We start from the raw sequence: 134551 nt of genomic DNA on the forward strand, positions 1-134551 counted from the left end.
GGTTAACAACTCTTAATGCCTTTTTGGCTATGTAGTTACAGTGGGCTCTAGCACTTAGCTCTTTAGAGATGAGTACTCCAAGGTCCTTGACAGAGTTTGGATCATCAACAAGGTCTTGACTATTCAGCTTGTATTTTATTTTCTGGGTTTTTTTGCCAATATGTAAGACAGAGCATTTATTTGTTGAGATTTATTTGTTTGACCATTCTGATACATAGTCGAGGTCTTTTTGAAGGGTAGCAGTGTTATCTGTGGTGTTGAATAGCTTTACATCATCAGCGAAGAGAACACAGTTGCTCTTAATATGATCACAGAGGTCATTTATGTAGAGTATGAAGAGAGTTGGTCCTAGAACACTGCCTTGGGGGAACACACCACTGTTGACAGGTACAGAATTTGAAAGGACGCTCCCAATTTTGACCATTTGTTGTCTGTTTGACAGGAATGCTTCTATCCAATTATGCTGTTATGCCCCTGGTGGAGACTGACTCTGAGGAAAGGGAGGAACAGCCAACAGGGAGTGGGAGTGTGACTCCAGAGGTGGCAGAGGAGGCTGGGGAAGGGGAGAGGCCAGCTGAGCAGTCAGAGGAGGATCCAGGCCCATCCCCTATCCATCCTAGGTCACACAGGGAGGAGTGGATCAGGGAAAAGTGAGGTCTACTCAAGAGGAGATTACCATGATCCTCCTCTTGGCTTGCAGGTGGGAGCTATGTATATAAGTTTGCAACTGCGCAGTTAGAATTTGCAGGAGTCAATTTAGTGTTCACCTTGAAAGAGGTTTATCTTTGCTGCGTTCTTCCCATGGACTTTTCTAGGTTATTTTCCTGGAGTTTATGATTAGTTATCTTGGCTTGCTTCAGAACTCTCATCAATGTGGTTTGTTTTGGTTTTCTGTTTGCCTCATTATTTACTTTTGTGACTTTAAACTATGCCTAATAAAACAGTGAAGTTAAGTTGAAGGCCTTACCAGACTTTAATATATGTTTTGGGTTTTGGGTTATTTTGAGAGACTACGGGTCATCACATATGCAGGTGTCCAGAGATACCATAAGATTTTAGTTTTAGGAGTAGTTTGTCATGTATCAATCAAAGGCTTTACAGAAGTCTATGTAGATTGCATCTATTGCTTTGCCCTGATCGAGTTGTGTAGTCTATATGTTTTTGCAGTGTAAGGGTTGCAGATTACAGGATAGTTTTTTTCTGAAACCAAATTGTTTATTAGAGAGGTCATTTGTCTCTAAGTAGAGAATAATGGATTAATAATTGATTCCATGACTTTACAGGTGACGCAGCATAAAGAGATTGGTCTGTAATGTTCAACTAGGCTGGGGTCTCCCTTTTTGAAGATGGGAATGACTATGGCTTGTGACCATAGTTTTGGCAAGAAGCTGTTCCTGAAAGATTTTTCAAAGATTATGCTTAGAGGTTCGGCTATGGCAGTGGATAGCTTTTTAAAGAAGTAGGCACATATTCCGCCCGGTCCAATAGATAGAGATGGTTTTAGATTGCGTAGCTCTTTTTCAACATTGTCTTCTGTAAAATCGATATGTATTCGATCATTGTAGTTGTCTATGGTTCGACTAGGAAATACTGGGCATGATCCATTGCTGTTTACAAATACTGAGCCAAAGAATGTGTTAAAGAGATTGGCTTTAATGGTGTCGTCGTTGCAGTCTTTACCATTAGGTCCTTTCAGGGGTCGGATGGACCTTGAGTCTTTTAGTTTGTTGTTTACAAAATTGTAGAAAGCGTGGGTAGAATTGGTGCATAGAAGGTTTTCCTCTTGTTTAATGTGATAATTGGTGCATTCAGTTTTTATCTGGTGGCATAAATTTTTGTATTGGCTTTTGAAGTTGGCAACGTGACCAGATTTGTTTTTCCACCAAAATGATTTCTTTTTGGATTGAAGCTTCCTTATTGTTATGGGTAATCTGTTTTTTCTGGTTTTTGAAGTTGTTATTGGTACATATAGTTTGATGACTCTTTTGACTTAAAGTAAAAATATGTTGTAATGATCTTCTACAGTATTGCATCCAGTGAATAAAAGTTGCCAATCAAGAGATGAGAGATCATTGTCTATAAGACCATAGTTGCCTTTTCTGAAGTTATAATTGGGGATCACATTGTTGTGTTGATTTTTGTGTGGCCATATGTTGAAACAAAAGTCAATCATGTTGTGGTCACTGTTGGAAAAGGGTTCTTTAATTTGTATTCCATAAATTGAATTCAAACTATTGCAGAAGATGAGATCGAGGCAGTTGTTAAGTCTAGTATTGTTGTGTAGGCCAGTGTTTCTCACTTAAGCTTAGCAAAATATGTGGACTTCGATTCTCAGAATTCCCCAGTCAGCATTCTGGAAATGGAAATCTACTCATCTTAAAGTTGGCAGGGTTGGTTTAGAAGTTTTTCAGACACTGCAAATAGCCTAATAGTTCAAACATTTAACCCATCCTTGTTTCTGTTTTGGTCTAATAATGCTTGTAGTCCAAATGTTGGAAATGGTATTTTCATTTCTGAAAGCTTTCAGGCATGAAATGTCACTGAGATCTTTGGCGTCTTTCATGCTGTCCCTTCCTTCCTAGCATAATAGGAAATTTTGAACGCGAATGTTCTGTTTGCATTCATACAGGAGCTGCAGGGCAAAAGGTGGGAGAAAGTGTCCACAAAGCCAAAACGATGGTAGTATAAAAATGGTACGGTTGCATCTTGACTTCTTTGATGCTGTAGTGTTATATGTACGAATGACCCCTTGGGAGACAGAAGAGCCATACATAGCCAGGGGAACAGGCAGAGCCAGCTGAGCGCACAGGAATTATAGGCCTGGGAAACATCTCAGAAGGGGACCCTCCCGAGTTTCTTGGCCTAGAAAAGTGAAGGGGGAGCCAGGTGCTTTCAGATGTTATTAAGGGAGGAGGAAGAGAAGTCGCTCTGAGCGTCACTAGAATAACAATAGAAGGAGGACAGAGAAGATCTGCCCACGTGATCTCCACGGGAACCATAGAGTCTAGGCCTGATCTCGCGGGACGTGCCCGTGACGTCACTTCTCCGCGCCGTGGCGCCCCGGCTTCTCGCTGTGTCACCGAGGCTCGCAATTCGGTTTCGTTTACTCGGGCGGCCATGGAGTACCTCATCGGCATCCAAGGGCCCGACTTCGTGCTGGTGGCCGCCGATACCATCGCGGCTTCCAGTATCGTTCACATGAAGCGCGGTCAGTCTCCGGGTTTTACTTAGGCGGGCGGCGACGGCGGCGCTGGGGACCGTTTGGATGACCCCCATGTGGTCCCATGGTGGGGTGGGGGGTGAAGGCGAGCCAGGGTGCTGTTGAGGCCGTGGGGCCTCCTTTACGTTCCTCTCGCGGCCGTTTGCAAGACAACGCTCTTGGAAAGGGCCGGAGGATCGCGCTGGCTCCAATAGGATCCTGTAGAAGTCGGAGGGGGAAAAATATGTTTTTGGATCCGAGCTCCTGGGAAGAAGCTGCCAGTTAGAGTAGACTAAAATAGTGAGCCTTTTCTAAATTCCTGAATTATTTTTAATCCCCCCCCCTTCAAATGGGTTTTCAATTTCATTGTACACATGTTGTACACATGACAATAAACGTTTGATGGATTGATAAATTCCCCTTCTCGCCTATTGATCCCAGAATGTATATGGGAGGACATCGGTGACATTTCAAGATGTTTGGAAAGTTGTTGGGGACAGAGAGTTTGGTTTGGGGGAGCCTCGTAACAAAATGGAAGTATGGGGGGAAATGGAACAAGAGGCAATAAATTTGTATGAAACTGATTGTTTTGTACTGGATTAAAACATCAAACTCTTTATTTATATAATAACAATTTATATGGCTGCCCAACTCAGTGACTCCTGGTGGCTTGCAGAGAGAAAAAAAACCAATATAAAAATAAAATAAATAAAATAAAAAATAAAATAAAAAGCAAGAAACCGTCACCCCTGGTGACAACAGTCAATCAAATAAGCTATTTGATGGACTCCATGGCACACTGGGTTCCCCATTATTGTATTATTATTGGATTTCTGAAATATGTAGGACAATCTGGTGCACCTTACAGAGAAATATTAACATAGTGGAGCATACTATGCTCTTGAGTGAAAATGTATGTGTGGGTCCACCCCCATATACTAAACGTGGTAAACTAAATTGTGTTCTGGATTTGCCATGCAGTTTGCAGGGTGCAAAAGCACACTATATTAAGATATAAAAAGAAAAATTGTCAAGCTTTGCATGTTGTGCAAATACAGCCATTAGGTTTGCAAGTGACTGGACTAAACATGTATGCATAGCTGTAGAATTAAGTTTTTTAAAATATTCTGTGATTGTATGTTTTCAATTGTATTTTTAAACATTTTTGTTAGCTCCCTTGAACATTTAATGCATTAAGCATATTGTAGAATTGTCAACAGATTGGTCATCTGCACCTTTGACTGTTTTTAAATTTTAAATATTTTTACATTACAAAAGCTTAAATATCGATGGTTATTGGAGAACAAAAATCTAAACAAATTGGTTACTTTTTGGCTCTTCAGTCATAAGTAGGGCGTTATAATTTTATTTCAGATAATGGAAAGTTAAATGCTGTGGAATTAATTGTAAGAATAATTATTCCCCTCCCTTTTTGTTTCTCAGTTTGAAAACTTCATACTTAAACCTTGACTTAAAACCAGTAACTTAGTGACTGTTCAAAATTATAACGGCACTTGAAAAAGTTATTTATGACTGGGTTTTTTTTCACACTTATGAACGTTGCAGCATCCCCATAGTCATGTAATGAAAATTTGGGCACTTGACAACTGGCATGTATTTAGGACGGTTACAATGTCTTGTGACCTAATCATCTTTTGTGACCTTCTGACAAGCAAAGTCAATGAGGAAGACAGGTTCACTTAACTGTGTTACTAACTTAACAACTGTAGTGATTCGCTTAACTGTGGCAAGAAAGGTTGTATAATGGAGCACAAATCTTGCTTAGTAGTGGAAATTTTGGGCTCAATTGTGGTCGTAACTCAAGGACTACCTGTATCTGATTAATCTTTTTTCTGACACTGGTGCCTGTTCTTCTTTTCTTCCTCTGTAATGTTAAAGATCATGACAAGATGTTCAAGATGAGTGAGAAAATCTTACTACTGTGTGTTGGAGAGGCTGGCGATACTGTACAATTTGCAGAATACATCCAGAAAAATGTCCAGCTTTATAAGATGAGGAATGGTGAGTGATGCAGCTGAGTCTCTATGAAAAGTAGCCAATAAGAAACGAGGGTTCCATACTACAACTGATTTAGGTGTTGATGTCATCAAGTACTGTTCAGGATAGGACTTCCTCCATTCATTCACCTATTTATGTCCTTATCTCAGTTACTAGACACTTTTGTTTTTCCACCTGTGGCAAACAGTATTTAAGCTGAGTGCTAGAACTGCTGTTAGTTTCTTGTGCTTGTGCTATTGGGAAGTTTCTTAGGTCCAGTTTGCATATTCAGATTTACAGGAGTGTATCTAATGAAAAGGGCTTTCATTAAAAATGCCTCTTATATTTGAAGTAAATACAACCACTCTGATTTCGGAAATTAATGTGAGAATAATAGCTTCAAGTATTCCCCATAACATAAATGGATTTTTTAAAATCCATCTTAATTTATTTGTGTATCTTATGAATGATACATTTTAGAAGTGCTATAAAGCAGTTGACATATTTGATTGACTATAGTTATATGTTTGATAAGAATTTTCTCTTGACTTTATATAATTCTAGTTTATAGATTTCTAACTTTGTCCCCATGTCTGTACACAGTTTTTGTAAGCACAAAGTTTGAATACAAGCATAGATATATTTAGATATTGCAAGAGTATTTATTAATAAGGCTTCGGAGGTTTAGGGTACAAACCTGTTAGTCATTTTTCTATGCATCCACTTGTTCACAAAAAAAATTGAAGTTGAAGCTATCTTATTTTAATACTTATTGTTTTATACTATAAAATTTAGTTGAAACAGTTGCTTCCAATGAGTCTAGAGTGAATTTCCAGGTAGCTCTAAGACATGATTGTGTTATTGTTTTAACAATAGGATATGAGTTGTCTCCAACCGCTGCTGCCAACTTCACACGCCGAAATCTGGCTGATTACTTACGGAGCAGGGTAAGCCAGTCAGTTTTTATGGGCTGTTTAGGTTTGGCTGTATTGTGTGTTTTCCCCAAGTCTTATGGTATGGGAATGTAATGGAACTTGCAGATGTGTCGATTTCATCATTTCCTGATAAGATTATTTATATTTCATATTCCTAAATTGCCCATCTCCCTCACAAAGGGGCTGTGGGTGGTGTACAACATAATGTAACCAATAAATAAAACATATAAACAGTAAAAAATAAAATAAACTTAGGATTAAAACTTAAAATTATACAATAATGACAAACATCAAAAGAGGTGAAAATTCTAATGATGGTTATTACTGGGAAACAGTTCATGATTCATGCTCTCTCTCTCCTTCAAGATAAAAGGTTAATCTGAAAACAATTTCAAGTATAGGAAGAAGTAGGGGTCATGTTAGGTCAGAAGTCAACTGCACAATCTATTTAGAGATTCACTTTAGTTGGAGGAGTTGTCCTTTTTTCTTTTTTTCCCCACTTTTTCCATGCCCGGCCCTACATTGTTGGTGATCTTTCTATGAGGATAATTTCTGTGAATTATACAGGTGGCTGCCAAGGAAGCGGGTTCCTCCTGTAACTTTATCTTAAGATTCAACTGTTCATTTCTTGCAATCGTGTCACTGCTTGAAGGAAACTGTCTACAACCTGGTGCCTCCCCAATACATTGAATTTCAGTTTCCATAATCCAACAACCTGGGTAATTAAAACTGGCTTTAGTCTTTCAATATTCCATGATTCTTTGTAATAGCTATGGGTCATTTTCCAAATGACACTTCCCGCTTCAGTAGGATCCTGAGGATGTTGCGGTTAAAGGTGGAAATTGACAACAAATAACTACCGTATGGCTGAGGTCATCTGTGAGAGACTGTGGGAACACTTGAATGGTAACAGAAGGTATGTTAGATATAAACCACCAGTTCCAGAGGGCACCACCTTAGAGAAGTTTGTGTGAACAGGATTAAGGTAACGAACTGATGGCCTATTTCAAATCAGATTGCTGTTTATCAGTGTATTACGAATGGCTTCCCACCTGAGATCTGAGTGATCTTACCTTTTTAGCCTTCTCTTTAGCCTTGTGAAGGCCTGTCCCTCCTCTTGAGCGTTGGAATAGTTGAACGGGGCAGCTGCTTAGTACCTGGGGAGAAGGGTATTCACTTGTTTTTTATGGATTGTTGTGAGCCTCCTAGAATAATAAGAGATAGGCAGCCCTATAGTTTGTGTAAATAAATAGTTTTTAAGGAACCATAACAAAAAGTAAAGTCCGAGGTTTCTGTATACTTAAAGAAGCTGAACAAAAATGTATAAGTCTGGAATTTGGGTTTTGCCTCATTTATTCTGATGCGCTAATTGTTAGGAGTATGAGCCAAAATTGTAAAAATCAGGTTCTGGTTCAAGGACTCTAAAGTACATTTGTAGTTCTGAAAGCAAATGAGGTCTTTGTATGGGCTCTTTGATTAGCATGGGGCTAAAATGCAGCCCTTGTAGTATTGGAGGATCCCAAGGCATAGTTGCCACAATTGAAATTGTGCTCTGAATACTAGAAACCATGGATAGTTCTAAACCAAAGTTACTCAAACTTGGCGACTTTAAGAAATGTGGTCTGCAACTCCCAGAAGCGTAAGAATTCTGGGTCTTAAAATTTCACATATCTTAAAAGTTGCCACATTTGAAAAATACTTTCTAAACCATGAAATAAGCATTGAGTCTCCTCCATTATATATGGAAGATGATGAAACATCGTAAGTTCAAACCTGGTTTACTTGCTGCAATATCCATCTGAAAGATGACTGAATCTTGCAAGGCTAACACCTCCTTAAATAGGAAAGAACAGACCGCAGATTAAGTCAGAAAGTGGCTTTCTAAACTTCCTGAACAGTGGATGGTGGGGATATGATTCAAACCATCATGAGCTTGCAGCAACTACAAAACACCTGTTCTGAGCCGGGCTATAGAAAGACAAAGAAAGCATTTATGTCCACTTTCCTCCTTCCCCTAAGTTCCTTGATCCAGCATTTTTCTACCAGCTGCTTCTGATATGGTTGGTGTACTATCCCCCCTTTTAAGAAAAATAAATACAAGCATGTGCGTACTCATGACTAAATGCTTCGGGGCAGAAAAAGACTAAATAAAATATGGAAATTGCCTATGATTAGCCTCATGTTTAGAAATGGTGGTTGTTGTTTTTTTACGGGAGGGAGGGGCCATGGCTCTATGGAGAGGATGATTCTGAGGCAAGCAGTAGGGCCCAGGTTAAACTTTTGCCATCTTACCGGTGAAATCTCAAGACTCGATCAGGATAAAAACCAGCCTGTGTCCTAGATCTACTGAGTGTCAATTCCAATAATTGTCAGTCATCCATTTGTGGAGGGAATCAGCTAGATCGGTAGTCTCAATTTAGCAGTGTCCAATGTTTGTGCTCTTGTTCAGGCTTGTGAATTTTTAATTTGGAATGAGTTGCAAAATCTCCCTGGCCATTACTCAGTTGCAGATCAGGCTCCTGTGCATCCATAAGTTACTTTCAGCAGATTCAAAGCAATGGCTGCAGTAAAATGGATGTGAAACAGATCCTGCATTGCAACAGTACAACAGTAGATGCTTCCTACTGATATCTCTCAAAGGCTACTGTCACTCTATGCCTTCCTTGGAAGCTTCCAATCTCATTGGTTTGTTTCAGCCAGTGGAGCTGTGATGACCCGGCATGTACCACAAATATCACAAAAACCAAAACGTAAAGAAAGGCCCTTTAATGCCTTCAACTTGGCTTTACTGTTCAGTTGTTCACAGTTGGAGATTAAACTATTTTCAAAATAACGTTCCAAACAAAAGAAATTCAAATTCAAATATCAGAAGCAAAAACCAAAAACAAACCACACTGAAGAAAGTTCCACGACAGACCAGGATAATTAATTACAAACTTCAAGAAGATAACCAGGTACAGTCCGTTGGAAGAACGCCAACCAAGATAAACCTCATCCAGGAAAAAAACACACTTATCTCCAGCGTTTGCTAGCACACAGGTCCAAACTCTTATGCAGATCTCACATCTGTAACCCATGAAGAGGATCATGGCCCTCTTCGCCTGAGTAGACCACATTTTCCCCTGATCCTCTCCTCCCTGCGTGCCCTAGGATGGATAAGGGATGGGCCTGGGTCCTCCTCTGACTGCCCAGCCGGCCTCTGCCCTTCCCCAGCCTCCTCCACCACCTCCGGAGCCCCACTTCTACTCCCTGTCGGCTGTTTCTCCTCTCCTTCAGAGTCAGTCTCCACCAGGGGCAGGACAGTAGCACTCTAATGTGCCATAATGTGTTTCCTTGCATGCACCTCTATTCTCAGATTGAAATGGTCCCACCTAAAAAAAAACCTTGATCATTTCAAGGGGGCAAAAACCATTGGGTTGGAAGCATTGAAACGTTTCCTGCCCAGAACATGGCAGTTTAGAAGCAGCAGAATGACAGAACCTGGAAGTAGAGTGAAAAAGACACATGCTTGTCAATGGTCTTTTCCTTGGCAACTCAGCCAAATTAGGTTCTATGCATTGAAGCAAGGATATGCCACATCTTCCAAGGTGGAATTAATTTAGTTATATATAGACCATCATTGTTCCAGGGGGTACACCTCGATTGTAAGCTAGAACCTTGCCTTGCCCACAGTAACCCTCGCCTTCCCAAGAAACCAATGCATGGCAGGCATCGAGCCATCAAAATGTTGCCTATCCCTGCACAATTGGTACATTATGAGATATTTTTTTTTTCATTCATGATGCCATCTATTTTCTCCTCTCTCAAGCTGTTCTAAACATCTGTCTTTTTCACCTGCACATCTGTGCATTTCGTTGTTGCTCCATTGGCATTTATGTTCTTCCCCCTCATAGCCCAAGCTAGCCTGGCACATTGATTGATTGATTTAACTTAACTGTATTTCCAGTTTATCTTTGAATATATTGTGTCTCTTAATTTTTATCTGTGAGGAGTTGAAGGAATGGGCAGGCTGTAACAAAGCATGAAACATTTGGGATGGTCTGTAAAGCAAATGCCAAGCTCTGTTTTATTGCTTAGTAAGTTTCCGTGGGTCATTTTGATTAATTATTTATGGTTGGTTTGGTTTGTACACCTCCCAGAATCACATAGTTTGAGTTGGGTGGCCATATAGATTGCATGCATGCATGCATAGATATATGAGTAGCCAAATAATTTTGTCAAGTGCTTGCTTTTGCTGTTATAAGACTTCTTTTCAAATCCAGCACTTGCAAAGCAAAACATAATCCCCACCCCCAACTACACACTAACAACCTCAAATAACAGGAAGAAATTAAACCATAAAAATGCTGAAATAAGGCCTCGACTTCTCAATAAAATCAGTAGATTATGTTTAATTTCTTTCTGAAGACAAGCTAATACAATAAAATAGAGCAGTATTGTTTGGTGTAAAAACCGAAAAAGAAGCTTAAAATAAATACGGTAATATAATAGATTGTGTCAGATCCATGTATCTGTCATTTCTTCAGTGGAAGAAGAAAGGGGGGGGGGAGCCTGATAAAAAAATCCTTTCTTGATGTAACCTGAATATATTTAATCTTATATCGAATTTGTGTAACTCACACATGATACGATGGAGGGAGAAAAGCCAGATGGCCAGAACTATCACCTCTGAGAGGCACAACCAGGAGATGAGAAGGTCATAAAAACTCACAGTGAGATTGTACTTTGGGAATCTCTTGAACAGTTCGTTCTAACAAGAGGGGTGGGGAGGAATTAACATACTGGCTTTTATTTCACTAAATGCACATCGAGATAAGAGGAGGGGGTTCTAAACTCCCTTATGTATCCCTGTATGCCTGAGAGCCCTCAGACGCTGCTTTGAACTCCTACAGGAATTGTCTCATCTCAATAAAGGATTCCTTCTGATACGTTTTCAGAAGTTCATTCGAGTTGAGTGAATGGGAAAAGTTCTGTAGCCTGACATATTGTAAGAAGATGGTCTTTGTGTGTGTGTGTGTGTATGTGTGTATGGCATTCAGCTTTGTTCGGGTATTTTCCCACGTCATTGTAGTTGTGCTTTTAAAGTTGTAGCAACGTTTCGGCAGAATCTCATCTGCCATCATCATCTGCCATCTATACAGAAGCCTGCTGATGGCAGATGAGATTCTGCCAAAACGTTGCTACAACTTTAAAAGCACAACTACAATGACGTGGGAAAATACTCTAACAAAGCTAAATGCCATACGATAGGCAAGTACTCGGAAAACTTAAGAAAACATACACACACACACACACACATATATACATATTTGTTTTCTGAGGTTCTCGTGGGTATTTGTATGTGGATCTTTGGTTGTTCGGGTTTTCTCCCGCGTAAGATTCAAGTATCTAGGCAACGCTTCGATGAAGTCTCATTCATCATCTTCAGGCTTCTGTCTTCGGCTCTTGCTTCTCAGAGTGATGTGAGATTGCAGCTGCTTCTTCCTTTTAACTGCTAGTGGGGTGGGACTTGATTGGGTGGGGGCTTGGCTGTGTTCTGATTGGGTGGGGGTGTGTTCTCATTGGTAGGGGGTTTGGCTGTGTTCTGATTGGTTGGGGGTTGGCCATGTTCTGATTGGTTGGAGGCGTGTTCTGTTCAGGTGGGGGCTTGGTTGTGCTCAGGTTAGTCTTAGTTGCTGGGGGATTTGAGTTGGTGAGCTGTGATCTTGCTGTTTGGCTTGAGTTCGTGGTGGTGCTGCATCTTCATAGTGGGTGTCGGTTTGCTTCATGTATGGCTCGGAGGGGTTTGAAGTGGGTAGTGATGCAGCTGCAGTGCAGCTTCTGGTCCATGGTCGTGTCTCATCTTCTGAGTGGGTGTGAGTCTGTTTTCTACATGGAAGTGTGGTGGTGGCATCTTGTGTGGCTCTCATGGGTGTGGGTCTGGTGTCATTCTTCATGTTAGGTACTCGTCTGTTCATGAGGGCGGGTTTCCAAATGGCTGGAAGGCGGGAGGTGTCATCTCGTTTGTTCATGCTGTGTGGGCGTTTTTCTATCTCTATGGCTTCTCTGATTATTCTGCTGTTGAAGTGTTCGGTTTTGGCGATAGTTCTGGTATTTTTAAAATCAATTTCATGTCCTGTGGCTTTGAGGTGTTGGACCACACATATATACATATATATACATATATATATACATGATGGATCTTTAGTTGTTGGTTTTCTCCCTGCGTAGATTCGAAGTATCTAGGCAACGCTTCGATGAAGTCTCATTCATTATCTTCAGGCTTCTGTCTTCTGCTCTTGCTTCTCAGAGAATCTTGCCTCTCAGAGAACTCTTGCACTCTGAGAAGCACAGAGCCGAAGACAGAAGCCTGAAGATGATGAATGAGACTTCATCGAAACGCTGCCTAGATACTTCGAATCTTACGCTGGAGAAAACCCGAACAACCAAAGATCCACATACAAATACTCATGAGAACCTCAGAAAACATATATATACATATACACACACACAAAATCTGGGTGTGTCAGAATAGTTTTCTTAGTCTTTTTGCAAGAAACTGCCTCCTTTAAAAAACCCTATGTTTTCATCTATTGACTTTCTTATATATTTCTTGACCCTCAATTGTGTTAGATTGAGTCGTGGTGGCACAATGGTTAGAATGCAGTACTGCAAGCTGCTTCTGCTGACTGCCAGCTGCCAGCAGTTTGGCAATTCATGTCTCACCAGCTCAAGGTTGATTCAGTCTTCCATTCTTCTGAGGTCGGTAAGATGAAGACCCAGATTGTTGGGGGTAATAGGCTGACTCGTAAACAGCTCAGACAGGACTGTAAAGCACTGTGAAGCTGTTTGTAAGTTTAATTGCTATTGCTATTTCTCTTCCATTCTGTTGAAATAGTTATGGTTGAGATATATTGTTAATTGATCACCAGTTATCTAATGTCCTTTAATTGTGATCAGCTTTTCCATGAGGCTCTGAGGCAGAGAGGGAAGAAGGTTTGCCAGCTGGAATGGCATGGCAAACTGGCCAGTCTTTATTTCTGACTGAGGACCACTTCCTATTCAGCCTTGCAGAAATCAGGTTTGTAGAATCATAGATTCCGAAGGGCAGTTTAGGCCATTGAATCTAGCCCATTGCTCAGCATTGGCATCCGAATTAAGACATCTAAGGCAGTGACTGTTTAGCATCTCCTTGAACATAGACAGTTTTCAAGCTCACTACCTTGAGCCAATCTAGTGCTTTGCACTGTTTCCTACAGTCATTCCCTGGCCTGAACAAACCATGGTTTGCCACCCTCATATTAGGGTTGGAACTTTTATTTGACCAGAACTGCCGTTTTCATAACTCAGGGAGAGAACTGGAGCATATGAGGGGAGGAGGTAGACATGTGCAAGTGTGAAGGTCATTTGTCAGATTGATCTGGACTGTGCAATATAGGCATCACTCCGCTCACACTTGCTTCTGCCTTTAACTGAAAGGTAAATGTATCTTTCTTAAAATCTAATCTGCAAATTGGATTGTTAGCAATCCCTTTTACCAAAGCCTGTGGTTAAGGCCAAAAACCATTTTAATTTCTACTTACAATGGTTAAATATCAATTACATCCTTGAGTTTTAAGTTTCCTAATAGGTTTTTTTTTAATTTGTTTCTGTTTAACTCTAATTTTTCTGCAGAATAATACTTTCGTTTTGGGAAACTGGCTTGTCATTTGACTTGGAGTTTTGATTTTCAAATGAACACCAACCTGGTCATTTTTTTCCTGCTGTTATATATTCTGCAGGTTATCTTCCTCCTCCTCCTCCTCCTCCTCCTCCTCCTCCTCCTCCTCCCTCCTCCTCCTCCTCCTCCTCCTCCTCCTCCTCCTCCTCCTCCTCCTCCTCCTCAGTCTTAACAAAAGGAGGATCAAGAAAGGAATATTCTACAAACCTCCTCTTCCTCCTCCTCCTCCTCTGTAAGGAAGATCTCTACTTCTCCCCTTACACCCCCCCCCTCCCCCGCAAGGATGTGTCTGCATACAATTACTGGTCTTTTCCCAAATGTGCTGCCGGCTGCCTGTTTTCACGGCCTTGCAGGTTCTCGTGACCTTTGGAGCAGATGGTCCAGGTGACACTGGCTTGGAGCATCTTCACTAACGAAGGCAATTTAACATGCCACTTGGCAAAGCCGGACTAGCAGGATGTGACATGGTGAGACCATGCCTCCTTCCTCTGCATGCCAGGTCCCTGGAGGCCTGGTCCTGCCTCTTGCTCTCCCTCCCCTCCTTCCACGTCTGAGTTTGCCTTCTAGCTTACCTGCTCCAGATGGGCTACGCAGCAGGGAGGACACTGGCAGAAGCAGATGTGTTTGTTTACCGGAGATGAAATGTGGCGCTCTTGCAGATGGCAGGGCCCTCCAGCAAACGGTGCACTTTGACACCACAGTCATGCCACTTGGTGCATCAGGGAGGGACGTGCCTTCCCCTCTCAGCATTGCCCTGCATTGCGTTCTGAATAAAAGGAAAATTGGCACTTGACGGCACTGGAGAATCCTACTTTTTTAAAAAAGAAAAAAATCTTCCAATCTCTACAATATATTTTAGGAAGGAGAGTCACTGCAATAGCTGGACTTGGGTGTAATCTAGCTGTTGGTTATATATAAAGTCATGTTATGGCCAATGTTATTTTCGGTTTATTTTCTAATGATTCAGAATTTTAAAATGTTGGTTTTGGGAGCTTGTGGGAGGGGTGATAATGGCAACTTACTAGGTTAACATTTATCTGCCATAATTCCTAAGTTTCTTTCTTTGTAAGTCATATGAAATCCTTCTAATGTATTTGGCAGCCCTAAAGATGACAGGGGAAATGCAGTTTTCCTCGGAGTTTTGATTCTGTTGGGGGTGTTACTTAGAAGTCTGATAATATTTCTTCTAAGTGACCAGATATGTGTCAAGGCAGTTCTTGATTTCTGACTGGTCACTTAGCTGAACCCAAATTTGAAGTTCCAAAAGTGGCCTCCTCCTGGTCACATGATCCCTTTTGGGACATTTTGCAACCAGCCCTCCTTTGTAGCCGTGTGCAGCATCCCTGGCCATGTGACTGCGATTTACATGGTTGTTTTGCCAGAAACTAGCATTTACATCCACTTACCAACAAAAAGTGCCCATTCTAGACAATGGGTTTTCTTAATGACTGGCATAAAAACTGTCATAAAATCAGGCTGGTCACACAAGTGCCTCGACTTAACAATCGTGGTGATATTCTAAGGAAATTCCAGCTCCGTTATGGTCACAGGCCTACATGCATAGATAGATAAAGTCTGACTATGAAATTGCACAAAAGCTGAGAACATACCCATGCACGGAAGGGACTTCATGGTAGAACTGGTGCTGATAATTCCCAGAGTCTGGATATGCCCAGTGATTTACTGCTCGGACCTTTCCCTGTCAAGTGATTCTAACTGCAAGATGCATTCAAAGGGAATCCTTTCATTTGGTCTAAAGGCTGAGATGTCAGAAGGTCAATGCTATGTTTTTGTACATGCCCATGAAATCTCATGTTAGGGTAAAGCTGTGATATCTAGAATTAAAAATGTAACATGCAGTCTTAGAAAATAGATATCCTAGAGCCAAACTGGTTTGCGAATCCACATGTGGTTTCATTGATTTGTTGGTAACTAGCTGAGCATTACACCTGCATGCACCTTTTGCCCATCATATTTCATCCTGCAGGGGTTGGTGAATGTGCACATATATGTGTGTGTATATGTAAAGGGATCTAAATGTTGTCATCATTTTCATTTGCTATGCCTAATAGCGTTGTAGGACCAGGTAAGCTTTGCTTTTCAGCAGATTCTCTCTTTATAAACTTGGAATAAACAAATGAAAAGTTCCTTTGCAAATCTTTCCATGTGAATGACTGGGAAATGTTCCAAATGTGTTTTTTTTTCCCCCAATGACTTTCCACATTTGCTGTAAAATGAGGAGAATGAAAGGAGTTGTATTCTTGGAACCAGGACATTGAGATTTCACCCACATCGATCTATTTTCCAGATAGGAAAACGGCAATTTTTCCAATTTGGCATCCTCTGCCCCAGCTTGATTGATCTCTTGTTGCCTTGAATTTCCTTCTCTGTGAATTCATATTTTACACACCGTGAACACTTGCATTTTCCATGTGTGAGCAAATGTTTCTTATTTATAGTATTTTGTTTTTGTGGTTTGTAATTCTCCCTCGACTTTAGCCATGTTGGTTTTGACTGATGGGAGCTGGAGCCCTTCTAGGGGGTGGGTTTAGAGCCCTCTGAAGATACTTGGATAGTCTGCTATCTTGGCTAATAATCAACGGGAGACTCATGGTTTAGGCCAACGCTCTCATGCCCTACTTGGGAATTTCTGGGGCAGCTCTTTGTGGCCTCTGAAATGGATTGGGGCTTAATTGAGCCTGACAGTTTTTTGAGCTAAAATGTCAAAGCACATCGCTGGTCCTTTTTTATAAGATGCATAAGTTTGATAGGGCAATCTGTTTCATGTTACAGCTTCCCTCAAAATATGTTGGGTGCCCTCATTCGTTTCACAAAATCCCACATTTTAGCTTGCTTTAAGATCCAGAGGAGCATCAGAGCTCGGTGGCTCTTTCTCCAAATTTTTAATTTTCAAGAGCTGTATTAGTGAAATGATAAAATAAAGGGAAAAAAGTCACATTTTTGAGAGAGGTAGAGGGAAAAGAAAGCAGTTTTTTCGGGCAAAATTTTTTTTGACCTTTCAGTGACAACAATTCATTGCTTTCCCCCCCCTCCCCCCTTGAAACTTGCCTTTGAGCTCTTGCAGTATCTTCAAGATAATTTTCCTGGTGAGATGCTCCCTGCTCAGACCCACTTCCTCTGGCCTGATATTCTCCAGATACGTTGGACAGGATTCTATGTGTTCCTTGTGAATGCCCAGGCTGATCGGCAATTCTGGACGCTATGCTCTTTTTTAGTGTAACTTTATTAAGCCTTTTAATATAAAAACTAAACAAAAACTAATATTTAGGAAAAAAGGAAGAAAAAACCAAAAGCCAACTAAATGTAAAGAAGTAGCTTCCAATTTTTTTTTTACAGCAGTTATTTGTTTATGTAAGATTATTATATGCAGAAAAGAAAAGAAACTGAGCTTTTATTTTTAATCCTTTTGGAGGATGTTTGATTGAGTATTTTAAAGCGATCAGTGAAAATAAAGTCAATAGAATATAGATAAAGAAGATAAAGATGAAGCCATCAGTATTAATAAAGTTAAGTCTTTTCCCCTTCATTTATTGTGCATCAGCTTATGGTGGGCTGAATCTCATTGGCTTTTCTGTGCATTCTGTCTTAATGTTCTTGAATTTTCTTTTTTCCACAAATTACCATTTCCTCCTAGATTATATATAATAATATAATATAATATAATATAATATAATATAATATAATATAATATAATATAATATAATATAATATAATATAATATAATATATATTTATATGATACTAAGTGTTCCTATCAAAAAAATTAAGACCCATAAGGTACTTCTCTCTGCTCTTAATGCTATTCTTTTATCTGTTCCTTTTCTCAGTCCTTAAGTAATTTTTCAATAGCTGTTTTCTACTTGGGAGCTTATGCTGTACGGATTTAAGCTGCCTTACTCTTTCTGGGTTGTTTGCTTGCCAATTCATGAACCATGTTTCTTTTAGATTCCCACAAGACAAATGCTAACTTTCCCACAATCTAGCAAGTTGCAAATATAAAACAAATTGTCAGTCCTCCCAAGTAAACCAAACAGGAAACAATGACCATGAGAGTCAATTCTACTTTGTTGTAAGGCTGCATTAGGAGAATCTTGCAAGTCTGAAAATACAAATCTCCCACCATTTCCTTAACAGTCTGGTCCATGAAGATGGGGCCTTCCTAGGTTTCTTTTTTGGCCTGTTTGGCCTCTCTTCCCCTGGTCCCTCAAGGTCCTCCCCACATCCCCTTACACAAATTTTAGAGGGTTAGAGTCAAGGGTTATGCTTGGTTTTGCAGTTATGTCCCAGGAGCTAAAAAATAGACAAGACCAGGGAATAGAAAAAATGTGGCTGAAAGCAAAATGATATTAAATATATTTATGTTTATGATAAAATTAATTATATGCAGTTAATATAATTACAGTATAATAGAAGTGATTTCCTCATGTTTGGACTTAGAATTCGGTGCCTACTTTTTGAAGAGCTGTCAGGCCACACTTGAAGTTTTTGCTAGACCTTGGACGTGCTTGTGTGAGTGATGGGTGTGTTTATGCATGCATATGGATGTGAATCTATACTCCACAACAGATTCATTCTGGCTGGCTCCTGTATGGTATTGAGAAGATATTCAGGAATTCTACATTTATAGATGATACAGAAACTTGAGTACCTATGAACACCTGTAACCAAGGAACTGAAGGAAAGAAATTGATAATCTGTGGGCATCTCATCAGCTAGAGCAGGGGTTGCCAACCTTTTGGACCTCAGGGACCACCAACCTCATAATTTTAAATCCCGCGGACCAGAGACCCTGGGAAAATCCCCCCAAAAGTCTGCAGGAAAATTCCCCACCCCATTTTTTTACCAATCGATCATTCTTTATTTGGGATTGCAGGATACCGTCTCCAACTCTGTTCTCAGGGTGGGGGAGAGAGAGAGAGACTTCGGGCTTCATGCAAGAGAAACAGCAGAAGTCTTTCTTTCTCTCTCCCAAATTCTGCCAGAAATGAGTCTTTGCTGGCGCAGCCTCTTGGAGCAGGATGCCTTGCAGGGTCCCAAAGACTCATTTCTGGCGGAGTTTGGGAGAGAGAAAGAAAGACTTTTGCTGCTTTCCTTGTGTGCAGCCAAAAGCAGAAGAAGAAAGAAACGGAAAAAAGCAGCCTGGTGGCCAGGCGAGGCACGTGGGGCGAGTGGGGCAAGTTCCCCCCCTCCCCTCATTACCTCATGTTGTTTGCAATGCAAGCGATGCAAACCTTGTGTTCCCGCAGGCCAGGTGGGCGGCGCAGCCTTGTGTTCCCGCGCAACCTGGATTAATTGCTTTGGGGGTGACATTTTTCCACCAAAATTTTCTCGCGGACCACCACTGGTCCCCAGCCCACTGCTTGATGACCACTGAGCTACAGCAGCGGTTGCCAACTGGTGGGTCACGAGAAAATTTTGGTGGGCTGCAGAGAAATCTCACCCCTAGAGCACCCCCCCCCCCCAAAGCAATTAATCCAGGCTGTGCAAAAATACAAGGCTGCGCCGCCCCCATGGCCCACGGGAATCCTCCCCGCTCACTCACTCCTTATCTGGCAAACTTGCCTGCTAAATTGCTATTTTTCCTTTTTCCGACCATCAGGTGTTCTGCTGTGCCGGGAGATTTAGAATAGCTAGGAAGCAGGAAATGGTTGGATTTCTTGCTTTCTAGCTAGTCTTTAAATCTTCGGCTCTGCTTTTAAGCACAGCCGAACCTCCCTTAGGACTGAAGGTTCTATTATTCAGTGCAGAAGCACAGCAAGCAAATTTGAGAGACTGAGCTAGCCGATGGCAGATAGATAGATCACTGAATGATTCTGTGAGCAACTCAATCTGCCTGCCTGCTTTGCCTGATTTTGGGTAAAATTTGCTCTCTTTTTTATAAAAAATTAATATTTTCATACATTGTGTTAATTTTGTGATTTTGCTTGCAAGCAAATTTTATGTGACAGATTGAGCTAGCCAATGGCAGACAGATTTCTGAATGAATCTGTGATTCTGGGAGCAACTCAATTTGCCTCCCTGTTTTGCCTGATTTTGGGTAAAAGTTGCTCTTTTTTAAATAAAAAATTCAATATTTATATAATTATTTATAATACAAGCCATGCCCAGCCAGTTACATGACCACCAAGCCACACCCACATATTAGGCCACGCCCACAGAACCAGTTAGGGGTCCCTGGGATTTAAAATTATGAGTTGGGTGGTCCCTGAGGTCCAAAAGGTTGGCGACCCCTGAGCTAGAGGAGGCTTTTACGTGCTACGCATGTCCCAAGGCACACATGGTATATAGTTAATGTGTCATCACAAATCCAGAGAGTTTTTATTTAAGTTGGTCCTGGATGGTTTTGCACAATGAATCATTTGAGTCCCTGGAAACCGAGTGGGATCTGCGTCTGTTTGGAAATGCAGTTTCCTACCAAATACAAATTAGGAGTTCTGCATTTTCTTGGGTCCTTGTCTTCCTGTTTATCTCAGAGAATGCAAAGGGGACTGTTGCAGTTGCATAAAGAATTGCAGGTGCCACCCCTCTCTTTCTCAACGCGGGCATTACTCTCCCCCAGTCAAATGTAGCTTCTTACAAAGCCTTTAATTATAGGTGGCTCAGCCTGGCCTGGGTCCAAAGGCAGGTTATCAGCTCCTTGCTGGTTGTCCACGCTTGGTGGGATGCCTTCCTCGCACCCTTATTCCCTTTTCTTCCTCTCGCTTGCGACTTTGGCTTCCGCCAGATGTCGGATGCCAGCCTCTCCCCCCCCCCCACCCCCCATCGTTTGTCACCAGTTTTGCTGTGTGTGTTGGTGGTGTAGTTGTCACCACTGTTCCTTCCAGTTGTAAATGTTGAAGGATGTCACGCTCTTTCTAATCACTGTTGTTATTTTAAATCAGAATAATGGGGTTGAGATTGCAGCCCCTTCCCCCATTTTTCCAGCATTGTACTGACATTATTTCTACATACTCTGCCTGAATCTTCCCTTTTAACCTGCCTGCCCACACGTGAAGCTTTCCTAATTGCCCTTTAAAAAATTACCAATCGCTGTAATTATAACTTGTAATTATAAAATCTAAAGTGGATCTTGATGTTTGTTGCTAGGGTTCACAGTTTACAGGCAGGTAGCAATATTTAATTGAGGTTTCAGTTGTTACTCAGCTACAACACCCTGAGGACCAGCTATATTTTTTCCCAGCAAGTCAACATGTACCCACCTTGTCAGCAAAGGCAGACCAGATGTCAGGTGCAGGAAGTCAGGAACCAGGATAGAATTGAAAAGTTTTATTTCATGCTACCTGTACACAAGAATCTGAAGTACTAGCGCAATGGCCCCCAATCTTTTGGGCACCAGGAACTGGTTCCATGGAGAAAGGTTTTTTTCTCGGCGCCTGGAGAGGCCTGGTTTTGCGTGCTGCCTACATACCGCGGATGGGGCTTCGCTGGTTTGCACAGCCCAGTTGCTGGCATGTCATGGATCAGTGCCGGTCCATGGACCGGGGGTTAGGAACCCCTGTACTAACGGTCGAGCAGTTAAGAGTCAATGGACTGTTAAGGGGGGCTGGGCTTCGATCTCTTACAGGGGCGTAAAGACTCTAAACTGATGATGCCTTTGATCCCACCTTCGGGCTTAGCCTGGTCATCTTCTCCATCAGAAGCAAGTAAATAAGGCTCAGGCCAAGGGTACAGGGGAACAGCAGGGAGCTTCCGTAGCTAGATAATCTAGATTTATATAACCTTTCCTCAAGGAGTATATATTGTTTTGATCTGTGCTCAGTTATCTTTTCTTCCTCTCCAGGCTAAATCATCCTTCCTTACTTTACAACAGGTTACCTCTTGGTGGGCTTTGCACTGTAGTCTGAATAAGGCTTTGAAGGGGAAAGCTGGCATCCTTCTCTTGTGTCTTCCAACTATCAAATCCCACATCTCCCCAACAGGCAAGGCCACCCTTGCTAAGGAATTATTGCCCCATAGGCCTACACAATGGGATCTGGGTGCCTTGTCCCCACTTTGTCTGCAGGGAATGTCACAAATGTTGCTCTTGTAATCTCTCTCTTTTATTTTGGGATATCCCATTTTTCCATTCAAGAAAAGTAGATAAAGTTGCTGAAAATGTAGTTGAAAAAACACTAAAACAATTAAAATGAAGCAACCCCCCAAAGCAAAAGGCATGCAGTTTCCCCCCCCCCCTAAAAATATGTCAAACGATTTGCTTTCAAACGTACATCTTAGCTTTTTTCCCCAAAGTTGAGAGTAAAATTCGGGGAGCCCCCTACCCTCATCTCCCATGCCTCGACCCAATTAAACGTTGACATTCATGACTCCTTTGAAAATGCTTTAGCAGTAGAGGTTCCTGCCTTGACAGATTCAGAAGTAGACAAGTTATTTACAAATTTATGGGGCTTGTTGCACGTATTTGTTGTGCAATGTGCTACGATGCTGTGGTGCATTGCACCAGAGCTGCTAGTGCGTAGCATCTCGACCTGTATCCGACTTAGCAACAAGACCACGGGTAAAATTAAATTTATGATTAGCATCAAATGAGAGCAAAAGGTGATTTGGGGGCAGCTTCTGTCCTAAAGTGCAGCTCTCCGTGGCTGTACTGCTCCCTGCAAACCAGGGGAAAAGTGAAAAGAGACATAAGAGAGAACTTGGAGTGCCTCCTGCAGTGCCCTGTACCCAACCAGCTTTCCCAGTCAAGTTGCTGCACAGCTGCCTGGCTCTAATTAGCTTGCGCATCATTTATGTATGTATGCTTTGACATCTGACACAGACACGGCTCGAAGTTGGCATCTAGAAGCCATGTCTGTGGTCCGGAACTTGATTCGCCAATTACAGTAGAACTTTGGGTTGACGGCTCCTAGATGTGCAAGATGCTTAGGTGTATAGAAAGGAGTGTTAACACGGGCTAATTAATGCCATGACTGAGGAGCAGCTTTCAGTCCCAAACCCTTCTTACATTTTCCCATATTTCTTTCTAAAAATAATATCTTATCAGCAGAGTCTGATTGCTTAATAATATCTTAAAAGGAATGTATCCTGCTGGGTAGAGGTAAGAAACCTGTAGCCCATGGAGTCATAATCACACTCCCAAATTTCATGGGGCAATTGGTGAAAGTTGGCCAATTTCCTTCTTTTTTTTTTTCGGGAGGAAAACAAAATCCATTTCTAAGTCTTCCATTGGTCTTTCATTTTACCTTTTATAAAAGGGGGTGGTGGTGGAGATCCCAACACATTTATCCCAAAATGGAGATGGGGGAGACCTGGAGCAATCATCAAAGTGATAAAACTTTTCCTACCCAGCCTTATTTCTGGGGGAATGATCCCTTTTTAAAAAGTTTTTCCTCCAGTCACCTTGCTAGAAATGGCCATCGTTGTGTTTATTACCACAAAGATGAATCGTAATCATTTCTGAGTTTCAGGTTTAAATGAGGAAATCTTGCTGCTCCTTTTCTGGGCCTGAGGTTCGAAATATTGTTGACGTTACGTCATTGTAGGTGTCGGCTGCTTCAACCATTTTGGCTTCTTTGGGGGAAAATGAATAAAATTAGATCATGTCCCACTATGGTTAAAACGGGAGTCTCTTCCCCAAACAGTTGTCTTGGCCTTCAGTTCCCATAATTAGGTGATATGGACAGGAACAGGGTGTGAAAAGTTGATGTTGAGCCTTGTCTGCCTTCATGTATTGTTTTAAGGGAGGGCTTGCTAGCTACTAGTCACTTTTGAACTCCTGGCACTTGCTTAAACTAGCCCCTGCAATTTTCTTGCCACAATTTCAGAAGTGGGTGTTTGCCTTTGCCTACTTTTTATTAGGAGAGAGAGAAAGGCCCAGAGTCACCCATCTGGTTTGTGCCTAAGGCACGGTTAGAACACAGGTCTTCCCAATTCTACCCTGCTGCCTTAACCACAACACCAAATGGGCTGTTTGCGTTTATTAACTAGCAATTCAACTTTCTCCCTTCGTGAGCAACGATGGATTACAAATACCCCATCTTAAAACCTGGAAACACCCCCCAAAATTTCTACTGATCAGGGATGTACTGATCTGGGGTGTTCAGCATCCCAGAAGGGCTGAAATGTTAAACATACGACAACTAACTTAACATAAATTCATTGGTATCAAGTTTAATTTTGTCCAATCCAGTCCACTTTACGGAGTGTCAACATTCAAATGCCAAGTTCAGCTTTTAACTTGAAAATTGGGGTGTACCCGGTCCTTACAGCTTGCTGACCTCTGAAGGTGTTGGGTACTATATACTATATACTTATATACTATAAGGATGTCAATCACAGATCTAACTCTGTGAGTTCCTATCAATGTTAATGCGATTCATTCTTTTCCAGTCTTAACTTTCCCAGATAATTGGGGTTATATCACACATTATCTCAAGCCAACATGATTTCTTGATACATACACATCCTTCCCCTTGGTTTTGTTGCAGACTCCTTATCATGTCAACCTCCTCCTCGCTGGCTACGATGAACATGATGGTCCTGCCCTTTATTACATGGATTATCTTGCTTCTTTAGCTAAAGTTCCCTTTGCAGCCCATGGCTATGGGGCATTTCTCACGCTCAGCATTCTTGACCGCTACTATAAACCAGGTGAGTTTGACAAACGTGAATCAGGGCACTTGTGGAAACATGGAGGTTTCATCTTTATGAAGCAAATTTTTATCCATTGAGACGTGTAGAAGGCCGGTTTTGGCATTGTGTAAGCCAGATATTAGCAATCAGAAGTTAGGCACATGGAGCTCACCAACTTTTCTGGGCATTTTAGAAGCAGAGTTGCCTTGGACTGTGAGGTGGGCAGAATATAAATTTAATAATAATAAATCTAACACACTATAATGCTTCTCAAAATCTGTAGAGGATGTTCTATAGACTTTGGTAATGTAATATCCTCCCCATTTCTCAAAATAATTTTTGTAGGTTCCAGATTATTAATGCAGATTTGTTTTAAAAAATCAGAGATGGTTTGCTTATATCCTGCCTTTATTATTACATTATAAGTAAGACGGCAAACATATACATCACACCTTCCTCCTCCTGTTTTCCCCACAACAACCATCCTATGAGGTGCATTAGTCTGAGTGGGAGGAACTGACTCAAAGTCACCCATCTGGCTTCCATGGCTAAGGTGGGACTTGAACTCATAGCCTCCTGCTTTCTAGCTCAGTGCCTTACCCATTAGACCTGTGATGGTGAACCTGTGGCACACAGAGCCATTTGTGCTAGTGCGCGAGCCACAGGCAAACTCACCTCACTGCGCATGCGTGTACCTCACAGCTGTTTTTTTCCGGTTGGTTTGAGGCCTTTTTCAGCCTCCCAGAGGCTTGGAAAAAACCTCTGCAAGGCTTTTCGGGACGAATTATAGGCCTGCTTTGTCACTTCCTAAAATACCAGAAGTGACAAAACGGGCCTATAATTCGGCCTGAAAAGCCTTGCAGAGGTTTTTTCCAAGCCTCTGGAAGGCTGAAAAGGCCTCAAACCAGTCAAAAAATCAGCTGTGAGGTGCAGTGCAGGTAAGGGGGTAGGGATTGCATGCGCAGGGGGCGTGGGGGCTGCATTACATTCTGGGTGCTGGCATGCAAGTGCGTGCGCAATTTTTGGCCCAGGAGCCTCCAAAGGTTAGCCACCACTGCACTAAACCAAACTGGCTCTGGTTTCAACCCAGCTGTGTTGGTTACCCTTGGCTCTTCTGTTGAAATGAGTATGAAAAGTTTGCTCAAACTAACTGGCGTCCTGCAGAACTCAGCGGGGTATACGTCCAACTAATTCAGTCTGCAGAAAGCGTTCGAAAAGACAAGGTGTATGCCAAGCTTGCTGTTTTAAGATGTTCTTGGCTGCCTTTTCCTTCCTGCAGCTCCACTGCTCCCTGTGATGGAGCAGAATTATGCCCTGCCCCCCCCCCGCCACTCCGCCCGCCTTCTCCCATATTTTTGTCACACTTCGTTGTTCTCAGCATGGGCGAAGCTTTCTTCTGAAATGCAAGAATAGCTGAGGTACTCTGCACACGTGCCACTTCCATTGTGAAACCCCAACGCCTAACAGGGAGCGAAGCACTAAAAGTCCGCGGAGGAACACCTCCTCGCTCCCTGGAGGGATTCGCAGCCAAGCATGGACAGATGGAGCTAATTTAAAGCCATAATAAGCTCAAGAAGGCCGAGGTGCCCAGTCTCTCCAAGCCCCTGGCCGTGGGAGGCAGAATTCTGCCGGGTTTTCCATTAATGCAGAACAAATCGATTTTGGACGGCTCGTTGGGCCACAGAGCTGGGGCACAGGTGATCCTCCTTACATGTGGAATGAGTTTTCTCCAAGCTGGGAACGGGACTCCGGTTCCTTTGTGCACCACTGAAAGGCTGTTCGAACTTCATGAAAGAGGTTTTTTTGGAGGGGGAGGGGGGTTCCGAGACTCGGCCGCTAATTAAAGCTGTCTGCCGGGGTCTCCTTCCTTCCTTCAGGTATCACCCGTGAAGAAGCAATAGAAGTTCTCAAGAAATGTCTGGAGGAGGTGAGTGACCTGGCTCAGCCCAGGAAACCAGTGCAGTATTTGCTTCCCTTTGTTTAGCCAGCACTTTTGCCAGCTCTTCTGCTGCTGAATTCTCATCCCCCCACTCCCCCCAGGAAAAAATATTCCTGCCAATAGGAGGACTCTCTATAAGGCAGCCAGATGTGGAATTGGCTACCAGAGAAGAAACTATTTTTCCTCCTGATCTTCATTTTCTTCACGTCTTCCAGATTCCAAACTCCACATTTTCTTTTTAAAAAGAGGAAAAAGAAACAGATCTTGCTACATTTCGTGTTAATTGCCTGCCCCTCGGCCTCTTCTGGCCAAGAGTTTTGTCTGTTTCATTCTCATATTCAGTGATTTTATCATTTTCACTAAAAATGGGAAAGATGGAAATCAGCTAATAAGCAGGATTTGGGGGAAGATTGATCATGAGAAGATCCCGGTCTAGCCAAACACAACCTTTTTAATGCTATTTCGAGAGAGGATGGAATGAGAAACTATTTACCTTTATTTACCTTTATTTTGTTTTTATGCTGCCCGTTGCTATGTGACATTGCTAGGAATCAGCATTCTCTGGCTGAAGGTGAAAATTTCTGGTTGCTATCGAAAGCTTCCTAAAACGCCATCATGACTAGGAAAATCCCAACTGCCTTCTCAATATAAAACTGGCCCAGTAGCTGCTGTCACTCTTATTTCTTTTTTGCATATTTTGTTAATCGGTTCATAAAATATTTTCTCATAGTATATGCTGACGAGTCTGGTGGTTGATGTACCAGTTCTTTACTCTGATACGAAAGGAGCTTGCCATGTTAAAATTGCCCTTTTCTTTTCTGATCCCTTTGATCCACCTCAGTGTATAAGTAAGTTTCTCTGCCGGTTATACCTTCTATTGAGAAACATTGGCAACTTTCAGATGTGCGGACTTCAACTCCCAGAATTCCTCAGCACCCATGGGAGTTGAAGCCCACAGATCTATAAGTTGCCAAGGATGAGAAACACTGACCTACACACGACCAAATTTAGAAAGTGAAGTCACCTTGTTCAGTTTCAAATGGTGCATCATTCCTCCATCTGAAAAGATGTAAGTTCCTTGTTCTCGCACCATCAACACTGCAGAGAGGACAGTACATCAATCTCCTGCATTTAACATAACTTGCAGGACGACATTTTGTCCACAGGGCATTAAAGATGCACCTGGAATGAAATTCTCTCTGTTGGGTACCATAACTCCCCCAGCATTCATAAGAGGAGGCTGAGTTTGTTTTATGGTGATGATCAATGCTGCTTAAATGAAATTTTCAATGTGCTTTTCTTAATTTGTGAGGATTTGAAACCTGGACCCTTTTCTGGATTCATTTCCCCGGATAGGTTCAAGCTGACTTTAACTTCACAGATGCTCAAATATGGACCATACAAGTATGCTGTTGGTGAAATATGAAATAAGACCTTCTTTTCTTGAAAAGATCCAGTGAAAATGCCACAACAGCTGTTCAGATGGGCAATCTGTTGATCACTGATTTATCAGACCTCTCTTTTTTGCAGTTCTTAGTCCTGCTGAGATTTTCAGGCCCAGAAATCAGTGGTGTGATTTTTCATTTAAAAACCCTCCATTCTGTATAAAGGATGGCTCATTGACTCACACATTCATTGCACTCCCCTGTGAATGTTTTATGGGCCTCTGTTTAAAAGAACAGCAACTTTCCTTGACTGAGCATGCTCCAGATATCTTGGGACAGCAACTCCCAGAATTCCCAGCCTTAGTTGGGGATGCCGGTAGGAAACATCTGTTCTGCAATTTGATTCTAACCTTGTGAGTTTCTTAACTGTCAAAGCAAGGATGGAGGGCAGTTTGAATAGATGGGTTTACTGCGAGGGGTGTGTGTGTGTGTGTGTGTTAGGGCATCAGTGGGGCAAAGAAACTGAAAAAAGAGGCTCCTGAGCGATCATAAGACAGATCTTAACCTGATTTGCTGCCAATGCTGAACCAAACGGGTTTCTCTCCCTCTCACAGATCCAAAAACGCTTCATCTTGAACTTGCCTTCTTTCAACGCCCGGTTTATCGATAAAGATGGTATCCACGAAGTGACCGATGTCCCGCTCCTGAAATCGGTGGTCTGAGTGTCGTCTTCTTTTGCAGTGTCCGATTTCCTTTTTGTACTTGCTGGAAAACCAGAACATCTTTATTTCTGTTTCCAAATGCAAATAAAGATTTAATCTTTCATGGTGCTTTCCCACTCCCTACTTTTTAGCTACTTTTGTAAGGTTTTTTTTTAAAATGGTTTCTCAGGCAGGAGTTAGATTAATCTGTGTCTGTGAGAGAGAGAGGGAGGGAGGGAGGGAGGGAGAGCTATTGGCTTATCTCTGGCTGCCGTTTTTTTTTAAATAAAGTTTTTTTTAAAAAAAATAAATTTTAAAAGAACTTTAAATTTTAAAAAAATCCATTTAACAGTGGATTAAGTTTCCCTGAAATAAAAGTGAACAAAGCTCGCTTATTTAAATCGGTTCGTATCTCCCATAAAAGCATTGTTTTAACAAACTACAGTTGCTTGGGTTCAAACACAGAGTTACCCTTTGTAGCTACACATATTCTGTGAACTCAACAACAGAAGCAGGCACTGATCCATCTGGCTCACCATTGCCCCTAAAATTAGTCAGCAACTTCAAAATGGGTGGACTTCAGCTCCCAGAATTTCCCAGCCAATTCTGGGAGTTAACAGCTACACATCTTAAAATTGCTGGAGGTTGAAAAACACGAATGCATACTGTACTACATTACTGAACAACATTAGACATTGAGGCTAAGTTAACAGAAAATGCTATACTATTGGTTTTTGGTACTTTTTATAAACCCAGCCATTGTCTGAGGGGTGTCTGAGTCCTGTCTATTTATCTGTCTGTCTATCATCCATCCATCCATCCCTTTTACGTAGCCATCCTTCAGCAAAAGCAACTCTCAGTGACATACTTAGTGAACACACTAAACTTAAGGTTTTCATTGTAAGTCAGCATTTTCCATCTTCAGTTGCTTGGCCTTGAAAGTGTGACAACATTCTTGCTGTCCTTTTCTCTTTCTATTCACTGTCAGGAAATGCTTGTAGTCGTAGTCTCAACATATCTCAAGGGTGGCTGCTGATAGAACTCTGGCAGTTCTTCCTGAACGAAAAACAGCGAAAATGACCAATTTCCAATGCTGTTAGTTTCCTCCCGCTTTCACCTTGAATTAATATCGCTCCTTTAATCGGCCTTTTAATTAATTTCACCACAGATCCCGGTGGCTTTCTGGGTATTTTGTCATCAGCCAGAAGTCACAGATGCTTGGATGACACTAGAGTCTTTTGGTCATGGTGTCTGTTCATTAAATATCGGGCAGAAAATGTATTTAACAGAGCTTCAAGTCAAGATGATCTTTGTTGCGGATCAGAGGAAAGCAAAAAGAAAATCAATGCACGTTTTTTTTGAAGTAAAAACATGTGTTGCGCAGAGAATTGCCACTGTTAAATTGGATAGGCACCCTGTATGTGTATAAATGTGTGTGTTTGTTTCATAGCTGGTCCTTCCCTACAGGCAGGTGATAGTTTTATGTATATTAATGATTTCACCCCCAAACAGCCTGGTGGAGTTGGATTAGAATGGAACATATGTTTTGCCTCAGGGCAACGGACCAACTACAAAATCCCCTCTGACTCTATAGATATGGGGATATGTTACGCTGGAAAAAGGCAGAGTTGCAAGCTTGGGGGGGGGATTTTTTTAAAAAATGTTCTTGCTACAAGGTGCAGACAAAGAACTGCCCAGTTCTCGCAAGCCATTTATGTAAATATAACACCATTTTATGAACGGGGAAAAAAAAATCAAGCTTCAAGTTATACTTGGTTTTTTATTAAGACCTTTCTCTTCCATTCTCCTGATCAAGTCAACCTTTTGTGTGCATGTTTGAACAAAAAGAAACGGCTAGAGGCAAAATACGGGAAATAAATAACTGCCATTTGTAATTGAACTTAGCTGTATATGCAGCAGAAGCTTTCCCGCTCCTGAGATTTCCAGAAGGAGCAATTGGCAAAATTGGACCTGAGCAAAAAAGAATAAAGTTTATTCTTTGTGTTTATTTTAAGTGTATGTGCCACTCATCTTACTTTGTAAAGTAACTCTTTAAAGTTGCTCTATAGTTGAGCTTGTGTGTGTTTTGAAGTTTTGGACATACCTTTCAGAAGCTGTGAAGGGCAATTCATAGCATCTCAACATCCACCCTCTGTGGACACCCTTGTCCCACTTGTTAATTTTCCTGGGACGGTGCCTTTACTCCTGACAGTAGCAAAAAGCCCTTAAAACTAGAAGCCATTGAGAATCTGATGCTGTCTGTCGTCTTTTTACAACCGCTTCAATTCCTGGACATCAGATCTCCTAGTTTAACAAAGTATTAAATTGGCAGACCAACCTTGGCAACTTCAGCTCCTAGACTTCCCCAGCCAGCCATAGTTTGTCAGTTAAAGGAGAAAAATCTGCTGTTGGTCTTGGATTGCAATTTCCACACGCTGCATATTTTAAAACACTGCACTTCTCTAATGGTCTCCTTTGGCCATCTTTGCAAAAAAAAATGGATTCATCTTTCCCCTTCATCTGCAATATTGAATGTTCCTAATGTGCTCCGTGACAATATTACCTTCATTCCCGTTCTTAATAAATCGGTGGTGGTGGTGGTGGTGGAATTCTGTGCCTACTTCTCCTCCGCAAAGCTCCCTTCTCTGGCAGATCAATTTGCATTTACGTATCGGAAAAAATGGGACGCAGTGGCTAAAGATGCTGAGCTTGATCAGAAAGGTCGGCAGTTTGGCGGTTCGAATCCCTAGCGCCGCGTAACGGAGCGAGCTCCCGTTACTGGTCCCAGCTTCTGCCAACCACTGTACTTTGCATTGTGGGAAAGGGCAGCTGCCAGTTTAGAACGCCATCCCTGTGGAGGGATCCCCTTGAACTCCTGATAAGGCTTATTCTGTTTTTTCCCCCACCCTGCCTAGCTGGGTGTTACCAGCCACAGGGACCCACTTTGGCTTGTTGGGAAAGGACTTCTCACCATGCAACCTCTGCATGGAGTCCTCATCTGACCACACTTCATGACCATTTAAAGTGACAAGAGAACCTGAAAAATTTGAAGTTCTGATAACCACCCATGGTCAAGGAACTCCATTTTGGGTGCTAATGGCTACCAGCTCACACCTGCAGCGTTCCGTGGTGACATGATCACCATTTACAACGCCTAGTTTCTGGTTAAAAACAAAAACCTGCCCATAGAAAATAATGGGTTCACTTAACCACTGCTGCATAAAAAGGTCATAAAGGCAGTATCATGTGACTACCTGAGTCTCCAAGTCGTGACAGTCATTAAGTGCTCAATGACTGTCATGACTTGGAGGCTCAATTACAGTTGTAACTCAAGGACTATGTGTGGTTCAGAAGGAAGTTCAAAACAACAGTCCTGAAACAGGAACCTCAGGATAAAATATGTTCTTCCTTTTTTGCGTTGTGGGGTGAATTTGGTTGTTAGGACACCACGGGATGAAAAAAAAAATACAGCTGAGATCTTTTTTAATGCTGTACAACCGTGAGTTAAAAAGTGCAAGAGAAATGTCCTTTATTGATGAAAACTGATTGTTCAAGGAAGCAGTGTGTTGAATAACCCAAACCTGCCCTGCAAATTAGCCCCCTCTCCCCAGCCCTCAGCTCTTCCCACCCCCGGCCACAGACCTGCTCTGGATTCCAGGTCAGGAAAGTTTTTCGATACAGAGACTGAAACAAGCCTTGTCCAAATCTTTCTTAATGAAATTAGCCACTCCGGAAGTGGCAAATACTTGTAATCCCAGAATGGCCCTTTTTATTTTAAAACGAGAGGAGTGTGGGGGAAGACAACCCTCGCATTGACATTCAAGAGTTTCCTCCCTTCCTCTGGACAGCTGGCTCCAGTTAAGCTACATGAATGCATTTATTGGATAACTACTTAATAGCACATTAGCGCTGGACCAAATGGCTCAGAACGTCATTTTCCATTTTTGAAGATGGCTCCATTTGCTGCAATGCCTAACAGAGATTGAGGGGGAAGGGGAGGCGTCACAACTAGGATCAGAACACGCTGATGGGACAAGGGGAGAACCAGCGGAGGAAGCTGGCTGTCTTCTAAACCAACCGTCTGGGTTTGCACAGCATGTGAACATGGGTTGTGTGCATATGCGCTTCCTCACCTAGACGTCACACATTCAACTGAGCCGTGCTCAGCCTCAGCACATTGTGAGAATAATTATAATATATATATATTTGTCTTGCTGTATATGCAACTATATATATCATATATATACCGAAAGCATATACAGCAAGACAAATTCCTTGTGTGTTCAATCACACTTGGCCAATTCTATTCTAAATCCATACCAGATAATCTTCAACTCACAAATGGAGCCTGCCTATTACAGTCATAAAGTCATAAAATGACTCACCCTTGTGACCAGACTTTTATGACCTTTTTTTGGGTAGGGGTTGTTAAGTGAACCTATTGTTTTCTACGGAGTGTTTCTGCTGACAGCCAAAACTAGATGCTGGTTTTTTTTGGCAAAAATGTCGTAAATTTTGGTCATGTGACTGCGGGATGCTGCAAAGTAACTCTATAATGATTCATTTCAATAATTTAATTTTTTAGCAGCGTTATGCCAGCATCTTATTGTTGCATTTAATTTTAACTGTATTCCTAATGTACGGATCATCCTCATTTAGCACCCACAGTTGGGACTGGCAACTTGGGCATTAAGTGAAGTGGTTACCAGTGAAACTGTGACTGTGCTTACAATCTTCAGCTTTCTTTTGCTTTGTGAGCTTGCAAAGGTCATAAATGCCAGGATTGCTTTCTTTATTCATCTCTGGCATAACTGCAAATGGTCACTAAATGGGGCAATCACCAAATGAGAGCTCACCTGTACTCTGACATTTACTTGTACTGTATTTATACTCCCATCATTTCTGTTCCACACTACAGCACAATAGCTGTCTTCTGTGTTTAATACTAAAGTGCATAACTGTTTTGAGGAGAAGCGTCATTTTGCTTGGAAAAATGATGGTGTTTTAGACGATTGCTGAAGAGAGACCCTCTGGCGAAGGGAGGGAGGGAGGAGAGAGAAGGAAGGAGAGAAGGAGGGAGGGAGAAGAAGAAAGGAGGGAGGAGAGGGAAGGAAGAAAGGAAGGTAGAAGAAAAAGGAAGAAGGGAGAGGGAAGGAAGAAGGAAGGAAAGGAGGGAGGTAAGGAAGAGAAAAGGAGGGAGGGAGAAGAGGAAGGGAGGGAGGAGGGAGGAGAGGAAGGAAGGAAAGGAAGGTAGAAAAAAAGGAAGAAAGGAGAGGGAAGGAAGAAGGAAGGGAAAGAGGGAGGAGGAGGGAAGGAAGGAGAGAGAGGAGGGAGGGAGAAGAAGAAAGGGAGGGAGGAGAGGGAAGGAAGGAAAGGAAGGTAGAAGAAAAAGGGAAGAAAGGGAGAGGGAAGGAAGAAGGAAGGGAAAGGGGAGGGAGGAGAGGGAAGGAAGGAGAGAAGGAGGGAGGGAGAAGAAGAAAGGGAGGGAGGAGAGGGAAGGAAGGAAAGGAAGGTAGAAGAAAAAGGGAAGAAAGGGAGAGGGAAGGAAGAAGGAAGGGAAAGAGGGAGGGAGGAGAGAGAAGGAAGGAGAGAAGGAGGGAGGGAGAAGAAGAAAGGGAGGGAGGAGAGGGAAGGAAGGAAAGGAAGGTAGAAGAAAAAGGGAAGAAAGGGAGAGGAAGGAAGAAGGAAGGGAAAGAGGAGGAGGAGAGAGAAGAAGGAGAGAGGAGGGAGGAGAAGAAGAAAAGGGAGGGAAGGAGGAAGGTAAGAAAAGGAAGAAAGGAGAGGAAGGAAGAAGGAAGGAAAGGGGGGAGGAGAGGGAAGGAAGGAGAGAGGAGGAGGAGAAGAGGAAAGGGAGGGAGGGAGGGAGAGGAAGGAAGGAAAGGAAGGTAGAAAAAGGGAAGAAAGGGAGAGGGAAGGAAGGGAAGGGAAAGAGGGGGAGGAGAGGGAAGGAAGGAGAGAAGGAGGGAGGGAGAAGAAGAAGAAAGGGAGGGAGGAGAGGGAAGGAAGGAAAGGAAGGTAGAAGAAAAAGAGAGGGAAGGAAAAAGGAAGGGAAAGAGGGAGGGAAGAGAGGGAAGGAAGGAAGGAAGGAAGGATCGATGGATCAGTCTAGCTCCTGGCACTCCTGTCCCTGTTGGCACAATGGCTAATGGCAAAGGTCTTCGTTTTGGTCCCCACCACAAAGCAGCTCAGGTCCCTGCGGAGCTTTTATATTAGGCCAATCTAGGTTGTATTGGGGAAGTTGTGACTCAGCACTTTTACAATTCCATCAGGAATGAGCCAGACAAACCCCGAGGGCCACCTACAAACAACCCTTCCCATCACCATTTTGCGTTGATGTCCCTGGGATCTTTCCCAGCCTCACGGCTGAATTGCAGCAATGCAACGTGTCACCGTTATCGAGTAGGAAATGCCGTTACAGCTGCTGTGTAAGCCTTAGACTAGGCTTAAAACTTCAGGCAAAAGCCGGAATCACTCCCTTCCACCTCGCACCATTCTCTGCCGTAATAAAATACAGGTCTGGAGATGGTGGTACATAAAAAGAGATTTTATTCAGATAATAACGGTGACATTTTTGTTGGGTGGAATTCATACATCTATTGCCGCTTTTCCAGAGAAACCACAGGAAGTACAAAAGGCAGAAGAGGGGGGGGGAGAGGAGAATTCCAAATGTGCTGAAATGCCTCTTAATTTATGCGCATTGCAAACTGTAATCCATGCTACCCTGTGTGCATTCCAAAACCTCATCCCCGAAAATGGCAAGGACTGACTTTACTTTTCCTAATGGGGAAGAAACAAAAAAACAACAACCCTAAAGATCCGAACTTAAAAGTCATTTTAAATAATGCACACTGGACATGTTAAAACTTTTTTTTATTTATTTAATTACACATAAATAAATATATACACATTTTATTATAGTTCCGTTTGGCCTCTCCTTCAAGGGCTAGTCTTGTGCTTCAGATCAATTATTAATTTATTGTTCCATTATTTAACATTAATAGCATTGTGAATGTTTCAGAACTTGGGAAGGGAGGCTGGGTTGGGCGACCTCTCTCACCTGCAGAGAAACTTGAAGTGACACTTGGCTGGAAGAGAGGGTGGCTAAGAGCAGGGATTTTGTCCCCTTTCGTGTTGGGGTGGGGGCTACCAAGATGGCTCTATCAGCACCTCCACCATGAGGCCTCACTGCACCCTCCCCCCCAAAAAAGGGTAAACAGAGTTGTACAACATTTCCCAAGATGGTATCCCTGGGATGTTTTCTTCGCCACAAAATTGTAGCAAAGGAAAGCCACGTCAAACTTTAGGAATTGTGATTTGTAAGATCGTGATGGAAAGAAGTGCTGATGGAGCCTTCTCTCTCTCTCATCTCTCTCTCTCTCTCTCTCTCTCTGTTGCAGGTGTCCGGGCCAGTTGCATGAATCAAAAAAATCCAGTACTTTTTGACTCTAAACAGACCCTGATTCTGAAAAGGCCTTCTCTAGATTCTACCTGAAGGCCTCTTCATCTCTGCTTGCTCCTTGGCAATGCTGCCTGGATAATCCCAACCTTTCTTTTCTGAGCACGGATTTTTTTTTCCCAAAGAAAGACATAAAATCATCAAAATAATTGCACATATAACCAGGCTTCCCAGTCTCTCCTATGGAAAATCCAATGTGTCAACCCGAACCACTAACTAATTTCTTCCGGTGCTGAGGTTGGCTCGGCCTCTTCTTCTTCTTCTTCTTCTTCTTCAATCTTCTCTTTTTCATCGACTCGGTTTCAAAAATGCATCCGTCACAGTTTGGAAAACCTGGCAGGAGAGAGGAGGGTTGATCAATCTCCCTCCTCCCGCCCCCGCAACACTTCCAAGGCTGTTGAAGGACCTTCCTGTCTCCCACATCCTGGAAATGAGAAGGAGCCCTCCGATGGGGAGATGCAAAGGGTCACTGCCTGCGGACGGGGTCATTTCCGATGCTTAACATCCTTTTCTGAGGTTTTGGAGTCACCAACCGAGTGGCCGTTGCCTGTGCTGTTCATGAACATTTTGTCAAGCCCTTTGAGGGACTCCACCAAGTAGTTCTGGAACGCGGTGAGAGCGGCGCAGATCGCCGGCCCTCCAAAACCATGGGTGATTAAACTGAAGTGCGTCAAGCAGCTCTGAACGCCAGGTTCCAAGATGAGGGTCGGGCGGCTGTTTCCCAGAGGGGAGCGATCTTGAGCCATCATATCAGCAAACTCTTTGCAGATTTGCCTGGAGTGAGAAAAAGGGAAATGAATGAGAATCAGAAGAGAGTTGGAAGGGACCTTGGGGGGTCCTCTAGCCCAGCCCCCTGCACAAGCAGGAGACCCTGTACCCATGGTGGCAAACCTATGGCACACGTGAGCCCTCTCTGTGGGCATGCACCCCATCGCCCCAGGCCAGCTCCGCCGTGTATGCGCACGCGCCTCCCACCGGCCAGTTGGTCTTGTCTTCAGGTCTCTGCCATACATGCATGGGGGATGGGTTGTATGCATGGGGTGGTGGGGCACATGCACTTTGGGCACTCAGTGGTGAAAAGGTTCGCCGTCACTCGGGTGGGATTTACATTTTTTAACAACCGATTCTGTGGGCATGGTTTAGTTGGTGGGCATGGCTTGGTGGTCATGTGACTGGCTGGGTGTGGCCAAGTCAACATCACTCATATCAAGGCATGCATCTCCTCGCCTGGCCTCTCATGACTGTCGTAAGTGTGAAAAAGGGCCATAAGTCACTTTTTTCAGGGCCATTGTAACTTTGAATGGTCACTCCACACAAGCAAAGGACCAGCAAAGGAGGGGGAAAAAACTCCAGAGAAGTTCCTGAGATAGGAAGTCTAGTCCTTCCAAGGACGTAATAAGGGTTAATGGAGAGACAGTTTCTGTAAGCAACACCAGAATGTTTCCTTCCTGCCTTCCTTACAGGATTAGACCAGTAATTTCTTCTAACAACCGGTTCTCCGAACTGCTTAGAATGTTAACAACTGATTCTAGCGAATAGGTGCGAACCGATAGAATCCCACCCCTGCCGTCACTGCCCTGAGACAAGTGCCGTCCAGCTTTGTTTAAAAGCAACTAGTAATGAGGCACCTACAACTTCTGAAGGAAAGCTGTTCCTGGTCACTGTTAGTAAGTTTCTCCTTAGTTCCAGGTTGCTTCTCTCCTTGAACATTCATTGTTTCTTGTCCTGCCCTCAGGTGCTTTGGAAAATAAATGATATTTAAATATATTAAATGGGATGTTTCAGGTGGGAAGAAGGGCACAGGTGATCGTGTACCCGACAAAGTTATGCTCATTTTGACACCTTGCTGATGCTCCTGCAGACCCCCCAGGTATAATTCCCTAACCTTTCCAAAGGATCTACGGGCTCTTTGCAAAGATTCTCTGTGCAGGTGGTCCTCGACTTACGACCACAACTGGGACTAGAATTTCCATTGCAACGCAGTGAGACACATCTGATTTTATCACCTTTTTGTTAAGCGAATCACTGCAACTGCTAAGTGAATCAGTGCAAATCTAGTTTCCCTCGTTGACTTTGCTTGTTAGAAGTTGGCTGGGAAGGTTGCAAATGGTGATCGTGTGACCCCAGGATGCTGCAATGGTTGCAAATGTAGGGACCGGTTGTAACTCACTTTTTTTCTGTGCTAGTGTAACTTTGAACACTTGTAAAACTAATGGTTACAGAATTGCAAAGTAACAGAATTGGAAGAGGCCTTGAAGGTCTTCTAGTCCAACCCCCCGCTTAAGGAGGAGACCCTATACCAGGAGCCTCCAACCTTGGCAACTTTAAGATTCGTAGAGAAGCTGTCGAGCGTGAACGAAAGCGTCCTAACTCCATCTTATTTGGTCTAGAGGACATCAATAACAATGATGATATCACAATTGTCCGCAACATCATCAGTGACTATCAAGCATCAACCATCTCCCCTGATGAAATACTTGACATTTCCCGCATTGGCCGAGAGCTCAAAAACAGAGACGGCTCTGTGGACCCACGCTTCTGCAGGGTCATTTGCAAAAATGAATTAAGCAAACATAAATTCATTTATACTATAAATTCACTCGCCAAAAACAACACCAACCATGAAAACCTCCAATCTCGTCCTAACCTAAACTTACAGCAACGTGCCTGCTCCCTTATACTATGCACAGAACTCAAAAATTGTCTAAACAATGGAGAGTAGGACCTGTACATTGATTACCATGCAGACTGTATCAAAAGAAAGTCACACAACCCACAACTTAGCATCCAACCCTACTTCAACCAATCCACCATCACCCAAGACTAGGAATGTACACCCCCAACTACCTCAATTCCAACTACAACTGGCCTTAAATGCAAGCTACTCAATGCAAGAAGCCTTGTAAATAAAATACCTGAATTTCTCCTCTTACTAAGTATGGCTAAATTCGACATCATATTTGTCTGTGAAATATGCCTCAACGCATCTCTCCCTGACTCCATTACCTCAGTAAGAGACTATCATGTTTACCGATCTGATCGTGAAATCCATAGAGGAGGTGGTGTTGCTGTCTTCTATAAAAGCTGGCTGAGGAACTCTGGGAGTTGAAGTCCACAAGTCTTAAAGTTGACAAGATTGGAGACCCCTGCCCTATACCATTCCAGACAAATGGGTGTCCCATCTCTTTTTAAAAACCTTCAGTGAGCCACAACTTTTGGAGGCAAGCCATTCCACAGATTAATTGTTCTCACTGTCAGGTAATTTCTCCTTGGTATTAACACATAATCCTTCCTTTTTCAATTGTTCAGTATTTGCTATATCCTTCTAATAGTAGTAGCATAATTATTGAGCAAAGATCCTCTTTCAAAGTTTGATCTTATCCTCTAACATTCACTTTAGACATGTTAAATAAAAATATGTATAACAATATTGTCCCCTATTTCTAATTTTTTCCTTTATTCTACAGCCTTTTTTAAAAAAAAAATCCTTCCTATCCATCATCTCTCATTCTCTTGGAAATTCCACTTCTTCTCTTTTTGACTTGCCTCCCATATTCCTTCCTTTTTGAATTTATATTTATCTTTATTTAGTTTTAGTTTAGTTTACTTTATTGTCATTGCACCTCGTACAATGAAATCAAATGAAATCAAACACCATCTTCAGTGCACATCATGACCATGAAAATAAACACAAACACACATACTTCACACTCCACACATTGAATTGAAAACCCCCGACACCACACCAACACTGCACTATACAGCAGAATTCAACAGAGCTGCTGCCCTGGGATAGAAGCTGTTTTTCAGCCTATTTGTGCTTGTTTTTATTATCCTGTACTGTCTGCCAAATGGTAATAGTTCAAAAAAAGGGGGTTCCCAGGATGAGATGGATCTTTGAGAATGTTTTGAACTTTCTTAAGGCAGCGGGAGCTATAAAGTTCTTCCAAAGAGGGGAGAGGGCAACCCATGATCCTCTGGGCAATGATGTTAACCCTCTGGAGTGCTGTCCTATCTTCCCCTATGCAATTGGCAAAGCATACAGAGGTGCAGTATGTTAAAATGCTCTCTGTGGTGCAGCGGTTGAAGGTCATCAGCAGTTTTCCATCCAATTGTTGTTTCCTGAGAAGTCTCAGGTAGTATAATCTTTATCTGTAGCAATACTATTTTTGTACCAAAATGAATGATAAATCAGACCCTACACTATCCATGAAATGATATTGGTGTATGTTTAAAAATAAAAAAAAACTTTACAGGGAAAAAAAAGGAAATTTCTCCTTAAGCTAAACTGGATCTCTCTTTGATAAGCTGCATCCATTACTTCTTGTCCACTTGATTGTAGTATTAGGTGGAATACCACCTATACTTTTAATGATCAGTGCAATGGAGAAGTCTGTATATTTATAATTTGCCACCTGCAACTACTCCTAACCCTTCAATGAAATATTTCCAATATTTTACAAAGGTGTTTTATAATATAAATTAAATGTAAATAAAAATAAAAAGGGGGTACAGGAAAGCATTGACTTCTGACTCTTTCCAGTACAGTACAGTGAAATAGTAACTAGATTTACAGCCTCAACTTTTTGCATTACATTTAGTTACTATATACCATTTCTACACTTACGCAATTATTCTTCAAACTGAAGTCTATATATTCCTTTCCCTCTCCCCTATTTTCCATATGAAAAAAAGCAAGAGCAATTTCCCAATGGAAACAGAACTGAATAAAACAGTTTAATTTCCACCAAATCCACTTCTCCCCATCCATCTTTTTTCCATTGTGAGAAATAATATAGCTTTCTATTAACACTTATTGGATTTTCTGCACTGCCATCATGCATAATTGCAAAAACGTGTGCATTATCCTTCAAGCTGACTTTCATGCTCGCTTGTCTTCCACCACAGGTGGGATCCTATTACTTACTTGGTTGCTAAAAGCATGTTTTTCCGGGCGTGGAGCTCGCTGGGATCCGAATGCTGGCGGCAGAGGTATTCTGCTGCTGCCTTGGCTGGGAACTCTGTTTCGCACACATAACCGAAGTCTCGAGCGAGATGAACAGCCTCCCCTGGAAAATTAGAAGGAAAATCAAGCTGGGATGGTACAGGTAGTCTCAACGTACGACCACAATTGGGGCCAGAATTTCCATTGCTAAGTGAGTTTTGCCTCATTTTACAACCTTTCTTGCCACAGTTCTTAAGTGAATCACTGCAGCTTTTAAGTTAGTAATAGGTTGTTAAATGAATCTGGCTTTTTGACTTTGCTGACTTTGACTTGGCTTGCAAGAAGGTGATTTACATGAGCCTGGGACATTGCAACCATCATAAAGACATGCCAGTTGTCAAGCATCCAAATTTGGATCCTGTGAGCATAGGGATGGTGCAAGGGTCATAAGTCACTTTTTTCAGTGCCATTGAAACAGAATAACACAGTTGGAAGGGACCTTGGAGGTCTTCTAGTCCAACCCCCTGCTCAGGCAGGAGACCCTACACATCATTTCAGACACAATGGTCAACTCTGAAGCAAACCCAGCTGAAGCCTCATAGTTGCCACGAACTTTGAAGGGGGGAAAGGGAGCGGGAAGTAAATAGACTGGCTAACGGTGAAAACATTTTCTTATGGCAACCAAGGTCATCCCAACAGGTGGCAGTTGAAGGAGGAGAAGGATGACCAAGCAGCCTACCAGCTACTTTCATTGGACAAGGTGACTGGGTGACGTCTGGGGAGGGAAATATTTGCTGTTTTAATTACCGTAGGCACTAAAACCGTGGGAACTTTTAGAGCTGGTTTTCACTAGCTGTGCCAATATGATGTATCCAATAAACATGTTCTTTGAGGAATCTACTTGACTCAGAGTTCTGCTTTTGGCGGATTGTTACTCTTCTTAAAAGCCTCCAGTGATGGAGTAACCACAACTTCTGAACGCAAGTTCCAATTCAAACAGTCACCAAATGAATGGTTGTAAGTTGGAGGACTACCTGTAGCCATTTGTTGCATTTGAACCAATTATCTGATTAGATCAACTGTACAGCATCAGCATCTTAGACTCAAGTGTGAGAGGAGTCATAAACTGCCACTACAACATCTCACTGCCTCGCCCAGCCCAGTGGGATCCAGAGGGATTGGAGACTGGGCCATCATCACCGACTGCACTAAAAGGAACTCTTGTCATAAGAACAGGAGGCATGTCAAGGTGACATGACCCAAGTCTTTGCCTGTTATGTCACGAGGCAAGCGCAAAAGGAGTGGGGAATTGACAACACAACTCACTTGGTCATTCCCTCCCCTTCTGTAAGGGTCCATCTGGCCAGAGGGACTGGGAGCCTGCAGTGGCCCAACCCACTCAGTCACAAAATAAGCTAACCAAGGTTTATACTAAGTCAGCGAATACAGCTGCTGTGGTTTTAACCAACCTGGTTAAATGCAGAAGACACATTGGTTAGACTGGACAAATATCATTTTTTTAAAAACTTTTTTAACCTGGTTTTTGGGAGGTTGTGTTAGAATTATGTTGGTTGTTTAGCTTTGTGTTTTACAATAATTGTGTATGCCGCCCAAAGCCCCAGGCATGAAATAAGCAGTTATTTAAATTATTCTGTATGTATTTATTATTAGAGTTCTATGCTTCCCATCTTGCCAAGACAACTCTAAGTGGCTAAATAAATAAATTTAATTAGATTAGAGAATCAATAAAGGCATAAGATGCTACCAGATGCCATATCATTTTTTTTTTGCCACAGACTAACATAGCTTTTGGGTCCTCATCTTGGATAAAGTGAGCTGCATAAACACAGCCCATCATTCTAAAAAGCAGAGCAAGTTGTCAAGAGTTGATGGGGTGCATCTCTTCAAATTATGTCCCGTGGGGGGAAGGGCAAGAAAAATAGGGCCACCACCACAGAGCCACCAGGACGTAGAATTGTGGGGAGAACAGGAAGGGAAGACAAGGGAGAAGATTACACAGCTATTCTTAGGATTGGAAAAGGATAATTTGGTTTTAATTTTCCATCAGCTTTCAGTGCTGTTATTGTTGTTGCCAAATTAATGCAAAAGACAATACTGTAATTGCATTGAAGCTTTTGATGCTATTATTTTTACAGTATTTATAATTCACTTCATTATTTTTGTTTTACTATATTATGCTATTTGTATGTTATGTTATTAATATTTTTTTTACTTTATATATCGAAATTTTACTTCATTTTATGATGGCATTATTTTATTATATTTGCATGTAATTATAATTATTAATATTTTTTCATTTTATTTTTATTTGGCTACTTGTACTCTACAAAGGAAAAATGTGTAGGCCGATGTGACCTTTGTCGCAAGTGTAGTAGCTATGGATTTATATATATATATATAGGTAGTCCTTGAGTTATATCCTATGCTTGTAATACTTAACAGTTGTAAAGCAGGCCAGTCAAGTGACTGACCCAATTATACCTTTTTTTTGTGGCGGTTGTTACATGAATCGTTGTGATTGTTAAGTGAGCCAATGTGACCATTGGGACTTCAATTATGGGTTGTAAGAACCTTCCAAGTAGGTCTGCTTGGAACCTCAAATAGCCACTAAGCGACTGATTATAAGTTGAGGAATACATGTGTGTGTTTGTGTAGGTACTGTATATGTATATAGTATGTGTGTGTAGGTATTTGTGTGTGGGTGTTGTATTTCCATCTCACATTTCCTTCAATTGATCCAGGTGGTATACAGTATAGATCAGTGCACAGGTGGTATTCAGCAGGTTCTGACCAGTTCTGGAGAACCAGTAACAGAAAGTTTGACTAGTTCAGAGAACCGGCAAATACCACCTCTGATTGGAGATTTTACAATATCCTTCTTTTGCCACACCCACCAAGCCACACCCACAGAACCGGTAGTAAAAAATTTTTGAATCCCACTACTGGATCAGTGGTTCTCAACCTGTGGTCTGAGGACTCCTGTGTGTTCTGACCTAGGCTTTGTCAAACTGAATAAAACACAAGCTGATTTTAAAAATAAAACTATTTTAATGCAACGCTGGGAATTACTTGCATTCCCAGCCAAAACTCATTATACACAGTTCCTCCAGATAAGAACACGCTTTTCAGTGCTGCAGAATGCTGCCAAGAAACAGAGGTCCAATTAAGGCTAACATCAACCAACCCCAAACCCTAGAAAAAAACCCGACCAGAGTACGGAGCTTCAAGAAGGACTCAGAGATTACTGAACTGCTTTGCTTCCTGCAAAGCTCTTCGTCATTGAGGTCTGACTTTTATCCCTGATGGGAGGGGCAATCACCTCCTAGCCCTACTCCCGAGTCGCCCCTTTTGTTTCAGCTGCTCTCGCCTTCTAGCAGCTCTGGGCACACGCGCAACTGGGAACAGGCTCCCTGGGGTCCTTTGCCTTCACTGCTTCCAGACTCCGAAGGCAACACCCCACTCTCAGATGGTCCTGGCCCCATCCCTGCATCGGATGCAGGACCCTCGTCCAAGTCCTCGACAGACTCCCTGACTGGTCCCCATTCTTCCTCACTGTCCAATATCTCTGCAATCCACACTGGCTGCCGGCAAACCACAACACTGGGTGGCCCCGATGTCATTACAGAGGGTCCACGAAGACTTGAAAAAAAATGTTATGATTTAAATCTTGAGTTAGGTCTTGGGGTCCATGGCCAGAAAAGGTATTTAGGGAGGTCATCCGTGGTGAAGAACAGGTTGAGAATCACTGGCATGGAGTATTCCCACTTCCACTTTATCCCTTACAACAGCCTTGTGAGGTAGGCTGGACTGAGTAAAGTGATGTCTCCAAGGGGCCTTTCCTGGTGTGGTTGGACCTGAACTGATCTCCCCCAGATCTCTGGCTGCCCTCTGACATCGGCTGCCTTTCTTCTGAGATTGACAGGCATCAGCCCGTATAACCATAAGCGCTGGGACCTTGTAGGATTTGATAGTCGATTCTGCTCAGAAGGACTGACGGAGAGGCCCAGGCCTCGCACCGAGAGGTAGACAGCGAGGCCAGCAAGTAGGTTAACACATTATAGGATGGATGGCTTAACCCGCACAGCAGGGGGAAGAGGGAAGATGAATTAACTCTGTCTGTGTAACCTGAGTTCGAGAGCTGGGTGTGATCGATTGCCCATCCGCTCCGATTACTTCCACAGCCATGCCTGAAGCTGGATCAATTTTCACCAAGGCAGGGGCATTTCCACAGAATGATGGATCTCCCTTCCTGACTGCAGTTGCCCCAAGGAGATCGGGAGCTTTGCTGTGCAGAAAATGTCCTCTGCCTTTTTTCTTACTGGATTGCAAAGACTTCGTCTGAAAATGGGAATTTGGGGGAAATTTTCCTGGATCCTGCCCTCTGAGGTGCCCTGTGGGAACGCCCAGTGTTTCATTCCACCATGGTCTCTGTGTTATCAAATGATCAATTAGACTTGCAGGTTCATCAAAGAAGTGAATTGGAGGCAGCTTTGAATCCAACTCATTTCTCAGTTGCAGGGATCCAAATTCTCAACACACTCTCCAGCTTTCCTTCGGACCCTTATGACAAGCAAATCTTCTCGGGGCATTTAAATAAGTTTTATCTGTTTTATGAGCTTGTTCAGTTCAGTTTTTATTCTTCTTTATTTAATCTAGACTTTTGGGAAGGGCGAGTCGGGGTGGGGGGGGAGATTGTTAACACTTAACAGGAAGGCAAACAGGCCAGGCTGCTTTTCCCCAAAAGAAGGCCATTCCATGAACCGAAGATTTGGCGGTGCTTCAAATCTAGCAAAGCCTTTCTGAAACGCCAAACCAACGAACAAAAGCCGATGGAGATTCTCAGTCATCCAGATCGTGGCTGTCCCCAAAGTGCTTTTTCTTCAAGAGACAATAGGGAATTTTTTTTTTTTTCCCTTGGAAGACATTTCACTTCTCATCCAAGAAACTTCTTCTTCTTTTTTGGGACAAACAAACAAAAGGAAACAAGAGGAAATGTTGGGCCAAAACCGGAGACCCTGGTTTTGCATGCTGGGATGTTTAAGCAGCAATGTAAAATTGTGATCTCATCTATTTCAACGTCCTTCATTGGAAAAGCCCGGACAGCAAATAGGAGACCTTTATGATGCCAACCCCCTGGAAGGCCTGGAAGTGCTAAATAGGGGTGAAAATCCTCCAGGCCACCCACCCACCCTCAATGCCCTTTCCTAGACTTCATTTATCCTGAAGAGCCCTGCAAATGGAGGGCTGCCGTTGAAGAAGCCCTCAAAGGAAGGGCCATGCTTTGTGGGGTCGGACTTATTGTCCTTGGGCAAACAAGCTATCATCTGTCATTTACCCTGACCCCCCCCCAATCAGCAGTCAATGACAGCTCCCAGCTGTCTGGGCTGAGCCCGAATCGCTTGTTTCCCTGCCCTCCTCCTCCTCCTCCTCCTCCTCCATCTCCTCCTCTTCTCATGGAAATAAACCATTCAGGAGCATCCAGTCCCAAAGCTGCCTTTACGAACAACCTCAGCCTCCCGCAACACCCCGTTTCATCTGCTGCCAACAAAGCCAAGGGGCTTCCTTCTGTCCTTCGCCAGCAGCTGCCTTGCCATCACAATAGACCGCAGAACGGAGACCATCCCCAGCGCAAGGAGGGCCTTTCTGCCCATCGTGACGTTTCGCCTCGAAGCCATCCAGGTGACCAACTCCTCTGATGGGCAGTTGGTGACAGGGCAGTCCTGCAGCCTTTTCTTTCCCCCTCACCGGTTCTCCCTCAATCCGGTCAAATCGCCTTCGCCTTCCAAGAAGAAAACCTTGGTGAAAATTGTCCCAGGGAAGGAAGCAGCATGAGGCTCTTGTACGCACAGGCGGTCCTCGGTTTGCAAACCGTTCATTTCGTGACCGTTCACGGTTACAACGGCACTGGAAAAAAAACCTGACTTAGGGACCGCTTTTCACACTTAGGACCGCTGCAGCATCCCCTGGTCAAAATTCAGATGCTTGGCAACCGGCTCGTCTTTATGACGGTCGCGGTGGGATCCCCTTTAGTGACCTTCTGGCAAGCAAAAGTCCATGGGGAGGTCAGATTCACTTAGCAACTGCAGAGATTTACTTAACAACCGTGGCAAGAAAGGTTGTATAATGGGGCAAAACTCACTTAGCGACATCAATTTGAGGCTCAGTTGTGGGGTTGCAAGTCACGGACTGCCTGTATTTCAAGAGAAATATCACTTTCACTGCATCATCCTCTGTCCAACCCCTTTCCTCCTCCTCCTCCTCCTCCTCCTCCTCCTCCTCCTCCTCCTCCTCCAGGCTTTTCATTGCTCCAAGTATTTGTTGCTGTTCAAGTCTAGGGAAAGCCACCTGGGGCGTCACGCTCCGGTTGCAAAGTGTAGGCAGCCAGAGAGGCTTCCTTGATGGAAAGCAGCACTCTCCAAAACAATTCCCTTCAGAAGTTGTGGGGGCTTCCATCACAGGAGGCTTCCAAGAAGACATTGGACTGCCAGTCATCCAGTGGTGGGATTCAAATTTTTTTTACTACCGGTTCGGTGGGCATGGCTTGGTGGGCGTGACCGGGGGAAGGATACTGCAAAATCCCCATTCTCTCCCCACCCCACTAACCTGCTTTCCTGCTCTGTTCTCCTGTGCAACAAAAGAAGACCCAGCCGATCAGCTGGGACTCAATGGGAGGCAGAGAATAGATGGGGGCGGGGCCAGTCAGAGGTGGGATTCCAAACTACTCACAATTTCTGCTACCGGTTCTCCAGAACTGCTCAGAACCTGCTGAATGCCACCTCTGCATTTGTCAGAAATGATGTAGGGTCTCCTGCTTGGGGGGGTTGGACTAGATGACCTACAAGGGTCCCTTCCAACTCTGTTAATTTAATCTAACTGCAATGATCAGACCTTACCACTTGACTTGCAGTCAGAATTTCTATTATTAAGCAAGGCAGTTGTTTAAATGAACCTCATCCAATTTTTCTCTGTGTCAGTTATTAAGCGAATCACTACATTTGTTAAATGAATCAAGCAGTCGTTAAGCACATCTGGCTTCCCCCATTGACTTTGCCTGGTGGAAGCTGGCTAGGAAGGTTGTAAAAGCTTATCACGTGACCTAGGGATGCTGCAAACAACATAAACACACGCCGGTTGCCAAGCGCCCAAATGTTGATCATGTGACTGTGGGGATGCTGTGATAGTCATCAGTGATGGGACTGGTTATAAATCCTCTCACACTCCCATTGTAATCTCCAATGGCCACTAAGTGAATGGTTGTAAGTTGAGGACTGCCTATACTAGCTAATCAGCGCAAACAACACTACCAAGAGAAATTTGGAAGAACTCTTCAAGCTTCCCACAAACAAAGTAGAAAGCCAGAGGCACAGAAAAGATTGACAGACTTGGAAGGGACCTTGGAGATCTACTAGTCCAACCCTCTGCTCAAGCAGGAAACCCTAAAGCAGGGGTCCCCAACTACCGGGCCCCGAACCGGGACCGGTCCGTGGATCATTTTCTACTGCGCCACAAAGAATGAAAGTAGGGCCTACTTTGCTTGGGCGCCGCCATCTTGTTTCGATGGCGCTTGAGAAAGTGCTTCTGGGTGAGCTTGTCGGTCGTCGGTTGGAAAGCGGTGTTTGGGTTCTGAAGGAATCCTCGCGCCTTAGTTTCATCGAAGGGGGGGAGCGGCTTCGAATAAAGAGCCGTCCCAATGGCGGTGGATTCTCGCGTTACTCAGGAGGAGATTAAGAAAGAGCCTGAAAAGCCCATCGACCGCGAGAAGGTACAAAGGAGGAGTTGAAGGTGGCGGGGAGAAGCGGGGGACGGCTGGCTGGCCGGTCACTCGGCTCGCCTTGCCTTGGTTGTGTGTGCTGATGCCGATACCGGTCCGTGGATCATTTTGTACTGGGCTGTGGTACAAAAAGGGTTGGGGACCACTGCCCTAAAGCATTTCAGACAATGGTTGTCCAATCTCTTCTTAAAAACCTCCAGTGATGGAGCACCCGCCCCTTCCACTGATTAATTGTTCTCACTGTCAGGAAATTTCCCTTTAATTCTAGGTTGCTTCTCTCCTTGATAAATTTCCATCCATGGCTTCTTGTCCTGCCTTCAGGTGCTTTGGAGAACAGCTTGACCATCTCTTCTTTGTGGCAGCCCGTTAGATATTTGGACGACCATTATCATGTCACCTCTAGTCCTTCTTTTCATTAAACTAGACATACACCTTTTCCATGAATATTAAGGTCAAAGATATTCCTTTTTCACAGTCTGTTTGAGCTGTTTAATCACAATGATTTCCTGATACTCTATTTCCTGATACAGGCTGTCCTCTGAAGTCCATTTCTCTTCATGGCAATACCAAGGTGTGCAGGAGTAGACAGGTCCAGACTGCAGTGGTTTTGCATTGAGATGTCCACTAGAGGTCTTTGATATCCTTGCTTTCCCCTCTGTTCTCCTTATGCTCTGGAACAGGTGTCGGCCACCTTTTGGACCTCAGGGACCACCAAACTCATAATTTTAAATCCCGCGGACCAGAGACCCTGGGAAAATCCCCCCAAAAGTCTGCAGGAAAATTCCCCACCCCATTTTCCTACCAATTGATCATTCTTTATTTGGGATTGCAGGATACCGTCTCCAGCTCCGTTCTCAGGGGGAGAGAGAGAGAGAGACTTTTGGTTTCATGCAAGGAAAGCAGCAGAAGCAGAAGAAGTCTTTCTTTCTCTCCCCCAAATTCTGCCAGAAATGAGTCTTTGTCTGTGCAGCCCCTTGGAGCAGGGGGCCTTGCAGGGTCCCAAAGACTCATTTCTGGCGGAGTTTGGGGGAGAGAAAGGAGCCAAAAGCAGAAGAAAAAAGAAGCGGAAAGAAGCAGCCCGGGGGTCAGGCGAGGCACATGGGGTGAGTGGGGCAAATTCCCCCCTCCTCCCTTTCCCCCCTCCCCTCACTACCCCGTGTTGTTCGCAATGCAAGTGACGCAAACCTTGTGTTCCCACGGGCCATGTGGGCAGCGCAGCCTTGTGTTCCCGCGCAGCCTGGATTAATTGTTTCGGGGGCGACATTTCTCTGTGGACCACCAAAATTTTCTCAACGAGCACCAGTGGTCCCCAGCTCATTGGTTGGCAACCACTGCTCTGGACTGTAATTCTTACAGTTGATTTTCAGTGCCCCTACAAGCCCGAGGCTAATGGGAATGAAAGTCCAAAACTTCTGGAGACCACCAAATTGCCTGTCCCTGTGATTAATGATTTTGGGTTAAGATGTGTGAAGGACTCTGCTCTATATCAACACTGCTAATTGCATCCATCTCTGAGAACTTGCCTCTGTAACATGTTGCGTTCTTAGGGGACACTGTTATACATGCTCTGCATTGGTGGCACCTGCAGTGGTAGGGCAACAAGACAATGATTGCTCTCGGGTGAGTGTTTGTATTGCGTGCATGTTTTATTTGGGGGAAATAATGCAAATTCTGCCTCATGGGTTGCAGTTTTCCTGTTATTTCCTCACAAAGCCCAGTAGAAATTATGCCTCCGTTTCATCAATGTTTGGCTGTCAGATCGTGGGAAATAAACAACCAGCAGGCAGTAGGCTATAGATGGCTCACTCTTGCGTTAAGGAGATGATGATGGCTCAACCCCAAAATAAGCATCAAACTTTGAATTGAACTGAAATAATCTCCTTTTTTAATCCTCTATCCAGGGTTGTCTGTGGAATGCAGTCCAAAAAGACAAGATGTTTTAAATCACCACACAACCCCAAAAGAACACCTTGCCAGGCCAAACACGAATAACCTTACCTTCCACCAGGGAGGTTAACAAGGTGACATTTGCTGCTTTGCGCCTTCCAGCTGGTAGATTTAACCCTATCTTCTCCAACCTTTCTCTTAAACATCTTCCACCATTTTTAGATTTTGCCCTAAAACGGGAAAGTAGAAAAATGAAACAATCTGAATGGGATTTAAAAACAAACAAACAAACTAAGGAACCCTTAATTTCCAAAATCTGATCTCCAACAATTCTAGGAAAAGTCATAGGACTATTTGTAAATTTTGCAATTAAAATATAGTAGGGATCCATGGTAACAACTTCTTATATGCATCAAAATTAATATAAAAAACACATACAAATGGTCCTTGCTTAACTTCTCCCTTAGCAACCATTCAAAATTACACCAAACCACCGGAGGGCTACTTATTCTGTGGACTTACTAATGACTGTGGACTTACTAATGACCCCGACCCTGTGGTCATGTGATCACATTTTTGGCACTTGGTAATCAGCTCTCATATACACCTTTTGCCAATGTCACATGGTCATGTGACTGCAATTTTTGGTACTTCTTGCCAATTTCTGGTGTTTATTTCCAGTTTCCAGCAAAAAAAATGCCTACCGAGTCAAATGAATCCATTTGACAATTCTGACCTTGACTAAATGACTGCGGAGTTCACTTAATGACCATGATGTTTGCTTAATGACCACTGCAAAAAAGGTTTTACAATCAAGCATGGTCATATGATTCAGTGACAGATGCCACAACTTGTGACTGTAATTCCGGGTTCAATTACGGTTGTAAGTCTAGGACTACCCATATAGTTGTTTGTAAACCTGGGGTCAATTTGTTCTGGGTAAGATTTTACCAAAGGTACTTTGGCTGACCAGCTCTCTTATTTATTCTTTCATTACTTTTTTATTCAGTTCATATGGCGCCCATCTGAAATTCACGACTATAAAAAACAGATCCAGTTTAACAGACTAAACAAACGGATGGTGTGAATTCCTACCGCCGAAGGACACCACCAAGGAGAGAAGCGTTGAGGCATTCTGGGGGCGAGAGCCTCCTCTGAACTTCGCCGACTGTCACTTTGTACTTGGAGGTGGAGCTGAGGAGGGACAATCGCCCAGGAACAGAGCAGAAGACTTCGTTTGGATTGGTCACCCCTCCTATCAGGGTGTCCTTGTTCATGGTCAGGGAAGAGATGGTGGTCCCGTTGGCCTTCGAAGGGATGGGCACTAGAAGATCAGAACAAACGAGGGAATGAAGGAGCTACAAAGAAGCATGGGTTGACTTAGGATTAAGCAGCCATTCTGTAATAACACAGCCGGGGAATAAGAATCCTAAACAGGGCACTAGACCAGATTTAATGAGAACAATTCTTCAGCAAAATCATTCCAATCCATCAAAGTTTTTGTCAGTAGTCTTTAAGATGTTCAGAGTCTCACCTTTGTTTAATGTTGAAAAAAGAACATGGGAAAGACGAGTGCTAACTAGTAAGAGCAAAGACAAAGAGTAATACCTTTTCAGCATAAAATAAACTTCTAAAAGAGATTGTCCAAAGCTGAGAAAGGAGACACATATGGCAGAGAAGTCATGTCTAATATAAGATCATTTCCTCTAGTAACAAATTCTATTAGTGTTATAGCAGAATGAGTGGATTTTTGGGGAACATATTCCAATAATACTTATCAATCCCAACTAACTCATTTGCTGTTTACCAATTTCTGAGAGTTGGAACAATATTAATCCTCCAGTTGTGGATGGATTGTAATTCTCATGAGCTTATCATTGTCTGGTGTGGTCAACAGGGGTATCCACAGGTGTGGCACTTGTGGCTACCATCTTGACTTTTTTTAGCATGGCCTGTGGACATCCCTGGAACTGAAGGAGATTGACATCCTAGAACAAACTTCAATTAATGCTGTTTCTCATCTTTAACCTACATAGATGGACATGCCAGTGTGGGCGAAATGCACCACTCCTATGTTCTGGTGGCTCGTATGGGAGTTAAATGACATGGATGTAATTTACATCAAGGTAGGATTTGGGGACAAAAGTCCAGGGTCTCTAAGAAGAATGATCTGGTGCAGAGGAGGGCAACTATGGTGGCTTTATGACCTATGGACTTCAACTCCCAAAATTCCTGAGCCAAAATGGAGTTGAAGTTGAAGGCCAAAGGTCATAAAGGGGCCCTAGTTGCCCACCCTGACTTGCAGGGTCTTCCAATATGGCAGGTCACCTTGTTACTATTTGTAAGAAAGTAAAACAATATACAGCTAATCCTCAACTTGCAATCACAATTGATTTCCAAACTTATGTCATTAAGCAATAGCATAGAATTCTTTATTGGCCAAGTGTGATTGGACACACAAGGAATTTGTCTTGGTGCAAATGCTCTCAGTATACAATAAAAGAAAAGATACATCGCCAAGAGTCAAGAATCATCAGGTACAACACTTAATAGGGTACAATAAGCAATCAAATCATACTAGGAAACAATCAATATAAATGGTAAGGATACAAGTGACAAAGTTATAGTCATACAGTCACAAGTGGGAGGGGATGGGTGATAAGGAGTGATGAGAAGATTAAGAGTAATAGTAGTGCAGACTTTGTAATAGTTGAACAGTGTTGAGGGAATCAATATAGTCATTATGTGAGTTGTACCTGATTTTATGACTGTTTTACCGTGGCTGTTTAGAAATCCCAATCATTATGTGAATCCAGTCCCCGCTCCCCCCTGCTGTAACTTTGCAGAGACCAGTTGGGAAGGACACAAATCTGCAAAGCCTACAAGTGACCTTTTTCAGCACCGTCTAACTTTGAATAGTTGCTAAACAATTGGTCGTAAGTTAAGGGCGACCTGTACATTACTGTACACTGAACAACGGTCTCATAAAACAAACTGAGAATATGAAATTTCTTAACCACATAGGACGTGTATGTAGGGAGCGGAAGCTTCTTATCCTTACTTTGTGAAGCAACAACGGCAGTTACAAAACTGAGTGGAGAGGAAGTGGAGAAATGTCTGGAATATGTTGGTGTGAACCAGAAGGATGAGAATAGCAATTAGATCGCTCAACTTCCACACCTGCCAAGGCACCACAGGCAATGAAGTCAGTTCACTCAAATTGCCAAGCTAATTCCTGAATATGGATGGCTTGACTTAATCTGAACAGATCTCGTTTGGACTACAGGAACTCAACCATCCCCACTGGCATCCATGGTAGCAACTTAGTACAAGCGTTGGACTCGGTCAAGGGAAGCCCAGGATCCAATTGCGCACTTTGGGCCAAGGCCACCCCAATGTATCTCACGGGGCTTATGTGGGATGAAATGATGGGCAGCCTGCATAGGCTTCTTTGAAAAGAAAAATACAATATACACAACAAATGAATAAGTCCAAGGGATTCTTATTATTTAGTTCCTGGCCAAAGCTCTTTAAGAACCATCAAAAAAACACCAAAGAACAATCTCACCAACACTAGTATATAAAAATAAGAGCAAATCCCACTCCCTTCTAGCTCTGATGATATTACCTAGTTTGGTAATTAAAAATCTGCAAGAAAACCACAAACTCAGAGAGCGCTAAGGACCCCATAGCACTCTTCAAAACTTTTTGCTATGCTATTAAACTTTGGAACATCCAGTTCTACAAATCCTCTCTTTTGGTTAAAAAAAAAAACAGAGAAAAGAGAAAACTTCCTCGCTTGTAAAATTTGTTTTGACAAGATCAGGAACAAAAATTGTTTTCCTCTGCATCAGTGTTTCTCAAACTTGCCAAGTTGTCTTCAACTTCCACAGTTCCCTAGCCAGCATGAGAAATTCTGGGAGTTGAAACCCACTCATTTTAAGTGGCCAAGTTTGAGGATCACAGCTCTACTATGTCATATATGGTACGTGATGCCTGGGAACGTACAATCAGTTGTACAAAAACAACTTACATAACTTAGCGTTCTTACACAGCAAAGGATAGATGTCTGATTAAGTGGTGTGACCCATTTTGCAGCCAATAAAATGCATCATTGTGAATTCATAAACACGTCATGAATAGTGAAGTATGAATTAAGAATTTAGACAGTGCCCACGTCACGTGGCTTGACAACCAGGATTGATTATATGAATGGTAGAGAAGGTTTCCAAAGCAACCCCCATTTTGTGGGGGGGGGGAGGGGGAATCAGAACTAATATTTCCACATTGGCTCAGACTAGAATGAAGAAATTTGACAGCTATGGTTTGCCTCCCTTTCTAATTTTTCGTTCTAAGCTCATTGCATCCTCTTTCAGTTTGTTTTTTTAAAGCAAGCACTACAGACAATCCTCAACTTATAACCATTCACTTGGTCACCGTTCAAAGTTACGATAGCACTTTAAAAAGTGACATGCAACTGTCACAGCACCTCCACAATTACATGATCAAAATTCAGGCGCTTGGCAACTAGCATGTATTTACAATGGTTGCAGCATGCTAGGATCATGTGATTGTCACTTGTGACCTTCCCCGCTGGCTTAAGCCTCACTGAACTGCAGTGATTCACTTAACAACCATGGCAAAAAGGTCATAAAATTGGGTGTGATTCACTTAACAACCACCTTGCTTAGGAACCAACATTCTTGCTTCAGTTGTAGGATTGAGGATTAGATCATTGTTAGGTCATTCTATGCACATTTCTTTTAACATTCCCATTTGGTTTGCAATTTTGCCTAATATACAGTTTTTGCCAAACATAATAATAATAATGCCATAGAGTCATACACTTTTGTACATAGTTTTCAGGTGAATTTGGGCAGATATTTCCCTGGTATGTTTTTTTTTTTAATTGACAAGCTGCACTAAAAAAATCTTGTAATGCTTTTTGTTTGTTTCACGATTTTTAAAAGATCCATTAAAGTAACACCAACCTCATTTGTCATTTACAACTTCAATAAAATGCAATATTTTAATAATTCAATTTATCTTAACACATGCATATTTCCTTGATGTATAGATCCTGATGCTTTGCACATTTATAAATATGAATTTTCCCCTTCTTTAAACTGGATGAAGACCCGACTCTTGGTTTCAATTACAACCTAATTCTTTAATCAATTGGGGTGTTTAAGATTTTAATAGCTACTTTGGCTACTGGTTTATTGCTTGTTCTTTCAGTTACTATGAGCCCAGTTCAAATTGGGTTTATATGCAGTCCAGATTACAACAATACCATATTATATTTGTAACTGATATAATTCTTTCAATTCACAGCGGATAGAATCCAGCAGCCAGCAGTTTTTTGAAAGCTGGGGAAACTTTTGCTATGGCATTTTTGGTAGTTTCTGAAACAGGTGTTGATTTATGAATCTGCCCCATGTTTTAAATATATTCTGAATAGACATGTTTTGAATTATCTGTGAACACATGTGGTTAATAATAGTATGTCTCCTTCTGGATTAAATCTATGCCTTGGCATATGTCAAGAATGTTCTCTTTTGACTTTTGATTTTAATAGTTCTTGCTGAAACTATCAGGAATCCTAAAATTATTAAAAAGCTCATAATGGTGGGTCATAACATAGGACACTTCATTTCAGATCTCTAATTAATCACTGTGGAAAAAATGAAATATTATCAGTATTATTAAGCAGGATATTGGGTTAGATTGCAATGACTGTTACAACTGTTAATTGATAAAATATTTATGATCTGTCTCACAAATAACCTGTATCAGCATAACTAACCAGTCTTCTCTTCCCTTCTCCCCTTTTTGCCAATTTAAATTCTACATCAGAGTCGACAATCCATGCCTCTGATGAAGTGAACCTGTATCTTTTAATAAGATTTTGTTAGTCTGAAAAGCTGTTGCCAAATTCCTTCAGATCTATAACAGGAAAAGCAAATGATAACATTCTTTTATATGTGAATGGTATGTTGTGTTTTATAGAGATTTATGTTTATGCTTCGTTTACCTGGAAATAGTTTTCTATAAACTCTCACAAGTGGTAAATTTGACCACGTATTATATAGGGACACAACAGAAAGTAGATAAACAAGATGATTAAAATGTCCCAAAGGTGCTTTTTCCAGAGGTAACTGGACTTTCTGGTTTTTCTTTGAAAGAGTTTCACTTCTCATCCAAGAAGCTTCTTGGATGAGAAGTGAAATGTCTTCAAAGAAAAACCAGAAAGTCCAGTTGCCTCTGGAAAAAGCACCTTTGGGATAACTATGACCTGGATGACTGAGAATCTCCACAGACATTAGGCTGATTAAAAAAAATTAGTCAACTAATGTAGTAAAATTTAGTTAGTGATTTGACCTTTAGGTTGGATTGTGATGCTTCATTTACCTGGGTATAGATGCCTAAAAATTCTCACAACTGGCAAATTTCACAATGTATTAAATAAGGATGCAACGGAAACAAGAAAAAGTTGATTAAAATTATCTTAGTCAAATAATTCAGTTAGCGATTTGAGGTTTAGGTTGTGTTTTGAAGCTTTGGTTAGCTGAGTATAGATTCCTAGAAACTGCCACAAATGGAAATTTGGCAATATATTAAATAGACGCACAATGGACAGAAAATAAACAATAGTTGGTAAAGCCGTATCAGGATTAGGGTTAATTGGACTTTTGATAATCTCATTATTTTGGATCAACTTTGTCCTGATAGAGCTGTTTTAAAATGTTTGTAGAACTTAGAACTGATTTTGATTTCTCTGAGAATTCTTCTTGTTATATTAGTAAAGTCCCTTTTATTCAGATTGTTTTGCTTTGATCTCATTCTGAAATCCCCTGGCTTTTTGATGGTTCCTAAAGCAGTGGGTTTTTTTCTTAAGAAGTTGGAGGAAGTTATGGGATTGATATGAACTCTTTCCCTAAAGAGCCTTTGGAATAACAACATTCTGTTTTTATTAAAGCAGTAGAAGGTTGCTTTAAAGAATAGGAAAGTAATTTCCTTTTATCTTAAGGGAGGTTAACACAGCAGAAAAATCTGTTCACATATTCTGGATATCCAAGGGAATGTTTAATAAGGGTTATTGCTTATTGGAGATGCAATTCAGGAATTGAAATATTAATTCACATGGTCTGGACTTATTTTTGTATACCACATTCAGGGTTGAAATGTATAGGATTATAAATATTGATGTAGTCTCATTGTGTTCCTTTTCCATTGTTTATTTTATGGTACCATTATTTTACTCCTGTTTACACTCCTTTCATTTTCTTCCTTTTTATTATTGTAACAGATAGAGTAGCTCCGCAGAGAGTTGGTGGCAAATAAAACAACAAAATAATGATGATGATTTTTAGATCAATTGTACATAAAGGGAACCGGTATTTTGTGGGCTAGATTCCCTGTATCTAAATTTCAGATATTGTGATTGTTTTGTGCACAGGTATGGTTAAAATAATTATTATTCAAAATTGGAAGGACAAATCTACACACTGATTTGCAGCCGCAACATACATACAGTCGGTCAAAATTTGAATTGACCGAAGAGCCCAGGAAAGGATCAAATTTTTGGAGTTATTTTGTTTTTGAGATAGTCTTTTTCTTTGCTCTCCTAATTATAACATCATGTTTCATTAACTGTAGTGTGCAATTCCCCTCCCCCCCCCCGCTAAATGGTTTGATGCTATAAAAAGATGTTTTTTAAAAAGAGTTTAAAACTACAGGTAGTTCTCAACTTACAACTATTCATTTAGTGACCTTCAAAATTACAGCGGCACTGAAAAAATGTGACTTACAAACTGATCCAGCTTTCCCATGGTCACATTCAGTGGTGGGATTCAAAATTTTTTACTCCCAGTTCTGTGGGCGTGGCAGGGGAAGGATATACTGCAAAATCTCCATTCCCTCCCCACCCCACTAACCTGCTTTCCAGCTCCGTTCTCCTGTGCAGGGCAACCAAAGGAGACCCAGCCGATCAGCTGGGATTCGATGGAAGGCAGAGAATAGATGGGGGCGGGGCCAGTCAGAGGTGGGATTTGCCGGTTCTCCAAACTACTCAAAATTTCCGCTATTGGTTCTCCAGAACTGTCAGAACCTGCTGAATGCCACCTCTGGATAATCACCTCACGTTGATCAAATTTGGTTGCTTGGCATCTGGCATGTATTTCCAAGGGTTGCAGCATCCTGGGGTCCTGTGGTGGCCATTTGTGACCTTCTCATCCAACTTCTGGCAAGTGAAATCACCTGGGAAAGCCAGATTTACTCCAAGACCACATGATTTACTTAACTGTAGTGATTTCCACAAAAACCATGGTCTCCATTTACCGTCGTGAGCTGAGGACTACCTGTATATTAAAAATGTAGATTCCCAATGTGTACTCAGCTTTTAGAATTGCTTATTCCTTTTCATGCACAGAAATATTTAAAAATGGATTCTTTTTAGATGCTTCTTTTTGAGGGAGCATTTAAAGTGGAACATTGTTGGTTAGGTGTGGGGTAGAATCCTTTTTAGCAAAGTATGAAAAATATGGTACTTTCTTAGCCAGAGCCTGGGTACTAGACTAACACAATGTACTTTTGGCCTCTGACACGATACTACAATAGGCTACACCCCAGTGGCATCCACAGGAAGGAGTTAACTAACACAAGCGAGACGGTGGTTGCAGCCGTACAATCCAAGCTCCACCCTGTGTGCACATGCATCCATATCACACAATTGTAATAGTATGTGGGAATGACTTGGGAGACTGTGGGACGAGATGCTCCCTAGGAAAGGTCAGATAAAAGTTGGGGGACCCCACAAATTGAATAACAGGCAAAGAGAGAAACTCAGAAAGGATCCATCCTAATTAATCAGGTGGTAAAAAGAGATGGCGAGAAATTTGTATTGTCTGATTTGAAGGGATTCTATTAATGTAACCTTATAATAAAGTAGAATCTAGTCATTTCTCCTGTTTGGTCTATTTGGCGTTCTCTCTCTCTCTCTCTCTCTATCTCCCCCTCTCTCTTTCTCCCTCCCTCCCTCCCTCTTTCCCCCTCCCTCTTTCTCTCCCTCCCTCTCTCCCCCTCCCCTCCCTCCCCCTTCTCTCTCACACCCACACACAGGTACATTTGGGGATGTGAGGATCAAGTGAAGAGAGCTACACAAAATCTGTCTCTTGCCAGGTTTTGTAACCCTGTTTATTCCTGTTGGCTTTGATGGTATTTTGGGTTTGTCCTTGTTTAATTACAGATGGTTTTATGCATGGGTTAAGTTAAGCAACAATATTGGATTGAAATGGATGGAAAGATGGAGTATAAATATTTTAAATACATAAACCTAATGCATTCTAATGTATTAAAACCTATGCAAGAAGATGTGGGTGCTGCAGAGGAGCACTGAGGTGATTGTGGAGAAGGAATTTGATATTAGCAAAACATGAAGGTAGCCAGGGAAAACAGGAAAGCTTCAGAAACAAACTCAGTTTGTCCCGCCCTGATTCTCTTTGGTTTACTTCATTCCATGCCAAAACAAGGCCAGTTGGACACCAAGACTAAGGATCCACTTATTCGTGAGTTTCTTTTGAATCCCGGCATAAACCATCTGGGGTAGAATTTAATTTCAAAGCAACAGATAATGTATCTTGTCAATTGTTTTGACAAATGGAATTTATAGGGAGACTCCTTATGATGAATGCAATTTCTAGGCAGATGTATTTGAGGGAAGATTCAAATTATGTGTCCACCCCCTGCCCCCCGGTAGCTATTAGATAGGTCATAGCAAGTCAAGAAAACCTGTTTGAAGTTTATTGGCCTTGGAAAGTGCAATTGGAACCTTTCAGTCGCCTTTGCTTACCTTGTTCTAGAACTCCTTCCTTATTCATTTTTAATAGTCTAATCGTTATGTATGAAAAAGCATCATGCCTTATTCTGCCAGTTTATCATATGTATGATGTACTTCATAACTTACACATTTCCTGCAATGGAAGTAAAGCAATCCAGATCGAATCGAATCGAGTCAGCAGCTTATTTCCAGCAACCAAGAGGGCAGGGAAATGCCGTCACAGAGCTCATGACATCACTGTACAAATGACACCAATTTCCATTATTTGTTCGTTGCATGATTCATGCCATTTGCATGAGGATATCATGACATGTGTGATGTCATTGTGGCTTCTGTTAGTTTTTTTAGGATCTGTAGAAGAGGCTGAGCTGGAAAGTGGGCTTAAACATGTCATCGGTTTGGAATCATTGCATTGTCTTAAAAGACCTAAATGCTGCTCATCTCCATTTCAAAGCCATTGAGCCAGCACTGTCCAAAGACATTTCCGCTGTCATGTGGTCAGCATGATGTCACAGAGCTCTGTTACCTTCCCACCAAAGTGGTACCTCTTTATCTACTTGCATTTATATGCTTTGGAACTGCTAGGTAGGCCAGAGCTGGCGTGAGGACAGGAGCTCACCCTGTCGTATGGAGCTCAGCTCTCAAACCTGGGCTGCCAGTTTTCCATCCAACAAGCGCAGAGTCTTCCCTGCTGAGTGACCGTGCCACCCTCGCCAATCTATGACCATAATAGAAATAAATTTGATTTGATTTGATTGTACCTTGAAGAATGGGAAGACAAGTATCTTTGGAGCCGTGGCCTCTCTTCAGCCAGCTCAGGGGCAGATGAGGTGCCAGCCCCTGCACCGCTCTGATAGGGCAGCAGATGAAAGAGCTGCATAGAGCCACTTAGGAATATACATATCAGATATTTTTTTCCATCCGTTTCTATCTAGCAGCTTAACATGGTTTCTACTCTGCTGCTGCTTCCCTGAGCAATTTTGGGTGCCAGGCAGCTTTCTCCCCAAATCTAGTCTGTGAACGGATCCTAAAACACTGCGCAAATCCATCGCACAAAGTTGCACGGGAGATGCCAGCCGCTGTTTCACAAAATGGCTGCTTTGGGGCGATTTGGAACAAAGCAGCAGCAACAGGAGATGAAGAAAGAATTATAAAAGCCTTTCTTCCACTTGCTATCCTTTTTGAGTTTTAAACTGGGTTTGGGGAGTTTATTCTAAAAACAAAGCTGAAAAGTGGGGGATGTATATTTTATCAATAATGTATGTAAATAGATGCACATATAAATAACCCCCCTCCCCCCAAAAGGCTACACTGGACTGCAGTTTTCCCTGTTATTTGGGGCGTCCCTTGCCACCATCATGGGGGAGATAGAAAATAGGGAAGGATTCATGAAAGAAGGTCTATTATCCCACACAGGCCACTTTTCCTACCGTTAAACCAACGTTTCTCAACCAGATGGAGAATTCTGGAAGATGAAGTCCAAGCATTTTAAAGTTGGCAAGGGTTGCGAAACACCCGCCTTTAAACCAAAGGTCAGAGCTGAAGAAACTTCTTCAGAGTTTAAACCAAACCAAACATCAGAGTTGAAGAAGCTTCTTGGATGAGAAGCGAAACATCTTCAGAGGAAAAAAAAAACCAAGGAAGCCCAGTTGCCTCCTGTGGCAACCATGACCCCAATGACTGAGAATCTATACAGACTTTTAGCTATGCAATTTGGGATAAACTCCCTTTGAATGGTGTGGGAGTAGGAATGGATTTCTGGGGGGTGGGGAAATTGCAGACTACAGGAACAGGGTACACTACTCAGCTGACCCTGAGGACACAGATAAACCTCTAAGTGCTACAATGACCCACTAAAAGGATGCAAATGAGCAGCTGTCTGCGAGGAATATCAATCCTTCCGTTCCCCACCATCCAGTCAGAGCTGAAGAAGCTTCTTGGATAAGAAGCGAAACGTCTTCAAAGAAAAAACATGAAAGTCCAGTTGCCTCCTGAAAAGGCAAATTTGGGACTGCCGAAGCAGAGCACGTGCATTGAAAAGAATTGGGGTTTCAATTGCTTAGCTGCAGCTCCTGTTTCAGCATATATATTTTTTAGCCCCCACCCAGCCTCTCTCTGCTCCCAAGCAGCCCAGAGTTCACTTGCTCTCTTTTTGCTAGCATGGAAGGTATTTATGGCAAGGTCTGCAGAGGTCAGTGGCCTCGGCCATATTTCAACCTGTCCTCTGTAATTTCTCCTTTTCCCTGAAGGGTTTTGCTTCTGTTTTTCTCAAATTTGCTCTCCTTATCTGGAAGCTGTAATCTGAGGTTGTGACCGAAAGAGCTGAAGCCTCCTCTTTTGAAGTGGGAAGGTAACACCGTTTCCTGCATCCCTCAAATATCTCAGGTGCTTGGGGGAGAGTGGGGGGGAGGGGGGCAAACAGGTAGGATAAATGTCACGCAGCCAAGGAGGAAGAAAGCTTGTCAAATGCTAGATTCCAGATTGCAGAATTCTTCCATAACAATAAAACCTGTGTAAAAGCAGCTTATCACATCTGAGGATCTAACCAGGGGCATAAAGTGCATGTACACTCAGATCCCAGGAACGCTCTAATCATTGGAACCACTTGCCACTGGAGTTTAGTTAGCCCCTTCTTTGTTAGTTTCAGAGGTGTTTGAAATGTGACTTTTTCAACAGACCTGAAATGTTGACATAATTACAGGACACAGAATAGCAGAGTTGGAAGGGACCTTGGAGGTCTTCTAGTCCAGCCCCTGATCAAGCATGAGACCCTATACCACTCCATACTAATGGTCATCCGATCTCTTCTTACAAGCTTCCAGTGTTGGAGCACCCACAGTTTCTTCTTTTTTCATATATAGAAATTTTAGAAACAAAAACAACAAATAAATTCCAGCTCTACAGTTGGGTACATGTATCTTGTGCGTATAATGATATTGTCATACATTTCTTATTTAATTACATTTTTTACCATTCTAATCAATGTTCTATATCATATTATCTAATTATTATATTATCATTGATATCATAGTTATTATCGTTCATAAATATATTCCATCCCTTCTCTTATTTATTCCAGGTCAATCACATATAATATACTATTATTATTGCTATTACCACATATTTCAATTTCTTATTCTTCTGTCTAACCATTCATAAAATAAATTCCAAATCTTAAAATACTCGTTTTCTTCCTGTTCTTTATTTGCCATTGTTAACTCATTTCCACACATTCCATTGTTTTCGTAATTCTTTCCTCCTCTGTCGGAATTTTCTCATTTTTCTGAATTTTGCGCAAATACAATTCTAGCTGCTGTTAATACATTGATAATCAAATACGTTATCTCTCTATTGTAACTTTCAGGCAAAATTCCCAATAAAAATATCTCTGGTTTTAAATCTATATGTGGTTTTATCATTTTTTCCAACCATGTGTGTATTCTAGTCCAATATCTTTTAACATCAATACATGTCCACCACATATGGTAGTAAGATCCAGGCGTCTGATGACATTAGGGAGCATCTACAACTTCTGAAGTCAAGCTGTTCCACAGATCAATTCTACTGACAGGAAATTTCTCCTTATTTCTAGAATGAATCTCTCCTTAATAAATTTCCATCTGTTATTTCTTGTCCTCAAACCCTCAAGTGTTTTGGAGAATAGATCGATTGCTTCTTTTCTGTGACAGCCCTTCAGATATTGGAAGACTGCTATCGTATTACCTCTCGCCCTTTTCTTCACTAGACTAGACATACCTAATTCCCACAAACATCCTTTGTCTGGTTTAGCCTCCAGTCCCCCAATTATCTTTCTGGATCTTCTCTTTCTAGAGTCTTAACATCTTTTTAAAATCATGGTGACCAAAACTGGATGCAGTGTTCCAAGTGTAGACTTATCAGTGCAGTATAAAGTGGTACTAGCACTTCACATGATCTTGATGCTATCCTTCTTTTGATGAATTTATTTTAAAACAGATCATTCTTCTGTCACTTTATCATTTATAGATAGCCATAGAGAGATAAATATATAGAGCAGCGTTTCTCAACCTTGTCAACTTGAAGTTGTGTGGACTTCAACTCCCAGAATTCTCCCTCCAGCCAATCCCCCAACTTCCCTATGCTCCAGTAATATCCACCTAGACCAGAGGTCTCCAAACTGGCATAGCTGGCTGAGGAATTCTGGCAGTTGAAGTCCACAAGTCTTAAAGTTGCCAAGTTTGGGGACCCCTGTCCTAGACCTAAGAGAACCAGAAGGATGGAGCTGCTAGAGAAGCGTGGTAGGACTTCTCCCGCAGGGAAACTGGTCAGACAAGTTTTATTTTTGTGCTTTGGGGCTCATGAATCACTCTGGGGCAGAGGAAGAATGTCTCTAAAGGTCAAGTGAGCTTTGGTTTCCTGTATTTACAAGAAAGAAAAATGACCCAGAATTGAATGCAACCATCTCAAAAGGAAGATCAGACAGAAACAAATCTTCCTCTTCCATTACCTTCTTCTCACTCATTGTGTCCACTAACAGTAAAAAAAACACTTCCCTTTTTACAACCCTGTAATCCTTTAATTTGAGGTAGAGTACATAAAATTATCTGCTACGATGTTCTACCTGTCAACAATTTCTTCAGCTTCAACCACAACAATACATGAGCACACAATAGATACAAACTTAAGGTAAACCACTCCAAACTCGATTGCAGAAAATATGACTTCAGCAACAGAGTTATCAATGCCTCGAATGCATTACCTGACTCTGTGGTTTCTTCCCCAAACCCCCAAATGTTAACCTTAGACTGCCTATTGTTGACCTCACCCCATTCCTAAGAGGTCTGTAAGGGGGGTGCATAAGAGCACCAAAGTGCCTATCTTCCCTGTCCTAATGCCCCCTATTATTTGTACCTATTTCATGTACTCATAATCATGTCCCTAATGATATTAGTTATCTAAAACATGCTAAAATAGATAGATAGATAGATAGATAGATAGATAGATAGATAGATAGATAGATAGATAGATAGATGGATGGATGGATGGATGGATAGATAGATGGATAGATGATAGATGATAGATGATAGATAGATAAATAAACAGAACCAGGCAGCAGGATGGAGCTAACCTTAATGCCCTTGCGAAGCCAGGCACAGACTTCACAACATATACTTTTTTCTCTTTGCACCTAGGAGAAAAACACCTGCCTTACCTAGGATTGAAGTCTCAACCTTCCAAGTGAGAGAGAAGCGTCTTCATCACGAGGCCACCCCTCAGTTTCTTCCTCCACTAGCAGTAACCTCCGCTAACCATTCTTCAGAGGGCTTTGAACATGGAACCTTTTATGAAGAAGGTAGCCATTTTTGGATGTTACTGGATTTAGTTGGTGGGAGGGAGTATTTGATAATTTTGTTACAGTTTGTATAAACTTTTAGGAATCCATGAAAAGTCAAAGAGAAACAAGAGTGTGTAAAAAAAAAAATGTAATGAATAAACTAACCAAATGGCCTGAGTTCACCCAACATGCTAAAACCGACTAATCCAAGCACAGCCAAAAAACAAGCCAACGTTAACACTGATGAAACTTAGACTTTTGTACAGAGGCCGCTCTCTGCTTTGCCGTTGACCTGGTCAAGCAAATCAATCTAAAATGATCTTCTCATTGTAATGGTAAATTGTACAGGCGATTCTCGACTTATGATCAGAATTGAGACCAGAATTTTCATTGCTAAACAAGACAGCTGTTAAGTGAGTTGTGTCTGATTTTATGACTCGGAAATGCTGCAGCTTTCGTAAATATCTGACAGTTGCTGGATGCCCAGATTTTGATCATGTGATTGTGGGGATGCTGCAGTGGTTGTAAATGCAAGGACCACTTGTAAGTCACTTTTTTTAGTGCCGTTGCAACTTGAAATGGTTGCTAAAGAAATGGTTGTAAATCGAGAATTATTGTATTCCTAACTACTGTAATAGATAATTCAAATCAAATCAAGTTTATTACAGCCAAAGATCAGAAAACAAACACAATTTTGCATCCAAATTGATTGTTATTATAGTATAGCTAGGGCATATATAACTGACAGATTGGAAGCCAAATTGTGATTTTAATATAGATTTTATCTGTTATTTATTACTTTATTCTAGAATTTTTAACTGGATATTCCTTGAGCGTTTTTATTTGTTTTGGTCTCTGGTCTTTGGTTGCAATAAACTTGATTTGATTAATAGATACTTGTTGTTTCCTATAGTTTAATGCTGCCTGCTGCCAATGAATGGAACTTGAACTGGGCTAATGAGAAGAAGAAAATTAGAATTTTATTCTGCTTTGTGCAGGTAATGCGTTTATGCAGCCCTCGAATCTTTAGCAAAGCAAATTGATTTGTTAAATTACTGGGATCAGTCCAAAAAACTGAATTAGGTAGAATTCATTCAAACATTCAGTCGCTTTTAAGCAAATGCCAAAAGATCTTTTTTTCCAAATTGAACAGATCTGAATTTTTATATCACTGACCTAAATTCAGTTGTTTTGAAGGTGGTTTTTGGAGACACTCTGATGTTTCCATCAAAAAATTCAACCAAGATTGGGGAGATCAATAGATTCCAAAATATATCACTAGCCAAAAGTTGCCTGCAAAACTAAGAAACAATTTATCTTTATTTATTCAACCTTTACTCTATGTAGAACTGGAAAGGCCTGGAATTTTGACAGCACATAAAAGGCAGGGACAGCTGTCATAGTAGTTCTGATGAGACACAAAACCAAAGTCACACTGTGGAAGCTGCTTTCTTGCCATCTGTTTTATCCCCCTCAAATGCTGCCTCTTACTTTTGCGTGGTTTTTTTTTTTCCTTTGACGTTGTAGGCCAACTTCCAAGCAAACTTTAGATTACAGTGACCATTTTTATTTTTTAAAAATGCCTCCAGTGTTTCTGAAGGACACGAATGATTCCCTGCTATTTTTTTTAAAGATTAAAAGAAATCTGATAAAATATTAAAGTGAGGCCAGTAGTCTGCCTGCCATCTAAGGAAAAATCTACAACATGTTGCGGTTTGCCGGCAGCCTGTGCAGCTGGCAGTGAAATCAGACAGTGGGGAAGAAAAGGAATCAGTCTGGAAATTTTGAGAGGACTCAGATGAGGGTCCTTCGTCCGATGCAGAGATGGGGCCAGGACCATCTGGGAGTGGGGTGCTGCCTTTGGAGCCTTCGGAGTCTGGCAGCAGCGAGGCAGAGGAACAAGGGGAGCCTGTTCCCAGTGCGCATGTGTGCAGAGCTACCAGAAGGCAAGAGTAGCTGAAACAAAAGGGGAGACTCGGGAGTAAGGCTGGGAGGTGATTGCCCCTCCCATAAGGAATAAAGGACAGGCAAAGTTGATGAACCCTTTGCAGGAAGCAAAGTCGTTTGTTCGGTTCAGATTCATTCTTGTAGCTCTTTGTACTTTGGTTGATTTTTATTCTAGTTCATTTGACACTTCTGTTATTGGCAGCACTTCACAGGAAAGAAAGAAAGTGCTTATCTCAAGGGACTGTTTGAGTTTCATTACCGGCTGGGAATGAAAATAATTCCCAGTGTTGCAATAAAACAAGACTTGTTTTTAAAATAAGCATGTACATAATAACAGTCTTGGAAGCCTTGGTCAGAACACAGTACCTGGTACCTGTTTGCACCATATTATTTACCCTCGTTCATGCTTAAATTTTTTCTCATTTCCCCCAAGGAGAAAACAGACTGCAGTTCTGTGCTCATCCAAGAAAAATGTCTGGTCTCAATCAGTGGTGTTCACATCTAATCATGACAGTGCAAAATGGTGCAGTAGTGCCTTGGCATCTGAGGCAAGTTCTCCAGTCACGGCCTCTGCACAATCACAAATCCACCCCATTCAATAGCCATCATTCAATCATTTAATTCCTTGCTGTCCCCATTCAGTAGCCATGTTCCCCCCTCAACCTGCTCCTTCCTTTGCCAAGGAACACATAGCCACACATAGTACAAGGCTATTATTAAGTGAGTCGTGCCCAATTAGGTTATTCAAGGGAAGCACAATGGCATTTTTGCCATGGATGGTCGTTAAGCGAATGACAATGTCAGGGTTCCAAGTAACATAACCAGGTTTAATGTCAAGGTTCCAAGTAACATACCCATAGCAAACAAAACTCTGAGGTAGGCAATTTCCTCAAAGAATAGGTTAATTGGATATGTCATATTGGCACAGGTTGGTGGAAAACCGACTCTGAATATTCCCGCAGATTTCCACCAAATTAAAAGCGAAAAATTGTAATTTTCTCAATCAGTCACATGGTCCAATCAAAATACTGTTCAGTTGCTAGGTGATTCCAGTCCCCTCCTCCTGAGCACCTGCAGGAATGTCCTTGGTTCCCATGAGAAAGTATTTTGTTTTGGCTACAACACCCCAACTATCTCTATTCCCTCCCCCATCCCTCTTCTCTGGTGTGCCAGCACTGAAGTCTCAAAATGGCCTCAGTCAGGCCAGCTTCAGGGTGGACAGACATCATTGTTAAGCAAATGTCAGAAGCCAGGTGGGAAGACCACAAATGCCAGTCATGTAAGTCTTATAATAAATATATGCTGGCTGCTAAGCATCCAGTTTTAGAGCACATGAATGCGGGATGCTGTGAGGATCAATCAAAAGTCCCTTTTTTCCCCAGGGCCATTATAACTGTAAACGAATGGTTATAAGTCAAGGACTACCTGTCTTTTGCTGAAAGCAAAGCAAAGCAATGTCTCATTTGGTTCAAGATGGCTTTCAGGTTCTTCCTGGTTCTAGATCCAGGGGCTATCCCTATAAACAAAATTCTGGCTATTTGGTTTCTTTTCTTCCCTTGAGCATTCAGTTTAACCCCAAGAAACTCTAGATGCAGCTCAACCAGATATAGGGGAGGTGTTTTTATGGGTTATTTATAGACTACAATCTACTATTACACATCATGTACTCAAAGCACTTTCTGCAGAAAAATCTGGACATGCTCAGTAGGGCATCTATGAACCACAAGGATGTTCAGGAATGCAAGTGGCAGGAATAATGTTGCCTTTGGAAGACAAGGCGCTGTGCTCACCATGGGTGTGGACCTCTCCTTTTGCTTGCATGCATTTTCATTTCCCACGGCCAAGCGCATTTCTCAGCAAAGTTGATGCATGGTTAATAATAATGACACTAGCAATCATTCTTGTATCATCCAATCTGTAATACTAGTAGGCAGATAATTTACAAGGCTCTGGATGCAGTGGTTTTCCGATCTGGGTAACTTTTAAGATGTCTGGACTTCAACTCCCAGAATTCCCCAGCTAGAATGCTACCCAGAGATAGACATAGAAGAAAAAAGAGAGAGAGGAATAGATATCAAAGTTTGCAAGTTATCTAGAGCAGAGTTTCTCAGCCTCAGAAACTTTAAGTTGTGCGGACTTCAATTCCCAGAATTCCCCAGTGATTTCTGGGAGTTGAAGTCCACAGCCACAAAATGCTTTGCCTGAGGAATTCTGGGTATTGAAGTTCACACATCTTCAAGATGCCAATATAGAGAAATGCTCCACTGAGGCAACAACCTTACAATTGCAGTTTTCAGAATTCAAGCACCTGTTTTATTCATTCATTCATTTAAAACATTTGTAATAGCTGCCCGTCCTATAACCAGCTCTGGACAGTTCCCCAAAGAGCATGCCACTTGCCACCATAGAATTTCTTAGCTGTAATTTTCCCAGGCAATACATACCAACATTTAATACTGTTCAGCTAGATGCAAGCCAGCAGATTGTCTGGAATGCCAACTCGCTTCTGCAAGAACACACTCTTAATTACCATTGTGATTTTAATAAAAGGAGCCTCAGTAAGCAGTTGGTCACCTAAAACAACTGCATCTCCTTTATAACCTTGTCCCAAGTCATGACTGGTGAAAGCTGGCAGCATGGATCCCGCTCACCCCTTTGCAGTATTGAGGCAGGAAGGACAGGAGAACTACATCGGGGTTGCCAACCTTGACTTTAAGATCTGTGGACGTCAACTCCCAGAATTCTTCAGCCATCACAAGCATAGCTGGCGGAGGAATTCTGGGAGATGAAGTCCACAGGTTTAAAAATGCCAAAGTCACCCTTAAAAGATCAGTTTGACAAAAAACCTAAGCTTCCTTAGAGCAGTGGTCATCAACCAGTGGGCCGGGGACCACTGGTGGTCCATGAGAAAATTTTGCTGGTCTGCAGAGAAATGTCCTCCCCCCAAAAACAATTAATCCAGGCTGTGTGGGAACAAAAGGCTGTACCGCCCACAAGGCCCGTGGGAACACAAGGCAGTGAGGGGGGGGAAGGGTGGAGGGGGGAAACTTGCCCCAGTCACCCCACGCGCCTGGCCTGGCCATTGGGCTGCTTCTTTCCGCTTCTTTCTTCTTCTGCTTTTGGCTGCATGCAAGGAAAGCAGCAAAAGTTTTTCTTTCTCTCCCCCAAACTCTGCCAGAAATGAGTCTTTGGGATCCTGCAAGGCATCCTGCCTCAAGAGGCTGCACCAGCAAAGACTCATTTTTGGTGGAGTTTGGGGGAGAGAAAGAAAGACTTCTGCTGCTTTCCTTGTGTGAAGCCAAAAGTCTCTCTCTTTCTCTCTCTCTCTCCCTCCCCCCACCCCACCCAAGAATGGAGCTGGAGATGGTATCTTGCAATCCCAAATAAAGAACGATCGATCGGTAGGAAAATGAGGTGGGGAATTTTCCTACAGACTTTTTTGGGTCTCTGGTCTGAGAGATTTAAAATTATGAGTTGGTGGTCCCTGAGGTCCAAAAGGTTGGCGACCCCTGTCCTAGAATTCCTGCTCAAAGCCTCAAACACGCCACTCATTTTAATTTAAAGCAGTTTTTGATTTGTTTTTAGGATGATTTGGTAAGTGTTGTTTCTTATTAATTAACTGGAGGACACTTATAAACATTGGCAATTGTGTGTGCCACAGTTAGATATTGTGGATCTTTCCAGAGGAAAAAAGAAGCAGTGCAGATTTTAGATACAGATAGTTCTCAAATCAACACAGTCATAAAGTGAATCATGCAATCATTAAGTGAATTATACTTCCTCCCTTGACTTTGCTTATTGGAAGCCACTGGGAAGATTGTAAATGGTGATCTCATGACCCCAGGACACCGTCATAATTGTGAGTCAGTTAAATGTTTTCAAAGTGGGTCATATTGTTAAATATAGTGATGTTTTAAATGAAAGGGGTGAACTCAAAACAAAACAAGAATTGAATGAACAACGGATTGATATGAATTGGTATTCATATATGCAAATACATTCTAGATATGAAAAAGATGTTAAAACAGAGGGGTTTTTATAATGAATTGACTGAATTAGATAAAATTTTAACAGGAACAGAAGAAAAGATGATTAAGAAATTGTATGGTTATTTACTAGGAGTGAAACTCAAAGAACAAAATCAAGGAGATGATGATAGCCTGGGGCAAAAAAAATTGGTTATGAGATAGAGTTGGATAAATGGCAGAAACTACGGGATAGAAACTATAATTTAACAATGTCAACAGCTTATAAAGAAAATTTGTATAAAATGTTTTACAGATGGCATTTTGCCCCGGCAAGACTGACAAAGATGTTCAAAGAAAAATCAGAGAAATGTTGGAAATGTCATCAGATACCTGGATCATAGTACCATACGTGGTGGACATGCACAGAAGCTAAAAGATATTGGACAAAAATACATACATGGTTGGAAAAGATGATAAAATAACATATAGATTTAAAGCCTGAAATATTTCTATTGGAGATTTTACCTGAGAATTATAGTAAAGAAAAAACATGTTTAATTATACATATATTAACAGCAGGTAGAATTGTATTTGCTCAAAATTGGAAAAATGAAAAGGTTCTGATGGAGGAAGAGATGATTATGAAAATATTGGAATGTGCAGAAATGAGTAGATTAACATTGCCAATTTAGAGAACAAGAAGAAATGGAGTGTTATACAGTATGGGGTTTATTTTATAAATGGTTGGAAAATAAAGTAAGAAATTAAATGATACTGTTATAATGATAAGATATATAATGTTGAACAGGTTGTAATATGAATGTAATCTTGGTAAGAAATGAATACAAAATATAAATCTGTGCACAAGATTTATGTATCCAGTCAACACACTGCAACTGAAAGATGGGTTTGTTTTTAAAATAAAAATAAAAAAACATTTTAAAAATAAAATAAATGTGAGTCAGTTGTCAAGCATCCAAAGGTAAGTCACGTGACTATAGGGATGCTGCAACGGTCATAAGTGTGAAAACGGTCCTAAGTCACTTTTTTCAGTACTGTTGTAACTTTGAACGGTTGCTAAGTGAACTATGGTAAGTTGAGGACTATCTGTATTCCCAGATAGAAAGTACTAGAGAGAGAGAGAGAGAGATCCTGCTGGGCCCATCGCCAGAAGCTGATCAGTGAGGATTCCGGCCCTTTATGCCTTAAGGAACAGCTGTCCAGGAACAAGCAGTCCAAGTCTCCAGGTTTCAGGTGGGTGTCAGCGGAATGAGAGGCTCCAGTTGCACAAGAGAGGACCCAAGATTAATTAAGCATGGCAAATAGTGCTTTACCAGCAGCCAGAACTGCTAGTTCAGACAATCTGACACCAAAGTAAGCAGGTAGATCAAAAGGTAACGCAGGGTGACTTCCAGTTGCTGAAGGGAGTATCCTGGGGATGAATCGGATTCTGGATCAACTTCATTCCTCCAGGAACCGCCCTGCCCTCCGAGTTTGGCCGGCTCCCTTGCTGGGAATGAGCCAGGCCCATGGAAATGGCTAGCTCCAACTAGGACCATCCAGCAGGCGAATACACAGGTAGTCCCACATTTGAGCCCAAAATTTCCATTGCTGAGTAAGACATTGAGTTTTTGTCAAGCGTGGGAAAATCAGAACTCCAGGAAGCTTGAAGGAAATTAAAATTTATTGCAAGCTTGTGCTCTCGACAAGAGCCTGAGCTACTAATGGTCAAAACAAATTGGTGGTAGACAAGAGTCAATGGAATTCAAGGAGGGCTGGACTTAGATCTCTTGTGGGCATAAAGGGATTTGACACTGATGACGCATTTGACCCTGCCCTCCTATTCAGCCTGCTCATCTCCTACAGTTTTATGACCTTCCTTGCCACAGTTGTTAGTTAGGTTGTGGGCAATCAGGTTTGCCCATGGACTTTGCTTCTCAGAAGGCTGCAAAAAATGATCACATGAACCTAGGACATTGCAACCATCATAAATATAAGTCAGTTGCCAGGTGCCCAAATCTTGATCCTGTGATCACCAGGATGCTGCAACGATCTTAAGTGGGAAAAACATTAAGTCACTTTTTTCAGAGTCATTGTAACTTTGAACGGTCACTAAACAAAAGTCTGTAAGTTGAGGATTTCCTGAAAAGCCTCCAGTTCTTCCAAGGCACTTTGGAGAAAGCACCAGAAGAGAGAGCAGCTCCTATTGCTATTCACAGCCTGCAGACATGTAAAATCTAGTCAAGTTAACAGCCACAACCGTGTGATTTTATATGCAATGCACCTCAAAATGCACATAACAAAAAATATGCACACGAAAGGCCAACGATACTGTTGTAGCCATTTTGACAATTTTTTGACCAGGTACTGCTTTGCTGGAGATATCTACCATTCTAAAAGATAGATGCAGAATTAGTAGCTCATTTTCCTGGAGCATCTCTGGGGCCAATTCTTTCAACGTGGGCACATCTCAGCTCCAATGTTTGTATGAAAAGCAGTATATAAAATTATGCAATATTAAAATTATTGATGGCTGGTCATTTGAATTTGCATGCAAACAAATCCCATTCTGCTTCCCACAACATCCACACCAAAATCTGAAGAAGTTGTGAGTGGAAAAGAAAATTAAGAATCATGGGGCTGGAAGAGACCTTGGTGGTCTTCTCCAACCCCTTGCCCAAAGCAGGAGTCCCCATGCCACCCTGGACAAAAGATTGTCCAATCTTTTCTTGAAAGCCTCCAGCTATGGAGTCCCCACAACTCCAGGAGGAAAGGTGTTTCATTGATTAATCGTTCTCGCTGTCAGGAAATTATTTATTGTGCTCTTGTTTTGGGGATTGTGCTCTTGTTTTGTTTCAGAGCTGAGGTTCAACTATTCAAAGCTCTTGAAAATTACCTGCCAAAGATAGAAGATCTAGCATGGGAGATAAGAAAAACAAAACTGTTTGCTCCTCAGAATGCCTTCGATAACTCACTTACTAGTTTGAACAATTGTTTGGTGACTGCAATGCAGCTACAAAGCTAAATCTGGAAAATCAATCTATGACATCTAAATCCAACTCATATTGGAGCCTCTTTTGTATGAAAGCAACTGCTGTTCTGCTGGCCTGGGCAAAACCATCAGATAAACCATGCTGTGTGTTTTGAACCTTGTACATATTTGCAAGGATAAATACAACCTGTGAAAAGGCTACACAGTTTTGGTGTCCAAGAGACAAGTTACTCTCAGGGTTGTTTTCTGTCCATTTTGAACCTTCCTTCCTTCCTTCCTTCCTTCCTTCCTTCCTTCCTCCCTTCCTCCCTTCCTTCCTTCCTATTTGTTTAAAGAAATGAATCCTTTTCTGCCCTTGGGAAAAGCAAGGATTTGCGATCTCTGCTTCCTCCTGTCCTTCCCTTAGTAATATGTCTGCTCTCTCTAGTTAGTTTAGCAACCTCATTTTCCAGTCAATTTCACAACCCAATTTTGTTCAAGAACCTCTAGACAGTTTCACAACACCTACAGAAAATTCCCAGGGTTGTTTTTCTTTGCTTACAGACTCTAAGCTGTGTGAATCCTACCTCAGTAGCACTGCACTAGTAATACCACCACCCTGAAACATCAAATGTCTCTGGTGTAGTACTTCTTTCAATTTATTTTATTAAAAGGCTTATATTTTCATGAGTTGCAGCTCATTTCCCCAGATGCATCTATCCCATTTTTTAACCAGCATACAGTAACACAGCTTTCCTACGCACTCTGAAATAGGTACTAGCCAAGTACCTATTTTTTTCACACACAAAAAAAATATAAAAATAGCCAGACTGAAGAGAAAGATGAAAAACAGATTTTTCAAGGAAAAAGAGCAACAGGAAGGCAGATTCTGTATTTTGGTGGATATCTGACTTATGTATTTTATTAATCAACTTTATATAGCCATCTCACTGAAAGCGACTCTTTATACATCCATCTTACTGAAGCACACAAACAATGAGTGAAACCACATAAAAAAAAACACAGATGAAGATAAAAACCACACAAACAGTAATTATTATAAAAAAAAAAAAAAAAAACAGAGATACAAACTCTAGGCAAAGAAAGAATCAAAATAGCCAGCACATGAGACATCTAAACATGTCTTCAGTTCCCTGGGAACCCCAGGTTGATAACATAACCAGGTGCTGAGGGCCTTTTGCATTACCAAATAGGATGGAGCTGATTTAATTTGGGGAGGCGGGGGGGTGTAGGTGTGGCAAGTACTACAGCAGAGAAGCCACATTTCCTGGGACCCCCCCAGACATAAGCCCTTAGCTGATATGCAGGACATCTTCTCTGGCAGATCTAAAAAGATGAACTGATGCACATGTTCTGTAGGTGATTTAATTGCCATCCTAAGGGGATGGAAAATCGGGGCGGATCCACTTTGAGTTTCTGCCACCGTGTCAGACTGGATCTAAACGTACAGTAATGCCAGGGCTGCATAAAGCTTATACCTGTAAGACTATCAACATTTCAGAAACCTTAACCGGATTGTGCCCTAGAGATTGTGCCCACTGTTGAATTGCTGTATAGGGTAGATGGCAACATGCTTCTGTGAGAAAGCAGTTCTGGATATTCCTGTAGTCTAGGGCTCCCCAAACTTGGCAACTTTAAGACTTGTGGACTTCAACTCCCAGCATGGCTGGCTGAGGGATGATGGGATGGGATGGGATAAACCTTGGAGGTCTTCTAGTCTAACCCCCTGCTTAAGCAAGAAACCCTACGCCACTTCAGACAAATGCTTATCCAATCTCTTCTTTAAAATGTCCAGTGTTGGAATACCCCCAACTTCTGGAGGCAAGTCGTTCCATTGGTTAATTGTTCTCCCTGTCAGGAAATTTCTCCGTAGTTCTAGGTTGTTTCTCTCCTAGACTGGTTTCCATGCACGTCTTCTTGTCCTGCCCTCAGATGGTTTGGAGAAGTCTGGAAGTTGCCAAGTTTGAAGACTGTTGCTGTTGTCAGCCCAGCTTTGACACCAGTCTGTGGGATTTCAGACAGAGACTTTTTTTTTTTAACACACCCTCATCCTCCTATTTAAACTGGGACTCGATGTGTAGCCTCAGGTTATTTTTATCTGCAAAATGCTTAATCACAGGGTTGTTTTAAGGGCAAGTTGCAATAAAAATTATGACTTGATTTGCCAAAGAAAGTGTCACGTCAGTTGCAAATTAAGGCAGGAGTCCTGAAAGAAAACTCAGTAGAAGCTTGGGACCATTCATTCCCCAGCGAAATATAAATTTAATATATAAATAGATGCCAAACTTCAGCCGGAATAACCTACACATGAGTTAGGACTAATACAAGTTTGTCCCTTTCCGGTCTCAACAGCAGCTTTGGCTGGTTTATGGCCGTGCAATTCTGTCTTAGCATAAAATGCAGAACATTTCTAATTTTCCTCTTACTCGTAGTCTGTGTTTGCATCCCATCAAACACAGCAACACTAACGGTTGTGGGAAAGCAAATTAGCAAGGAATCAGATAAGCCAGCTTTCTTTGCTCTCTATAAAATAAGACTGACTGGCTCGTCCCTCAAGCCACCATTCCAACAGGCGATGGCTTAGCAGCTCACGGAAAAAACCCAGCATTTTAGAACTGTAAACTCCACCAGAGTCAGTGGGTTGAGTTGGGTGGCTAAAAGGAACAAATAAATAAAATTTCCTCCCTCGCCAAAATACAGGGGTGGGGGAACACGCTTGCGTGCGTGCACACACACCCATAATGCCAGACCCGAGCCTGCCTCCTCCTGCACTCTGCAATCTGCTGCCCCTGAAGCAAAACGATTCCAGAGGCCCAGTTTCTTAAAACCGACAAAAACTGCCGGCTTTGCATAACTAAAAGCGCTGCGGATGAAATCCTGTGCCAAAAAAAAAAAAAAAAAAAAACCTCTGATTTTTTTTTGTCAACATTTTACTGTACTCGTACCTAAAGCGAAACCCTCCCCGATTTGTGAACATATATACACCTCTAATTAGACAAGTTATAACAAAGTAGTAGAAGCGAGACACCAATTGCCTGGAAGGCATGGGAAAGAGAAGGAAGCCTGCGAATCTTTCCACGTTGCCCAGAAAACTTTTATCTTGTGTACACATGCACACCCCGGAAAAACGCTCAGGCATTCCTGGCTTCCTCTATTTGCCTTAATTAAGCATTATAAACATTATATTAAAAAGGGGGGGTTGCGATTTAAGCTTGGCCCCTGAGGGAGAAAACTCTCTTTCAAGTTTCCTTGGTATTTTTACACGGAGGGAAAGTAGAAGAATCCGCCTCAAAGAGAGGCGGCGGGGGGGAGGTTTGCAGTTGCAAGGCATTATTTTTTTAGAGGAAATGCTGGATTTTTGAAGGGAAACACCAGGCAAGCTTCTCACTCTCCAGATTGCTTCACGTCAGCTCCTTAATCGGGGAAGAAACTCTTACTTTCTGGCAAATGAGAACTGGTCACATAGGGATTTGAGCACAAGGTGATTTTGAAATTCTGATGTTTTGAAAAGTGGCACTTTCAGATCCTTCTGAATTTACATTTTGACACTTCTTTGTAGGGAGCCAGGCATAACGTTGAGAGGAAGGCATTTTTAGACCTTTGGAGATTTGCTTCACATGTTGAAATAGGGTGCTGTTTTTCAAACTTGGCAACTTTAAAATGTGTGGACTTCCAGGCCCAGAATTCCCCAACCAGTGGAAACTGACATCTTTAAGTTGACAACTTTGAAAAACACCGCATTAGAACATGTTTTCTTTATGATTCACACTAACTCAGGGGTATCCAACCTTGGCAACTTTAAAACTTGCAGACTTTAACTCCCAGAATTCCCCTGCCAGCCATGAGAATTCTGGGAAAAATTCCCATGAATTCTGGGAATTGAAGTCCATAAGTCGTAGTTGCCAAGGTTGGACACCCCTGCACTAAGTCATAAAACCCAGTTTCACAAACTGTTGTGGATGAGTTTACACAATATATTAAGCCAAAACAAACGAATAAAAAGCACATTATGGCGGAATGGGAAGCTGCAGGCAACTCAGAATAGTGAAAAAGACAACTGCAGCTGTGTGAGAGAAGCCCCCAAGCTTTTTTTTTTTTTTTTTTTACATCTGTGTGTGGTGCATAAAATGGAGTGAGGCTTCAGCTACCATCTTGAATTTTTGGACACTCACTCCTCCTCCCACAGATGCTCTTGGCACTCGTAATTGAGACAATAGGAACATGATTTGGCCAAGATTCCCCAAAGAGAATGTTCCAGGGACTACATCAGAGGTGGGATTCAACAGGTTCTGAGCAGTTCTGGAGAACCGGCAGCGGAAATTTTGAGTAGTTCGGAGAACCGGCCAATACCACCTCTGACTGGCCCCGCCCCCATTTATTCTCTTTCTCCTGAGTCCCAGCTGATTGGCTGGGTCTTCTTTGGTTGCCCTGCACAGGAGAAGGGAGCTGGAAAGCAGGTTAGTGGGGTGGGGAGCAGAGAATTGTAAGCAAAGGCTTGGCATCAATGACATCCATGCCCGATTCGTGATTCATTTGGGTGGACAATTTTTGAAGAAATTAAACGCATCTGCTGACCAGTCAAACACAATTCCATTCTATTTGCATTGATCAGTACAGCCTCCAGTGTCATGTTGTGACGCTACACTTTAAGAATGATGTAAATGAACTGCAGCAAATCGTGAGCATTAAGGGCAGTGGACTGGAAACTGATTTTACAAGGGGCAATTTAAGGAATTTGGTGTTTTTGCTCTGGAGAAATGTCAAGTACCTGAAGAAGTATCACATGAAAGGCCAGAAACTTTTTGCCATCACCTTAAGAGTATAGGACACCAAATTTTAAAAAGCGCGGGACATCATCAAAACCAATCCTTCCACCCCGCCCCACCCCATCACCACCAACATCCTGCCAGAATCAACGAAGCTTCTTAGATGAGAAGTGAAACATCTTCAAGGAAAAGCAGAGGAAGTCCGGTTGCCTTTTGAAAAAAACACCTTTGAGACAACCATGACCTGGTTGACTGAGAATCTCCATAGACACGACAACACCAAGTTAAGTCAGGGGAAAGCAGACTCCAGGCAAGTGCCAAGAAGCATGCTAGCTGGGGAATTGTGGGAGATGAAGTCCATACACCCTAAAATGGATGCACAGTCTCCTTTCCTGGGAAGACTCAGGAAACCAGGGTCTGCATTTTATGGAGCCAAGAAGAAGGTAACCAGACATGGACCCTAGCAGAAAACCAATGGCTTTGGCCTGCCAGCCTCTGCCTTCCAGTTCAATCATTCCAGTGCTAAACAGATTATGTTAAATTCTCGCCGACTCCGTCTAAGTATCAATTTGTGCTATGGGAATATGGATCTGCTCCAACTAGATCTATAATTACAGCAAGGCACTAAAGAGGCAGGCACATTGGGCCCAGGGGGTTTTCCATACAGGCAAGCCTTCTTGTTTACAAGCTTGATCTCAGGTCACTCGTGGCAAGAATTCCCTTTTTCTTTAGCGCTGCTTTTGCCCAAATAGATGCCCTCCTGCATTTCAGAGAAAGAGAAGTATAGGAAGACCCTGTAGAAATTAGGTGACGCTGGAAGGCCAAAATTCACTCCTAATTTTCTCCTGATATTTTCCCATTTCTGGGTTGTTTTAAGTCCAAGGCTAAATTTGTGCTTAATGAGGGTTTGATAGGATTATATATCTAATAATGGCTGTTACTGGTGAACTAATTCTACAGAGAAGTGATTCCAAACCACAAGCAGAATATTTTCATTACTCATAAGCTGATCAAAACTGATTTGTTAAAGGTGTTAGCTGTATTTCGGGAACCCCAACCTTACGGAGAACTCTTCTTTCAAACGCACAATTTTTCTTTCTTTCTTTTTATGCAAAACTCTTCCTTTTTGGGAAGCCTCGGATCATTTGAACTTGTTGATACTGCTTGGAATAGTTTCTTGACCTAAAATACTTTCACCTCTATCTAGACAAAGTTGGCATACCTTCACCATAAAAATAAAGGATAGCTGTCTCTAAACGCCTCTAAAATTGCATTACAAGAAGTTCTCAACTTATGACCAGAATTGAGCCCAAAAGCAAGAAGTTGTTAAGGGAGTTTTGCCCCATTTTACGACCTTTCATGCCACAGTTGTTAAGGGAATCACTGAAGTTGCTAAATTAGTAACACCGTTGTTAAGTGAATCCGGCTTCCCCATTGACTTTGCTTGTCAGAAGGTCACAGCAGGGGATCACATCATGACCCCAGGACACTGCAGCTGCCCTAAATACATGCCAGTTGCAAAGTGTCTGAATCTTGATCACCTAACCATGGGAATGCTGTCGTAAGTTTGAAAAATGGTCATAAGTCACTTTTTTCACTGCCGTTGTAACTTTGAACAGTCACTAAATGAATGATTGTAAGCCAAGGGCTACCTTTATGTCATTGGCTCCCTTTCTAACTTGTGTTGGAGGGCTTGTGAGCACAATGCGTAGTATCAGTGACGTCAATAGCCCACTTGTGATTCATTTCGACAACACAATGTTTGAAGAAATTGAACACATCTGCTGGCTACCAAGTACAATTCCATTCTATTTGCATTGATCAGATAACACTTGGAAGGATAGCCTCCAGCCTTGTTCTACCACATTTTAAGGAAATTTTAAATGAACTGGAGCAAATAGCTAGAAGGACATCAAGGGCATGGATTGGGAATGAATTTTTACCTGGAGCCGTATAAAGAATTTGGATGTCTTACTCTGGAGAAGAATCAAGTGTCTAAAGAAATACAATATGGAAGATCAGACCCCTTATGGCCTCATCTTAAGAGTACAGGAATTAAGCAATGGGAAAGCAGATTCCAGACAAGCTCTTAGAAAATCTTCCAAATAGAGTTGTTAGGCGGTAGAATCAATTGGGTTAGACACGAGGACTGCCATTCTGCTGGATGTGCAAAGCCAAATGGACCTCTGTTTTGGATCCTTTTGTCTGAATTCCTGCACTGAACAGGATATTGGACCTAGATGAGCCTAGAGCCGTGTTTTTTAACCTTGACAGCTTGAAGATGTGTGGAGGATTCCCCCGCCAACAAGGGAGTTGAAGTCCACACGTCCTCAAGTTGCGACGGTTGAGAAACACTGACCTGGAGACTTCCTTCCCATGCTCTGCTTCTGGAATTCTGTGATCACTCAACAGTCACAGGCATTTTGTTTTTTGGTTTACAAAAGCTTTTTTTAAAAGATGAATACATTGTATAATATTAAAAAATGGCTTCCCTTCCTCTTGTTAGCTGCCAGACCTACTGTTGCAAAACTGGAAAAGTATATCTTGCTTTGTACGTATGGGAAATTGCATTAGCTGAGAAATTGGACATAACAGCAAAGAGCTTTTACAAATAAAAACAGTTCGCACTCATCAAGTTGGTTGACGATATTATTATTTTTTTCCCCTGCAACAAATGACTTTCATCTGTACAAATATATTTCTGGATAGAAATCTCAAATATGGATAAATTTCTCCTTATTAGATATCTCCATCCAACCTGGAGCTATTTCCTTCCTTTTTTAAGGAATATTACGAGGCGAGATGGCTGTTGAGATTATAAAACTGAAGAAATCAATATTGGAATACAGGTGCTCCTCAACTTACAACCAACCATTTAGCAATCGATTGAAAAAAACAACAGTATCAGAAAAGTGACTTGCGGTCAATCCTCGCACTCACAATTGTTGCACTTGGTAACCAGCATATATTTATGAGGACTGTAGGATCCGAGTGTCATGTGATCACCATTTGCAACCTTCCCAGTAGCTTTCAACAAGTAAAATCAAAGGGAAAAGCAGGTTTCCCTTAATACCTGCATGATTCACTTAACAACCTTAGCAAAGATTGGGCAACAGAAATTCTTCAATGGTCATAAGTCAAAGACTACCTGTACCCCATTTCCTAAAAAACACAACAACCCTTGAATAGTTAGCAGTTAAATGTGGGTGTATAATAATATGAGATTATGGCAGAAACAGACAAACAAACAAGGTTAAGAGTGACAGGTCGCATTGTCCTTTTCCTTTTCCCATAATTTTAGAATATAGGATTATCCCACACCTTATTAGATGTAGATGCAAGACTGAACCTTACACAATTTCTTCATGGAATTAGCTGATTCAAGATGTGGCATTGGGATAATAGCTAAGAAGATGCATTCAAAGGAGGAAGAGACAAGATTATTTATTTATATTCAGAATGCTTGAATTACTACTTGCAATACCACTTGCAAAATACAATGTAAGATTATGAAATGAATACAAGATTAAAAAGCAAGGCAAAACAGCCTCACAACAAAGCCAGAAGCGACCGTGTGAAAAATTCAATCCTGAGGCAATATTAACAAGAAGTTTCTTCCCACCACCATCTAGCCTTCCTGTCTTACCTGATGGGATACTTTGAAAATCTTTAAGATAGGCCTAGCCAGGTATACCTGAGAAAAGATGTCCCAGAGTACTTAATAAGAGCAGGCGTATCTACAATAAAAAAAAAAAATGACTATGGAGGCCATGAAAACACTACCAAAGTCATGTTTGTCTATGTGGACTGGATCTCACGTATTGGCCACCACTTTGATTTGTGGCAGGATTCTTTTTCTTTCTTGGCTGAGTGACCATCACTGGTGCTTTCTTCCCTTTTGGGGTCCCTTAACATTTTCTTCTTGAGGTGGAACACTCTTCACGTTTTCATCTTCAGACAGAAGGCTGAAAATGACATGGGAGACTTCATCAATTGAAAGTCCACAAAACACGCATTCCCTGGCTAGCTACAGGCACGGCAGCTTCATGGTTTGTATTTATCTTGTGGAAGAAGGTTGGGTTGACATGTTAGTGTAAATCCAGTGTCTAGAGTTCAAGGCAGCATGCAAAACCAAAAATAGAAACTAATTCAGAAACCAGGCAATATGTGATAGATAGACAGATAGATAGATACGGTAAATAGATATAGGTAGGTAGGTAGGTAGGTAGAGAGATGAGAGAGATGATAGATGTAGGTGGATAGGTGGATGGATATTATACATACATATGTACATACATACATACATACATACATACATACATACATACATATATACATACAGAGGGAGGGAGGGAGGGAAGGAAGGAGAGAGATGGGTGGATAAATGGTTGGATGGAGATGGGTGCATAGATAGATGAATGAATGAATTCTTTATTGGCCAAGTGAGATTCGATACGCAAGGAATTTGTCTTGGTGCAAATGCTCTCAGTGTACATAAAAAGAAAATATACATTCATCAAGAATCATAAGGTATGTCATGATAGTCATACGATACAAATAAGCAATCAAATCATACTAGGAAACAGTCAATGCAAGCAACAAGGTTACAGTCATGCAGTCACAAGTGGGAGGGGATGGGTGATAAGGAGTGATGAGAAGATTAATAGTAATAGTAATGCAGACTTCGTAAATAGTTGGACAGCATTGAGGGAATTATTTGTTTAGCAGAGTGATGGCGTTTGGGGAAAAACTGTCCTTGTGTCTAGTTGTTCTGGTGTGCAGTGCTCTATAGCGTCGTTTTGAGGGAAGGAGTTGAAACAGTTTATGTCCAGGATGTGAGGGGTCTGTAGATACTTTCACAGCCCTCTTTTTGACTCGTGCAGGATACAGGTCCTCGATGGATAGAGATAAGAAAGAGATGACAGACTGTGGGTGGACAGATGGATGGATATTGTACATACACACTCACTCACACACACACACACACACACACACACACACACATACAGTACATACATATAGAGGGAGTGAGGGAGGGAATAAGGAGAGACATGGGTGGATAAATGGATGGAGATAGATGAATAGATGGATGGATAGATAGATATTATTTGTAAAATTTATTGCCAATCCATCTTATCGGGGTAAGATAGATAGATGATAAATGACAGACAGACAGACAGACAGACAGAATCTCTGCCATCAATATCTAGTTTGCTGTGACTCTATCCCAAGCGCACACTAGACTTTCATTGTATCACTGCTTCCTTCCTGCGTTCCTCATTAGCTCTCCAATCCTCTAGCAGAATTAGCTGGCCAGGTAGACTCTGGGAAGCCACAGCCCCCTTGGGCTATTGGATTCCTGTTGCCATCCAACAATGGTTTCTGCTTGCTTCCTCTTCCAGAATGTCTTCCATTCCCCTAGGGAAACTCACTGGAGCGGCTTCTTCAAAGGTGGAGGTGAGATGAGCAGAGACCAATGTTGCAATAACACCCTGAAATAAATGCCGTTGCAATGGAATTCAGTTTGCTTGATGCTGATTATGATTCGGGTGGCCTCTTTCATTCCCTTTGTGGGGGAGGGGTCTCCAAGTCAGAACTGACTCCTGGCAACTATATGAACAGATCCATGAAATTTTCTAAAGCGGCATTTTCAAAGGGGTTTCTTCCTAGGACTGATTAGGGTTACCAATTTGGGACTGAAAAATTAGGATGACCATTAAATGGTAAAAAAGAGGATGGGTTTTCTGTATAATATCTCTCTGCTGGTCATCTAGAGTTTTGCAATCCAGATTTGATAATACTAATAGCACAGCACAGCACAGCATAGCATAGCATAGAATAGAATAGTTCAAGGTTGAACTGTGAGGTCCTTGGTGCTCTCTGAGGTTGGTTGTCTTCTTGCAGAAATGTCATGATCCAACTAGGTAACATCTTCAATACTAGTAGGGAGTGATATTTAATGCACCTATATACAGGTGCATTAATGATGTTACCTAGCTGGGTTATGAAATGTCTGCAAGCAAATGGCCAAAGTCCGACAGCAACAAAAACCCAACATATTTGAAACTCCTACTGTCCCTATTTTTTTTATCGCCTAATTGAAACCATCTTTGATTTAAAATACTGTTCACTCCAAATTCAGTTTAAGACTGAAGTTGTGTGTGTGTGTGTTTGTATATATACATATATCACTACATTGTATACCTCTATATCAGAAGGAAGAATAATGTAACTGCTGAGTATTTTGTCTGTGTTCGCAAGCCAAAAATGGACTTGTCCATCTATTCCAATTTCTATCTATTTCATTCTCTGTTCCATTCCTGCCAGTTTAAAAAAGGCTTTCATGAAGCCATCACAAACTATATACACCTTTTTATAAACATTTATTAGAACATATATTTTTTTTGTAGGCAAATTTGACCTGACATTCTTTAACAAGCAATTTTTCTCCATGATAGGAAGGATTTTTCTCTCATACTTACTGTGCATATTCTGTGTAGTCTGCACATTATTGTCCCTTTTTTAAGAAAAAGGCACCACAAAATTCAGAGAACCATAGGAATTAAAAACATTTGGTTTGTATATTGATTCAAGAAGTGTGAGTTAAGTAGATTTGTACTGGAATTGGCAAAAAAAGAGAAAGTCTTCCCTCATTTCTGATGTTAAAAAATTTAGCCTAAATTCTTTAGGCTAAGGGCAAGCAAAACTACAGACACATCCAACTGGCAAACATGCTTAGCTTTTTCAAATTATATTCCTTTAAACAAACACTCTTTAGATCTAGGATACAGTTCTTTACTCTAGCCAAAGAACTAAATGAATATGTTTTCTACATAATCATGAATTTTGACAAGAAATTGGACCACACTGCAATTACAACTAAATGTTCCGGTCTTGTAAAAAAGAATAATAATAAGTTAATAATGTCTGCAGTGCATTTTCTCTATGTTATCTTGGCATAGGACTACAAAAAAAGACAAATAGTTGCATGAAATGAATGCATAAAACCCACACTGTGTACCAAGCTGGTATTTCTTATTCAGCAGTATTTAATGAAAAGCCTGTTATGTTCTAATTAAAGCAAAACCAAAACCCAGAAACCAAATAACCAATCGTTACGGATGTTACTGTTCGTCTTGCTTTTTTCCTTTCTGTATTTTTTTTCCCTAACAGAATGATGTTTTAATCTAGAAGAACAATTTTTTTTTATTGGAAAATATAATGTAGTCTGCTGGTTGCTTGGTAACTACTTCTGCATTTTATTTATCTGTCCTTTCAACCTCCATCATGGAAGGATGCATGAAAATAAAATAAAATAAGGATGACTGTTATGCTTATGATGTGACATATTGACTTTGGCAACTCTCGGGGATGGAAAACGGGGCCTGGGTTCACACACCACATTTAACCAGATGAGTCCTACACCTAAACAGCGGCCTTTATGCAATGGGTGAAAAATATCCCATTAATTTCAACCTTTTACCTTTATTTCTGAATTTCTCTATCTTTCACCAAGGATACAAGTTTGGATGGCGCACAGCAGGGAACAGTTCATCGATACAATAATCAACTAATTAAAAAGCCAAATAAAACAGATAGTTACAAGTTCTCCCAGGTTTTCTAAACCCAATTAAAAAAATAAAACAGCCAATGGGTGAATGCAGAGTTCATAGGATTGCATAGAGCCAGAAAATTGGTTAGTTCGTTCTCCTGCTCTCATTCCAGTATGGAGGAACCATGTAATTCCCAGTTGCTACTGGACTACAGCTTTCATTATCTCAACCTAGCTAGACTGAATGGAGATAATAGGAGAATTGTTGTCCAATTGGCAACTGGGGGAGGTGTGGACTTCAACTCCCAGAATCCCCCAGCCAGCCATGTCTATACATCCTCAAGTTGCCATGGTTGACAGACGCTGGCTTAAGGGGTTCAACAAAGAAGACAATAAAAATCCAATCCACAACTACAAAGCCCCATTTTTATCCTAACCTAATATGTTGTGCAAACTACTCAAAAGCTACAGTCCTTAAAGTCCTAGCTAGTTTTGAACAAGCAGGGGTGCATGAGGACTGTCTGATTTAATCCTTTAAACGAGAAATGGTTTTTCCTGGGAGAAGGCAGATTGCTTTCAAATCCAAAACATGCCATGACCAACGTCTCTTTCTAAAGGGGGAAGAGCTTTTAAAGCCAAAAAGCACAGCCGAAATATCAGCCACTCCCCAGAATTCTTGAACACCTTGAAAAGATGACCCAAAATGATGATTGTCAAGATCACACCTTGTGACAAGATGGCCAACAAGACAATTTAATAAATAAATTATCGAAGGAGGAAAATAAATAGTTGATGGTTCATTGTCAGGCACAAAGATTCCAGGACCGTTTGTAAGGCTGTAGCCTAGCAGATTTATTCAAGCCTATACACAAGAATCTGGTCAACTAAAGCTCAGCATTAAATTGGCACCAGAGAAGGGTAAATGGAATTCAGGAGAGGTTGGACTTGGATCTTTTGTGGCAACGCAAGGATTCTAAAATGATGGTGCCTTTAACTCCACTCTCCAGTTCTGCCTGATTTTCTCATACATTTACTCCACTTTAGCCTGCTGCATCAAGGAGACTCCTTTCAGGAAGATGCCCAGAGCAGCTCCTACATTCCATGATTATCTCAGAATGTTACCACTTGGGTCTTCAGAAATTTTAGAAGAGTTTGGCCATAGGATCTGTGTTTTTTTCCTTTGCTACTGTGAGCCGATCATTATGGATGTCAAAGAGCTAAACACAGGATCAGTTGCATCAACGGCATTTATTTTAATGTCAATGAAATTTTAACATGCTGTCACTGAAATCAAATCACATTTGATTTTCACCCTGGCCTTGGCATCTACTTTGCTCTGATCCAAATTTCTTTGAAGGTGCAGCCACTGGCATATTTCTCAAACACTCGTTTTCAAACTTATAGGAATGAACTCTGTCTGTCTGTCTTTCTCTCTCTTTCTCTCTCTCTTTCACACATACCCACAGACATACACAGAGACATACATGTAAACATACACATGGCACCATTCCCACCACCAAGCAATGAATTCAAATCTCAGAGAACATGACTGAAAGCAGGCAATTCATCATTATATTGGAAATATTTAAATTTCCCAAATGTCTAGGTCTCATCCAGCTGAAACCAAGCACATTTGGAGGCCATGCAGTTGAGGGGGTAATTCCAGTTTTGGACAGTCACAAAATGACCCCACCTGCTGTTCTGATCCCTGCCTCTGCCATTCCCTTCTCTCCCATGAAGATCTCTTGCATCAACTGCTTAAGGCCGTGCCTCTCAGCTTGCCAACTTTGTGATGTATGGATTTCAGCTCCTAGAATTCCCTGGCCAGCATGACTGAGGAATTCTGGGAGCTGGAGTCCATGCTGACTGTGATCTTCTGGGAGTTGAAGTCCAGATTCCTGAGGTTGAAAAACACTGCCTGAAGGGATGTGCAGATTCCCCCTTAAGCTGTAAAGATCTGTATTCTTCTCTCTCTCTCTCTCTCACACACACACACAGAGTCACACACACACACACACACACAGAGTCACACACACACACACACACACACACACACACACACACACACACTAGTTGTTAGAAAGCACGCATCTCAATCATGCAGTTGCTTTTAAAGGCTGCAAAATGAGGGCAAATGAAAGATGTAGGCCTATCTGATCCCAGCTGAAGCTCTCCCACATTTCAAGCCCTCAGAATCAAAGACCTTTAAGGTTCCACGTTTACTTAATAACAGAGGCAGCGGATTCAATATAAACAAACCAGAATCTTCAAGAAAGACCATCCATAAGTCCGCTTTGCCCCATAAAGAGAGAGGGCCACGTGGCTGAGTTCATATAACATGCTGAATCAGATCCATGACTAAGCTTATCAGTCACTATAGTTAGTTTTCTGATTTGGGTGAAGATCAAGACCTTGGGCAATTCTGGAATCAGATTCAATGTGGTGTGGGAACATGGCATATCCTACTTCCTATCAGCTTCATCTCTGCCCATGCTTTGATCTAACAGAACTTTACAAAGTGCCTGGTGAGTTGTGATGAGTTGGATTTATGATCTGGTTTCTAGCTCTAAGAATTCCCAGCTAGATGCATGTTTGATAAGCATCACAGTGATGTTCCTCTCCTACTGTAATTCACCATTGTTGATATTATCATAATCCACGAATCTCCACAAACATCATCAGTCACAAATCACTCTTGACGATGTTTCCTTTACTTGGGCAAGATGTCATGTGGCTCACATGAAACACCAAGAAACGCCCACGCTGCCAGCTGACTAGTTTCAGGCAACATCCCTAAATCTAGACATACATTGGGGGGACTTCATCTCCCAGAATTTCCCAGCCCGAATGGTCACGGCTGAGAATTCTGGGGATTGAAGTCCATGCATCTGGCTATCACTAGCTGGGAAACTGGGAAAGTTTAAGGTGTGTGAAGGTGAGGTTTGTTTTCCAGAGCATAACAGCAACTGGAAACAGGTCACCCCACTTCTGCCCCTGAGAGGCGGTTCCAGCAGAACTTCAAAGTCTTTCAGAGCTGCCAGACTTGTTTGACCAGAGCATTGCAGTGTAAACAGCATCTCCCAAAATGGACAGCCTCCAAAAATGCTAAGAGGCCCAGCGCTCTGACACATCCACAATCAACAGGTAGATAGAGATAAACAACATTTACATACCATTCAAAGGAGACAATCAAAAAGCCAGAAAGAGAACAAATACAACGAAAACACTTCCTTATTAGCAATCAACACTCAGATGAACAGAGATTAACACCAAGAGTCACAAGACCAACAATCAAGAAGCAAACAATAGAGAAGTAGTTCCCGAGACTGGAACCCGGCACAAGTCCAAAAGCTTGGGAGACTAAATCTCTGGTCTTGGTGACCAACTCAGATGGATCCTGCAACATTATTCTGGCACACGTATAGTTGCCTTCATTCAAAGCAAGCAATACCCCAGTTGAGAAATTGCCAAACAAGCGAACCATAAATGTACAGCTTAATCAAGGATCTACCAAGTTCACTCGCACCAACACTGACAGGGTAAGCCACTAAAACATAAAACAAGAGCAAACCCTGTTCTTACTAGCACTGAGGGTGTTACCTAGTTAGGTAGTGAAATGCCTGCAAGAAAATAACCAAGCTCAGAGAACACCAAGGATCCCACGGAGCATCTCCAGTTTCTCTTTTGGATTTTTCTCACTGCCAGGTTGACCTGCTTCCACCCATTCTCAAGTCAGAAGAAAACTGTACCAACACAAGATTAGCGGACCCCATTTTCAATCCCTATCGAAGCCTCTATTGCCTTCCCAGTCACTTTGACCCCTTCATCTTCCCTCCAAGGTAACGGGAGACAATATCTACAGATAGTTGTTAATTTGCAACCATTCATTTAGTGACTGTTCAGAGTCACAAAGGCACTGAAAAAAAGTGACTTACGGCCAGTCCTTGCACTTATGACTCATGGTGGCACAGAAGTTAGGATGCAGTACTGCAGGCTACTTCTGCTGACCGCCGGCTGCCAGCAGTTCAGCAGTTTCAATTCTGACTGACTCAAGGTTGACTCGGCCTTCCATCCTTCTGAGTTTGGTAAAATGAGGAGCCATATTGTTTGGGGCAATAGGCTGACTCTGTAAACAACTGTAGAGAGAGCTGTAAAGCGGTATATAAGTCTAAGTGCTGTCGCTATTGTGACCATCACACAGCATCCCCACAGATATGAGATCAAAATTCATGTTCCAAGTCAAATAACGTTCCATTGATACATCTGTTCCACGGAACTCGTTAACCGCTCCAAACCCATAAAAGCATCCCATCTCAATTCACTCCTCGCATGGTGCTTTAGTTGTTTCAGGAAGAGCAGCTGAGTCTTGAGTAACCCTGTTGCAAACAAAGACACAAATAAAAGTGTTGCCCCGCCAGGGGATGTCATGCTACACAGGGTGAGACGGGCAGACATCCGCTCCAGGCTTGATTTAAGGATGTGAAACGCTCACTGATTAATGATTGGGGTTGCTCTGTTGAAAGAGCCAAGCTTCGGGGCAGAGAGAGTCTAACTGACCTCCCTTTCCGAGGTGACACGTCCGGTTAGGTTGTGCCAAACCTTAAGACGAATTGGAAAGCTCTCAAAGAGAAGCTGCAGAAAGGATCAGAACGTCTGGAAGGCATTGTCTTGGGAAGGAGGAGAGGAGGAATTCGGCCTAGGGGTATGAAAGAAATGGGGTGCGGGGGGGAGGTTTTGCAGGTCTGGGAAGAAAGGAGCAGCCCAGTGAGAATGATGAAATATTTAAACACGTGCCAGGAAGAGGAACTGCCTTTTGCCACCAGGTATCACAGGACAAAGAGAAGGGGATTTAAATGGTGTGGGGTGATGTGTTCAGGAGGGCATAAAAAGGGAAGAAACGGTCACATTTTACTTTTTTTAAAATTTATTTATTTTGTCAAGCAATTATAAGATAACAGGTGTAAGTATAAACATAGTTATGAAAACATGAAATGGATACATATAAGAAAAATAAAACAAACAAACAAAAAGAAACAATAGGACAGGGACGGTAGGCAGGTTGGTGCGCTTATGCAGGCCCCCTACAGACCTCTTAGGAAAAAGGTGAGGTCAACAGTAGACAGTCTAAGGTTAAAGTTTTTGGGGCTTGGGGAAGGAACCACAGAGTCAGGTAGAGTATTCCAGACATTGACCACATCCCATATCTGTTGCTGAAGTCGTATTTCCTGCAATCAAGTTTGGTGCAATTAACCTTGAGTTTGTATCTATTGTGTGCTCTTGTGTTGTTATGGTTGAAGCTGAAGTATTCATTGACAGGTAGGACTTTGCAATGTATGATTTTATATACTATACTTAGATTGGACCGAAGGCGGCGTAGTTCTAGTTTTTCTAGGTCTAGAATTTCAAGTTTGGTGGCATAAGGTATTCTTCAACCAGTAGAGGAGTGGAGAATGTCTGAACTTTGATCACATGACCATGAGGATGCTGTAACAAATCATAAGTACAAGGACCGGCCACTTTTTTCCCCATATCCTTGTAACTTCAAATGACTGGCGAATGAATAGTTGTGAGTTGAGGATTCCCAGTAAAAATGAGTTGTTTTTTGTCCCTGTTACAAATAATGGGATTGCCCTAACCATGCCCCTATGATTTCAATTCATACTTTTGGATCAGCAGCTGAAAATCCTCCAAGATTCAAATCATCCTGGATCTTCCAGGCAACAATATTTGTGATCAAAAGTAACGAGTGTGGAACGTACCATTTAAAAATACAAACGCAGCCTGAGCAGAGAGGTTAACATGACCCTCCCTTCATAATTATGCAAGCATTATACAACCGTCTTAGCATTTATAAAAAACGATTGCTGAGGTGTGCAGCTTTTTTTTCATGGAACAACAGACCAAGAAAAGACACAGTCAGATGAAACGAGAGAACACCTGGACTAAGAAAGAATGGTCTGAAGTACAAACAGAATCTAAACTCAATCCTCAAAAATATAACAATTCCCCCAATTTTTCCTTAGTAACATTTATAATTTGATGTACCTGAAGATTTTCTGGGGTCTCAGATTGCAAATTTGTCTTCCCATTGTCTCTTCTGATAAATTATAATTAATATTGTGATTGATTGCACAATTAGCCAGATGTTTAGATTGGACTTGGCGTTTTAACCCCCTATCAATCCTTCCCAAAGACCCGAGATAGGCAATTATTGTTGTTTGATAGGAATAAAAGTATTGTGTCAGGTTGTAAGCTATTCCAAACAAAGCTGCCTTTTGCAATTGAATGATGGTGATTTTTGTTAATGCCGATAGTGTTCAAGTGGGGCTCCAGGTGTTTTGCAAGGTACCCAATGTGCCTATTACTATTGATAGTATTTTTGCTTTCTTTTGGCACAGTCACTCCTCTTATATTCATTGTCTTTGTATTTTGTGACCCACCCACCCCTGCAGTTCTTTCTCTTCTTTTCTGTTCAATTCCTGCCATATCCAGGTTTTTGTGTCTTTCTTATTGACAATTGCTAAGTCTAGGGTGTTCAGTATGTGGTTAGGTACCTGTTTGAATTCTAAAGTCCCAGAGTAATTTTGCTTCTTTATATTATACTTCTATTATTATTATTTCAAATTGGTTTTTTAATCACATAATCTCCCACAGATAATAAAGCACCATGAGAGTATTATGCATTCTTAGAAATTAGGCATAAGTATTTGCAAAGGGCAAATTTTTCTCCATTTTCCTAATTTTGTTTAAAAAAAAATTACATCAAAACAGAATTGTGGGGAAGTTTGTCCTCCTTAGCTCGGCCACAAATTGCATTAGCCATTGTAATGTAGCAGCAACAGTGTTTTTCCACAACCTTTTATCTTTTACCTCTTCTGGATTATCACTCCTACCATCTCCAGTCAGTAGCTCATTAGAGGACAGCCAACTCACCATGGCCAACTCGTTGTGGGACAAGATTTAACACAAATATCAAAGAAATAGTAGGGTAGAATCATTGGAGAAAGGGTGCCAAAGGAGAGGCAAAAAGAAATGTGAATGACAAAAATGAAAATAATTTTTTTAAATTACTTTAAATGATTAAATTGAATTGTTGAATTGTCCTGTGACGAGTTGGCCATAGAGAATTGGCCATGGCGATGGGGCTGAGGCAAGCTGTCCCATTTCGGATTAAGAACGTCACTGTTAGACTTGAAGCAGCAGCTTCTTTTTCTGTCTGTTCTCTTTCTTTGCAATATTGTGTTGATAAAAGTGTGCATGAAGCAACATACGTAAGACAGTTGTAGCTACCATCTTGACCTTATTTAATCTCCTCTGACAACGTTCCTGTTTTTGACACTTCATTTTACAATAATTTTCCTCAAGCGGCTCATCGCCCAGTGGATAAAATCCAGACCTTCATTGTGTGCTAGAATCTTACCAAATATGGCGAGCAGTCCTGACCTCTACCTGCCCACCTGAGTCACTGAATGTATGTTGTTTACTCCAGAGGAGGGACTTGCAAGGCCTTTCTGACCTTGCCTGGGGTTTTGAGATCCCAGATCTATAAATTAGATTAAGAACTCGAAAAACATCTAGGAAGAAAGTAACCTCCCTTCTCTGTTGTTGGCTAAATATCCACACAGGTCGTCTACATGGAGAGTCAAAAAAGTCAATTTGATATCCATGAATGCAAGATCCATATCCATGAATACCAGACCAAGAACCAAACAGCAAACAGTGCCCCCATCCAGGAACTATCAGCTGAGGCAGACAGTAAACAACAGCCTAATCAGGGAACTACCAAGAACGTTCCCACCAACACTGACAAGGACAAGCCCCTGGCATATAAACAGGCAGCAAAGCAATACGAGAGAATATTTGTAGCTCAGGGGTCCTTGGTGCTCTTTGAGCTTGGTTGTTTTCTTGCAAATATTTCGTTACCCAAACTAGGTAACATCATCCCCCTTCAGAGAGTAACTCCCACTCCCTCGTAGCACTGATGACGTTACCTCGTTGGGTATTGAAACGTCTGGAAGAAAACAACCAAACTCCCAGCCAAAAGTTACAGTCATACAGTCACTTTGTCGCTTTGTATCCTTACGATCTATATTGACCGTTTCCTAGTATGATTTGATTGCTTATTGTACCCTATGACTATTATTAAGTATGATTCTTGACTCTTGACGAATGTATTTTTTCCTTTATGTACTCTGAGAGTATTTGCACCAAGACAAATTCCTTGTGTGTCCAATCACACTTGGCCAATAAAAATAATTCTATTCTATTCTATTCAGATCAATAAGGACCCCACAGGGTCCATATTTTTTCCTTCCATTCCATACAGGTAGTCCTTGATTTACAACAGTTCATTTAGTGATTATCCAAAGTTACAACAGCACTGAAGAAAGTGATCTGTATCCATTTTTCACATTGATGACCATTGTAGCATCCCCATGCTCCCAGAAGCTTGACCACTGACTCATATTTATGACTGTTGCATGTCCCAGGGTCAAGCGGTGCTCTTTGGAGACCTACGGACAAGCAAAGTCCCTGTGGAAGCCAGATTCACTTCACAACTGATTTAACAACCGCAGTGATTCGCTTAACAAATGTGGCCAGATAAGTCATAAAATGGGGCAAAGCTCATTTAACAAATTTCTCATTTAGCAACATAAATCAGGCCGACTTCAAGGCAGAACTAGAACTCTCTGCCTCCCAGCTTCCAGCCTGGTGGCCTTCATCACTATACCAAACATGCATGTCAAAAAGGATCAGGTCTTTGATCTAGGAGATCAAATGTGGTTGGCGGGGAGGCCACTTCATTTTCCTTTGCCACCTTCTCCAGGCACCCCTGGGAGGTTTCATCAAGCTCCTCCTTTCGATGCCAGTTTCCAAATTGGGCAGATCAGCTACATGCTTAATTCATCCCGCCTACGTAGGAGTTATTTTTAAAACACCACACGGAGAGATAAATATTGTTTGTGTCATTTTTGAAAAATATGTTAATAGCTTCCCAGTTGCATTCTGAATTGTCGATGCAAGGCTGCCATTTCCCCACCCTCGGTAGATACACCCATTCCTTCCCAAACAGCCGGTCATTGGGCAGCTATGCAAAACCTGAGCTGATTGAGATGGTTAACCACTGGAGAATGGATTTCTTTTAAGTGACAGGGAAAACTGTCCCCTGCAGGAGTCCTCCAGCTCTGGGAAGGCGGGAATGTTTTTTTAAAAAAACAATTCCACCCCATCTTTTCACCCCAACATCTAAAACAGTTCAACAATCAAGGAAAAACAATTACATAACAAATCTTTCTGGCCAGATGTTCCGTTTTGTCCCATACTTAGTACTGTGTTTTATTTTTCGGTCTCTGGGGAGAACATATGTTCCTTATTTTAATTCAGGGTGAGGACAGATCAACATTTTAAAAAGAAAAACCTAGTGGTTTGAATGTTTTTGAAAGGTTGCTCTGCATAGAGGAAGAAAGATAGCACGGAACTCATTATATCCAGTGATTATTTCTGGAGAATGAATGTATATTTATTCAAGGAAGGAGGTGGAGCTCCTATGAAACAGATACCCAAGCCCAAAACTAACATGGGTAGAATTTACATCAGATGGCTGTGGCTGCTGCCTCATCTCACTTATTTTGGCTTCAGAGGGAAAGTCAACTAGCTTTAAGTTCACATTCTTCCCAAGTGGGTGAAGTGTGTCCCATCACATCTGCAGCAAATTAAAAAGAGCAGGACAGGGTGAGATTTTGCAGTAGAGCTGCACTTCCCAATCTTAGGAACTTTAAGCGGCGTGGACTTCAACTTCAAAGCATGCAGGCTTGGGGGGAATCTGGGAGTTGAAGTCCACACCTCTTAAAGTTCCCAAGGGGTGGGGGGGAAGAAATGCTGCCATAGAAAGCAGTTCCCTCTCCCACCCCACCACTTTTAAAGACAATTTTTCCACGGACCAGTGCAGTGGGAGGAGGAGCGTGCAACCTAGATCCCAGGCGTGCACAGTTTTGTTCATCTGCCACTCACTTCCAGCTATCTCTCTATCCAAAATGTGGGCTTTGCTGCCTTCAAGAGTGACCTTTTGTCTTCCAAATGCAGATAGACTGCTGAATCTTGTCCTGATGGGTTTGATCTCCAGAAGTGGCATTCAACAGGTTCTGACCAGTTCTGGAGAATCGGGAGTGGAAATTTTGAGTAGTATGGAGAACCGGCCAATACAACCTCTGACTGGCCCCGCCCCCATCTATTCTCTGCCTCCCAAGTCCCAGCTGATTGGCTGGGTCTTCTTTTGTTGCCCTGCACAGGAGAACAGAGCTGGAAAGCAGGTTAGTGGGGTGGGGATTTTGCAGTATATCCTTCCCCTGCCAGGCCCACCGAGCCACACCACACCCACCAAACCATGCCCACAGAACCAGTAGTAAAAAAAAATTGAATCCCTCCACTGTTGATCTCCTGTGTTGTGCCAGCACAACTGATGAAGTTTCTGGGATGAGAAACAAAATGTTTTTTTGTTCTTCCTCAAATTAAAGCCAAAATAGAAGTTGCTTTTTGAAAGAAGACCTTTAAGACAGCCGTGGTGGCCTGGGTGACTGAGAATATCCACAGACATCCCTGTTTACAATTATAGACCAGTCTGGGTATCTTCCAGGGGATTAGGAAATTGGGGCAAATAATAGTCCCTATTTACAAAAAGGCTAATTCTGTAGGAATGAGCCAGGTTAAGTATATGCCTATTAGCCTTCTGAGTGATGCCAACAAGCTATATGATAAAGGTTCAAATCTTAACTTAAAAGATCAGATTGAATTGGAGGGCCTGATCCAAAATGAACAGCCAGGTTTTGGAGAAGGGAGGTCACAGGTTGGCGTTGCATCATTTAGTGGCGGGGTCTCCAACCTTGACAACTTTAAGCCTGGAGGACTTCAACTCCCAGAATTCACCAGCCAGCTTTGCTCTACAAGAAGAAATCATCACTCTTCGTAGCCTTTCGTGATTTCAAACAGAAAAATAGTCATCAGTCACTTTTTTCAGCGCCATTGCAACTTCAAACAGTCACTCAATGAAGTGTCGCAAGTTGACAATTACCTGTCCCAAAGGTGCTTTTTCAAAAGGCAACTGGGCTTTGTTTTGGCCTGGAAGACATTTTGCTTCTCATCCAAGAAGCTTCTTCAGTTCTGACTTCAGTTCTGAAGCTTCTTGGATGAGAAGCAAAATGTCTTCAAGGAAAAAAGACAAAGCCCACTTGCCTTTTGAAAAAGCACCTTTTCATCACCATAGGCCCAATTTATTCTCTTCCAGAAATGAAGAAAGAATAATTGGCAACTGAAATAATTCTTTTATAATTTAGCAGACACAACTAAGCTTTATCCCCAACTACACCAGCTTCAACTCCCATCTCTCACAGTCAACCTACCTTTTAAAAGTGGAGTCTAGCACAACAAAAGGAAACTAGGTTGAGGAAATCTACCACTTTCACTTTGCAGGAGGTTACAGGTTGTGTCAAGTATTCTGGAAGTTGAAGTCCTCCAGGCTTAAAGGTGCCAAGATTGGAGACCCCCCCAATTTAATGCAAAAATATACAAACGTACAAGAAGAAATCATCACCCTTCGTAGCCTTTCTTGGTTTCAAACAGACTTTTGACTCCATTTCCAGAAAGGCGCTGGGGGAGTTAGGACCATCCTCAAAACCAAATATTAACCAAGAAAGCTGGGTTCGCAACATTGCCCAAAACCACCTTAATCCAACCCCGATTTAACGGAAGCAAAAGGGGCCGCGAACTTCGGACCCGCCTGAATTGCGGGGCGAACTCAAAAAAAAGTTCGAACGGAGTTTGGTCCCAGCTGAGCCGACTCGCTTCGCAACTATTCTCGTCCCACTTCCCAAGAAGAAACCGCGGGACGAAGGAACTGGGGGCGTGGGGGTGGGGGGAGTGCGAATTAAACTCTCCCGGAGTCTTTCCCCGCCCCACCTTTCTTTTGGGGCGATTCCCCCTCCAAGACCGGGTGTGGGGTCTGGAAAAAGCCGCAAAATGCAGTGGCGCCAAGGCTCCCCACGCGCGTTTTTGAGGAACCCATGCATTTCGCCGCTTTCGTGCCCCAAACAGGAGCGAAAGGAGGCCGAGGGAAGGCCGCTTCCTCAGACCACATTTCCCCGGGAGGAGACACCCTGAAACCTACGGGACCTCTTCCAGTCGAGATCTAGATCAATTTTATCCGGGGAAAAAAAAACCCCGCAGGCATTTCAGGTATGTTTCCATCTTGGAGATGATCTAAGTTGTGCTCAAGGGATGGATTCCGAGTCCCATAAGCGCCCAGGGATTGGATTTCATTTTCATTATTCGCATGCCGGCTGCGGATGATTGGACAGGGGAACAGATATTGGAAAAGATTGCCGACAAGGAAATTTCCTTAAAAAAAAAAAAACAGCCCTATTTTGATCGAAATGATTTTTCCGTTTTGCTTTCGTGCCCACGCTGGCTCCCTTTCCTTCTCACCTGAAGTAGACCCAGATCCCTTCTCCGAGGGAAATACCTTGTAAACTACTGAAATTATTTCCTGAACTTGAAATTATCTGTCCAAATATTATCGTTTTCCATTTTCCCAATACAAAAACACTAAACAATAGATTAAAAAAACAACAACCAGCAAGCACAGCTGTGTCTATTTTTAAGTAAAATCTCTAAAAAATGAAATCCAATTCTCCAGATCTTTTTCATCGTTCCAAAGAAAAGTAATTTTGAATGCCTCACCCTCAATTTTCTGTATAGCAACTTTCTGGTTTTTGTTTTTAACTTTCAACAGCGCTGTCACTCTGCCACCCACATCCGGTTAGGGATGTGAGTGATGTGATGTGTCCTCCAAGACTGGCATCATGGATCGGCACTCCAATTCTCATCCATCCAGAGGAAAAAACGGCTACGAACCAATGAGCAAAGCCCAGTTGCCTTTTGAAAAATCACCTTTTCATCACCATAGGCCCAATTTATTCTCTTCCAGAAATGAAGAAAGAATAAGTGGCAACTGAAATAATTCTTTTATAATTTAGCAGACACAGCTAAGCTTTATCCCCAAGTACACCAGCTTCAACTCCCATCTCTCACAGTCAACATGCCTTTTAAAAGTGGAGTCTAGCACAACTAAAGGAAGTTAGCTTGAGGAAATCTACCACTTTCACTTTGCAGGAATATGGAGGTCTACAGATTGTGTAAAGCACTGCCAAATTGTGGACAGGATCCTCATTTGACTGAAATCCTGAGCCCATTCCATAAAACAGAGAGTTACAGCTTTAAAGCATCCTTTGCAGAGATTCTAGCTAATATAAACCAGCAGCCTGGGAATTCCAGCTGTTTGGGACTTCTATCTCCCATCAGCCCCAGTAAATATGGCCAATGCTGGTGGAACATAGGACCTGTTGTTCATATTCCCTGCCCCTGAGAAATATTAAATGATAGTACCAAATATACCACTATATTAACAGCCATGGGTATTATCTAGACAGAGAGAGAGAGAGAGAGAGAGAGAGAGGGAGGGAGGGAGGGAGGGAGGGAGAGAGAGAGAGAGAGAGAGAGAGAGAGAGAGAGATGATGTTATGTGGAATAAAACTGTGACTGAATCCGGATGTTCTGTCAGATTTAACATGAGATTTAACTGGAGTCAGACTTCAGGGGAACCTATCAGGAGCTGAGGTCATGATGAGAATATGGTGTCTTGGACCACGCTGTTTGTGCCTCTTTCCGCTCCCCTAAAAACTAATTTTCAGCCACATGGGGTCCAACAAGGAGATAGACAGGGGTGGTGGGCTTCTGGATAGAGCTACTGTATTCCAGACAGGCCATGGACGTCCATTGTATTTGTAATGCTGCCTTAGGAGACTAGCCAAAGAGATGCTGCCAGAGGAACAGCCAGTTAAGAGAGAAGATTGCCCACAGCTGGCTAGGGGTAAAAGGTTCAGAAGAGACCCTCTCTAGTTTCTCAAGCGGTAAACAGTGGGAGAATTGTACTTTCATATTTGCAAGAGTCCGTCAATAAAGTTGAATTAGCTCATCTGGTTGTGATTTCTATCTGGTTTATCCCAAAAGGCCAACAGACAAAAACAAAACATTTGTAGGACAGCATGACAGATGACATGACAGATAAGATAAGAAAGCCAAAATGCAGGACAGAGGTGTCCAGGTGAAGGAAAGGTGAGTTCAAAATATGAAGATGGTGGCTGCAACTGTGGGATTAAAGCATTTATAAAAGGGCAGGGCGCCATGTGTCTTCTTCATGAAGAATGGCTGGGTGAAAAATTCTGGGAATTGAAGTCCATATAGTTGACAAGATTGAGAACACACTGGCTTAAAGTGTTTGAAACAAACAAAGAAACAAATACATGGGTATTAATTGTAACTTTCTTTTTATTTTTATGTTTGTTGTTTTGTTTTGCTTTGCTTTGCTTTCTTTTGGTTTTGGTTTTGTCACTGCCCAGAGTCACATAACTGCAGCTGGACAGTCATCTGAAAGCATAAAATCATTTTTGAAAAATATAGTTAAATTCTATGTATGAGAATGAATTTAACAACACACATACACTTTGCTCCTGATTTTCACTCAATTGAAAGTCCTTCTTGAATGTTTTGGGTTTTGTTCACAGCAAAACAAAGACCGCAAAGCTGGCTCCTGGTGCATCCTATTATAAAGGGCTCTAATCAGCCTGGGCTGTGGTTGATTAATGTGGCAATTGAAACCGACTGAGGCTTGCACGTGGACCCAAACTGGGCAGCTGCCGTTTCTCACAAACCAAGATTTTTGTCTTTTTTTTTAAAGCAAGAATTTAATTTTTATTTACTTAATGTACTTAATTGTACTTAATGTTCACTCTTTATTTTATGTAATGCTACTTACAAACTCTCTCTCTCTCTCTCTCTCACACACACACACACACACATCCTACCCACACAGCAACTATGGTGTTTGTGTAAAAGTAACAGAAGATATGCCCACTATAGTGACAGCATACTCAAAACCTCACTGGGACACTTAAACATCAGCATAACTTTTTAAAAGATGCTGAATGAGACAAGAATGGTTGTCCCTGACGCATTTTTCCCAACAGAAAAGCACAGCCTATGATTCCCTCGTTGAGAATGGTCACAAAACTCTGAAAACTGATACCAAATATTTGTTTTTTTTAATGAGAAAACAGGAAGCTTATTAAATGTGGAGACTCTGCAGTGCTTCAAATAGGGATTCCAAAAGATGCTTTAGGAGTGTAACTCTTTAAAGCAGCTGCATCTTTCTCCAGTATTGCAGCTGTCTCACCCTCAACAGAAAGTCAGCAGCTGGCAGCTATATTCATGGGCCAAAGGACTTTCCTGGAATCAAATCTCAGGGGCTCCATAATGCCACTCAATACCACAATGAAATATAACAATAGTACCTACCACTGCTGCCTTGAACTGCATGTAAATGAAATCTAGTTTTGATTTTCCCTTGGTGCCACCCATAACTTATTGATATGCACTGCTGACTCACATCACTCCAATGCCAAATGTGATGATGGATTTGATAGGATAGGATAGGATAGGATAGGATAGTTAGAAGGGACCTTGGAGGTCTTCTAGTCCAACCCCCTGCTCAAGCAAGAGACCTTACATCATTCTGGACAAATAGTTCTCCAAACTCTTCTTAGAAACCTCCAGTGATGGAGCATCCAGAACTTCTGAAGGCAACCCGTTCTGCTGACTAATTGTTCTTAATTGTCAGGAAAACTGAATGCCATCGCATTCTACTAACTTCTGTGCATTTTTATACATTATCCCCCATACAGGAATGTTGGTCTTGGAATTTACAAATGCAAAAATATGAAGTGGGTGAACCTAGAGGGGAACAGGAGGGGGCGTTGTTTGCCTCCAGAGAATTAAACCACAGATGAAGCAATATTCCATCATCCCTCCTGGTTGAGTTTCCTGGATATAGCAGAAATCACAAAGTAATTCTGGCAAGAGGCTGAGGTGTTCTTGGAGTAGGGAGCTTCCAAGTTGGCACGACCACAGGGCCGGAGGTCACATTCTTTCACCCCAGCCACTCCCTGGTGAGATGTTCCTGGTGAGTAGCAACCGGACCCGTTTATCTCAAGACCTTTTAAGAACTGCAGGCAACTTTAGAAAAGCAAAGCCAACGCCCAACCCACTTTGGGGTAGTGGTTAAAAGGTTGGATGAAGAAAGACAAGGTCAATTCCATGCCCAATTGTCTCAACTCACCCTATTTTACAGGGTGTGGGGAGAAAATGAAGGGAGATTCAATCCCATCTAAGCTGCTTTGAGCTTCTGGAGAAAAGGCAGGACAACAATCTAACGCAATAAGAAATAACACACCTCCCCAAAAGAAATAACAGCAAAGCTTGGTGAGATTCACAAACTTCTGGTACTCTTGTTTCGTCCTCGTTCTTTCCAGTCCTATTTTTCCTCTCCTCCCACCCTTCTCCCTCCTTCTTGTTCTGCCTGATTTTCTGGAAACTATTCAGTGGGCTTTGCTCCCAGACAAATTATCTCCACATTACAAGAAAACAAATAGCATTCACCCCAGAGTCTTAGAAAAATCATACATTTGATCTGACAGCCAAAAGGAAGGAAGCAATCGGATGCCACCCCCCAAAGTTTGGGGTGGCAGAGTCCATCCTCCCTTGCCAAGTTAGCTGTGGCAGCAGGAAGTGTAGCCCAATGTTTTTGGGTGGCCCTGAGCAGTGAAATCCTGAACTGATTTTTAACTGATGGGTCAAGGACTTGTCATAACTGAGTCCACACACTGCCTGAAGTTACCTTTATTTAACTGTGGTTCTCAAATCAGCCTTTGTGTGATATTAAGATGTAAACCATGACTTACAAGTTTTACACAAAACGCTAAATTCAAGCCAAGCTAAATTATACTTAGTATGACGCATGAACTCAGCCTTTGATTTTAGACAGACTCAGCTTCAAAGAAATGGCAAAACGGAGTTTTGGCTCCGTCCACTTGTCTAAAGCAGGGAGGCCAAGATGAAGTCCCTGAAAGTATCAGCAGTTTCCAAGAACTGATACCTCCTATCTGACAGGGATGCTGGCACAAGGTGCGAGGTGCTGCACAAGATGTATCGATTCGGTCTTGACTGTTCTCACGTTCATTAGCTTTGCACATCTGCCTTTCTCCAAAATCAGTAACTTAGTTCAGAACGTGGAAAGAGAAGAAATGCAAAATATCTGGGTATTAGGGCTCAGAAGCCGAGCTGGGTTTCTCTCGTACAAAACCTTCAGACTTTCAGGTTTCAAACTTTAAGCTGGTCCCCAGTACCAAATGCTCCAAACCATGGACGTTCCCTTACCTTTCTTGATCACTGACTGGTCCAAAAGGTTCATACTGGCCTCATCCACCGCCTGCAAGAATAGATAATTGTTCAGCTCCATGCAGAGAGTTCTGGTGAGGATTATGAGATTAATCTATCTGAAGTGCTTTACACCCTCCAGACATTTCAAGTGCTGCTAAAAATGAAAGTAAACCAGAGCTGGTTTTAGCCTATATCCTCAAAGCTGGGGCTTCTAAAGAGGTTTTTTTTTTTTAGAAGAAGAGAAAGTTGTTTTATTTTTTTATATAACATACCCAACTTCCTCAACCCTGGGGCTTCCCCACTGAGGTTTTCTTTTTCCTCCCGGAAAAGTGAAAGGAAACAAAAACTATTTTGCCCTCTTCCATTTCCCAATGAACTTCCAAATAATTTGGCACTGCGCAATAGATATTTTGAGGAGGAAGAGAGAGAGTTACAGAAGTCAGTGACTGAATCGGCCCATTCTCTGATCTCAGCCGAAACATCACCTAAACCACACGGCTGAAGAAGGAAAGAAAGAAAAGAAAGAGAAAGGAAGGATAATTTTCGTATTTTTTAAATTCTTCTCTATTTTTTTTAACTGACTTGTTGCAAAAATCCAATCTATATTTTCTAGAAAGGAAGAGACAACCTGGCCTCTTCTAATTGTTACTACAAACAACAAACAAACACCTAAAGCTTCTGAGGGGGAAATGAAGCCCTTGACAGATTTCAAAATTGCTCCTTGAAGGTACCAGGCATAATTCAACTAAAGGCGTTTTTAAGCTTCCTTCATTCCCCAAAGGAAAAAAAATTCCTCCATCTGTTTAACCATAACATGGAAGCCACTGGGAACCGATCTTGCAATTTCACCTTTTAGGAATACTGAAGTCCTGCCTATTGAAAGAGGATTTAGTCCTGGACACTTTGCAAAAACAGGATTGTAATTTTTAAGGCAAGTTAGTCTGAGGGGGAGAACCCAATACCCCAATTTTAAGAAGAATGGGAGAAAAAACTATGTATGGTTTTTTGGGGGGAGAATGAAGTCCCTAACGAGTTTTTTTTTTAAAAAAAAAAATCCAGCTCCGTTCCTCGAATTAGAGTAGAATTTTTATTACGGTCACAGATTTCAGTAGAATTTATTATTATTAGAATTGCATAGAGAAGCTCATTGAAACTTCCATGTTTAGTTAGTTGCAGAAAACAAATCACAACGGGAAGTTTTTTTTCTCCTTTCCCCCCTCCCCTTTCCTAGCTAGCTTCTTCTTTTTTTTTTTAGTTTTCTCACATGTCCCAAAAACCAAAATCAAAAGGGATTCTTAAGTGGACTAATTGCTTTCTCATTTGAATAAACAGTATTCCCTGCAACCAGCCATATTTTAAAGTTAATTTTTTTTTTGCCTTTGGGGAAATTGTTCCAGGGAGCTGGGAAGGGAACCGTGCAGTTGCTCAAAAAATGCAACGACAAACCAACACCAGCGGTTTATTTGCTAGAAGAAATGTATGAGTTTTATTCCCCAGACGGGCTTTGGGTTTATCGACAGGACAGGGTGCGTTGTTGCGTCTGTTCTCTCAGGGAAGGGAAAATCCAGCGAGAAGCTTATTCGGAGTAGCCAAATAAAACCCTAAAATTGCAGAGACGGGATCAGAGCGAGGAAGAAAAAAGACTGAAAGGAAGGGCAGATGGAGGGTCTTTCTCGGTTTTAGACAATTACATTCGAAATCATTGTAACACTAGAATTATAGAAATTACAGAACCCACCCGAAATTATATAGAATTATCTAACCATCTATCAATGGATTGAGAGAACTATGGAGGGAGGGAGGGAGGGAGATGATAGATACACAGACAGACAGACAGACAGATAGATTTTAAAAATGCCAAGCAATAAAAACTATACAAAATAACTTACACAACCCCTGCACTGAGAAACAAGTCCCACTGGGAATTGTTGGGAGTTTATTAGGATCAGATAGCAATTTAATTCAACCCAGCATGATCCACATGTCCCACTGAGTTAAATAGAAATAGGACTTAAAACAAAACGAAAAGGGCAGCTGAGATCATCCATTCCCACAACACTGTCAAACTATTTAAGACTGTATTACTATTCTTCACAGCCCTCCTATTGCCTATCTCCTCCCACTTATGACTATAACCTCGTTGCTTGTATGTTTACGATTTATATTGTTTTATTTAGTTTCCTACTATGTTTTGATTGTGTATTTAGTATTGTATTTTATGATTCTAGATGAATGCATTTTTATGCACACTGAGAGCTTTTGCACCAAGACAAATTCCTTGTGTGTCCAATCACACTTGGCCAATAAAGAATTCTATCCTATCCTACCCTACCCTACCCTACCCTAACCTAACCTACCCTACCCTACCCTACCCTACCCTACTCTACTCTACTCTACTCTCATAGAATTCAGCGAGAGAGGGATCTTGGATTTATTCTGATCTTGACTAAAACTTCCGCTGAGGTCCGTGTAACTGAAAACGGCTTGGACTTCGGCAGAAGTTTCCTGCCTTCCCAAGAGAAGCCGGACATGTTAGCATCCATTTTTCTTTCTTTGCCCCCAGCGTTTCGGCTCGCCCTCCGACAATGTTCGGGCTACAATTGCCGTTTCCCGTAGGGGAAAAATATACCTATCTCTCTATCGCAACTCAGTTTGTCGTCACTGCGGAAAGCTGCTTAATTGGAGAGAAAGGAAAAGTTTGGGGAAATGATTTACGGGAGTAAATATGAGGAAATCCCTAGAATAAAATACGAATTCAAAGGCATCGACTTTAGCCCGGGGTTTGCGTTCTCGGGTCAAGAAAGCCAAAAATAATGAAGGCGCAGTTAGATAAACAAGGGCCTATTTCGTCTGCGATCCAACTCTAATAGCTTTGAAGCGCGAAAAGCCCCAAACGGCTGGCCTTGCCTTCTGGCTCCTGGATCAGGGTTCCTTCCCTGGGCTTCTGGTTTCCTGAAAACTGGCGAGTTAAGATTTGCGTGCACGAAAAGAGAAAGGGCAGATCTGGAACTTGAGACCAAAAGAGGGGAGAAAGAGGGCGTGCGGGAGAGAAGAAGCAGCCGCGCTGGGAAAGCAAAGTAAGAAAGGAAGGCAAGGAAGGAAGGAAGGAAAGGAAGGAAGGAAAGAAGGAAGGAAAGAAAGAAAGAGAAAGAAAGAAAGAAGAGAAGGAAGGAAGGAAAGAAAGGAAGGAAGGAAAGAAAAAGAAAGAGAAAGAAAGAAGGAAGGAAGGAAGGAAGGAAGGAAGGAAGGAAGGAAGGAAGGAAGGAAAGAAAGAGAAAGAAAGAAGGAAAGAAGGAAGGAGAGAAAAGAGAAAGAAAGAAGGAAAGAAAGACAGAGAAAGAAGGAAAGAAAGAAAGAAGGAAGGAAGGAAAGAAAGAAAGAGAAAGAAAGAAGGAAAGAAAGGAAGGAAGGAAAGAAAGGAAGGAAAGAAAAAAAGAAAGAAAGAAAGAAGGAAGGAAGGAAGGAAGGAAGGAAAGAGAAAGAAAGAAGGAAAGAAGGAAGGAAAGAAAAAAGAAAGAAAGAAGGAAAGAAAGACAGAGAAAGAAGGAAAGAAAGAAGGAAAGCAGGAAGGAAGGAAGGGGAAGAGCCCTGTAGTACATTCTTGTCTACTCGGGAGTCAGCTTCGCCGACTTTTAAGCAAACTTATCTTTCAGCCCAGAGACAGGCGTCCAAAATTAAGCCCCCAAACTCACGCCAGCTTATTCGCCGCCGTTTTACTTTTCTTAATTTGCTTTAGACGGTGAAAAGAAGCAGATCGAAGTTGGGCGAGTTGCTGGATTCGGGGAAGCCACCGAACGGTCTCATTGCATCAAAATCGACCCCGGGGGGCTTGGAGGGGCTCTGGCGCTCGCTCCCTTTTTAAGGCCCCAAAGAGGTTTTTTTTTTCCGCCAGGGCAAGAACGGCGGGCGCTCGTCCCGAAGGCCGCTTGCGCTCCCCCAGGGTTTTCCGCCTTTGCCTGCTTGTGGCGGAGGGGAGCCAACGGCTGGATTGCCAGGACTCCCCCAAGGAATCCGTCATGGACCGGCCCAGAAAAAGGCCCCTGGCCTGGGCCGATGAGGAACTCTTCCAAGGAAGCAGCCCCCCCCCCGCCCCCCCGTTTTCCCACCCCGTCGGGCGCGCGTTTGGCGAGGCCGGAGGCGCCCACCGGTACCTGGATGTCCTCGAGGCTGGGGTGAGCCAGAGCGTGGAGTCCCAGCGGCCCGTCGGCCAAGGCGTGCGCTCCGTCGGCCAAGCCGTGGAGCAAGCGCGGCACCCCGGCGTAGTCCCTGCGCGGATCCAGGCCGAGAGCTCGGTGCGTCTGCGACAGGAGGCCCGCCGCCGCCGCTGCCGCCGCCGCCGCCGCCGCTTCTTCCTGGCGGGCCCGCTGCGAGGGCCAGCCGCTCTGCTGGTGGTGCTGGTGGATGGGGTTGAGGCCGCCATAGGGGTCTCCCAGGTGCGGGTAGGCGCTCTCCTGGCTCTGCGCGTAGGGCAGCGGCGGCGGCGGCGGCTGCGGGTAAGGCGGCGGGAAGTAGGGCGGCTGGAAGTCCGAGGCCGGCGTGTGGCACAGAGGGGGAGCCGAGGAGTAAGCCGCCGCCGCCGCTGCCGCCGCCGCCGCCTGGTTGAGGGACGAGAGCTGAGGGAGGCGGCCGCCGGTGGAAGTCCCGTTCAGCCCATCCGAGCGGTCCTGGGGGGGGAGGAGAACGACATCAAAGGGAGGGAAAGGTCACCACGCAGCCCACCCGCGCTGGGGCGCAAGAAAGAAGGAAGGAAAGAAAGAGAAAGAAGGAAGGAAGGAAGGAAGGAAGGAAGGAAGGAAGGAAGGAAGGAAGGAAGGAAGGAAGAAAGAAAGAAGGAAGGAAAGAAAGGAAAGAAAGAGAAAGAAAGAAAGAAGGAAGGAAGGAAAGAAAGAAAGAAAGGAAGGAAGGAAGAAAGAAAAAGAAAGAAGGAAAGAAGGAAAGAAAGAAGGAAGGAAAGAAAGAAAGAAAGAAAGAAAGAAAGAAAGAAAGAAAGAAAGAAAGAAAGAAGGAAAGAAAGAGATGGATGGAAGGAAGGAAGGAAGGAAGGAAGGAAGGAAGGAAAGAGAAAGAAAGAGAAAGAAAAGAGGAAAGAAAGGAAAGCTTTCCCTGGTTCCGAGCAGCGCGCATCGCCAAGGACTCCCCGGTGGCGGCGGCTCCCCGAGGCCCCGGCTCGCAACACCTGAGCCTCAAGGCAAGGCGCAGCAGCCTCCTCTGGCCCAGCCGAGGCCCCGCTCCTCGCCTTCTCCCCCGGGCAAGCCAAGAAGAGCGCAGCGCGCTTCGGGGACTCGGCGGGGCTCCCTCTTCCTTCTTCCTAAGGGCGAACCTTGCGCTTCCCTGCCCTCTTCGTCTAGCCTGGAAAGCCCGGAGCAGGCAGAAAAGAAAAAAAAACTTGGCCGCTGCAAAAGAGCTCAGGAAGGCGCAACCGAGGAAGACCAAACCAGGCGCTCTTTTGTGGGGTCGCCTTGCTGTCCTTGGGACCGCATTTTGGGGGACCCCCGCCTGGAGTCCTTGACTTGCCTCCCCCCCTTTCTTTTTCTGCCTTCAGGAGGGGAGGCCAGCATAGACCCCTTCTCCCATGCCCAGACCCAGCCTAGCTTTTGCCACTAAGAACCGTGGAAGGAATCCCTGCCTTTCGGGGCAAACAATCCGGTTTGCCCCGCCAGAGTCTTTCGTTCCTTCGGACCCCTTTTCTCTAACACACAAACCCCCCCGCGCTTCCCTCTGGTTTTGTGATCCATTCTCTGCGCTCTCCTCCTTCCCAACCTGGGGGTCGGGGTCGGGGGGGAAGAGAGTTTGTACCATCAACTAGGGGAAGGTTCCCCCAGCCCCGAGACCTCTGGGACCTGTTCAAACGCGAAGTCCCTCTGAATCCGAAGTGGCGGGGGCGGCTTCCATTCAGTGGCTTTCCCGGGAGAGGGAAACTTCGCTCTTCCTCTTCCTCGCTTCTTTCTTAAACGCGTCCCCCCCGCATCCAGGCACACCCGACCGAGGGACCCCCCCCTTCCTTTCTCGACCCAACTCACCATCGCGGAATACGTGTGCACCAACATCTGAGCCCTAGCCAAAGCCCCAGACCCTCGAGGGAAAGGCCTCCAAAGGGGCGGCGAGAGGGAACGGGGCGAGCAACCCCGACGGCCACCCGAATCTGCGCCCGGTGCCACCCCCAGGACAAGTATCCGTTAAAAGCGAGCGGCGAGCGGCGGCGCGTCCATCGGGGCTGGGGGGGTCTCTTCCAGCGCGCAGCCAACCGAGCTCCGGACGGGCAGCGCGGCTCCACCTTTTCAAACACCCCCCCACCCCCGCCCGACCTTTTCCCCCTTTCGAAGCCTGCGCTTGGCTCCCAGCTCTTCCTCCCTCTGAACTCAATACAACTCCATGGACTCCAGTTATACAGGCGGGGGCGCGCGCCGAGGGCCGGGAGCGCGCCTTAAAGAGACAGGGCGCACCCCGGGAGCCGACTTCAAAAGAGAAAGCTGCCAGTGCGCGTGCCTTGTGTGTGTTTGCGGGGGGGGGGGGGGCGGAAGAGCGCTCCCACTCGGCTGCCACGCGCGCCGGATTAGTCTTCAGGGTGCCCCCAAGGTGTGTGGCGCCTTCAGCCCCCGCGATCCGCTCGGAAAGCAACCCAGGGAGAGAAGAAGGGGGGGAAAAAAAGGATCGACGGCCGGGGCTCCCCTTCCCCGCTGAGCGTTTGTGTTGCGAGGCTACGCTTATTTATTTGCAAATGGGTTTGGGACGCGGTGAGATTGACCGCGGTGGATGGAAAACGCTCGGGAGGCAAGGAAGGAGTTGCGAACAGGAAAGGCGTAGATTGCCGCGACCTTCTCTCGGGTAAACACGCCCGCGATGCTCCCAGCTGCATCTCTCGGACCAGGCAGGGAACGAAAGGAAGCTTCCTGACGGCGCGCTTAAACAGGAACTTGAACGAACGATTTATTTATGGGTCGGCTTTGGCTGTAAATCACCCCTGGCGGAGAATTGCCCGCAGATTTCCTTTGCTGGGGTCCGCAAAAAATAAATAAATAAATATTTTTTTTTTAAAAAAAAGAAAAGCCAAGGAACAAATTGCTCCTTCCTCCCCGGCATTTATACACTTCCTTGTGCATACCTACTAAGCACCTCCAATTCCCACCCCTCCATCCGAGCCGCCCCCTACCCAAGTCATTGCTTCACTCTGGCCGTGCGAGAACGTGGCGTTTTCAAACGGGGACGGCTCCTTTCCCAAGATCTGAAAAGTACGTTAATGATTTCTGGTCACTTTCCTTCAATTTGACAGCGCATTAACCCCCCCCCCCCACACACACACACGCCCGCCGCCCCCTGCCTCTTTTTCCAGTCACACAGGCGTTGGTATGAAGGACAAAGCACTTTTGGGTCTGCGCCTGTTTCTCAGTTTCTCAATTACTTCGCCGCCAAGAAAAGAAGCGCAGGGCTAAAGGGGGTAGAAAAAACGTCCCCTTTGGCCTGCAAGATCCAGCTGGATTCATACCCGGAAAGCGCATCCGCCTTTGGAACCAGCCTTCAGCAGGTAGAGCCCCAAGGTTCGGCTCCGGGGTTGAAGGACAAGGGGTGGCGGTGGAGCAGACAGGCGAAGGGATGGGGCTTTAACCCTACTCGGCACAAGGGGGACAAAACCGCCCCCCTGCTTCTTCCATGGCGAAGAAAAGATCCAGAGGGGAAGCCCCGGTTCGATTCCGCCCAGCTGCTCAGAGCAATTCTGGGACAAAGCCGGTTCCCTGCGCGAACCTAGTGACACTGACAAGCCATTGGCTGCTGCGCTTCTCGCCCGGAGCTGAGGGTGGAGGATCGCACCGCTTTAGGGAGCTTGAAGCCTTTCTCAGACTTAGGTGGGGTTCACACCACCCGCTATTAACTGTTTTAACTTTTTAGTGATGTTTTAAATGACCCGAATGAGCGGCCAATAGTCCCATAGAGCGCCCGTAGAAATGGCAAATATAAGTTTATTATAAATAAAACAAACTTGCTTTGGGAATTCAATTCATCCAATATGTGGATTGGCAAGATACACTAAAGAATAGTTACTACCCTACAAACAGGCTGGGTTAGGACAACACACTAAGCCCCCTCCCCCCAGAACAACCAAGGTTAAAAATGTGCGTGTTTATTTATCACCGCGTTGCGTGCGCGAATGGGGTTCGTAGGTTTGTTTGCCTGGGGAGACTTTTTCTTCCTTATCTCAGTATTAAGGATCGCACACACTCCTTCCTCCCACCATTGAATTCAACAGCTTGTCAACGAAATTGCGCCTGGGGGGGTTCAAAATACCCGACGTCATTGATGGGTTTCCCACCTTGGCTGAAAAATTCCCCATCCATTTAATCATTTCTGTCCTCGGCCGAGACTAGCCGAGTAAAATCCGCAGGGATTCCTTTCCTTTCCTTAATCATTTCTGGTGCCCAACGAACTTTGGAGAAAAATCCCATTTACACATTCGACCATCCCAGAAAAGTGCCTAGACGGGCAATATAGTCTTAACCTCCTTATCATTAAGACTCTCGGCTGATATTTCTCAGTTATTGAACATCCGCTTCGGGACTTAAAAGTTTTTCCCCCATTCCCAACTCCCTCACCACGGGTTATTAAAAGAAAAGGAACAGACACAGTATTTCTAAATTGCGGTGATGTATGGGAAGCAGCGATCCGATCCGCTGTCCTGGAAACCTGCTTTGTTGTCCTTTGGCTTGGACATCGGGTCAAGCCATCATAGGGGCTTTGGTTGAGTGTATGAGCGTGCTTTGTAACTTACAATATATGGCTATCCCAAGAAATGAAGACAAAACACTGGGGTTTATTCAACAAACTTAAACTCCAATTTGGGGACCCAGCTAAAAATTGTTGGAAGGAGAGACAGCTTATTCAAGACAAAATATATAGAAGTCCTAACTTCAGTTCAATTCAAACTCAATTCACCGTTCAGAACGGCATGATTCCTGGTTATTTTAGCCACAGGTGTGTGTGTGTGTGTGTGTGTGTGTGTGTGTGTGATACTCAAAGAAGGTGCAATTTACACATTACTCAGTGCCAGGAAGGGCCTATGCACAATGCACAGAATCAAACACAGTTAGCTGGCTTCAGGCAACACACCCAAACCTATGCTAGAAAATTTGAAAGAACTGAAGATTTGTATCATGTGTAGTGTCCAGTCACAAAATGCCTTTTGTTTCTATTGCAGTTGGAAGGAAGGAAGGAAGGAAGGAAGGAAGGAAGGAAGGAAGGAAGGAAGGAAGGAAGGAAGGAAGGAAGGAAATGACAGGTAGGGAAGGAAGGAGAGAGGGAGAAAGTTATCTGACAACAATAGAGGGAAACAGAAACAAGGAAACCCAACTCTTGACCTAGAATATGCATTTTCCTTCTTTATTCTTTCTTTTGATCCACTCCCACAGGAAATCCAAGTCTGTCTGACGGGTAAAATCAGCTAGAGGGACAGAAAGTTTTTAAGAACTTCTGAGCACTAGGAGAAAGGCTCCAAGATCTAATTTTAAAAGTAGCAAGATTTTGATTGGATGCTTCATTTTTTTAAGTGCTGGCAAACACAATTCAGACAATACTGTGTTGATAGCTGAAGGAGAAAATGTTTAAAAACCACAATTTGCACCTAAGAACGATTTTCATACAAAACAACCTGACTCCAGTCCTGAGGCTGTCTGCCTTGTTGGTTGAATCTTCAGCCCATCAACACAACAACTTTTCAAGCACATTTGCACGTACAGACATGTACATAATTCTACATGTGTGTGATCTGCAGGCTGAGAGGCAGCCAGTGGTAGGTTGAGCCAACCTAAGACGTTCCCATATCCCACCTGGGCTGGGGATAATCTCTCCTCCTTCACTGTTGAAGGTAGAGTGATAATGTTCTCGCTGCAGGAACTGACATGCATACAGTGTGTAATCTAACTCCAGAATTTAATCATTTTCTGGAATTGCACAATCCATGAAGCCATAAACTAACCAGAGGGGCTGGTCTCACCCAACACATAGACAATTTAAATTAAATAATTGAAACTGTAACAGAAAGATAAAATATCTTATATTACATGTAATAACAGCAGCTAGAATTTCCTACGCACAGTACTGGAAGAAAAATGCCATACCTCCAGAAGGTTTAATAATTAAAAAAAATATTCGAGTGCGTGGAAATGGATAAATTAACTATGGAACTAAAAGGGAAAGCTGACATGGAATACAATGCAATATGGGAAACATAGTATATCTGGATTGAGAATAGACAGAATAGAAAATGTAAATAATGTATAATAGTTATGAGGGTGTGGCAGTAGTGTGTATTGAAAGATTGGATAGGATATATAAATGTATGTATATTGTCACAGTATTGTTCAATTAGTAATGTATAAATGGAAAAACCCAATAAAGTGTTGGGGGGGGGCGGGGAGAAAGAAAAGAAAAAAATATTTAAATTTAAACTGGTCAAAATGAGCCCTTAATGGGAAGCCATCTGCTAGTGTCTTACCTGACTGAGCTACCCATTTTCTCTGTCTGGTCCAAATGAAATAGCCTTGGTATGTTTTTCCAAAGATTCAAAACTCACCCTCCTAGCCCTCAGCATAAATCAGCTCCAAATCTACAAAGAAGGAGAGTTTAGGGATATTTTGGCCCAGTCTTTGCCAATCAGAATTGTTTGAATGTGGCTGCTGGAGTCCAACGTATCTGAAAGACCAAGAGATGACTCGGTTTTGCAAAAAAATAAAAAAATAAAAATAAAAAACGATACCCAGGAATAGTGCTTCTTAACATGGAGGTTCCGGTTAGTAGGCAGGGATGGTAAACATGGCTGGATTACAAACCATCCAGCCAGTGTGAGAAGCGATGGTGGTTCCATGCCCGGAGGGTTCTTTCTCTCTTAGGTCTTAGGTAAAGGGTACCCACCATTTCCTTTTAATGAGGAGCCTCGGAAATTTAATTCTGCTTGGCCTATGAATTAAAAATCATTGGGGACCTCCCAGGAACAGTCTTGAAATCTCAAGCAGTGATTTCCAGATTGGAAGAAGGGAGGAAAAAAAAAAACATTGTCTCCCAGAAGACAAAATCGTCCAATGCAAGCGAAGTCTCAGTGAATTTAATGGGGGTGCAGGCTTAGGCAGGGAGGTATTTACTTCTCAGTAGATATAGTAGATTTTAAGGCAGCCTTCAGTCATTCACTCACCAGGAGATTCCTTGAATTCGGTACCGCATGCTTTCATTCGACTGTGTTTCCACTACATGCTTAAGCAGACCGGTCAAACTCCTAGTGGATGCATGTTCACAATACTCTCTTCTTGGTTGGTTTGACCTTGGCACGTTTTGGTGACTTTATGTGTTTAGGGAACCCATCTACCAATTAGCTTCTGACTTGAGCGAAGGGCATCAAATTCAAAACGGGGCATAGCATTATTAAGTGAGCTTGGTTTAAGCCAAGATGAGCATGGCTAGTTTGGACTAAGTTCTATGAAAGTGTTTCCTAACCGAGGCCCTGAAAGTTACACCAGCGTCTTCCCGGCTACTTCGCGGCCGGCCAGCAAAAAAATAGACTATCCTGACGGTGAGAAGCAAAAGAGAGAAAATATAGAGGATCTGATTGGGTGATAAGTAGCCAATGGGTTGTATTTCCACCTGCTCTTCCTCCTCTTCCTCCTCCTTAGGGGCGGGTACACCCCCCGAATCCACCAATGGCAGATCATTGCTGAGTCGTCACGTGAGGGGTTGTTGGAAAGCAGAATGAACTTTGAGGCGCATTAAGTGGGAAACTTGGTGGAGTTTGAAGAACCAGCATCCGGCTGCTTCCATCTTGGTTTGGAAGTACCAAAAAGACCAGTGATGGGTGATTAAGATGGAATATGAGCTCCTAATTGTATTGTCGACTCCGGTGTAAACTTGGCCTCGATTTCCACATTTCCCCCTTATTCTGAACAACACCTAACGCTTTACAATAATTGATTCCACCACCCCCTCTCTCTGCTAGATAATTTTTATTTGTAGGTCTCTTGATGGCTTTTCTTTGTACCTTTCCCGGCCTTCCAATGTTTTCCAATTTTAATACTTTGGTGGACTAAGCCATCAGCCATTTCAATTAGCTCCACCTGGGGAGGGGAGGAGAATCCTGTATCTGAGACAGCGTAATCCAGATTTCTCAGCTACGGAAATCTAACAAAATACAGTAATAATACCAACAGACGTCGGCATCCTGAGAGCTCCTCGGAGAAAGCGCCCGAAATACACTAAAAGACTCGCAGCGGCTGCTCCAAATTAAGCTTGGGCTGAACTGGAAAAAGAAAACGTAAGTTTCGAAAAGCTCCGAAAATTCCTTCATTTCTGGTCTTTTCAGGCCCCCTGAATAGCCCGAAGGAGAAGCCCAGCTTCCATTTCCCTTTTGAAGTAAGCGGATTCCTTCCTGCGGCGCTTTCTGCGCCTTTACGCACCGCAAGGCGTTAGAGTACGAAGATACCCAATTAGCAAACATTGTTTCGGAATCAGGGGGCGAAAACGAAGGGTTTCCTTAAAATAAGCAATAACAAACCCAAAACCTTCTCTTTCTATCCCAAAGGTGCTTTTTCAAAAGGCAGCTGGACTTTATTTTTTTGCTTGAAGACGTTTCGCTTCTCATCCAAGAAGCTTCTTCGGTTCGGTTCTTCAGTTCAGTTGCACCGAAGATGCTTCTTGGCTGAGAAGCTAAACCTCTTCAAGCGAAATAACAAAGACAGTCCAGTTATCTTTTGAAAAAGCACCTTGGGGACAACCATGACCTGAATGACTTGAGAAGCTCCATAGACTTCTCTTCCTATTGGCACAAGCACCACGCAGCGATCCCGGGCTGGCAATCCGAAACTGCGCCAATCTCTCGGACAATCTCAGCCGAAGTCAGTGGGCCTGACGCTTTTTCTGCCAGTCGGTTACCCTCAGCCGCCCCCCTCCCCCACCCGCCGTTCCTTTGTAGGGGCTTCCCCGAGTCTCTCGCCTGGTGTCAATAAATCAGAATCCCGCTCGGGACGGGGTCGCCAGGCGTTGCTCACAGCTGGGCTTTTTCTTGCGCCGGCCAGAGAAAGAGGCAGGTGGGCGGGAGTCGGCGGGTTGAAGGGTGGGGGAGGGAGAGCGCATCACCGTCCGGTTGCTGGTCTCCATTTCTGTTACGGTTATTATCCATGACGCAAATTAATATTGGTGGCCCAGCCGACCTCGGTAGCCCAAAATAGATACCCATAATGATACTAACAATAATGATCGTGGTGGGTGAAAATCAGGCGCAACGACGAAGAGGTTGTACGTTGAAGACAACTTAGTTCGAAAAACGAGGCATGGCGCGCGGGGGGGAGGAGGTCCCAGTCACTCGCTGCCTTTCTCTGGTCAGACGCTCGGACGATGCCCAGCCTTGACTACCAGCCCAAGGAAAGGAGAAACAAACAAACAAACAAACAAACACACACACACACACACCCCGCGCCACCTTTCAGAATATGTTGACCCCTGGGTCGCCAGGAGGCTGGAAGGCAGGCAAGTCCCTCCGGGGAAATTTCCATGCGCCCAAAGGCTGAAAGGCGCCCCACCCCCTTTACTGGTGGGGGGAAGGAGAGTCTCAGCAGGGCGAAGGCGGGGCGGGGGGAGGGCAAAGGCGTTGTCGAGCGGTGGGTGCGAACGTCCTGGCGGCGGGAGGCATTGCCTGGTTTTCATGTCAATTCACTGGCGAAACGTTTTCTCGGCTGGAGAAATCTTGACCCAGAAAAGTCTGTAGGAAGGAGATTTTTAGGATTCCTGTCAAAACCTTGTTCCTGTCAGGGAAAAAAGTGAAGGAGGCAGGAAAGTGACTCTTAAAAGGCACGGTAGGCGCCTTGTTTCCTCCCTGACACTGGAAGGAAGGAGAAGAAGGAAGGAAGGAAGGAAGGAGGGAAGGAAGGAAAGGAGGGAGAAGGAAAGGAAGGAAAGAAAGAAAGAAAAAGAAAGAAAGAAAGGAGGGAATGGAAAAGAGAAAGAAAGGAAAGAAAGGAAGGAAAGAAAGGAAGAAAGAAAGGATAATTTTCGTATTTTTTAAATTCTTCTCTATTTTTTTTAACTGACTTGTTACAAAAATCCAATCCATATTTTCTAGAAAGGAAGAGACAACCTGGCCTCTTCTAATTGTTACTACAAACAACGAACAAACACCTAAAGCTTCTGAGGGGGAAATGAAGCCCTTGACAGATTTCAAAATTGCTCCTTGAAGGTACCAGGCATAATTCAACTAAAGGCGTTTTTAAGCTTCCTTCATTCCCCAAAGGAAAAAAATTCCTCCATCTGTTTAACCATAGCATGGAAGCCACTGGGAACCGATCTTGAAATTCAATTTCATCCAAGTTAAACAGGTGTTTCATTCCGGTTTTCAAACAACGCCCTGGCACCCTCCACGAGTCAAGTCATCGTGGATTTCAAAGCCCATCATGCACGGGTTGAAGGCAGCTGCCGCCCCAAGTGTTGTTATGCCTAGAAAGGCTTCTGAACCCAGCAAAGTACTATAATATCAAAGTGCCTGGTTTTTTTGAGGCCCAGGATATCCAGAAATTGAAGAAAGCGTCACTAAGACCTCCTTCCTATATAAATGAAACTGAACCTGCCACCCTCCAACCTTTACTCCAGGGTCCCCAAACTTGGCAACTTTAAGACTTGTGGACTTCAACTCCCAGAATTCTCCAGCCAGCTCTGCTGGCTGGAGAATTCTGGGAGTTGAAGTCCACAAGTCTTAAAGTTGCCAAGTTTGGAGACCCCTACTTTATTAAATGAAGATAATTTTATAAATGCTATATTTTAACTACTGGTACTCCTACCACTAATCATAGCATCAACCTCTTGGATAGCCCCATTGATCTTTTGGGGTGGAGGTTGACCACTTTGGGGGACTCTGCCGTAGTGGATTGGAACTGTGGGCCTGTCTCCCTGGGAGTCTTTATCAGGTTAACAAATGCTGGTAGAGACGGATGCTTAACAGATAACAGATAATCAGAGTTGGAAGGGACCTTGTAGGTCATTTAGTCCAACCCCCCTGCCCAAGCAATAGACCCTTCACATCATTTCTGACAAATGGCAGTCCAATCTCTTCTTGAAAGTCTCAAGTGATGGTGCTCCCACAACTTCCGAGGGCAACTTCTGTTCCATTGGTTGATGGTTCTCACTGTCAGAAAGTTTCTCCTTATTTCCAGGTTAAATCTCTCCTTGTTCAGTTTCCATCCATTGTTCCTTGGCTGGCCTACAGGAGCTTTAGAAAATAGCTTGACCCCTTCCTCCTCCCTGTGGCAGCCCCTCAAATATTGGAAGACCTTTATCATGGCTCCCCTGGTCCTTCTCTTTACTTGACTAGCCAAGCCCAGTTCCTGCAACCGTTCGTTGTATGTTTTAGCCTCCAGTCCCCTAATCCTCCTGGTTGATCTTCTCTGTACTCTTTCTAGAGTCTCAACATCTTTTTTATAATGTGGTGACCAAAACTGGATGCAGTACTCTAGGTGTGGTCTTACTAAGGCTGTCGAGTGGTATTAGTACTTCCCTTGATCTCGATTATATCCCTCTGTTAATGCAATTTAGGATTGCATTAGCTTTTTTGGCTGCTGCTGCACACTGCTGGCTCCTATTTAACTGGTTGTCCACTAAGACTCCTAGATCCCTCTCCCAGTTACTGCTATGATGGGCCAATCTTAACTTGGATCCAGTGGGGTTTTATTCCCAGCTAAACCACAATCTGGATCCATAGCCTTGGAGATTACCCAAGGGTCTTTAAACTTGGCAAGTTTTAAGACTTGTGGATTTCAACTTGCAGAATTCCTGAGCTAGCATGACTGGAAGAGGAGGAATTCTGGGAGTTGAAGTTCACAAGTACTTAAACTTGCCAAGTTTGGAGATCTCTGCTTTACTCCTACCTCAAGAAAAGGGGGCCGGAGGGTGGGGGGCTGCAATCCCCTGGCTGGGAAGAAACCCCACGGGGAGGCCCTCTTGACACCCCCCCTCCCAGCAAAAAAAAAAAAAATCCCCTCTGGCCGTTGCGGGTGGGGGCGGGAGAGAAGACCCCCCGGCGCCGAAGCTCCGGGCGGCAGGACCCAACGCCTCCCGCCTCGGGACAAGCAGGGATCGCGGAGTCTAAATCCGCCGCCGCCTCAGGTTCGCCCGGGGCTCTTCCGCGCAGCGCTAGCAAGACCGAGCGGGCGTCGAGCCTCGCTCCCCGCTTTGGCCGCGCAACCTCCCGGCGCCGAAGGGCCAGCAGCGCCGGGCCCGTCGCAAAGGCGGCCACGTCGCGGCCCTCCCGCGAAACTCTTCCGCAGCTGCCGCCGGAACTGAACAGCTGTTCTGCCCTCGAAGGAGCAGCCCCGGCTGTGGAGGCGGCTCCTCTGGACCAGGCCTCTCCAACCTTGGCAACTGTTAAGCCTGGAGGACTTCAACTCCCAGAATTCCCCAGCCAGTTTTACACACACACACTCACAAACACACACACAGACAAATACACAAACACACTCACTCACTCTCTCACAGGCACACAGTCTCGCTCATCCTCTCTCTCTCTCTCTCTCTCTCTCTCACACACACACACACACACCCTCTCTCCTCTCTCTCTCCCACTCTCATCCACTCTCTCTCATCCTCTCTGTCTCTCTCTCTCTCACACACATGCACACTCTCACTCTCATCCTCTCTCTCTCACACACACACACATACACACTTTCTGTCTCCTCTCTCTCACTCAGTCACTCTCCTCTCTCTCATACACACACACACCTCTCTCTCTCCTCTCTCTCTCACTCTCCCATCCTCTCTCTCTCTCTCACACACACACCTTCTGTCTCCTCTCTCTCACTCAGTCACTCTCCTCTCTCTCTCTCTCTCTACACACACACACCCTCTCTCTCTCTCTCTCTCACTCTCCCATCCTCTCTCTCTCTCACACACACCTTCTGTCTCCTCTCTCTCCCAGTCACTCTCCTCTCTCTCTCTCTCTCTCTCTCACACACACCCTCTCTCTCTCCTCTCTCTCCACTCTCCCATCCTCTCTCTCTCTCTCACACACACCTTCTGTCTCCTCTCTCTCACTCAGTCACTCTCCTCTCTCTCTCCTCTCTCTCTCTCACACACACACACGCCCTCTCTCCTCTCTCTCTCCCACTCTCATCCACTCTCTCTCATCCTCTCTGTCTCTCTCTCTCTCACACACACATGCACACTCTCACTCTCATCCTCTCTCTCTCTCACACACACACACATACACACTTTATGTCTCCTCTCTTTCTCACTCAGTCACTCTCCTCTCTCTCTCTCACACACACACCCTCTCTCTCCTCTCTCTCTCTCATACACGCTCTCCTCTTTCTCTCTCTCTCACACAGACTGTCCTCTCACTCTCATCCTCTCCCCCCCCTCTCTCTCTCTCACACACACACTTTATGTCTCCTCACTTTCTCACTCAGTCACTCTCCCCCCTCTCTCTCTCTCTCTCTCACACACACACATACAAACACACACACTCTCTCCCTCCCTCCTTCCCTCCCCCTCCCTCTTGGAAAAATCGGTTCCTTTGGAGTGGAAGGTCTAAGGATTTCCTAAGAAAGGGCTTGACCTTGAACAGTGGGGCCACTGTAGAGTCTCAGGCTGTATAGTGTGACAGTTAGGTGGGACTATACGTTTAATAGAGAGGGGAGGGGAGAGAGGAGGAGAGCAGGGGAGAGGGAGAGGGAGAGGGGGGCAAACTTCGGCTCCAACTTTCTTAAGCAAGACTCCAACTGTGGTTGTACATAAGTGCTCCGAGGCATTTTTTATACGTTGCAGAATGATCGTCTGACCTTTTTTTGCCACTTTTATTAAGCAAATCGCAGTCAGGACTGGGCTGATGGGGGCTCGCCGGGGTTCTGGAGAGCCCCTAGAAAGATTCTGTGTAGTTCGGAGAATCACCCAAATCCCACCCCTCCCCTCCCCGACATCCCTACACGGCCCATTTTGGATGCAGGGAAGGGCAGGGCGCGTGTGGAGGCTCAGGGAGGGAGAAAAATGGAGCTCCTGGATGCTCGGGACGGCCGGGAATGGGTCCGTTTCCAGCTTCCAGGGAGCCTCCGGAGCCCGGGGAGGCTGTTTTCGCCTTCCCGGAGGCTGGAAGAAGGCCTCTGAGGAACGGTCGTCCGTGTGGGGAAACAGTCATAAATCACTTTTTTCAATGCCATTGTAACTTTTAATAGTGGTCACTAAATGAACTGTTGTAAGTCGAGGACTACCTGTACTGTACTATTATCTAAGCCCGGCTAATTTGGTCACTGGCATGGGGATGACTGAAGAATTTCCTTCTGGGTTGGGATGTCTTCAGACTTTCCACCACATCCCAGCCGCCTTCCTGTTTGAGAAAAACGGTGTGGCGTTTTTTAGTTTCGTTTCTTTTATTGTCATTGCACCTCGTACAATGAAATCAAACACCATCTTCAGTGCACATCATGACCATGACCATGACAATAAACACAAACACACATCCTTCACCCTTCACACATTGAACCGGAAACCCCCGACAACCGCACCAACACTGCACTAGACAGCAGAATTCAACAGAGCTGCTGCCCTGGGATAGAAGCTGTTTTTCAGCCTATTTGTCCTTTTTTTTTTATTATTCTGTACCGTCTGCCAGATGGTAATAGTTCAAAAAAAAGGGTTCCCAGGAATTTTTCTTTCTGTTCGTGGTGTTCGTGCATGTGTGAGTGAGAACCACTTTATCCTCAGCTGTAATAGTGCACGATGTGTGATAGACATTAGCAAATAGGATCCTGCATTAAATTTAATTTCATTCCACTCTGCCCGCCTGGAGCTATGGTTCCCTTCATTTTCATTTTTTTCCTCTGAATTCCCACAACTCCAGCCTCTTTGAATTCCAGGTTTAATTAACAATGCTCATTAAATGAATTTTATTCCTTTCTTTTAATATTACTCTGCCACCTGTCTTTAGACATGGAGGGCTGGCTGTTTATTCTAATTTATTTCTATTAAATATGGCGCTGTAAGGAACCATGAAAGCATGTTGGGGGAAGGGGGAGGAAACAGCCACACCAGGGAGGGAGGGGGGGGGTTGCATTCAGAACAGCTTTTCCTACCACCCATTTCTTCTCTTCCTCTGACAAAGAAACGGCTTTGCAAGGAAGGCCTGTGGAAGTCTGTTTTCCAGCAGACCCATTTCATTTGCTAAAATTGGATCAGACATGCTTATATTTTGCAGTGATTTTCCACATCGTTCTTAAAACCCATTACCCATTTAGGCTGCATAAAGGCTGATCTTTATTCACTGGGAAAGAGCTGAAATGAACTTGAAAGGAGATGGAGCTATAACACAGGAGGCCACAGGAAAGTCAAAATGGCGTCCTCCGTAAGCTAAGCCACAAAGGAGGCGTCCCTGTGATTTCGGTTGAAAAAGAGAAACGCCGACTATCAAAGCAACAATAAGCAAAAATTACACCTTTGTCTGCTCATTCCAGTTTGTCTTACATCCCTGCACAGAGCCTCCATATGCAAGAGCAGTATTCTCTAAATATCAGATTCTGGAGCAGAAAAATTTGGAGACTGTATCCAAACCAGCAGACATTTATATACAATTTCAATGGTTTCCAAGGGAATTGTTCCAATTGGACGCCGTGGGAAGGGATTCCTTGATGTGTTTTCAGATTGCTGCATCTGATGGGCAGAATCAGACTGTCCATGATGTGGCAAAGTTGCTGAACTACAATTCCCAGCATTCTTCAACTATTGGCCATGCTAGCTGGGGACGTTGGGAATGATAGTTTGACATCTGGAAGAATGTATGTCTCACATCCTGAACTCTGCAAATTGGGGGTGGGTGGGGTCTGCAGGCTATGGTAAAAAAAAAATGACACTAAGATTGAAGCTCTATCTGTTTTTTTATGTATGTTCTTATCAGGCCCTGAGAATCAAGGGAATCAGACATGCAGAATGACTTGTGAGCAGTTTCCTTTATTGTTCCTCACCTATAGAGAGAAATCTTGCCAAACTAAGACAACTATTTGTATCACTAAAGGTGTCATCTCAGCATTGCTAGGAAGAAGCTTTCTTAACTCTCTACCTCCTGGCCAAATTACCTAAGCTTTGCTCTCTTTTTGCCCTCTGGAATTCAGGCTCTCCTTCCTGGGAATCCAGACTACATTCCATCACAGTGATGTAGGGTATGTTAGAATGGGTGGAAGGTATGGTGGCTCAGTGCTGTATCTCTGCTTCAGTGGTTCAAGCCCTAGCATCCTGTCACTCGCCTCAGCTTTTGTCCATCTAACAGTTCGAAAGCATGTTCTACGTGAGTAGATAAATAGTTACCACTTTGGTGGGGAGACGAGCTGGTACTCCATGCAGGCAGTCAGATTCCTGACAGCACTGAACCTTCGCCTATTTGCAAGGTGGCTCTGAGGAGGGAGGGGGTCTTGGATGCTGCTGCAGGAAGAGACACTCTTTCTTTCTTTCTTTCTTTCTTTCTTTCTTTCTTTCTTTCTTTCTTTTTTTCTTTCTTTCTTTCTTTCTTTCTTTCTTTCTTTCTTTCTTTATCTTACTTTCTGGTGCTAAGCCAGCTCGCCCTCCTGTGGGCGTACATAAGCACACCAATTGTGCCTACCGTCCCTGTTCTATTGTTTTTTATTTTCCTTATAAGTATCTATCTCATGTATTCAAAACTATATTTATTCTTATACCTGTATCTTGTAAGCGATTGACAAATCAAATAAATACTAAATACTAAAAATTATAAATCTTGGGAAGCATGCAAACATTTCCTACAACAGAGCTGGTAACCGGCAAACAAGTGTGCAAGAATTGAGTACATCATGTATGACCGCCAAGATGCTTTACACAGCAAAAATTCATTTTATGAAGCCTCACTATGGTTTCAAGGCAGGCAGTAACCAGGATCGGTTACAAAGAAAATAGGAAAGAAGGAACAACAACACAAATGTTGTGGGACACAGCAAAGGCATACATCTGAGGACTGACAATATCATCTATGGCAAGAAAAAATAGGGAGAAAATATCAACAAGAAGCTCTACAGGAGGAACTTAAGGAAATGGAAGTAGAACTACAGAACAACCCTCAAAAATGTAAAGTTAAAAAGAAAATGGGACTTATAAGACCTAGACTGAATTTGATAGTACAGGAAGAAATGGCACAAAAAGTTAAAAGGGTGAAACAAAAATTTTTGAGCATATGAATAAGCCGGGGAGATGGATAGCAAATAAATTAAAGAAAGGGAGAAGAGAGTAATACACCAGTTAAGAAAAGGAGAAGAGAATAATACACTAATTGCAAGTTGACAAAGGGAATATATGTCATAGAACAGAAGGGAATAAAAAACTTTGTCACTTTGTTATTGTTAGTTGCGAAGTCATGTCCGACCCATCGCGACCCCTTGGACAATGTTCCTCCAGACCTTCCTGTCCTCTACCATCTTCTGGAGTCCATTTAAGCTCAATTGTCACTTTAAATATACACTAATCAGCATCAATTAAAATTAAATTTCATTGCATTCAGCTCTCAAAGGATAACCATTATCCATATACATACATACATACATACATACATACATACATACATACACACACATATATGACACAAAGAAACATCACAGTCTAGTTCAGATGTATACATATACGTGGCGAAAAAAAGAATCCTGCAAATCTACAAGACGGATGGCCTAGGGAACAAAGCTGTTATACAATCTGGAAGTCCTGCTAGAAATACTTCGAAACCTCCTCTCAGAGGGGAACAACAGAAACAGACAGTGAAGTGGTTGTGTGGGGTCTCTAACAATGCTTCGCGCTCTAAGCAGAGAGCACTTATAAGCAGTATCTTGAATAACAGCTTCCTATGATCTTCTTGGCTGTCCTTACCACTCTCTGTATGGGCTTTCTATCTGAGGCACTGCTGCCACCCAACCAAACAGTGATGCAGTTTGTTAAAACGGTCTCAATCGTGCCCCTGTAAAAAATGGCCAGGACAGGAGAAGAAAGATGTGCTCTCTTCAATCTCTCCGGATTGAAGGCATTATTCGAACCAAGAAATGTGTTGGTGCTGTGACAAGGGTAAATGGGTTATGCAACCAAACATCTCAAGGATGGTTTTTCCAGAATCCTTCTGAATTAAACAGATCACTAGTTTTGGTCCCAGTTAAGGCACAAAGCTAAGCTGGGTGACTTTGGGCCAGTCACTTTTCTCAGCCCACAGGAGGAGGCAGTGGCAAACCATTTCGAAAATCCTGTTCTCAAAAGTGCAGGGACTTGTCCAGGAAGTTGCCAGCAGTCAGCACTGACTTGAGGGCAGTAACAATAAGCACAATAGAACCCTGGAGAAAATTTAACAGAATTTCTCAATATATATATATACACCTCAGCTAGCTAGAGCTACAGAAGTTGGTGTGAATATATCTAGATGGCCATTAGATGGCAGGCAGCTTTCCATCTTTTCATACCATCTTATTGTAGCAGCCCAAATTTGGTGGCCCTTCCCAAGACTCGTTATATGGTTATGAGAAGTATGTATCTTAACCTCGGCAAAAACTAAATCAACCACATGATGGCTTATCACAATGTGAGAATGCTGTTAGTGAGGAACGAATGAGAGCCAAACAGGAAAGAGACTTCCACACAACACAAGAAAAGCAAAAGACAGTGATTAGATTCACATCATGCATACTTTCCCTTTTTTTCGGTAGCACTAAGGCTCCCGGATCTAGCTGCAAAAATAAAGAGAGCCACAACATGGCAGTAATGAGTTAAACCCTCTTTGCTGGGACCTTGCGACCCTCTGGATGTTTGCCAACTAGATGATGTCATCCTATCCATTGCACCAAGCAGAGGTGGTATTCAGCAGGTTCTGACCAGTTCTGGAGAACTGTTAGCGGAAATTTTGTGTAGTTTGGAGAACCGGCAAATGCCACCTCCAAGGGGCCCCGCCCCCTCTGCCTCCCGAGTCAGCTGGGTCTCCTTTGGTTTCTCTGCATAGGAGAATGGAGCTGGAAAGCAGGTTAGTGGGGTGTGGAGGGAATGGGATTTTGCAGTATCCTTCCCCTGCCACGCCCAACAAGCCCTGCCCAACAAGGCACACCATGCCTACCAAGCACGCCCACAAAACCAGTAGTAAAAAAAATTGAATCCCACCACTGGCACCGTCATGGTTTATCTTCACTGAGGTTTGTTGAACCCACCCTAAATGTCTAAGTAAACGTCAGTCAGTGGACTAAGCTGCAGATTATAGTGTACAGACCACAATAGCAAGGTATCTGCAGTACATTGAGCCATAAAGCAGATTGCAGTTGATGGCATGTCTGATTTCAGCTTGGGGCCTGATTCACAAATTGGATTAAGCCATTGTTTACTTAGGTGTGATGGGTCAGATATTTGGCAATTGGATTCATATATCCCACTCAGGCAGAAACCGTGGCTTATACAGCACAGGGGTTAGGTTCACAAACCTTATTCAACCCAAACAAACCAAGTTTTGAGCAGACCCAGCTTAAGATGCAAAGAGTTCAGCTGTGCCATAGGCAAATGTCAAGGGCAACATTCACAGTTCTCCCCTTTCCTTCTCTCTAAATCTCTGAATAGGGAAAATGTTGCAACTAAGGAAATCTGCGGGAAGTCCGGGGCAGCTTTCCCAACAGGATGTGAATTATGGAAGCGGTTCTCTCTATGGGGAAATTTCCTCCTGCATGACTGAATTGGCCAATGGCTTAAAAAGGAAGAATTAGTGTTAACTTAACATAAGAGTGACCTCTTGTGGTAAATGTTGGTAAGTAACTTATTTATCCTGTCTATTAATTTTACAAATAACTCAAGGTGGCAAAAGTATTTAATGCTCCTCTTATTTTCTCAACAACAAGCCTGTGAAGTGGGTTGGGCTGAGAGAGGAGGATTGGCCCAAGATGACCGGGGTGATTTTCATGACTAAAGAAGAAGTAGAACTCACAGTCACCCAGTTTATAGCCTGGAGCCTTAACCATTAGACCAATCTGAGTCTTTCTTTCTTTCTTTCTTTCTTTCTTTCTTTCTTTCTTTCTTTCTTTCTTTCTTTCTTTCTTTCTTTCTTTCTTTCTTTCTTTCTTTCTTTCTTTCTCTCTCTCTCTCTCTCTCTCTCTCTCTCTCTCTCTCTCTCTCTCTTTTCTTTCTTTCTTTTTCTCTCTCTTACACTTACAACTGTTGCAGCATCCCCATGGTCACACAATCAAAATTTGGGCCCTTGCCAACTGACAAGTATTCGGAACAGTTGCAGGATCCCATCAACATGTGATTGCCTTTTGCAACTTTCTCAGGCAGCTTTTGACATGCAAAATCGATGGGGGAAGCCGTTCACTTAACAGCTGCAGTGATTTGCTTAACAATCATGGCCAAAAGGTCATAAAATCAGCCGTGACTTGCTGAACAACACTTTGCTTAACAATGGGAATTTTGGTCCCAATTGCCATTGTAAGGCGAAGATTATTTGTAATGTGGCTTCTTTGGGTTCAGGTGTTACGCAAACTCATCCATTGCTCTTGCTTCAGCGAAGCCTGGGAAAATGAAATGTGGCTTCCTGCACTTCCTGCAAAGGCAGCTTCGTCCTTCCAAGGTGGCAATGCTGCTTCTTGAAGATTCCCACAGTGCTGAGTTTGACACTCTCCTTGGCTCATATTTTGGGCAACTGCTTTGCCAGCTTAGCCCTGGACTTGGTGATTGCCACTAAGTCAGTGCTGACTCTTAGAAAATCCACATTGGTAACAGAATAACAGAACTGGAAGGGATCTTGGAGGTCTTTTAGTCCACCCCCACCCCCCCTGCTCAAGCAGGAGGCCCTATACTGTTGCAGACAAATCTGTTCTTAAAAAACTCCAGCGTTGAAGGAGGGAAGCTGTTCCACTGATTGTTCTAAACAGGTGAAGGTTCCTCTCGCACATCCGTGCTAGTCGTTCCCGGCTCTAGGGGGCAGTGCTCGTCTCCATTTCTAAGCCGAAGAGCCAGCACTGTCCAAAGACGTCTCCGTGGTCATGTGGCAGGCAGGACTAAACGCTGAAGGTGCATGTAATGCTGTTACCTTCCCACCAAAGTGGTCCCTATTTTTCTACTTGCACTTTTTACGTGCTTTCGAACTGCTAGGTTGACAGAAACTGGGACAAGTAACCGAAGCTCACTCCATTACGGGGTGCTAGGGATTCAAACCGCCGAACTGCCGACTTTTCTGATCAACAAGCTCAGTGTCTCAGCCACTGAGCCACCGCGTCCCCTAATAGTTCTAGTAATTGGCATATTTTCTCCATCGTGTCCCTAACGAGGTCCTTCAAGTCTTCCAATAATGCTCCTGTCCCTGCTGTAACTGAGTCCCTCTTTCTCGCTGCTGATCCTCCTCTTCTGCCTTTCCTAGCATTAAAAGCAGGGGTGAGCAGCTATGGCCCCTTTAATGATTTGGACTTCAACTCCTGGCTCAGGAATTCTGGGAGTTGAAGTTCACAGGTCATCAAGGCACCAGGGTCACCTATCCCTGCATTAGAGCCTTCCCTACAGAGATAGGTCTTCCTGTAATGTGTCCCAAGTAAGTAAACTGAGCCTGGTCATATGTGCCTCAAATGAGAACTCTTGATCAGTGGCCCCCAACCTTTTTTGTGCCACGGCCCGGTATCGGCATCACAAAATCATCCGCAGCCCGGTACCGGCATCACAAAATCATCCACGGACCGGTACCCGCATCAGCACGCATGGCAAGGCGAGTCGAGCGACCAGCCAGCCAGCCGTCCCCCGTTTCTCCCCGCCACCTTCAACTCCTCCTTTGTACCTGTGTCAATGGGCTTCGGGACGGCTTCAGGACGGTCGCTCGGCTTGCCTTGCCATGCGTGCTAAAAGAATCCTCGTGCCTTAGTTTGTTCGAAGCCACACACCCCCTCGATGAAACTAAGGTGCGAGGATTCTTTCAGCACCCAAATGCTGCTTTCTACCCGGAAAAGCTCACCGGAAGCACTTTTTCATCAAAACAAGATGGCGGCGCCCAGCAAACCAGTGGCCCGATAGAAAATGTTCCACAGACCGGTACCAGTCCGGGGACCGGTGGTTGGGGACCCCTGCTCTAGATGATTTGTTTGGTGAACCACTTGTATGTTCTCTTGGCTGTCCTATCAGTGGTGGGATTAAACATTTTTTACTACTGGTTCTGTGGGCGTGGCTTGGTGAGCGTGGCTCAGGGGTGTGATTCAACCAGTGTAACAACCGGTTTGGTGAGTGCACGCTTTTGCACATGTGCACAGAGGGTTTGCTACTGATTTTCTGTGTCTTCAACATCTGACGCGTCGCAATCCGCTGTGCCATGTGAAGGAGCTGAGCTTGAAAAACAGGAAATAAAGGTCAGAATAGAGCCCGGTGGGTGGGAGTGCCCAGCAGCTGATCGTTGGAGCGAACCAGTTGCTCACAGATGATCCTTGGAGCTGTTGGTTGGCTGAATTGGATCAAACTGGTAGAATACCACCACTGAATACCCACATTACGTATCTGATATTAACACAGTTGAAAAAGTCCAGAAATATTTCACAAGAAGAGTTCTCCATTCCTCTACTTGTTGCAGAATACCTTATTCCACCAGACTTGAAATTCTAGACCTGGAAAACCTAGAACTATGCCACCTTCAGTCCGATCTAAGTATAGTACATAAAATCATACATTGCAAAGTCCTACCAGTCAATGAATACTTCAGCTTCAACCATAACAACACAAGAGCAAACAATAGATACAAACTCAAGGTTAATTGCACCAAACTTGATTGCAGGAAATACGACTTCAGCAACAGAGTGGTCAATGTCTGGAATACTCAAACCTGACTCTGTGGTTTCTTCCCCCAAAACTTTAACCTTAGACTGTCTACTATTGACCTCACCCCTTTCCTAAGAGGTCTGTAAGGGGCGTGCATAAGCGCACCAACGTGCCTACCATGCCTGTCCTATTGTTACTTTCATTTTTCTTATATGTATCCATGAGTTCATAACTATGTTTTTACTTATACCTATTATCTTGTAAGCAATTGACAAAATAAATAAATAAATAAAATAAAATAAAATAAAATAAAATAAACTGTGTCCCATGTTGTTCTCAGGAATCTTTTCCAACTCGAAGGTCCCAAAATGTAAATATTCTTCCTATTCTGATGCTTCAAAGGCCAACCACGGTGGATTCAGTAATCGAGAGGATTCACTGGTTCTGAATTCAGTTACTCTAGCAAAATTGGCAGAACCCAGATCCCTTTCCATTAATGCAAGAGAAAGGTTCAGCTGAACACCTGTGGCATTCCTGGTGTGATGGGAAGCATCTCATTCCAGAATGGCCTTTGCTGGCTCACTGCCGTGTAGTGTAGTGGTTAGTGGTAGCCTAGTAACCAGGAGAGTGTGAGTTCTAGTCCTGCCTCAGGCATGAAAGCCAGCTGGAGGACTTTCTCAGCCCCAGCCCACTCATAGGGGTTTGGTTGTTATTGTGGGGAAAATAGGAGGAAGGTGTATTATGTACGTTTGTCTCCTTCAGTTACTTAGAAAATAATAAAGGTGGGATAAAAATCTAATAAATACATAAATAAAAGTAGGAAGGAAACTATAGTTCTGTATCCTTGCAAGGCTGGACTAGTTAAATCTATGGATCTATCCTTCACAGTTATTACTTTTCAGGCCACAGAGATAAATTCTACATTATTTACTTTTTTAGAACAATGTCTTCACAAAGTTGCTAACTTCTGGCTAGATTCAGGCAAAATCCAGCAGGAATGGATGAGAGAAAGTATTAATCAGACCTGATATATCCCATATCTATCATCTGATACTGTGCTTTATTAGTGTCATAGTTCTTAATGGCATAACCTATTGTTTTTAGCTTTGAGATATTATTGTTATTCGTTGTTTTTATTACATTTATTGTTTTAGACTAAGTGTTGGTTTACAGTAGTCTTCATTTTCTATAATTGGAAACCAATAAACTGTGATTGTTTTGTGCTCCATGGTAACCATGATTTTTATGTTCTGTGCTGCTGTTGTGCAATGTTGTACTTACTGCCTACGTAGCTTAGAGGCCAAGAACAGGCCCACATAGTTGTTACTCTGCTGCTACTTGGGGAGCCAGCCTACATTTTCACCAAGTTGGTCAAAGATAAAACAAAGTTGGTTGCAGAATCATGGCTTCTCTTCTCATTTCTAGCCAGGTATGTTGTCTCCTGCAGTTGGAGCTTGGAGACTTTGATTAGCCATTGAGAATAAGGCTTCCAAATCTCCGATCTCTTCTGCAGTGTAATTTTACTTTTTTTTTTTTAACAAATCAAATTCCTGCCCATCCCACTGACACAGCAGCCAAGACAACTTGCAACCTATTTTTACCTCCATCCTCACAGGAACAGCCAAAAATCGTTTTCCCTTCTCCCACTCTGGGCTAGAAGCTTCTTAGCTCCTTTTGCCAAGTGCAAACAGTTGGGTACCAACTGAGCTTTTTGGGGTGGGGGCGGGAGGCGAACGGGGTAATACCTTTAAGTCAATCTTGATCCTTTTTATACAGACCTCATCTTTTTTCAGCATCTCCCTTTTCCTCTTCATCACATCCAGGCAGATGCTCTTCAGCTTGTCTGCTTGGTCTAGGCTGGATTTCTTTCAGCAGTTTTTTTTTAAAAAAAAGACCTTCTAGATGACCAGTCTGGAATTCCACCATACCTGCCCATCCGAATTAGCCAGAGCTACCTGTTAGCTTTTGAGATCAGCCGAGGGAAGCTCAGTGATTTCTTTAAAAAATAAACAGGGTCTAGCAAAAGCATCTATGGTATCCCAATTCAAGGAATGCCAACTGGTCCAAAAAAAAAAAAAAAATGCTCCCACGTCTGCCAGTTTAAGGGCAGTGCAGTTACCTCAACCATGAGTCCTTGCACACTGTCAAATTTGTCTTGGGTCCTTGCTGCCATCAGTAACGTGGCAGGGTCAAGTGCCCAGCCAGGGGAGAGGCTGGGTTTGTGCAAAAGACATGGATTTTTGAGAGAAGTTACAGGCCAAAAGCAGGTAACAAAGACGACAATGCTAGAATGCACCCATAAAGTGGCATGTCCAGGATATAAAATATAAAAAGAGAAAAAAAAGGAAAACCAACGCCTGGAGCCAGGGTTATATCTCTGTACTTGAGTTCTTGTCATAACTGAGGGCCAGTTTGTGTAACAGTGAAGGCATTAAGCTAGAAACGGGGAGGCTGCGAGTTCTAGTCCTGCCTTGGGGACAAAGCCAGGTGGGCGACCTTGAGCCAGTCCCTCTCTCAACCCTAAGGAGGAGGACATGGCAAACCACTTTTGAATAACCTTGCCAAGGAAACTGCAGGGACTTGTCCAGCTGATCTCGGAGAATTAGACATGATGGAACAGAAGAAAAACCAATGATCTCCTAGCTATATTGCCTGAGTTACAAAACTGAGTGCCCATCCCATCTAGAAGGCGGTGAAGACCACCACAGTAGAGACTGGAAACGGCTTTGTCCATTTTTCCTGGAATATCAATTTGGGTGCTGCTGGAAGAGAGCACTGGGGTCTTTAGTTGTTTCTAGCAAAGCTTTTTAAAGAGTTTAGTATAGTGATTAAGAAACCAGGATAGCCTAGTCTCACCTTTGGTGTGAAAGCTGGCTGGGTGGCATTGGGCCAGTCCTTCTCTCAGCCCAATCTGCCTCACAGGTGTGTTATTGTGAGAAAAAGAGGAGTGAGGAATACAGGTAGTTCTCAACTTACGATCACAACTGAGCCCAAAATGTTATGTTGTTAAGTGATGATTTTTTAAGTGAGTCTTGCCCCCATTTTATGACTTTTCCTGCCATGTTTGTTAAGTGAATCTGGTTTTTCCCCATTGACTTCGCTTGTCAGACGGTCACAAAAGGGGATCACAAGTAACTCCAGGACACTGCAACCATCGTAAATGTGAATCGGTTGTCCAACATCCAAAAGTCAATGTCAACTAAAAAAAGAAATACTTCTTTGGTCTTTTTAGTTGTCAGCAGAAAAGGCAAAGAGGAAAGCAGTGCATTCCTTAAACACTTGAGAGAATCACTTTGGCAACCGAAGCTTCTGGCATGCAAAATTATTACTGGAGAGCATGATTGATGACTCTTGGCTACGGATGTGCCTCATTCGAGAATATACATCCAGGGGGTGTGGGGGGAAGGGTCCAGGGTCCAGGGTGAAGCGAATGATGTTAGAGTTGGCTGCAACCGGGAAACGCCGACATGTCAACTCGTCATAAATCCATCATTTTTAGATGCGGCTAGAGAATTATGATTTGAATGGGGGTGCAGGTTGGAGTCCCGACAGCCAATCTCGTGACCACGGAGAGGCTGCGACGGT

The 134551-nt window shown here is 43.0% G+C and overlaps 2 protein-coding genes across 2 annotated transcripts; one reads left to right on the forward strand and one right to left on the reverse strand.

Annotated features, from left to right (window-relative positions):
• The first annotated feature begins 3036 nt into the window (after window positions 1-3036).
• On the forward strand, window positions 3037-28569 carry PSMB2 (proteasome 20S subunit beta 2). The gene is made up of 6 exons (XM_026702650.2): window positions 3037-3208; window positions 5099-5221; window positions 6074-6144; window positions 24276-24438; window positions 26298-26347; window positions 28359-28569. The coding sequence occupies exons 1-6, from the start codon at window positions 3118-3120 to the stop codon at window positions 28464-28466; spliced, it is 606 nt and encodes a 201-aa protein (XP_026558435.1). The 5' UTR covers window positions 3037-3117; the 3' UTR covers window positions 28467-28569.
• Window positions 28570-34974: 6405 nt separating this feature from the next.
• TFAP2E (transcription factor AP-2 epsilon) lies at window positions 34975-110585 on the reverse strand. Its single transcript, XM_026702648.2, has 7 exons — window positions 110248-110585; window positions 108379-108891; window positions 104225-104276; window positions 51621-51849; window positions 50637-50755; window positions 40829-40970; window positions 34975-36675 (listed from the first exon to the last, which is right to left on the reverse strand). The coding sequence occupies exons 1-7, from the start codon at window positions 110272-110274 to the stop codon at window positions 36387-36389; spliced, it is 1371 nt and encodes a 456-aa protein (XP_026558433.1). The 5' UTR covers window positions 110275-110585; the 3' UTR covers window positions 34975-36386.
• Between the last annotated feature and the right edge of the window lie 23966 nt (window positions 110586-134551).

This window comes from Pseudonaja textilis, chromosome 10 (assembly GCF_049901715.1).
Source record: "Pseudonaja textilis isolate UNSWEBS1 chromosome 10, rPseTex1.2, whole genome shotgun sequence".
Classification (NCBI taxonomy): Eukaryota; Metazoa; Chordata; class Lepidosauria; order Squamata; family Elapidae; genus Pseudonaja; species Pseudonaja textilis.

Excerpts from the sequence above, each read along its gene's own strand:
- PSMB2 (XM_026702650.2), top strand. The coding sequence starts at position 3,118 with ATGGAGTACCTCATCGGCATCCAAGGGCCCGACTTCGTGCTGGTGGCC. Across the intron at positions 3,209-5,098 it reads TATCGTTCACATGAAGCGCG|ATCATGACAAGATGTTCAAG; the intron begins GTCAGTCTCCGG and ends GTAATGTTAAAG. Across the intron at positions 5,222-6,073 it reads GCTTTATAAGATGAGGAATG|GATATGAGTTGTCTCCAACC; the intron begins GTGAGTGATGCA and ends TTTTAACAATAG.
- TFAP2E (XM_026702648.2), bottom strand. The coding sequence starts at position 110,274 with ATGTTGGTGCACACGTATTCCGCGATG. Across the intron at positions 104,277-108,378 it reads CCAGCCTCGAGGACATCCAG|GCGGTGGATGAGGCCAGTAT; the intron begins GTACCGGTGGGC and ends CTATTCTTGCAG. Across the intron at positions 50,756-51,620 it reads CTTGGTGGTGTCCTTCGGCG|GGCAAAATCTAAAAATGGTG; the intron begins GTAGGAATTCAC and ends TTCCCGTTTTAG.